This window comes from Gopherus evgoodei, chromosome 20 (assembly GCF_007399415.2).
Source record: "Gopherus evgoodei ecotype Sinaloan lineage chromosome 20, rGopEvg1_v1.p, whole genome shotgun sequence".
In the NCBI taxonomy this organism is placed as follows: Eukaryota; Metazoa; Chordata; order Testudines; family Testudinidae; genus Gopherus; species Gopherus evgoodei.
This window is the reverse complement of record NC_044341.1, coordinates 62,889-207,067: the sequence shown is the minus strand read 5'-3', so window position 1 is coordinate 207,067 and position 144,179 is coordinate 62,889. Positions and strand designations below refer to the sequence as shown.

General features: G+C 42.4%; 4 protein-coding genes and 2 long non-coding RNA genes across 10 annotated transcripts; 1 reads left to right on the top strand and 5 right to left on the bottom strand.

Annotated features, from left to right (window-relative positions):
• Positions 1-31,077: 31,077 nt before the first annotated feature.
• LOC115637658 lies at positions 31,078-37,319 on the bottom strand. The gene is made up of 3 exons (XR_003997320.1): positions 36,885-37,319; positions 34,180-34,268; positions 31,078-31,218 (listed from the first exon to the last, which is right to left on the bottom strand). It is a non-coding gene; the product is annotated as an uncharacterized LOC115637658 (long non-coding RNA).
• A 3,450-nt stretch (positions 37,320-40,769) lies between these two features.
• Positions 40,770-63,569, bottom strand: RRAGC (Ras related GTP binding C). 3 transcript variants are annotated; one of them, XM_030539189.1, is made up of 8 exons: positions 63,218-63,569; positions 53,215-53,418; positions 50,958-51,157; positions 49,897-50,011; positions 47,160-47,302; positions 45,243-45,281; positions 43,512-43,660; positions 40,770-42,066 (listed from the first exon to the last, which is right to left on the bottom strand). In XM_030539189.1, the coding sequence occupies exons 1-8, from the start codon at positions 63,479-63,481 to the stop codon at positions 41,918-41,920; spliced, it is 1,263 nt and encodes a 420-aa protein (XP_030395049.1). In that variant the 5' UTR covers positions 63,482-63,569; the 3' UTR covers positions 40,770-41,917. The 3 variants fall into 3 exon arrangements, with proteins under 3 accessions (XP_030395049.1, XP_030395051.1, XP_030395050.1); XM_030539191.1 differs by lacking the exon at positions 63,218-63,569 and adding an exon at positions 54,118-54,219; XM_030539190.1 differs by lacking the exon at positions 45,243-45,281.
• Positions 63,570-65,861: 2,292 nt separating this feature from the next.
• Positions 65,862-79,477, bottom strand: MYCBP (MYC binding protein). Its single transcript, XM_030539195.1, is given in 7 exon segments — positions 65,862-65,961; positions 72,127-72,256; positions 73,138-73,151; positions 73,153-73,186; positions 78,528-78,687; positions 78,994-79,066; positions 79,249-79,477. Coding segments are annotated over 7 exon segments (471 nt in total). The 5' UTR covers positions 79,264-79,477; the 3' UTR covers positions 65,862-65,916.
• Positions 79,478-79,623: 146 nt separating this feature from the next.
• LOC115637694 lies at positions 79,624-102,647 on the top strand. Its single transcript, XR_003997327.1, has 4 exons — positions 79,624-80,240; positions 96,924-96,985; positions 101,150-101,203; positions 101,664-102,647. It is a non-coding gene; the product is annotated as an uncharacterized LOC115637694 (long non-coding RNA).
• Positions 88,147-90,854, bottom strand: GJA9 (gap junction protein alpha 9). Its single transcript, XM_030539188.1, has one exon. It carries the CDS (start codon positions 90,545-90,547, stop codon positions 88,976-88,978), a length of 1,572 nt encoding a protein of 523 aa, XP_030395048.1. The 5' UTR covers positions 90,548-90,854; the 3' UTR covers positions 88,147-88,975.
• A 70-nt stretch (positions 102,648-102,717) lies between the features above and the next one.
• RHBDL2 (rhomboid like 2) lies at positions 102,718-128,851 on the bottom strand. Of its 3 annotated transcripts, none has more exons than XM_030539192.1 (8): positions 128,579-128,849; positions 122,024-122,277; positions 118,059-118,207; positions 115,533-115,645; positions 111,330-111,430; positions 109,461-109,521; positions 108,860-108,921; positions 102,718-102,915 (listed from the first exon to the last, which is right to left on the bottom strand). In XM_030539192.1, the coding sequence occupies exons 2-8, from the start codon at positions 122,231-122,233 to the stop codon at positions 102,736-102,738; spliced, it is 876 nt and encodes a 291-aa protein (XP_030395052.1). In that variant the 5' UTR covers positions 122,234-122,277; positions 128,579-128,849; the 3' UTR covers positions 102,718-102,735. The 3 variants fall into 3 exon arrangements, with proteins under 3 accessions (XP_030395052.1, XP_030395053.1, XP_030395054.1); XM_030539193.1 differs by lacking the exon at positions 128,579-128,849 and adding an exon at positions 128,443-128,528; XM_030539194.1 differs by lacking the exon at positions 102,718-102,915 and adding an exon at positions 107,156-107,425 and having other exon boundaries at positions 128,579-128,851.
• Between the last annotated feature and the right edge of the window lie 15,328 nt (positions 128,852-144,179).

The window sequence follows — 144,179 nt, the reverse complement described above, 5'->3', positions numbered from 1 at the left end:
ACCCACAGGAGGTGCTGTGTCCCAGGGTGATTCAACCCCAGGAGAGCAGTGTGGTTCTCTGCACTACAGCCTTCTCCTAGGGAGCTTTTTATGCCATGAAAGAAAATCAACTTACTTTTCCTGGCGGATATTTTATGGTGCATGCATAGAATGTAGTATGGCTATGAAAATATAAATGCCCATCACAAGAGACCCAAACAGTGGAAAGTAGTATAGGGTTGAAGGGTTAAAAGAAAAATTTGGAGAAGGAGCAGATCTTGGGAGACCAGATGCCACAAAGCGAAGCTACTTTCACTTAGTAAAACCAAAATATAAAAAACTGAGAATGCAGGGGAGGATTAAGTATTTTAAAGGGTTACGACCAAGTATGTAAAATTCCAACAGACAGCTATTACAGACAGCTCCAGGGAAATGGCACAGAAAGGGGAGCAGGTCCAACTGGGATAAATGATGTGTCTAAGTGGTAAATTATGTCCTCACACTACTACAACCCCATTTGAAATCAGTGGAGTTGCATGGGTGTAAATGACAGAAGAAACTGATGCAAAATGTCCAATACCTGACACTAACGAACATCCCTTTTCATATCATTGAGTAAAAACAGTGCCCACTCAAGACAGGGAAGTATGCAAGTCTCACCCAGGTTATTATTTTACATCCTTAGTAATGTTCACTATGACACTAGACTACGAAACTTTTCTGCATTATTTTTCCATTTACTTCGTTAGAATGGATTTATACTCCTCATAATTGCGCATAGGATATAGTCCTATAGACTTTATTTTTTAAGAGGTTAAGTGTCCATAATAAATGGCCAAATCTGATCTTTTGAACCTGTGCCCTGCACGGCAATAACCACCTTGACACTGATTGTTTCAATGCATCATAGGTCAGATTCCTTAAATTTACTTTGCCACAGCCCTGTTGATGCAGGCTGTACCCTATACATTTCCCAAGTTAACAGCTACAGTTCAAAAACCTTAAGGAGAAAAATTAAAGAATTTACAAGTTGGAGACCACTAGTATTGTAATGGTACTACTGAGGTATTCTCACCATTAGCATCACAAGTGTATTGCTGTTCTCAGTATCAGAAGATTTTCACTAAGTGATCTGTATGGAGAAATGCCAGCTCCTACAATTCTTTTTAACAGTCTCTTGCACGTCAAAATTCAAACCCTATCAACTATCACAATTAAAATGTGACCTGTTTATGGGGTCAAAGTCTTATTATTTCTTTTGATATTTTATTTTTTTCTATAGCTTGAATGTCCAATAAAAGCAGGTGTTCTTCACTCTAAAGATTTGGCTATGAACCTGATAATGCATACTCAAAACAGGAAAATCTTGATGAAAAATAATAAACCTTAATCTTGTTAGGATCCCTTGGCAAGGGGGCAGGTCTAAGTCAGGGAGAACAGGGGCTTAAAAAACAAGCTCCTAAACCACTAGAAGAGTTAGTGACTAGAAGCAGCAAATAGGGAAGTGCAAGGCAGTTTAGGCCTGGTCTACACTGGTGGGGGGGCGGAGGGGATCGATCTAAGATATGCAACTTCAGCTACGAGAATAGCGTAGCTGAAGTCAACGTATCTTAGATCAACTTAGAATCACTTACTTCAGGTCCTCGTGGTGTGGGATCGACAGCCGCTGCTCCCCCGTCGACTTTGCTTCCGCTTCTTGCCGAGCTGGAGTTCAGCAGTTGACGGGAGCGCAATCGGGGAATCGATTTATCGCATCTACATTACACGGGATAAATCGATCCCTGACAGATTGATCGCTACCCGCTGGTAAACGTACCCTTAGAGAGCGAGTGCGAAAGGTAGATACACCTAACACACAAAACTTAGGCTAATAAACCACCCTTTAAAAACAAACAACCAAACAAAAAACCCTCCAAGAGTAAAAACAATGCAGGTAGAAGTCAAGCAGCAGAGTGAGGATTATCCACTTTATCACACTGAATGCTGCATGTACAATTACCTGCCTTTGGACAGGTGGCATGTGTGTGCATCCAGTGCAAGCAGTTATTGCCCTCAGAGACCAAGTACAGGCCTTTAAAACCAAAGTGGCTGAACTGGAAGAACCATGAGAGACAGAGAGGTATACAGAAGAGACTTTCTGGGACCCAGTACAGTGGTCCCAGATCCAGTTTGACAACCTCTGTGCTGTTGAGGAGGATGAAAGTCTTATGGAAGGAGAACATCAAGCTGGAGCAGAGTGAAATGATCCCACAGCTGGGACACTCCTTCCTGATGATGTCATGGTATCCTCTCACACTGAGGATACTCCTCTGGGAGAGGAGACCCCAGTTACTAGGAAGAGACAGGTAATACCAATGTATGATTCAATTATTAGAAATGTATATAGTTGGGTTTGTGATAAATGGGAGAACTGATTGTGAATTCCCTGTCAGGTGCCAAGGTTGGGGATCTCGCAAGATACCTAGACTGACGTATTTGCAGTACTGGGAAGGAGCTGGTGGTTGTGGTACATGTAGGTACCAATGACATAGGGAAGGATAGGAGAGAGGTCCTGGAGGACAAATTTAGGCTGCAAGGTACCAGACTAAAGTGCAAGACCTCCATGGCAGCATTCTGTGAAATGCTTCCAGTTTCATACGCAGAACCAGTTAGACAGCCAGAACTGCAGGGTATCAACATGTGGATGAGACAATGGTGTTGGGTGGAATGATTTAGGTTTATTAGGAACTGAGAAACTTTTTGGGAAAGAAAGAGCCTATACCAGAAGGATGGGCTCCACTTAAACCGAAACAGAACCAGACTGCTGGCATGTAAAATTAAGAAGATTATAGAGGAATTTTAAACTAATTGCTGGGGAAAGCCAACAGGTGTGGAGGAGCACATGATTCAGATGGAGACATCCCTCAGGGGAGGATTTATTAAAGGGGATGCTCTATATCCTAATAAAGGGGACAGGATAGAAGCACAGGTAGGAACTGAAGAGAAAGAGTTGAACACAAAAAAAAATCCCATTCAATTACATTGTATGAAGGAAGACAAATACTGACAAACTTTAAGAGCTTGTATACAAATGATGGAATTCTAAATACTAAGACGAGTGAACTTGTGGGTCTGGTATTAAATGAGGATGTTGATAAACTAGACATCACAGAAATTTGATGGAACAATTATAATTAATGGGACACAGTAAAACAGAATATAAAATATATAGGCATGACAGAGTAGGTAGTGCTAGTGGAGGAATGGCACTATATGTGAAAGAAGCAGCGGCACCACTGTATGCTCTCTAATGTAGCCACTGTAAGTTGACAGGAGAGAGCTGTCCCATTGGCTTAACTACTCCAGCCTCTGTGAGCAGCAGATGCTGTCCCAAATGAGCGCTTATGTTGGTGTAACTTATGTCGCTCATTGTGGACAGTTGTCTGAAAACATCTGCTCAACGTACAGCAGCAATCAAAAAGGCTAACAATGTTAGGAACCATTAGGAAAGGGACAGGCAAGATAGAAAATATCATGCCACTCTATCAAGGTACGCTGACATCTTGAATAATGTGCACATTTCTGGTGCCCCATCTCAAAAGAGATATTAGAATTGGAATAGGCACAGAGAAGGGAAAACAAAAAGAAAGATTAAGGGTGTGGAACAGCTTTCATCACATGACGAAATATTTAAAAGACTGTGACAGATTGGGTCACAGAGACCCCCTTGGGAACTGCCACCTGATGTGCTGAGATTGCCTCTAAGCCGGTTTTCCCTGGCAGCTTGGGACTTCAGTACCCTGTCTTGTTGAGCCAGACACGCTAGCCTGCTGCAAACACAGACCCAGGTCCGAACCATGTCCCTCAAAAGCTGCAGACTTAACTGAAAACAGCTTAAGAAGTGCTCCTGTCTCCAGCACCCAGATATCCAATTCCCAATGGGGACCAAACCCCAAATAAATCCATTTTTCTCTGTATAAAGCTTATACAGGCGTAATGGCGCAGACTCACTACTGCAGGGGCCTCCTGCTGGCTGCTCTGGAGCACCCCCTGTGGGTGGTGTCCTGCCTGTTGTCTACCCTACTCAGCTGTTTTGGACCCATGAAGCTCCCCCACTCAGTGATGAAATCTAGTCTTTTGTGTACTTTTACCTTGTAATATACAGATTTCACAGGGAAGACCAGAATTTCTCATATTGGGTGTCCTGACCCAAAAGGGAGTTGCAGGAGGGTCACAAAGTTATTTTAGGTGGGTCATGGTATTGCCACCCTTACTTCTGCTCCGACTTCAGATCTTGGCAACCAGAGAGCGGCAGCTGTTGGCCAGGCACCCAGCTCTTATTTCTATACTGATGCCTTCAGAGCTGGGTGGCCGAACAGAGGCGGCTGCTGACTGAAGGCCAAGCTCTGAAGGTTGCAGCACAGAAGTAAGGATGGCAATACCATATCATGCCATCCTTACTTCTGTGCTGCTGCTGGCGGCGACTCTGCCTTCAGAGTTGGGCTCCCGGCCAGCAGCCACTGCTCTCCAGCTGCTCAGCTATGAAGGCAATGCTGCCACTAGTAGCAATGCAGAAGTAAGGGTAGCGGTACTGCAACCCCCCCTACAATAACCTTTGAACCCCCTCAAAACTCCTTTTTTGGTCAGGGCCCCTACAATTACAACACTGTGAAATTTCAGATTTAAATAGCTGAAATTATGACATTTATTATCTTTAAAATCCTATGGACCTTGAAATTGACCAAAACAGACTGTGAAGTTGGTAGGGCGTTACTGATGAGGTGGGTATCAATGACTGAAGAATGACAGCAAAGCTCATCTGATTTGAACTCATTAGCTATCAGATACACACCCACACCCCTTTATCCAGTTCATACTTATTTAAATAATTTTGTACTCTGCAAAAAAAAAAAAAAAAAAAGTCATTGGTGATGAGACGGGAAAGGTAAAGTCATCAAAATAGTTGTTTCACAACATTACAAAGTTTCTACAGAAAGTTTTATTATTTATATACCAGTAGCACCTAGAGGCCCCAACCAAGGTCAGAATCTCATTGTAGTAGCTGGTGTACATAATGCTTAGTAACTCTCCCTGTCCTGGAGAGTTTGCAATCTAAAAAAGATAACACAAAAAGAACATATGATAATCCCCATTTTACAGATGAGGAACTGTGGCAGAGAGATTAAGTGACTTCCCCAAATACACACATGGAATCCAGATCCCATGGCTCCCAGTCCAATAAATTAAGCATAAGATCATCCTTTCTTTCTCAGATGTAATTTATCCTTCAAATTGGGGTGGAAGGTAGGGAAATACTGTGTAAATATTGTCCCTTCCTCCAAACAACTCAATCCTGCTATCAACATTATTTTATATGTAGAGTGCGGAAAACTTTAAGGGATAAAAGAATATAAATTTCTGCCCACTGTAAAATTCAGAAAAAGTGAAAAAGAATTTAGTTTCAAATAAAGTAAGCTCACACTGTATCATGCTACAAATAAATAAAAAGTACTCTGGCCATTTGTTAAAATGGACCAAACTTGAACTCCCTGGACTGCTCCATAAAGTTACATGGATCTCTAAAAACAAAATATAAATTAGCCTTAATATAAATATAAATGAAATAGGAATATATACTGATCTATGAAAAGGTTTTCATTCTCACACTTATGCAAGAAGGTAAAGCAAATTCAGAAAAATAGCATGTTCTCCCCAGAGCCATAATTTATTACACTGAAAAAATATTAAGAAATTCAGACTAGAGGTTATATTAACCTTTGGTTAGTCAAAGTTAATGCAAATATTTAGGTTTCAAAGTACTGTATGTAAAAAGAATTCAAGAAGTACCAGTTCAACTGTGGGTTGGGACCCCAAAGTGGACCACGACTCTGTTTTAACAGGGTCACCAGGGCTGGCATTAGACTTGCTGGGGTCCGAGGCCAAAGCCGAAGCCCGAGCCTCACCACCCAGGGCCGAAGCCGAAGCCTGAGGCAGGGTTCTGGCTTTTGCTTCAGCCTTGGGTGGTGGGACTTAGGCTACAGGCTCCTTGCCTGGGGCTGAAGCTCTGGGGCTTGGGCTTCGGCCATTACACCTGGGGCACCAGAGCTAGGGCTTTGGCCCCTCTGCCTGGGGCAGCAGGGCTTGGGCGGGCTCAGGCTTCGGTCCCCCGCTTCCTGGTAGTGATTTTTGTTGTCAGAAGAGGGTCACGGTGCAATGAAGTTTGAGAACCCCTGAATTAGATCAACAACTGCAGCAGAAACCCTAGAGAAGAGGCTGAAGCTATCAGGATTCCCACCATTGAATATATAAGCAACTTGGCACTTTCCATTTACACCATCTACAGGTATAAGAGTGGGCACTAATAGAGAACACTGTCATAGGATGTAGAACACTTCAAATTTTACTCCAAAAAATTCATTTTCATGGCAACTTGGTAAGGACAGCAGTCATGAAAATGTACAACAGCCATTTCATACTCTATACCTGGAGACTGGCAATTAAACTCCTTTGTCTTCAGGATTGATAAGAGTACTAAATAAATGCTCACCATCTTTAGCACATAAATGGTGGTCCAAGGATTAATGAAATTAACTCATTTATTAACTGTGCTGGTCATAGCTACCGCAGATCTCTCTTAGGACAAACAGAGCATCTCAGTATCTAAACACAAAACAAAGAATGAGCAAGCAGTATTGTCGTAACATTTACAATGCAGAGTTTGAATACAAAAGAAACAATAGACTCCATAAAAGAGAACGTAAAATGATATTCTTCAGTAGAATGCCTGAATGACAACCACATTAGGTTCAGCATCTGCAAGTCAGCATTAAAGGCTCAGCCCAGATGCGCTGAGAAGCATGCTGCATAGCCAAATCTGTGGTGAAGACAAGAGTGATATCACAACTGAAGATAACTGCTGTAAGCAGTAAACTGAGAAAACTTCTTAGACTAAATATATACTGTGAACATAACACACAGGAAGAAAGACACTTGATAATGTTACAACTTCAGTTTTTATGAAGGCCTGGTCTACACTATGTGTTTAAACCGAATGTAGCAGCGTTAAACCAATTTAACCCTGCACCCATCCACACAACGAAGCCCTTTATATCGATATAAAGGGCTCTTTAAACCAATTTCTGTACTCCTCCCCAACGAGAGAAGTAGCGCTGAAATCGGTATTGCCATGTCGGATTAGGGTTAGTGTGGCCGCAAACTGACGGTATTGGCCTCCGGGCGATATCTCACAGTGCACCATTGTGACCGCTCTGGAAAGCGGTCTGAACTCAGATGCACTGGCCAGGTAGACAGGAAAAGCCCCGCGAACTTTTGAATTTCATTTCCTGTTTGCCCAGCGTGGAGCTCTGATCAGCACGGGTGGTGATGCAGTCCCAAATCCAAAAAGAGCTCCAGCATGGACTGTACAGGAGATACTGGATCTGATCGCTGTATGGGGAGACAAATCTGTTCTATCAGAGCTCCGTTAAAGAAGACGAAATGACAAAACATTTGAAAAAATCTCCAGGCTATGATAGACAGAGGCCACAGCACAGTGCTGCGTGACAAGCGTAACGGAAAGCCAAAGAATCAAATGGACGCTCATGGCGGGAGGGAGGGGGTACTGAGGACTCCAGCTATCCCACAGTCCCCCACAGTCTCCGAAAAGTATTTGCATTCTTGGCTGAGTTCCCAATGGCTGAAGGGTCAAAAACATTTTCCCAGGTGTTTCAGGGTATATGTCATCAATTTACACCCTTCCCCTATCGAAAGAAAAGGGAAAAAAAAAGTCTCTCACCTTTTTTCAGTGTCACCCTATGTCTACTGCATGCTGCTGGTAGACAGGGTGCTGCAGCGCTGAACACCAGCATCCCCTTCCCGGTGGTAAACGGTACAATATGACTGCTATCCATCGTCATCATCAGCCCGTGAGTGCTCCTGGCTGGCCTCGGTAAGGTCTGCCGGGAGCACCTGGGTAAAAATGGGAATGACTCCCGGTCATTCTCAGCAGATGGTACAGAACGGCTGGTAACCGTCCTCATCATAGAGCTCAGCCTCCAGTTGCTATCAGCTCCCCCCCTTTCATGTCTAAAGAAAAGATTCTGTACTCCCTGGACTATCATAGCACCTGGAAGCTTCCTCCCCCTCATTTTATCTCACTAAAAAGTCAGTGTTTCTTATTCCTGAATTCTTTATTACATCATCACACAAATGAGGGGACACTGCCACGGTAGCCCAGGAGGGTTAGGGAAGGAGGGAAGCAACAGGTGGGGTTGTTGCAGGGGCACCCCCTAGAATGGCATGCAGCTCATCATTTCTGCAGGATCTCTGGGGCTCTGACACGGAGCGGCTGTGCTCCCTGGTTCTCTAGTACACTTGCCCCATATTCTAGGCAGGACTGACTTTATTTTTAGACAAAACATAAAGAAGGGAATGACCCGGGAAGTCATTCCCATTTTTGTCCATGAGCGCCCGGCCGACCTCAGCGAGGCCAGCTAGGAACACCCATGACAGCAGCAGACGGTACAAAACAACTGATAACCGTCATCTCATCACCAATTTACAATGGCAGACGGTGCAATAGGGATGGTAACCGTCTCTGCTATCTTGCAAAGGCAAATGAATGCTGCTGTGTAGCACTGCAGCACTGCGTCTGTCAGCAGCATCTAGTACACATACAGTGACAGTGACAAGGCAAAACGGGCTCCATGGTTGCCATGCTATGGCGTCTGCCAGGGCAATCTAGGGAAAAAGGGTGCGAAATGATTGTCTGCCATTGCTTTCACAGAGGAAGGATTGAGTGACAACATTTACGCAGAATCACCTGTGACACTGTTTTTGCATTGGGATCTCAAGCCAGAATTCCAATGGGTGGAGGAGACTGTGGGAACTATGGGATAGCTACGAGATAGTTACCCACAGTGCAATGCTCCGGAAATCGACGCTAGCCTCGGTACATGGACGCACACCGCCGAATTAATGTGCTTAGTGTGGCCGCATGCATTCGACTTTATACAATCTGTTTTACAAAACCAGTTTATGTAAAAATCGGAATAATCTCGTAGTGTAGATATACCCGAACTGTGCTGCTTTAGGCGAAATATTTAACTATAGTGGGCAGGGTGGATGGGGGAAGACAGAGAAACTGAATTTCTCTTAAAGTTATGACTAGAAATTCTGTTTTGATCATGTACTTTCTACTGTGCTCTGTCTCCTGTCAGTATCATGTATTCTTCAATGAAGATTTGTTCACCTCTAGTCTGCCCTGTGATGTGATTTCAGGACTATATTAGATACAATTTTAGGACTGCATCAGATTAGGATTGTTTCAAACTGGTAAATAAATTCTGTTCTCAGGAGCCAAAATATCTTACCGCGTTATAGGTAAAACCATGTTACGGTGTTATATCAAACTTGCTTTGATCCACCGGACTGCACAGCTCCTCCTCCTCCCGGAGCACTGCTTTACCGCATTATATCCGAATTCGTGTTATATCGGGTCGTGTTATATCGAGGTAGAGATGTATTGATATAGCTTTTAGACTATGCAAAATCTTAGGTATCACTGCATGCTGATTTGTGCCCTGTCTTAATCAAATAATAAAGCATCCCTGTGTATGGACAGAAACAGCTGATTTACAAACAAACAGCTCCTCCTAATAATGCCACTTCTGCTGCTTGAGACACATTGCGGTTGATGCTTCTGCACCTCTCTGAGCAGTAACTCAAGGAATGGATTTCATAACTGCACAATTCAGTAAGAAAAAGCTCCATTTCAACAAACCTCATGAGAAAAGGAAACTCTTTTCATGGATACTTTGTCACTAGAGTCTTAAGGAGGCACCATTGACATTTTTTAAAGTCACACAACTTAAAAAATATCTGAAAAGGTTTAATCGTTATAAGTTACGTTTGTTTACTTTGTGCATATGACAGCACTTTATGTATAGTCCGTTTGGCATGTTATTGATATGCATCTTTCACAGAAGAAGAGAAAAGAAAAGCATTTTTTAAAACAGATCATTTTCTTATAAAAATAATGCATATTGGCAGGGGAAGGTTTAATATTTTTAACACATTTAATGAAATGTACTGGAGTTCTAACCAATTGCATTTGTTGTCGTATTGTTATGAAACAAGATCCACTACTCTGCTGATATTCTAGCTGGCATAATTGAATATTATATACTACTATCTATGCAGTTATGCATGATTATTTTTTACTTGTCTGCTGATGAAAGAAAGAGGTCTAATATACTGGAGAAATTGTTCAAAAACTACGACTGCTTGCGAAAGTTAATACTTCTCCTTCCCCTGTAATGCAAGCATGGGTTACAGGTAGTATAAGTTTTGGCCAGGTTCATAGATTCATATTAATAACTTCCAAGGCCAGAAGGGACCATTGTGATCATCTAATTTGACCTCCTCTCTAATACAGGCCAGAGAATGTGCCCAAAATAATTCCTAAAGCAGATCTTTTAGAAAAATTTCTAATCTTCATTTAAAAATTTTCAATGATGGAGGATCCATCACAACCCTGGGTAAATTGTTCAACAGTTCATTACTCTCACTGTTAATAATTTATGCCTACTTTCCAGTCTGAATTTGTCCATCTTCAACTTCCAGCCACTGGACCATATTACACCTTTATCTACTTCACTGAAGAGCCAATTAATATTTGTTAACTATGTAGATACTTATAGACTAATCAAGTCATCCCTTAACCTTCTCTTTGTTAAACTAAACAGATTCAGCTCTTTCGTTCTATCACTGTAAGGCATGTTTCCTAATCCTTTAATCATTCTTGTGGCTCTTCTCTGAATTACTAGACTGGGGCCTAGATCCACCTATTATTCATCAAGAAACCTACTTTTTAATTTATGGCAGAATTGAATACAATCAGCTAAATGTTCTGACCTTCATTTTTATTCACAGCCTCTTGTAAAAGGGAATGTGACAAATTATCTCATTGATATAATCAAAACACCACAATTACTAGTGAGGAGACCATTCCATGTAAACAACTGTTTTAGATGTTCAAAATGTTCTCAGACATTTCTGTTTCAGTCTGAAATTTCTCATGTTTGGCCTTAAAAAAAACAATTTCAGGTTTGATCTAACTGTGAAGAAAATCCTCCAGCTGTTTTTTAGCTAGGCAAGTATGAAAAGAGTACTCATCTGCATCAAAAAGTTTTCTGAGTGTTGTTTTACATAGGGATCCCCTATACACTGGTTTCCTTACTAATCTGAATATGCACTAGCCTGCAAGTGTGTTCAAACTTCCTGACATCTGATCTGTTTCAGAGCTTGAAGGGATTCTAGAGGACTTCACATGAAGGAGACAGACAGAGATGAGTGAGGGGCATCCAGCAGATTTAAAGACCTGCATATGTTTCTGGATATGGTGAAAATAAGGCATAGGAACATTAAGTAACTTGTTCAAGGTTATTCCATGAGTTCTGCCAGAAAACCCAGGTCTCCAGATTTTTAAGACTTGTATTTAGTCCATTAGACAATAGCAGTCCAGTAAACAGTATCTATATTCTTTAAAGATCTTGGCCCTATTACTAAGGGGGAGCACAGTGCAGTGCCCTTATCCTGCCAATATAACCCTCCACCATGAGGCATATAGAATTCTAAAGTCCATGCTACGACAAATTGAAAAAATCATATTGCAAATATAGAAGCACATAATGAGATGGAAAGACTATCAGGGTCAGAAGAAGTTTTATAGAGAGAGAGGAAATAATTTATGGTTGAGCTGGTCTGAACATGTTTGCTCTCACCTGGTTGTGAAAGCTACAGAAAACTGGGCTTGGTCTGAATTTCAACAAGATGACATTTTAAAAAATGAATACGTAGATCATTAATGTCTTCTGTGTACTGCCCTATTGCTTAAAGGCCTCTAAATGAACCTATGTTTAACACAAATTTGATTTTCCTTTAGCTCAATATGTAACCTTATTGCTTTGGGATGCAGAGACCTCTGGTTCAGTTTCTTGCTGGAATGGAAAAACCACCAATATAACTAAGCCTTTGTTTGTTATTTAAGTCTTTTGGCTCCAATCCTGCTTCCACTGAAGTCAGTGGGAGTAGAACTTGGCACTTGGATACCCCTATTCCAATGTGTAATCCGTAGTTTCTCTCTTTTCTTTTTTTCCCTTTTATTTTCCTTTTAAAAAAAAGGGATAATTCAAAGGAAGGTACTATATTAATTGAATGTTAAAGTTGAAAGTTTAAATGCATAAAAATGAGGGAAAATAAAAATTAATGTAATCACCATATAGACATAAAGGCATACCTCTATCAGATTATTCAGTAATATAAAGCATCATCTAAGCACAAAGAAACCAACAATGCTGCTGTGAGAATTTAACTCTATAAATACTTGAACTGAGTGTTAAAATTCTCAGCCGAAACCTTCATTAACTTGTGGGTTTTTTTAATTTAAGAACATTATTTGGGAAAATCTCATCAAGCAGAAACACAATTCAGAACAATACAATTTAGAAGGAAACTAATGCATTCAACTAAGCTCTATTGTTATAGGATTTTTTTTACCAAAGTATAATCTGAAACTGAATGCAGCACCACAAACAATAAATAGAAACATAGTTCTGTTAGTGGTGCTGGGACCATTTTTATAGTAGGGGTGCTGAGAGTCATTGAACTAAACTGTAAACCGTGCATAGGACGGAAACCACTTCAAGCCAGTGGGTGCACCAGTACCCCTAGTTCCAGTACCTATGAGTTCTATATATTGTTTCCTTAATATTATGCAATAATCCATCAACTGCAAATAAAAGTAAATGCCTGGTATAAAGGGGTCAGATTTTAAGATCCCTACTCTGTACTAATTTCTTCACTATGTGAATAGAAATGTGGTTGTGTTCTGGTGTCTTGAAAGATGTTTTCTATTTTTCAAACTAAGAGCAAGGAAAAAATCTCTCTCTCTCTCTTTTTTTTTTTTTGGTTAGCTTATATCTGACATGTTTGAGTGATCGCACTCTCTTTTCAGAGGCAGCTGCTTACATAGCAGCTGCTTCTGATGAGTGAGAGTACTATCAACACCAAGGCAGAGGCACAGTCAGTAACTCTGTAACCTCCCTCTCTCCCTGGCATTTTCAAGCTTTTTACAACATAGTTCACAGACTGCTAAGCTACATGAATCTTTGCAAGATTGACAGAAAGTCAGTTTTTCCATCTCTCCAAACACTCTCTCTGGTTAGAAATGTTCTAACAGATCTGCTCTAGAAATTGTTTTGGGGAAGTTCTATGGACTGTGTTAGACAAGAGGTCATAATGGTCCCTTCTGTCCTTGCAATCCATTAAATAAGCTGAAATTTCAAGATCATCTACTGTAAATAAAAGCATTCTTTACATATCAACCAAGAAAGTCAAATATAAACCATGAACGACATTCTAAGATTTTCTAGGTCTGAGGATTCTTTTGTTAGTTTTTTATTGACTGCACATCTATTACCACCTCATTGCTTTCATGCTTGTGTAGCTTAATTGCATGGTAACACTCAGATACTCAAAGTTAAACTTCCTGTCCCAAACAGGAGTTCTGCAACAATTACTGTTCTGTGTGAAATTTTACAGTTAACTTATTCAATCATAAATTCATTTACTCGTTAAGACTGATCTGCTGAGAGTTATTACAAGCTAAGTTAAGTTGATAGACTCCATTAAAGTGCAGTACTGTCATGGAATTTGTGATCTTAACTGTAGTGCCTGTGATGGATACCAATTACGTTGCCATTTTCCACAAAAAGTCTGCATGACATAGAAGTTATTATGAATGACTGATAAGATCACTGAATATTTTACATCATGATTTTTCAAACGATTCATCTCTAATCATGGAGTGAGCAGAACTACTTCTCTCTTATATTATGACCTACTGTATGCGGGAGAGTCAGACTAAATCAGTCAACTCTCATCAGTATGAGCTAATTATTAATGCTTGTGGAAGTTGGCATCTCTCCTCACTATAGTAGGATGCTTGATCATTTTAACCATCTCCCCTTCAGAAGCAATAGCCAACTCGCTGGGAAAGAAAGCCTCTTTTCCAGACAGTAAATTTTTATTTACGTATTTATTTTTGATATCACATTAGCTGTGAGCTCATTTAGTTGCCTCCATGTTCAGTTCCTTATGGAGTTACTTGTATAGATACATATTAACATTACAGGATTTGGTAAGGTCAAAAGGAGTATACCACTATGTCAGAGTCTGCTATTTGTGGAAATAGTTAATTTCTGAGAGAAATAGAGTATGAAGAAATAAAATTACTTCACACAGATATTACTGCATATAAGAATTTTAAAAAACAAACCAAAAAGCATTCTGAAATCACCGAAGTATTTACATTTTTGTTATGAACTCTATTTTTACCATTACCTAGAAAACTGGAAGAAACAAACAATAATAGAACTCTCTTCCATACTTAACTGAGGCCACTGCAGTAAATATGAGAGGGTAGAGCCCAGCTCCCACATTCCATACAGATTTAATGCTCTTATCACATGAAGCCAACTCTCAAACACAGTGATTGCTAATTTTCTTCATTACAGAAAAATAATACAAACAATGCTAGTAAAATTTGGAAGACATTTACAAATATATCAAATGTTTGAGTTCTACTGCCTACAAGTAACTCAGAACTTCATGATGCATTCATTAGAACAGCCCCGCTCAAAGCAAGCACTGCCTCAGTTAAACTCATGTCATTGCTTCAATGAGATGACCAGGAATAACAGAGGGTAGAATATTATGCCTAAATAACAAGGGTGAAAGTTCTGATCTCCTTAAAGTCAGTGACAAAACTCCCATTGACTCTAGCTGGGCCAGGATGTTACCCCAGACTCTTACTATGCCTTTTCTAAACCTTTTACTTGTACTCACCAACTATGTGACTTACAGAAGGTTAGGAAGCCAAGATCTAGGCCTCAAAAGTAGAAACTTAAAAGTTAAGCTCCTAAGTCCTTATTTAGGCACATGGGAGAAAGCAAAACCACAGCAGTTAAAAAGCTTAACTTAATTTAAGGCTTAATCAACAATAACATAAGTAAAGCAAAGTGATCATAAAGCTATCTTGCTCTTATCCAGTTCTGGTGCACAAACAGGCTGTTTCTATCTTCATCAACTCCATGTTGGTTTGATCTGGTGAGGGGCCTGCACTGCTCCACAACTCCTCCTTTTTTAAACATGCATCATTTATACATCTTGTCTTGTAACATTACACTGATGCAAATTATGAAAACTACCTAACCCTATAAATATTCTATTCAAGAAATATTTTCCTACGCACTAACCCAAAATCCTTTTAATGGATGCATTTTTACCTAACCTGATAAAACTCTAATTGGTACCTCCCTATCTTTATTAGTCATTGCTATCCTCCTCCTTACTCATTTTCATTGCTTTCATGCATTTCATTATTTCTTATAACAGTTGTCTTATTCTTACTTATCCGTTTCTTGTTTGGAGTGTTGTTGTAACTGTATTGGTCGTAGGTTATTAGAGAGACAAAATGGGTGAGGCAGTCTCTTTTATTGGACCAGCTTCTGTTGGTGGAATAGACAAGCTTATGACCTTGAAGTTACTGGCTGGCTAGTTTTGCACAGTCAATATCCATCCTCCTTAATATGTCAGACCAGTGAGATCTACACCTGGCTATTAAATCACATATTTGTCTGATTTGTTTTGGCCTGTTAATTACACAGACAAAGAATCCACGGTAGATAAGACACAAACCAACTTTCTGATTTTTACAACCTTTGAAATTGTTTTAGTAGAGTTTTAAAAGCTGTATCAACAAATACTTACACACAGCAGAAAAGTTCCCTTTTATATATTTAAGAATGCTATAATAAAATATATCTACTTCTCTAACATTATTTTTTAGGGCTGTCAAATGATTTTAAAAATCGCAATTAATCACAAGATTAAAAAATAGTCACAATTAATCACAGTTTTAATTGCATTGTTAAACAATAATAGAATACCAATTTAAATTTATTATAAATATTTTGGATGTTTTTCTACATTTTCACATATATTGATTTCAATTACCAGAATAAAAAGTTTACAATGCTCACATAATATTATTTTTATTTAAAATATTTGCACTGTAAAAAGATAAACAAAAGAAATAGTATTTTTCAATTCATCTCATACAAGTCCACTGGCTTCTACTTCTTGTTCAGCCAATTGTTAAGACAATTCAAGTTTGTTTACATTTACAGGAGATAATGCTGCCAGCGTCTTATTTACAATGACACCTGAAAGCGAGAATAGGCATTCGTGTGGCACTGTTGTAGCCAGTGTTGTAAGGTATTTACGTGCCAGATATGTTAAACATTTGTGTGCCCCTTTATGCTTTGACTTGTAGGCTCTAAAGCCGGGGTACGCAACCTGCGGCACGCAAGCTGATTTTCAGTGGCACTCACACTGCCCAGGTCCTGGCCACCGGGCTGGGCGGCTCTGCATTTTAATTTAATTTTAAATGAAGCTTCTTACACATTTTAAAAACCTTATTTACTTTACATACAACAATAGTTTAGTTATATATTATAGACTTATAGAAACACCTTCTAAAAACATTCAAATGTATTACTGGCACACAAAACCTTAAATTAGAGCGAATAAATGAAGACTCGGCACACCACTTCTGAAAGATTGCTGACCCCTGCTTTAAAGTTTTTTGTTTTGGTTTTGAGTGCAGTTATGTTAAGAAAAATTCTACATTTGTACATTGCACTACAGTACTTGTATGAGCTGAATTGAAAAATACTGTTTCTTTTGTTTAGCTTCTTTTACAGTGCAAATATTTTTAAATAAAAATAGAGTACTGCACACTTTGTATTTTGTCAAGTATTCACCCATGAAAGCTCATGCTCCAATACATCTGTTAGTCTATAAGGTATCACAGGGCTCTTTGCTGCTTTTGTATTTTGTGTTGTAACTGAAATCAATATATTTGAAAATGTATTATAAATATTTTAGAATGTTTTTCTACATTTAAATCATTATTTTTATTAACAGTGTGATTAATCGCAACTATTTTTTAAATCTAGTTAATTTGTTTTGCATCAAACACATGCATTAACTGCGATTAATTGATAGCCCTAATCTATTTAGCACAGTTCATTAAACATATCTTTACACACAAAAAAAGGCTGATTTTCCAAGTGTTGAGCAGCCAGAAGCTCCCATTCACTTTTGAAAATGAGGCCCATTACTTTCTGTGCCTAAATAAAGACTTAAGCTCCTAACTTTACACTCTATTTTTTAGAATTTTGGCCAGGGCTTTATACCAGGCTCATCACCTATGACTCTGGTACCTGCTCCATAAAGCTCACCACATAAACAGCAGTTGTATCTAAATATGTGTTGTACAGTCCTCTCCCTTAAAAGATATTTCCACATAGTCAGAGGTCTTTGCTTAGGGAATGGAAACAGACTGGACGTTGGCAGATGGTGATACACCTTGTCCCCCTATAATCCTGTATAAACTGGAAAAGATAATAGAGCTCCAACAAGGGTCTAAGGGCACATGTCATTCTGGGACTGACATGCTTTGAGGACTTGGACAAGTCACAACTGCTGTTCTTCATTCTCACCATCAATAAAACACACATAAGTGATATTTAGATATCCATCTACTGCACAAAAGCGTTGTGAAGATTAGTTAAAGCACAATATAAGTGCTAAATGTTATTATAAGCACTTAAATACAAAGGTGATCAGTGCCTTAGTAATACCCATAACATATATGTAGTCACAACAGCTCTGTAGCGTGGCTCTGAAACCACTGGCTCTTTTCATATAAACCAGGGGTACGCAACCTATGGCACGCGTGCTGCCTTGATTTTCAGTGGCACTCACAATGCCCAGGTCCTGGCCATTGGTGACAGACAAATGTCCACAGGAATCAAGAGTTAATTTAAACCTCATATTTGCAAAATCAAGCCAGAAATCTTGTGAGAAAATATTCTGGGATCTCCTGTTTCAGACGGAACTAGAAATATTGCAAAAACACTCTCTCATGGTATTTTTTTCCATTTCCAGTCAGAGCTAGAAAAGACAGATGAAGGGGAAAAAAATAATGAGAGGAAAGGAGGTTAAGTAAACTAAATGTATCTAAACTACAAGAAGGTTAATTTTAATGTAGGTTCAGGTAAGTTTTATTCTACATGACCTGGCTCCCCCATCCGAAGTCTACGTGAGATGCTTTGCCGATTTTCCAGTAACCGACAACCACATCCAGAGGGTCCCCTTGAAGATGTGTATTTGTTCTATGGCCTGCATTAATTTTAAGTGGTACAATATGTGACAAAGCTCCTCCTCTACCTTGGTGGGTCCTGCGCTTATTGGCAGATTTGCTCACCTCAGTGATCTTCCCCCCAGTCTGGATCAACTCCTCCTGTGTCTGATCAGGAGCTGGGAGGTTTGGGGGGAACCCAGGCCTGCCCTCTACTCCGGGTTCCAGCCCAGGGCCCTGTGGATTGCAGCTGTCTATAGGGCCTCTTGTAACAGCTGCATGACAGCTACAACTCCCTGGGCTACTTCCCCATGGCCTCCTCCAAACACCTTCTTTATCCTCACCACAGGACCTTCCTCCTGGTGTCTGAAAACACCTGTACTCCTCCAGCAGCACAGCCTCTCACTCTCAGCTCCTTGTGCCTCTTGCTCCCAGCTCCTCACACCCACTTCCTCTCCTCTAGCTCCTCCCCACCTGACTGGAGTGAGCTCCTTTTTAAACCCAGGTGCCCTGATTAGCCTGCCTTGATTGGCTGCAGGTGTTCTAATCAGCCTGTCTGCCTTAATTGGTTCTAGCAAGTTCTTGATTACTCTAGTGCAGCCCCTGCTCTGGTCACTCAGGGAACAGAAAACTGCTCACCCAGTGACCAGTATATTTGCCCTCTACCAAACTCCTGTACCCCACTGGCCTGGCTCTGTCACAAATAATATTTTGTTGAAAAGTAAATCCAAATGTTTTAAAGTAACATTCACTATCAGCTTTATAGTTACAGCTGTTTATAGATTTGGCAATATTTTAAAACACAGAAAAATGTGCTTCTCTCTTTTTTGTTCTAGGTTAAATTATATCCACGAGATAGATGGAAACATCTAATATAGAAAATCCTGAAGAAACATTTTTTTATTTGTTTGTTATCAGGAAACAGTCATCGCCTGGAAAGAGAGGCTTTTAGATGGAATTGGAGATGGCACAATGATTAATTCATCACTTTTTGAGTTGTGAAGAACCAGGTTTGAATCGGTCTGAGATTCCAAATAAACTATGGTTGGTAGTCTCTGCAGATTTTGGCAGCAAGAACATTACGCCAATGACTAAAGTGGACAATATTCCCACTGACAGAAAGCTTTTGTATAATTTAAATCCAAGAGAAGAGGAATTCTATAAGAATACCGCCTCACCGCTTACAACAGAGAGGTGACCAACCTTCCACATACCAGGCCCTTGGTCTAGCCTTAAACAGTACAGGCCTAGCTTCACGTAAGTGACTTGCCTCATTTCTTAGTGCACATAACTGGGAAGGTTAAGTTGTAAATAGGGGCCTGACAAATGGTACATTGCAGTCAGGCTGTCTGTGCTAAGATAAACAGCAACACCCTGATGCTAGGGACTATGGACAAGGTAAACTTGGAATGTAAAGGTCAAGTTCCATGTGAATGGCAAATGGACAGAGTATGCTGTACAGGAATTGGTTCCTGCAGCATGACGAAGCCAATCAAAAAATGTGTGATTTAACGTATAGAAAATGAAATGTAATGTGTAAATGTATATAAAGAAAGAGGTTGTCTGTGTAACTTTGGATGTGTGGTACACCCGATACCCACACCCTAAGTTTGAGTCTGATCAACTCAGTGTAGGTTTGCTGTATGCCAAATAAAGGAACCTGAGTCGAACTGAGTGTTTTGGATCCCAGAACTGGACAAGGTGTTCTGGATAAGCTGAGTGGCGAAGGTCTCAGAGGAAATCCCAACGCATGGTTTAGCAGAGTTGCCAAGCTGCTCCAATTTGCTTCTTCATATAAAGAGAAGAATTTCTTAACACATAGATGGAGAAGTATTACACGAGTTGTCCAGGTTATTAGAACCATATTTTTGATCATGGATTTTCATTATTGCCCATTTACATTATTGTCAGAGTCGGCTGCCACCAGAGCACCCTCCTGTGGCCTGAGGTTGCTCTGCAGGCCCACTGCTGTCAATATTCCTCTTTTTCATGGCTCCCCAACGAAACTTAACACAGATCAGTTACCCCTGAGGGCAGAGATGAAGGCCCTGAGAGTCTCCTCCAAACTACTGCCAGGGTTTCTGTTTCTGGCAATCCCTCCCTTTCTCTGCAGTTCCTCCCAATCTCTGAGCTCCACTCATCACTTCCACTTCCTGCTATTATTTACAGGGAGAGAAGTGATTTGACTCGGGTGTGCCTCTTCAGTAACCAGGGTTGTCTGGGCCAAGGCCTTTGGCCATAAAAGGTACAATTACAGGTACTGTTACAATTATCGTCACTGAAAACATACTTAAACAGAAAACATTTTAAATTCTACAGTGCTAAGTAGGGCTTTCCCCTGAGTAGTGACACACACAGGGCATATCTGCTGACATCTGTCCGCAGCAAGGTTACAATGGTATGGTCATACATACTATACATTCTTATTTGTTGTAAAGATGTGGATGGCTAGAAACTTATCTCTGGCCCTACTATCCTATGTAAAACAATTTTGCCTAATACAATTTGAGAAGAGAACAAGACAGCCATCTAGAGGGCAAGCAAAGGAAATTATCCTCCCTAAATCACAAGTGATCCCACTAGAACAGTGGCCATCAAGTTACACCTCACTTAAAACCTACTTGCTTACAAAATCTGACATAAAAATACAAAAATGTCACAGCACACTATTACTGAAAAATTGTTTACTTTTTCATCATCTAAATATAAAATAAATCAATTGGAATATAAAATATTGTACTTACATTTCAGTGTCTATAGTATATAGAGCAGTATAAAGTTATTGTCTGTATGAAATTTTAGTTTCATACTGACTTCTCTAGTGCTTTTTAGTTAGCCTGTTGTAAAACTAGGCAGATATCTAGAAGAGTTGATGTACCCCTGGAAGACCTCTGAGTACCCCCAAGGGTATGTGTACCCTGATAGAGAACCACAGCAATAGGAACACAATTCAAAACTGAAAAAGATCAACAAGACTAAGCAGAAGCAGCATTAATGTGCTAATCCCATTTGAAAGATTTTAAGAGGAAGCCTACAAGTCTTTTTTTTTTCTTTTTAATAGAAGTTAAGGTAAACAACTTTCAAGCTGCCAGTATTTTTCTATTTCATTTTACAAACCTTACCTGCTATGTTTAAATAAATTGTTTGATACCTCCAGTATACGTGTTAAAAGTCAAACTACAAAGTAATTGCAGAAAACCTAGTTTGAAATATTTAGAGCTATAATTGTACACATTATAAAATACTGTGGAAGAAAAAATAAAGATCTAACAAAAAGAAATATGAGGGAATTCACTCAGCTTTGGTATCCATTTTTAAAAGTGTATAAGAGAATGGAAAATTTAAAGAATATCATCATTAGCTATACAAATAATTAAAGTAATTTCTAAATGATCTTGACAGATTCCCTGAATAAACACTTAACATAAACTCTTTTAAACAAGCTTAATTAGTATACAAAAGTGAGTAGATGCTCCACAGTCAATGGCTCTAGGAATTATCATAGAAACACTGAACATTTTTAATTAGATGCTTTACTATCTTTTTTTGGATTCCCCTCAGCACCTCTGCACCAACCCAAGTAAGAGGACTACTTAGTAATACATGACTCTTCTAAAATAATCTGCAGCAAAACCTTGCAATTAATCCAACCCTGTGATACAGCTCAAAATATTGGGGCCCACATGTCTAAGGGTTCACGCCCTGGAAGACTGTGTCAGTAACCAAATAATAGTTTTAACAGGTCATAGCTAGGTGTGTAAAACGGTTCTTTGTAGCATTCAACAATCAAGAAAACATTATATCAGATTTACACAAAAGCTTGCAAACTTATACATAGTTTAAAAACATATGTACATTGCTGGGAGGGAGGACTGTACATTAACATTTTAAAGATTTATTTGCATTTAGTTATTAATGTATAAGATAGTAAGAAAAAACAGATAATATAGTAAACATAAGGAAGAATTTTTCAGCTTTCACTCACAGGTCGTTTATTGTAAAAAGAAGCAACTGGATCCCTGGATGACCATCTCAGTCTATTAAGCCTGTAAGCTCTCTGCTAAGTGCTGAAACCCCAGGTCATTGCAGAGCTGAAACGAAGCACAGCACTGGTGGCAGTGGCAGGTGTATGGGAATCTTCACAGCTGCTTTCTAGCCTTACCTATCCAGTCTACCAGACTGTTAATTTGGCACCCTTCAAACAGGATTAAATCAAGTGAATCTCATTTATTTAAATGAGAAGATTATTCTCTCTCATTTACTGGTAAATTGTAGAAAATAGATTGTGCAGGAAATGGTTTCTTTGGGTAATATTTAAATGCAAGATAAACTGTCATCAAAAAGGAAAAAATCTAAAAAATTATATAGGGTTCAGTGGGTATTATCTGCTCAGGTGCCAAAAATCTTTAATTTCTAAAACAGTGTTGTCCTAACATGGACAATTATTATGGGTTTAACACTATTTGAGCCAAAGTGCTGTGGCTCTCTCTCTCAGAGAGAAAATGTTTTAACAGATAGTCTCTAAAGGAGGCAGCCAAACTGAATACAGTAAAAAACAGCTTCATAAAGGCTCCGACAGACACACATCCATGTAATGGACAACACTTTGCAAACAAAAAACAAATTATAAAAAAGAAATTGACTCAGTGGTGTAAAGTGAAATGATAGGCATCTGACTGAAAAGGATGTTAGAGTAATACTTTACACACACAATAAAAAAACCTCACTTATGTGCGCATTATGTATGTGTATGTAAGATTTTAACCGGTTAGTCATTAAACAGAGCAAATTGGGTTATGCTTCTCAGTTAATTAATGCTCCTTTAAATCTTATTTTAATATCTGTAATGCCTTTTTAAAAATACGGAACATAAAAGGTACCTTTTAAGTTACTTTCCAAGGTAATCTTTTGCTTGTTCAGAGTTTGTGACCTATGGTTCCCCTTTGCCTAGCACATTTGGGGCTCATTTTAAGTTCATTTCATGTACACTAATCACATTTGTTACACTTGACAGTAGTTTACTAGAAAATTCATAGTCTTGTGGATTAAAATTATATTTATTCTTCTCAGTTTTTAATCCACACTATACAAATATTTAGCTTACATTTGAGATAAATTATCCATAGAATGATCTAATTTCCCTATCAAAACTGAAGAAAGCAAAACTATAGAACAGCTGGTGAACTCTGATATGGCATCTGTTTGAATGGGACACCTCAAAAACAAAGCATACATACATAAGAGACTTGTGCAACCATAATGCCAATCTTTCTTTGCAAATATAATTTTTAAAAAACAATAAAAATCTTAAAACCCCATTGTATTACTCACTGCTTTATATAGTAAGTTATGTTTGTCAAATGCATAATGTGCATTTAGTTTCTTACTGACGTTACTGCTTGAGAATCTAAATTTTCATTCAATAATAAGTGGGGGTGGAGTGGGGTGCGGGATTTCTAGCCCTCATGGTGGTAGAGAAAATCTTGAAAACATGGTGTGGGTGTATTCTAAAGATTATGAAACTAAAAGACAAATTAAAAGAACATCTCATTTATATATTTATTTTAATTTGATTTTTAGGACCTCTCTCACGACCTTTGAACAGCTGGTTTTGGCAGCACTGACATTACTGATGCTGAAGTGTCATCCATGCTTTGCAAACATATGGTACATATAGGTCCTCATAATTTTTAGAGAGTATATTTTACCTTAAAGACAGTTATTGAATAATAGTACTAATTCCAGACATTCACAGGAGATTAAATTTTATACAACAACAATGCACTTAAATCATCACCCAAAATGCTAATCAAACCCAACCCTTTTATGAAATTCACAGTAGTATGGCTAACTCTTACCTGTTAATGTTTATGCACTTTCACCTCCTTGGCAAACTAGGAAATGCAAACATATAAGCTGATCTACTGTGAGAGTGGCTCTTTTGAAGAATTTCTGGTACATTCAAAATAAGAAAGTTCATGTGAATCAAAGGGATGCAAGGAAGCACCATCTAACTTCCTGTGTACTTATATAAGCCAAAACTTTCTAAACTATTTAAGTTCACCCATCCCCAGTATTAATCCACCAATCAGTATTGAAAATAAAATACTTAGATCAAAAGAAAATTTTAACATACAATCAGAAAATTACGGTCCAACACAATTTTTATATGAAGTGTGAGTGTAGTCGGAGCGCCAGTGCTGGGAGAGAGCTCTCCCAGCGCTGCACGTAAACCTCATCCCTTACGGGTGTAGCTTGCAGTGTCAGCTCCAAAAATCCACTCTCTCTCCCCCACGCTCCCTGTCACACTCCACCCCACCCCCCTCTTTTGAAAAGCACGTGGCAGCCTCTTGAACGCTGGGATAGCTGCCCATAATGCACCACTCCCAACAGCGCTGCAAATGCTGCAAACGTGGCCACGCTGCAGCGCTGGTAGCTGTCCGTGTGGCCACACTGCAGCGCTTTCCCTACACAGCTGTACGAAGACAACTGTAACTCCCAGCGCTGTACAGCTGTAAGTGTAGCCATACCCTAAAAGACCAACTGTGGCCATGGCTACACTGGCACTTTACAGCGCTGCAACTTTCGCGCTCAGGGGTGTGAAAAAACACCCCTCTGAGCGCTGCAAGATACAGCGCTGTAAAGCGTCAATGTAATCAGTGCTGCAGCGCTGGGAGCGCGGCTCCCAGCACTGCAAGCTACACCCGTAAGGGATGTGGTTTACGTGCAGCGCTGGGAGAGCTCTCTCCCAGCGCTGGCGCCCCGACTACACTCACACTTCAAAGCGCTGCCGCGTTCCCGCAGCGCTGCCATGGCAGCGCTTTGAAATTTCAAGTGTAGCCATACCCTGTGGCTTTAGTTCCTCTAGGCAGCTCATTAGTAATATGATGCATAAACCATCAAGTAGCCCATAGGGGTAGGAGCTATGACTTGTGCAATTTATGCATGCAAGTGACCACTGTCACATTTCTTGCTGGTGAGGTCCAGAATTACAGTCCTAGTAATGAGTAGCTATTTCTAGACACATCAGAGAACTGGACAGTTTTAGGGTCTAGTGGCCTTTGGGAAGGGAATGCTGTGTAAAATTTTCTGCTCATGCCTCCAGATCAATTGCTGGCATTATGGAAGCTTAGTGTAATTTTATTAGTATTGCTGCTTTCAAGCAGACGTTACAGACCAATAAATAAAATGAGGAGATGAAAGAGAAAAAAGTATTAGTCCCACAGAGTATGGAGAGAACTTCTCTAGAGTCTGATATCAGATTTAGAACTTGCTTGACCTGCCAAGACCAGAAACATTCACAAGTTTTCTCTTGTTCCCAGCAAGTTTCTCTTTTTTCCCTCTCACTTTCTCTTCACCTACTATCTTTTCAGAGAGCTAAAAATTCTAAAAATAGTGAGAACATTGTGACTACAGCAAACTCTGTGTTTTAAGCTTACTGCAGGTACCCAGTCCATTTATTTTTAAAGGCATAACATCAAATATATATGCAAACTCTCTTACTTCTCATGCCATGTCCGTAACACTGACAAGAGAATTTATAAAAACAAATTCCTACTATATAGTCCAGAATAAAAGAATAATGTATAGAAGATTGTATTCATTCTGAAGTAATATTTCCCTTAATTTCTGGATTCCTGTATGAAGCTAAAACATCCTTCCTACCTTGCCTGTGTTTCATTTCAGAGAGCTGAAACACATAGGGTCTGCTTACTGATACTAGCAAGATATAATTGTTGCACTAAGCCCGGAAATGCTTTAGAGCTTTTCACTGGTCTTCTAATGATGACCTCTTCCTTAAATTTGTGATGGTTTCAACTGGCTTTTCAATCTTCTGTGTAGCTATAAAAGGGAAAACACCTCCTCCTAACCCCATTAGGATGAAAGCTGAAGATTTTATTATTCATTTTTAATAGGAAGAAGCTAAAACTCCCTCAAGAAGTGTAAAAGGTAGGTTCTTGATATATCAGATACTGAGAGGTTGCTACAAAGTCATGCCTTTCCTAGACAGTCTGATAAAGAACATACTTTGTAAGAAAAAGAAGTTGTCTTTTTTCCCCTCTTTTTTAAACAAAATATAATTAAATTTCAATTTGATAGGCCTAGTTTTATTCACTCTTGTTAGTCTGCTGCACAGTATTTAAACAGAGGATGTACCATAAACCTAAAATACAGCACAATGTTCAGGCCAACACATTGTCTCATGATAACTGTCTATTAAACAGTAACATCACACTACATAAAGGTAACTAAATACAACATATCCCTCCAGCATTCTGCAGTTCATAATTGCAAGAATGACACTGTCTGCAGCAGGGGTTTTGTCCAAAAGACATTAAAATCAATATTAGTATCAAACACCATCTGGCAAAGGAGACTGCAAACTGGAGCAAAAACTAACTGAAAACCTGGTCAGCATAGTGGCTGACTGGCAATAAAAGGAGATTTCAAGAAATGCTGCCCTGTAGCTGTTACGGAACAAGGTGATGGTCTGAGATGCTGAAGCACAGAGCACTGTCTAAGCACTGGGCATTGTCTGAATCCTTTTTTCCTCAGCCAGAGGTTGCATCCCTCAGAGGAGTCATGAACGGCACAAGGCACTGAAACTTAAAGATTTATTACAATCTGAAGCAGAAAAAAGCCCTCAGTCCCCAGTCATCCTTACCCTTCAAGTATTTTCTGTCATCTTCTTGAAACGCACACAAACAAATTATATAAAAAAAGAGTATCATTATCATTTGATTCACTTTTTAGTAAGGGCAAGTGAACACTTTTTACTTTGAATAATGAATCGCCAACCTGAAAATGTTGAGAAATACTAGCCTAGAGTCAAAGTCATAAGCAGAGTATGAACAAAGCATTAGAGTAGCTTAATCTCTCCATGTGTAAAAGAAAAAGAAAAAAAACACAAACAAGAAAAAATCCAAGTCTAACTCTACTGACTATTGTTATATGGCAAGTCCTGTGGCACCTTATAGACTAACAGAAGTATTGGAGCATAAACTTTCCTGAAATACATGGGTATTCGCCCATGAAAGCTCATGTTCCAATACTTCCATTAGTCTATAAGGTGCCACAGGACTCTCTTGCTTTTTAGAGATCCAGACAAACACGGCTATCCCTCTGATACTTAATTCCATTAACTTAATTATACATAGGCCAATTACAATTTTATCAAAGAAAACATATAGATTAACAAAACCAAATAGTTACAAAAATGTGCGCCTACATTTAGCTCCATACAGGCATACTAGGCACATAACTAAGTGGTCTAGTTTTCATAAGCCCTGAGTACCCGGTAGCTCCTATTAACTGCAGTGATCAGTCAGGGGAGGTGCTTGAGTTGGAGACCTTCGTTGTAAGGAAGAGGTTTTTGGAAGGCCATTCTCCAAGAAGCCTCTATGAGTTTGAAACCCTTGGTTCACCATAGCCTATAACCCAGTCACATTATCTGGTTATGTCCCAGGCATTTGAGAAGGGGATGATCTGTTGGAGCCTAGGGGCAGAGGGGAAACAAGCAGTCATTGTTATATAGGATAGAGTTGGGAAACCGCCAATGTCAATTGTTGTTTGCAGTGTTGTTATAGCCATGCTGGTCCCAGGTTATTAGAGAGACAAAGGTGGGTGAGGTAATGTCTTTTATTGGATCAACTTCTGCTGGTGAAAGAGACAAGCTTTCAAGCTCCTTCTCCAGATGAGTTTCAAAAGAGCTCTGTGTAACTTGAAAGCTTGTCTCTGTCACCAGCAGAAGTCGATTCACACAACGCACAGTCAAACTGTGGAATTCCTTGCCAGAGGGTTTTGTGAAGGTCAAGACTATAAAAGCATTCAAAAAAGAACTAGATAAGTTCATGAAGGATATGTCCATCGATGGCTATTAGCCGGGATGGACAGGGATGGTGTCCCTAGCCTCTGTTTGCCAGAAGCTGGGAATGGGCGACAAAAGATGGATCAATTGATGATTACCTGTTCTGTTCATTCCCTCTGGGGCACCTGGCATTGGCCACTGTCAGAAGACAGGATACTGGGCTATATGGACCTTTGGTCTGACCCAGTATGGCTGTTCTTATGATTCAATAAGAGATATAACTTCACTCACTTTGTCTCTCTAATGTCAATTGTTGTAGGACAGACCCGTTAATGGAATTACGGTAGAACCTCAGAGTTACGAACACCAGAGTTACAAACTGACCAGTTAACCACATACCTCATTTGGAACCAGAAGTACACATAGGAAGCAGCAGGGACAACAACAACAAAAAAATAAAGCGAATACAGTACACTGCTGTGTTAAACGTAAACTACTAAAAAAAAAAAAGGAAAACTGCATTTTTCTTCTGCATAATAAAGTTTCAAAAGTGTATTAAGTCAATGTTCAGTTGTAAACTTTTGAAAGGACAACCATAACATTTTGTTCGGAGATACAACCTCCATTCCCGAGGTTCTACTGTACATTGTTTATAAATTTGAAAGAATATTTTTAAGAAAGTATCAGTTGCTAGAAGATGGTCAGCAACATCACAAGATTAAGGGGCCTGATCCCTGGTACCCATCACAGTGGTAAGAACAGAGAGATCAGACAGGGTATAGCTGAGATTTTCTCTTGTCACTTAGAATTTTTCCATTACATGGAACTCTCACAACAGTAAGGTGTCAGGCTCCACAGCAGCTCTCACCAAGCATCGCAAACAAGTACAGAAGAACTTCAAAATGACTGAGTCATACTGTACTCCAAATTCAGCCACTAAGTGCTGGGAATTCCAAGTGTCCAAAGAGCAGTTTCCCTGTATTCACCCACCCTCCATCATGGCATGTGCTCACAAATATCCAGTAGATAAATATTTTCTGACTGCTACTCAGAAATATTTAGTTCAGTGAACACAGACAATCTTCATGCTATCTGGGCTGCATCCAGAATTAGAAAATAGCCGTTTTTTCTGTGTATTTGTACACTAGATTGTAGGAAGTATTTCGTAATTTGTTGTGCAACTAAACATTGGGCTATATTTCATTTGTTCTACTTATTTAATACAGCTGACATTTTCATTCTGAGATCAATATGGTCATTACTATGTTGAAAATTATGGCATAAATTATAAACTATAGTAACTTTATTTACTTTTTTTTTAAAGTACCATAAAAATTATTCTCAGGCAGGACCTAATCAATGTTATAGACTAAAAATATGCCACTCTGCATGAAGCTATAAAAAGATTAATGTACTTTTTTTTGGCAAGAAATTAGTAGCTTAATGAAGTGGATAAAAACGCTGTCACAATTTTTATTGGCTCTAAATTGCATAGTAGTGGAAGTACAGTAAGTGCCTAACACATAATGACATAATGAGTCATGACTTGAGCTGGAAGGCTAATTTGCCCTTAACTGACACAAAACCAGGGAATTAACATCACAGTAGTTTCAAGCCAATATAAGATGCATTATTTAATTTCACAGCAGGTTTTAAACAGAACTGTTAAATGTAGAAATATTGATCTATTCTTCTGTGAAATTATGGAATTCTTTTTTTTTAAATGTACATCTTAAATTCTTGCTGCTGCAATGACATTTCTTTTCACAGCATCATGTGTTACAAGTGTATTCAACACGCCAAGTTTGGATATGAACAGTCCCTGTGCATCAGTCATTCAGACATAAGAGGGTTTGCTCAAAAACAAAAAACAAACTAATGCTAAGTTTATGAAGTGAATACTATCAAATATCTGTGAGTCTGTTATAAACAACTTCACGCCAAAGACTATCACTTGAAAGATACCATATGTGAACAAAAGCACACTTATGAGCCAAAAAGTGATAACTTTCAAAATAAGAAAACATCTTGTTGAATAATTGATGGGGGAAGGAAAAACGTACAGCAAAGGAGCTGAACTTCCAAGTAATAAAGCAGCAAGTGACATTTGGTTATATAAACTGTGTCTCGGGCCTCAATGATGTTTCTTATTTAAAACTTTTTTATTCACAATCTACTGCCTAACTGAATCTGGGAAGGGTCTATGAATACTAAAGCAAGGGTATCTGGATTCTGTATTCGTATATCTATCACAGAGCTCTCTTCTGTTTTACAATGGGTGCATCATTATAAAATTGCTATTTATAAAGATGCACAACTGGAGATAGGGATATAATAGCTGACACCATATATAGATAGATAGCATGGGTTTCATTCAGGACTTATCTGCTACACCAAGTTACGAACCACTATTTGAGTTTACATCTGGCTTAAGTCACAAGTAAAATTAGCAGTTTTTTCATCCTAGCACATAGTGGGCATTTGTCCACACATAAAAAACCAAATAGTGCAGCATGAGTGGCAATGAAACTCAGGACCAGTCAAGAACTGGAATGACAAAGGGTTTAAACAAGTCCAGACTGAGATGTGCTAAACATACCTGTGGTTGTTGGGGGAAGAGCTTGACAGACTTACCTTATTCTAGGTAATATTACAACTTCTAGACTTTAAAGCAGGGGTAGGCAACCTATGGCACGTGTGCCGAAGGCAGCATGCGAACTGATTTTCAATGGCACTCACCCTGCCCGGATCCTGGCCACCGGTCCAAGGGGCTCTGCATTTTAATTTAATTTTAAATGAAGCTTCTTAAAAATTTTAAAAAACTTTATTTACTTTACATATAACAATAGTTTAGTTATATATTATAGACATATAGAAAGAGACCTTCTAAAAATGTTCAAATATATTACCAGCACGCGAAACCTTAAATTAGAGTGAATAAATGAAGACTCGGCACACCACTTCTGAAAGGTTGCTGAACCCTGCTTTAAAGAGCATAAAATTCACTCATTTAAAATACTATATATGCATTTTGTACCTTTAGAGCGCCTGATCCTGTAAACACTTGTGCAGAGACGTAACTATTCTTGCAAGTAGTCCATCCACTTACTTGTGTCTTCATTTATGGCCCAGGTATCTCATACTCCTTTGCAGAAAGATGTTTGTTGAATCACTTACAAGGATTCTGACAAAAAGACCCAGTAACAGAAGCTTGAATAAAATGGTCCAGAATAACTTACAGAATTTTAGACATAACATTAATGTTAATGGGGAAAAACCTTTCCGAATACAAATGTATAGCACAGATCAAATGTCTGTTTCTAATGTGCCCATTATCAAGCTGTCTGAGTTCGCTGCCCCCACTGACATTCTCTCTCATTCATAGTTTGTATTCAGTTCAAAACACAATAGAGCACCTTCTGTCTATAGAATTTTCTCTTCACTGGTAGCCTTAGAAAAATGTGTTCCTGTTTACACATACAGTAAAAGAGAATAAAAGCTTAAAAGTTATGGGAGTTACTTGTAGTTGCAGAACAAGGGTGATGAGACATGTTCAGCACAAAGAACTGTGTTGGGATCTCTAGGCCATCTAAATGCTTTGTGTCTCCTTTTATAATGCAGAGTAAAAAAGCCTAACATGATGGATACTAAGAAAAAACTTTTCTTAGGCAGAACTCTATATTAGGGATGCCAAGCTCTTTAAAAGGTCAATCACACAATTAATCCTCTGTTAAACAATAGAATACCATTTATTTAAGGTTTTTTGGATGTTTTCTACATTTTCAAATATATTGATTTCAATTACAACACAGAATACAAAGTGTGCAGTGCTCACTTTATATTTTTTATTACAAATATTTTCACTGTAAAAAATAAATAGTATTTTTCAATTCACTTAATACAAGTACTGTGTGCAGTCTCTTTATCATGAAAGTAGAACTTACAAATGTAGAATTAAGTACAAAACAACCTTCAAAAAAACCGGCATTCAAAAATAAAACATAAAACTTTAGCACCTACAAGTCCACTCAGTCCTATTTCTTGTTCAGCCAATCAAGTTTGTTTACATTTACAGGAGATAATGCTGCCCACTTCTTGATTACACTGTCACCTGAAAGTGAGAACAGGCATTTGCATGGCACTGTTATAGCTGGCGTCACAAGATATTTATGTGCCAGATTCGATAAAGATTTATATGCCCTTTCATGATTCACCCACCATGGTGTCCCTAGCCTCTGTTTGTCAAAGGGTGGAGATGGATGGCAGGAGAGAGATCACTTGATCATTACTTGTTAGGTTCACTCCCTCTGGGCACCTGGCATTGGCCACTGTCGGGAGACAGGATACTGGGCTGGACAGACCTTTGATCTGACCCAGTATAGCCATTCGTATAGCCGTTCTTATGTTCTTATTCCAGAGGACGTTTCCGTGCTGATGACAGATTCTGCTCAATAACATCCAAAGTAGTGTGGCCTGATGCATGTTCATTTTCATCATCTAAGTTAGACGACACCAACAAAAAGATTGATTTTCTTTTTTTTTTGATGGTTCGAGTTCTGTAGTTTCTGCATCAGACTGGTACTCTTTTAAGACTTCTGAAAACATGCTCCGCACCTCATCCCTCTCAGATTTTGGAAGGCACTTCAGATTCTTAAACCTTGGGTCGAGTGCTGTAGCTATCTCACATTTGTACCTTCTTTGCATTTTGTCAAATCTGTAGTGAAAGTGGTCTTAAATCAAACAACATATGCTGGGTCGGCATCCAAAACTGCCATAACATGAAATATATGGCAGAATGTGCGTAAAACAGAGCAGGAGACATACAATTCTCCCCCAAGGAGTTCAGCCACAAATTTAATTAATGCATTATTTTTTAATGAGTGTCATTGGCATGGAAGCATGTCCTCTGGAATGCCACAGCATACGAATGTTTAACATACCTGGCATGTAAATACCTAGCAATGCCTGCTACAACAGTGCCATGCAAACACCTGTTCTCATTTTCAGGTGACGTTGTCAATAAGAAGTAGGCAGCATTATCTCCTGTAAAAGTAAACAAACTTGTTGGTCTTACTCATTGTCTGAAAAAGAAGTAGGACTGAGTGGACTTGTAGGCTCTAAAGTGTTACATTGTTTTGTTTTTGAGTGCAGTTATGTAACAAGAAAATCTATATTTGTAAGTTGTACTTTCAGGATAGGGATTGCACTACAGTACTTGTATGATGTGAATTGAAAAATACTATTCCTTTTGTTTATCATTTTTACAGTGCAAATATTTGTAATAAAAAAATAATATACTGCGAACACTATACACTTTGTAGTCTGTGTTGTAAATTGAAATCAAATATTTGAAAATGCAGGAAAAACATCCCAAATATTTAATAAATTTCAATTGGTATTCTATTGTGTAACAGTGCAATTAAAACTGCAATTAATCATGATTAAAAAATTTTAATTGCAATTAATTTTGAGTTAATCGCAAGTTATCTGAGATTAAACAACAGACCTACTTTATATACACGTATACTGTGCTTGTGATCATCTCTGACAAAGAAGTTGTCTGTAGCAGTGTAAGTTGCTATAAGTGATCGAGTGCCATTTCCTCCTTGCCAAATCATGTGAAATTTCCCGATACTATACATCATAAATTCTTAACCCTTAGAGTGATTTTTCTCCTACCTGAGAGATGACCAGCTCTGAAGAGTTTTGTGGAAGCCAATAGGTGGTATAGGCTGAAGATCATGGAAGACTTCTGGCAAATGGGAATCGGGCTGGGTAAAGATGCACTCCAACACCTTCTCAGCTTCCATAAAACCCACCTCTTTCTCTGTTCTCCTAAGATGACCCCACACTCCCACCATCTTCTCTTGCTACCAGATTTGAATCCTCAGGGTGAAAACTCGCCAGAAGGGGTGGAGAGGGAAGGAGAAGGGAGGTGTGCTGGGATTCAGGCAAGTGGATGAGAAGGTACTGGAATGGAAAATAACATCAAGGTGGCAGGACTAGTGAAAAGCAGCAATAGGCACTTGGCCCAGGGTAGGGAATGAGCAGTAACCAATAATGATAGAGAAAGGTCCTGGAAATAAATTTTATTCAGCTGCACTGTTCTAAGGATCAACATAGGCACTGAGGAAAAAAAACTTACAGACAGTGCTGATCTGATCTTTTGGTACATCAGTTTAGTGTGCAGATGGCACTGAGAAAATCAACTTGATGCAGAAAGCGAAGGACAACCTAAAAAACAAAACAAAACAAAAGTAACTTACTGGAAAACTCAGACATACTACAATAGTGCCATCTAGTGAGAGAACAAGGAACAGCAAGACTAACTCCTCAATCAAAGCAATAGTGTACATCAACTGGAAATAGTTAGAAAACCTAAGACAAATATTTCCCATCATGGACAAAAACTGGAATTATAAAAGGTTGTATCTGTGATTTTTAAGAATTTGGTGGAAGGTCAGGGGTATGGAGGGAATGGAAAGTTATATAAATCAAAATAAGGTCCCTTTGAATTTGAAGAGTAGTCATCTATGCCTTTCTGCAGGCACACTTAAAGAGATGGGTGGATGGTGAAACAGTGCATTTTTTTTAAATAAAATGAGACAAGGACATGCATTCCAACAAGAGGACTTTGACAGATGTTTATATTATGAAATATTCAGACTGACAGGACCCTTTTCAACAGACAACTTTGTAAAGCCAATGAGGTCTTAAACTCAGAGCAGGAGGCTAGAACTCCTGAGTTTTTATCCCAGCTCTTACACTGACTAGATGTGATGCCTTTAGTAAATCAACTTCTCTGAGTCAGTTTCCTTACAAGGGTGAGGGTCCAAACAAGGGTTGGGTGAAGGCACAGATAGTCAGATACCACATCTCTCTCAGGGTGTTGCGAGGATTAACTATTTGTACAATGTTTTGAACTTGCCAAGTGTGATGTAAGTGATTAGAATTATTAGTAAAACAAACATGTGTGATGGCTGCTACTATCAAAACGTAAGTGTAAATACTGCACTTTAGAATTAAGTACTGCAGAAATGGATTAGGATGAAAGGCAGCAGTTCTGGCCACCAGATGGCCAAAGCAATTGCTAGAATTCTGTATAGTAGATTTTAAAAAAATAAAACAAAAAAAATCACAAAATCAATGCTACAGTAGTAATGAACAATAAATATGTGGGCAACCAGCAAACATCAGTCAGAATATACAGGCAGTAAACATATCAGCTATATTATATCAGCAGCAATAATCATTTAATGCAGGTGCACGCAGTATTTAGCGCCCAGACACAAATACATGCCAGATAAGTATATTTGCTCTTTAGACTCCACATAAGGAAAAGGCAAACTGCTGTTTTTTCTAGTTCTTAGTGTTCTTGTTGCAGGTTCCTTTGAGCCTCATTAGTGAATGCAGGCCCCAAGCACACTCATTTAATTCTCTCTATTAAGTCCTCTCCGTTGTTTGCTTATAATTTACTACCAAGCAGCATCAATAATTCAGAATTCTGGTCGCCTAACATTGTCTTGTGCCATTCCATAATATGGAGGGTGGCTGAATTTAACACTTTGAACACCAGGAAATATAATCTTAACTTCGTGTCTCCCACATCTCACACCCCTTGCAACCTCAACTCAACCTCAGCCTTTGAGCAATGCCCCAACCCATGCCTGTCAGATATCACAAGACCGTAACTCTCCTAGACTCTTTGTAATATTGGCTGCACTTGAGCCAAAACTTCCTAAAGAAGCCCCTACAGAAAGCAGGCTGACTGAAGTAACGTGCACACCAAATAGTCTCAGAAATCTGCCAATGGCAGGACTTTAACTCATACTATTTGGTGGTGCTCAGGTTTAAGGTTTATTGCTTGGTTCTCTAAACCACGAAGTGCCTCTGGAAGGGTCTGAATTTCTCTACACCGTAAGATGCTACAATATACAAGACATGAGAGAGCATATGCACAAATTGCACATGAAGTCTCAGGGCACATGCACAAATCACTCTCTGACATGCATCCTGGATGAGTGCCAATTTACAGAGCTGGGAAGACCCTCTAATAGCTTCTCTGATGAAACTGGATGCTGGGCACTAGCAGAGATCAATGCTAAACAAGTAATCTCAGTTTAGCATAGATCAGTCCCATAATTTGAGCCACAAATCTGTGCAAACCCCCCCCCCCAAAAAAAAGATACATTTTACTGACAGGTCTTTCTATGTCCAGAACCCCTTGATCAAATGCTAACCCTGCCTGAGATCCTGAGGCGGCACACCACTTTACAAGGCACATGAATTTAAATTAAAGCACTCTGAAAAGTGTTGTAACAAAAAGCTCTCCTCAGTGTTAATTAGAGATGCCAGTCCTCCTCCATAATTCTGAGACTTCCCTGTTATTCCTATAGAAGCAGGGCTGCTTCTGTAATTTCTGATGCCGTGTAAGAATTTACAGGTATCTGGGAGGAGCCCCATTTCTATAGACTCTACCACTTTTGTCCAAAAACACATCAGACCTTCCACCTACATTAAAAAGCCTCCACCCCACACACTTTTCCTAAGACAAGCATCTCTCTCATTCTTGTGTATTGCTACCAACCTCACAGCTGCACTCGCTTCAGCCTAAGTACCATGTACTCCTGTTCTTTTTGCGGAACCATGTTGGTGTATCCTCCCTTCTTCCCAATCTTTTAATATATTTTTTCCACCCCTGCTCTCACAACTCAAATGCACTCTCTTTTACTCCATCCAGCCCCTTTTTTGTACTATACAGCCTGGTGATCCTGGCTTCAAGTCTAGCTGCTCTTGAAGCCTCACCCTCTCCTCTGCCCTAATAAATGCAAAGCAAAAGTGACAACTCACCTTAGAAGCCTGTTTTCATCTTCCTGTTGGGGCAGGCCAGCAAATCTCCGATTGTCTCTTTCCCATCACTTCCAGCAGGGATGCCTCCTGCCTTCAGTCAGTGGGAATCCCCAGGTTAGTGCCCAGGCTGCAGACCTGCCAAGATTCGGGCTGCTCTGTCCATGCATGGAGCTCCCTAGGCCCTGAACAGAGGGACCCTGGACCTATTCCCCACATCCAAGGATGAGAGGCAGGAAGGCCCTTCCCCAGGGAGCCCCCCTCTCGGGAGGCCTCGGGGCACATGGAGCAGGAGTCTGGGTCTCCTGGCGTGGAGAGACACAGGGCACGTGCCAGGGTGGCTCGGCAAGCAGCTCCCCTCACCTGCTCTTTCTGGGAGCCAGCACAGGAAACAGAGACCAGGGAGGGGGAGGTCAGGCAAAGGGCACTTGCTCAATGGCAGAGCAGACTCCCTTCGCCTCTGGCGGTGGGGAGGAGATACTACAGGCAGGAAGTCCTGATGCTAAAAGCATGGGGATCATACCAGTGTCTGATGCTTGGCATCTCTCCAAGAGCACAAAACAGGGGCACCTTTACATGCCTCAAGGTTATCCAGCATGCTAAAACACTCAGTGAATTAAAACACTCCGGCCTTGTCTGTGTCGCAGCTTCTCTCAATGGTTACACCACTACTGAGGCTCACAGTTCTCCTGGTGCACAAACCTCAGAGGGCTGTTTTGCTTGCAAAACATAGTTCAGGGTGTTACGTTCCATGATGGGTCAAGGGAATGAAGCAGCAGCTCCCTCGGCCTCCTTCCTCAGGGTGTCAGACTTCTTGTGGGTTAGAATGGCAGTTCCTAACCACAGCAGGCTGTTTGTTATCTTGCAGAAAGAGACATGGGAGCTAGAAAACAGAAAGCCAACAAACAGGGCAGTTGGAGTGAGGGAGGCCCAAAAACCTGCAAAACCAAGATGGCAAACAGGTTGGCTTAATTTACACTTTGATTGGAGAAGTCCACTGCCTGTATGTAATGTTACAGAAATTGTTGAAGTTTGTATTGCACATTAGTAAAGTGGATAGAAACCATGGAGGAAGGGAAGGATGTGATACTCTCATGACCGGCCTCTTATGCTAATAGTTCAGGTATGCAGAGTGGGAGACTAGGTTGATCAGCAAGGAGAGCCTAGAATGACCTCAAAAGGCTGACAGCACCCAGCATATTAAACAAATTGGCTCAAATCAATTTAGAAATATTATGTGGCCTAACACCCTTGAAAAGAAAATGCACACACTAATGTGAACACTATAATGGAGGTCTCATGGAAATTAGATCTGGAGTGTAATCTTGTGGATTAGGCACTGGAGTGGGATTCAGGAGATATAGATTAAATTCTCACCTCTGTCAGAGACTGCCTCTTGACCTTAAGCATGTCCCTTCACCTCTGTACACCCCAGTTCCCATTTATAAAATGGAGAAAAGGATTTTTCTTTCTACCACCCTTTTTCTCTTTTATCTATTAATCCTGTATGGTCTTTGGGGCAGGCACTGTCTCTTACATGGCACATATCACATTAGGGACTTTAGGCACTAAAGAAAGTTAATTCAACAGCAGCTTTTTTTTTCTGTTTATATTTATTTTTGACAGCTCCTCCACCTCTCTCTCTCCAACCAAGCATTAGATTGAGTCTCAGAGGTTTTTAAAAGGTGTTGTACACTCATTTATCCTCCTCCTGTCTACCTGCCTTTTCCTCCCTCATGCTCCTCCAGCTGTCCTATCTTCTCCATTTTCCTATTTCTTTTACCACTCTGTGACTCAATTTAATCCACCTGGCAAAAAATTATACACTAGCTCCTAGTTAGTCATTAGAAACCAAATGGTCTACAAACTTCTAAAAGCAGGGCTTGAAATTCAGGAAAAAGGTACCTACCATTAAATACAAAGCAATTAATCACAACAGCATCATCATTCCACAAACCCCTGATTGTTCTATTTTCTTTCCCCCTCTACCCCTTGTAGAACTTTAGGACTTTTCCCCTGTAAGCATCTGTAAATCCTCTGTTACCCTGCAGTTTCCCTACATGGCATCTGTCAAGAAAATACAATTTAAAAAGACAAAACAAAACATGAAGCACAATCCAAGCTTCAGTTTTCTTCCAGTCTCTTCTCCCCTATCCCTGTGGAGGTACTCCAGTCCCCTTTTTTATGTATTCTCCCTTTTTTTAAATTGGAGCAGCATCTCAATCCCCTTGTTTTCTGTCACATTGTTCCTCCTCAGTGCTGTTGCTTCCCCAACCTTTGTTCTGCAAGATTTCTTACTGCAGCAAGCCCGTGATGGGGAGAGATGTTGGTTCCCAGTAATGGGGGAAATGGAAACATTTTCCTCCTTCACATTGGGGAAGATATTGTTAATGCAGGCAGAAAGTCAGACTACTCGCATTATAACTAAAGATACCGCAGTTCTAGAAGGAACCAGGGCAGCCACTTGCTCAGAAGCAATCCTATTAAGCCTGTAGAGTTGCTGGACTTGTAGAGTGAGGCTGGGCTTAAGGAAAATACATTCTTGAATTATCTGACAGCAGCAAGAGAACTTTTGGAGCATCTGAGATTAGCACAGGCATGTGCTTTTTGTATATTTTAGCAGGAAATGGGTGATTTTATTTTCTTTGATACATTTATTATGCTAAACTACATTTCACCATCTTGGATAATTAAATACCTGAGTATGTTCAAGAGCTCAATTACAATTCTTACAGCTTAAGGAAAGGGGGACAGGACTAGAGAGCAACAGAATTCTATGTGCAATTTTAGATGTTTTAGTCTTATCAGCTCTCAGTAAGAGTAAACAAACTGATTTAAGCAACACCTCCATGCTGACAAACATGTTTTAGAAAGGCTGTCATTTTTTTTCTTCATTAGTTATTAACTCAGAAGTTCACTTTATTTTAATAAAGCACCCTTTCTTCTCTATTAGGTCCAGTTAATTTTGACAGTTAACTTTTTGAATGGAAGCAGTGTTTACTCTCAAAGGAGGGTGCTAGTAATAAGTTCGTTGTCATCTCACTTTATTTGTGCAGTAAGGTGGAGAGATCAAAAACATCTCTCTGCTTCCACTGTTGAGAGACCAGCAAACACCCTGGAATGATATCTGCTACCATGCTCCATTGCTGGTTAAGTGGGCTGCAAAGTCTGACCATATGCACACACCACAGTAATACTGATGATGGATTATGCTGTAGTGCTCTGCTGCCCGTCAAACCACTTACACATTATTCTTTGGAGTTAACTGCACTCCCTCCCCCCGCAACTGCAATTCTATTGTCAACATGCACCCAATATGATTTTGGCTGTATGTTTAGGCTCCTTAGTTTCTAATCTAATCGACTCCCACCGTCCCTGATTTGAACGGGCTTTGAAACAGATCTCTTTATAAAAATGCACGCTGGGTGCAACATCCCTGAAGTCATGAGACAAGGTAAACGTCATATGCCAGATAAACACTCACTGGAGTAAATGCATTTACTTATACACATTTTTAACAGTTCAGGGAAAAGGGGTTCTCTGCCCTTGACAATTTGCAGAAATCATTGAAGTCACATTTAAGTATATAGAACTTTGTGTGTGTGTGTATATATACACACACATATACATACACACACACACACACACACACACTTTACAGTGGGCACTTGTATGTTTAAAAGTCACTGGACCAGTAGAGTACACAAAGCATTGGGTATTAGGGAGAATGAACTGAAGGGAACAGAGAGAGGACTTACCACTCATTACATGACAAATAAAGTTACACACTATGGAAGTCTGAAGTTATCAATAAATTAGATTAACAATTCACATATGCTGGTTTTCATACTATGGAAACTGTTGAAAAGATCAAGGAGACACTCAGTATTTAAGTAGGTCTGATGCAAAAACAGTATCATAAGCTGTTTATTCTGGAGGGGTATCAATACAGGAAATGCTCAAACTGCCACTCTCATGGTCATTTGTGTCAATGCCATTGGAAATCAATTTTCCATTCCTACATAGATTGTGCTTATTGCCCCATCCTCTAAATTAGAAACGGGATGAACTGTAGAAAATCCAGACTCCTGACATCAAAAAGTGAAGGATTTAAGGCCCCCCCCCCCCGAAAGTAGCTTTGACAAGTATAAAAATGTTATTTTAAGTGTCAGATATTAGGCGAGACATTTAATCACTCTCATCACTGGGGTTGAGTAATCAATTCAAGGTTGAGAATGTTTTAATTTAAGCCTCTTCAGATAAAAGCACAGTTATAGGTGATGTTTCTTGCATTTATATTCTTTTCAAATATGGTGAGAAATAGTGAAAAAAAATGCTATCTGAAGCTAGGAAGGTAACTTGTCTAGAACAAAGCTACAGCTTAATCTTAACTGGACTGGAACATATGAGAGCAGGCAAACCTTGGCCTTACCTCCATTTACCAAGATAAGCAATTTTCTGGGATATTCCGAAGAGCAATGTAAGTACTTCAAAAGGAATTTTATGGAATGTTTGGGTTTTTACTAAAGTTATAGGCCACAGACCTTTACAAAGCAAGAAGCATGAATTTAAGATGTTTCTACATAGTATCCACACCACCAACTTCTTTGAAAGGCAAAAAGGTTCAACTTCAAGAAAACTGGATATTTTACAGAAAACTAAAAATGAAGATGAGCAAACCACAGCAGTAACCCACATTACACTCAAGCATTTGTAAGCGCCACCAAAAGGGACATTTCTCCCATTTATATTATATCTGCGCTCTTAAAATAGGACTTTGAACAGGAAACGCCACCATGATCAGGCTAAAGCTGGTTTTCAGTTGACAATTCTAACTCCACCGAACTTCAGATGTTTTACAGTAGTTTCAGTAGTTCAACATCAGTTAACAGGCTGCTCTTCCAAAGTTAGTGTTGCTCTTCTCTTGTGGAACACAACACACCCCAGACTAAGACAGTACTCTTATCCTGTTCTACAAAGTTAAACTTTGGAGTGAAGAGCTAGTAAAGTTGGTCCAACCAGTTTTTAATCTTCACCTAGACTGCATTTCTAGGTGTGCCATTGTGAGTCACTGCTTTCAAGTGTGGGGTGGTTGCTTGATTGCAGGTTCTATGGGAGACAACACCTACTTCAAAGACTTCATGAATAGCTTTGCGAAAACAATGGAAGTTGTAGTCTATCAAACCTGGGGGAGAGAAGAGGTAAAAAAAGTTCTTCAATTCAGTATCTCAAATACCCAATGAAACTTAAGTTAGCATAAAGTACTTGTTTAATTTAAGAGATTTCTGAGCAGTGAAAGACTTTGTATAAATCAAAGGAGTCAGAGGTAAGTTACCGTGCAGAATATTTAATGAATAGTGCCAATATTTATTTACGCTGTTTCACTTTTTAGTATGTGAAGGCATCTGTTAGGAAAGTACAATAAAAATATGCCAAAACAGTAGATCATGACGGAGTTGAGAATCTACCTAAAAATCCTTCAAGGACCTGTTTAAAGCCACCGTCACCTGTAAAGCTGTCTTCCTCACCTATGTTAGATCTGTTTGGTCACTATTTCAGCATTGCTATTTGCAAAAAAAAAGCGTTAGCAGTGATTTTTAGCAATTACTAGTAAAAAGATCTTATATGTCAGAGTTTACAAGCAGCCACAGAGATTGAATAAAATGATGAACAGTGTAGGAAAAGGAATCATGTAAAATTAAATATGGCCAGAAACAATAGTAAAGTAGAACCTCAGTTACAAACAGACCAGTCAACCACACACTTCATTTGGAGTCGGAACTATGCAGTCAGGCTTCAGCAGAGGCCAAAAAAATTAACGGAATGTTTAAAAAAAGATTTGACAAGGTAAGGAAACTGTTTCTGTGCTTGTTTCATTTAAATTTAGAAGTTAAAAAGCAACATTTTTCTTCTGCATAGTAAAGTTTCAAAGCTATATTAAGTCAATGTTCAGTTGTAAATGTCTGAAAGAACCACTATAATGTTTTGCTCAGAATACCAAAGATTTCAGAGTTACGAACATTCATTCCTGAGGTGTTCGTAACTGAGGTTCTACGGTACACTACAAAAGCGGTATCAGGGATGGAATTGAACTCCTATTCAGTAAATGATGTTGTGAAAACTGTTTAAATCTACGTTCAGATCAAAAGGCTCAAATTGGAGTAAGAACAAAGAACCACTAACCTTCGTAATTATTTTCTAGCATAAATACTCTTACACTATTATAAATGAATATAAACAGTAGCTCCTACTGATGTTTTTCCTCCGTGTGTTGCTTCAACTGATGTAGTTGTTACAGAGGCAAAATTACTCAGCCAAAAGTTAGGCTATCCTGCCCTTATATTAGTGGGAGCAGAGATCAGAATTAAAACTAATTTATTTCCACATACTGCAGAGAGAATGAGATGTCTTCACACTCATCTCTTTTGGAAGAAAAAAGTTAACTCAAAACGGAAGGCACAAAGATATCCAAGGTTTATCTTATCTGAAGGACACTAATAATGGTCAAGTTGCAAATCATTTTTAATTAGACCTTCAGTTGCTTCATAAATCAACATAAAAGATCTTAAGTGACAAAATGCTTTTTCCTTTAAAAAAAAAAAAAAGCTTTCAGTCAGTCAAAGTGCTTACCTTTGCGCTCAAAGCTTTCTTCTCTAAGAATGCAGACAAGTGCCAGAAACTTTGTCACTTCCTTTAAATATAGGACAGTTGTATTATTGAGTTTGATAATCGCCATAGACTCTTTATCATAAGCACTTCCACTGCCATCTTCCTTTAAACTACAATAATGAAACAATGGACTATTCAATATACACTGACAATTTAGATAGCTTTTCAGAAAAAGAACACTCTGTGAATGCCCTACCCCACATGGCTTTATATGAGAACGAAACATGAAAAAGAGTAGTAACTCAGCAGAAAATACATTAAGCAAACCCTGATACACTTATCTCAAACCAGATGATGTGGGCACAACATTTCCTTAATGTCAAATTAGCAACATTAAAATGATACCTCCAATCAATATCCAGTTAAGAGAGTAGGTTTGAAGCTAAGCATTTCATTTTACCTTTGTATTAGGGAGATAAGGTGGTCACGTCTTCATAGTTAAGGTTGCTATTCAGATCCATCAGCTACCTGTAACTTTGGCTAAAACTAGTTTGGTATCAAAATTGCTAGTTTCACTTAGTCAAAGAAAATTGGTCAAAATGCAAGTTCAAACATGAAAATATTGAATTTTGTCTCACTGGCTCCTCAATCAAAGGCTGCTTATTACTACCCTTTAAACATATCATTAGTTAAATCTTATACACAGGCTACAGTTGAAGAAGTTGTGTTGTAATTAAATAATAATTGGCATATAAGTGTGTGGTGACTACAGAGAAAAGTACAGCAAGGAAAGATTAAGTTTTAAGACCTTGTGAGGACATGCAGAATTATTTCACTCTCTCACCCTGATAATTAAACCAGATGGGCCTCAGAACCAACACAAGAGAAAGGGCTAAATATGTCCCTGCCTCTAGCTTTCTTGTCTCAGAGCCAAGAAGTCTCAGAGAAGTCCTATGAAGAAACTGCTTTAGAGGAAATTTAGGCAAGAATATATGGAGAATTGTTCATAAGTACAGCCCTGCCTCACAACTGCTTCTTGCATTTAAGCCACAGAATAAATGCATCTCTCATGAAGGGCTGAAGAAAGGAGTTTGGACATGACTACTGGAAGTGTGGTATGGGAGACAGCATAGGACCCCACTTGGTCTGTTAGAATTCCCACCCACCCCCACAGCTTATACAACATAGGATCCTTCTACAGTCAAAAGAGCTTCTTTTAGCTCAAGTAGTAGAGGCCTGTGCTCTGAAATGAAATACCAGGGTTTTTACCCTGTATTTACAGAGGATTAAGGTTGGTTAATTTGTAGGAATGAATTCACTGCAGAATAGCACTCAAATGTGTTTTCTTGTATGAAAAAAAGACTGTGTAGGGTTACAGGTAATTAAAGGTTACACTCATGGAACTACTCATTAGCAGCCATCACTACAGAGCTGCAACTATAATTCCATGATAAGTTCAAGTTTAACATCCTCTAATTTATCCCTGGAAAAAAGTATTTTCAGGCATAAAATTGCATATTTGTAACACACTGTATACAGTTAAATCTTATAAAGTCTAGAGTACAGGCCAACTTAAACAACCAGTGGCTTTGCCATCACAACCTACTAATTTGGTATAGCAAAGCACACTTTAAAAGTCTTCCGAATATCAGGCCACTGAGCACATCAACTTCACTAGAAACTGCCGGGTGTTGGATGCTCAGAACTCCTGAAAACCAGACCACTTATTTGGGAGTCTAAATATAGACTTACAAAATTAATGTCTGATCCTTGTTTATGGAACTCTTGAGCCTATATTATGGAAAAAGAGACAGTTAAGGGAAGGAAAATGAAGATATTCAAGTATTTAGTTACCTTAAAATGGCAATGTAATTAGTTAAAGGAGCTGAAATGAAGAAGGTGTAATGTGTTGATACATTAGAATTATCATGAAACCTGGATGTCAATTTAAAGGCAAGTGATTAAGAAAGCTGCAGTTAAGTTTTAGCTGTGTACACTTTTACCCCTTAGTGTTTAGCAACAAGCAGGTATGTACTCCAGAATATACTTCGTTTACTCTTCTCTGTTGAAAGTATTTAGAGCAGTGGTGTCCTCCACCTAGCCCACTCGCTGTATCTATATGTGGCCTTGCATGACAAATTCGGGTTCTATAATATCTCACTTTTAATTTAAAAGCAGGGAAGTCTCTTGACCCCCACAGTTGCAAAGAAACCCCTGTGTCAAATTGGGGAAGTTAACTCATGCAACACTGTCTTCCTGGTTGTATAATAACTAGGAAAGTGAACACCCCTGCCCGACAGTTAGTCTTGTGTATTAACTCAAGTCTACTGAAAACATAAAAAGCCAGAACTAACTATTTAACGGCTTCACTGTTCAGTGGGTGGAATGGGTAGAGAGTAGGAATCTGGAGTTGTGGCATGGAAGGAAATCCAAAGGGGAAAAAAAATAAAGAGCGAAACAAACAGGATAGAGGATATAGAAGAAAAAAAGAGGGGCAGAAGCAGTGGTTCTATCTGTGAGCCCGTTTTCCCATAATGGATGCTGAATGTAATAAGCTACTGAAAGAAATACTGTATTCTATTTGTTCTACATAAAACTTCACATTGACACCAGAGGAAGATCCATCAAGGATTGACAATGTTATTTATACCTCACCACTTGGGTCATAATTAAGAATGGAATTCAGCCTTCTCCATGAGTTTTACACCCGAGTGAGAGGGTATTTCCAAGCAGATATTGATACAGACTAAAAAGACATCATATCCATAGTTGCATTAGGGAAGCAGGGAGGGATAGCTCAGTGGTTTGAGCATTGGCCTGCAAAACCCAGGGTTGTGAGTTCAATCCTTGAGGGAGCCATTTAGGGAACTGGGGCTAAAAAAGCCTCTCTGGGAATTTGTCCTGCTTTGAGCAGGGGGTTGGACTAGATGATCTCCTGAGGTCCCTTCCAACTCTGATATTCTATGATTAGGGCCATATTCTGGTTGTGAGTCAAGAGAAGCTGAAGCACATACTGCAGCAGTATATGTTCCACCTCTGGAGGAAAGAATGAATCTTATTGGTCTAGCAACCACTCTGAGGCAGTGAGACATCCATTAGATACCACCTAGATGGTGAGTTTAGACTAGGCTGCAGAGGAAACAGTGTTCAGTCTGCCTTCATTAGAAAGATGTTAACCAAGGCGGAGCCTGGCTTGCTCAAAAAGTAACTTCCCCCAGTCAGAACCTTTTGAATCAGTGTAGTTTCATTGCATTGTTAATTAGTGCTCATTAGGAAAGTGCATAAGAACAGGGGTGGATGGTATTGAATTTTGTAGGTCTTTGTACAGCACTCATCACCAAGCATTACAGATATTAATGGATTTACACTCAACATCACTGAAGCAAAAATGTATTATTCACATTTTAAAGGTAGAGGCTGGGGCTGAGAGAAGTTAAGGTCAGAGAGGTCTGTGGCAGACTGAAAAGTCTCTGATCTGCACAACCCAGTCCTGCTGCTGAACCAGAATACCATATTTCCTCTCTAAATGGACCAGAGAAGCAGCTCTATAGTCCACTTCACCCTGTAGCTAAGGGGGCTGACATGTTTACATGAAGCTTGCAGTTCTCATCTACCATTTTATAGAGCTTATCTTAAACCAACTCTCTAAAAGGATTTGTCGTCACTTACCCATATATACAAGACACATCAATCACTACATCGATCATGTCACAGCACAGCTCATATGATTGCATGTCCACAGGGGAACTGTCTGTCGCAATGTAGATTTTGCTGACTACATCAAAGAGAAAGGCTTTTTCAATGCCTGAATTCTTCAAAGAGAAAGAATTGGAGATGCATACTGAGTCATCAGAACATCTAAATGTTAAGAAGTCTTGTGTAAAATTCATAGTTTCACATTTAAGAGCATGAAAAACAAAATTTCAATTACTCAGAAGGACCAAAATGAGATTAAGATTTGAACAGTTTCCATAGTCTCCAGAGATTGTGTACAGGGCACTGCATCAGCCTGGAAACCTGTTAGCTAGCTGCATTTTGCTAACTGAATCATCAATGTTGCAGTTTAGCTGATAGAAAATATAATGATGAATGATTTGCCTTAGAAGTTACCAAAAAAATTTAGAAGGCAACATTTTAAAACCACCAGTACTTATCAGTTCATGAGTTTTTATGGTTAATAAAGACTAAATTTCACTACAATTTCCCCAAGGCCCTAACTGACAATTACTTCTCTACCTTCTAAAGAATTTTTCCTCTTCAATGAGATGCTGCACATGTGCAAATGCCAATAAACTAGCCCTATCCACGACTTGAATTCAGTAATGAAAGGTGAAGGACAAATATTACTATGAACAAATTATATGCAGCAGTGTTGTGGCGTGTCAGTCCCAGGGTATTGGAGAGACAAGGTGAGAGAGGTAAGCTCTTTTTGGACCAACTTCTGTTGATGAACGAGACAAGCTTTTGAGCTACACAGAGCTCTTCTTCAAGTGAAGAAGAAATTTAGGCAATGGCAAATACTTTCTATAGACTGAAGTCTACTCCTACACAGTTGACTTTCTCTGTAGGTAGCAATCACACCGTAAGTAGCCCAAATGATGTAGGGAATGGACATTCTGATGGGAAAGAGAGGGCAATTAAAATCAGCTACCATATTTGTGATTGCATGAAGAGTATCAGATATTACAGAAGTTAACAACATCAGAGAACGCTGAAGCTATCATATGTCCCTAACAGTCACTTCTTCGAGAATATTCTGACTGGATGACCTAGGGTGCATGTACGCATACTGAAAGTCCACCAAATGCCTACCACAGGCAGTAAACAGGTTCAAATAAGTGCAATATAGATTTCAGACTATTTATGAACCAAAATAAGCGTTTATTGTAGCCTTTCTTCAGGTAGTTTGTATGCCACATCTTCCCAATTTGGGCACGTATCCAGGACATCTCTCTGAAGATTATTCACTGGCCACTTCCTTAAGTTTATACTCAGGGCTTGTCTACATCAGAAAGTTGCAGCGCTGGTGAGGGAGTTACAGCGCTGCAACTTAGGAGGTGTACCCATCTGCAGGGCACCACCAGCGCTGCAACTCCCTGTTTGCAGCGCTGGCCGTACTCCCGTTTTGTCTCGGGTGTAGAGGATCCAGCGCTGGTAATCAAGTGTAGACACTTACCAGCGCTTTTCTTGACCTCCGTGGAATAAGCAGGTATCCCAGCATACCTGAGGAAGCCTCTGGTAATCAAGCTGGTCTCCTTCCCCGGCTTGCTCTCGCGTTCCCCGAACCCCGAGCAAGCAGGTCTCCTTCCCTGAGGTTTGCTGGGTGGTTCCAGGAACGTGAGAGCAAACCGCGGCGAAGCTGGTCTCCTTTCCCGGTTTGCTCTCTCGTTCCCCGAACCCCCGAGCAAGCAGGTCTCCTTCCCTGAGGTTTGCTGGGTGGTTCCGGGAACGCGAGAGCAAACCGCGGCGAAGCTGGTCTCCTTTCCCGGTTTGCTCTCTCGTTCCCCGAACCCCCATTGAAGCCGCCCAACAGCGCTGCAGTGTGGCCACATCTAACACCACTTGCAGCGCTGGTTGCTGTAAGTGTGGCCACTCTGCAGCGCTGGCCCTATACAGCTGTACTAATACAGCTGTAACAACCAGCGCTGCAAAATTTTAGATGTAGACATGGCCTCAGTGTTCTATTCTTCAAAAGTGTTAACACAGCTCCCTTCCAACCTACACCTCCATTCTTATCCCTTCATCTGGCTAGATTCCTACAGAGCCATATCAACATGATATCCAAGTACTTCCTTGTCTCCTGCTATACAGGATAAGTGAGCACATACACACACTCTTCACTCATTTCCTTATCATATGGGCTTTTTTCAAGTTGCACCTATGATAACAACAATCTCTTAATGTTTGCCATACACACAGTCCTCCTCATCCAAACCCTTATGTCATCTTTCCACTCTACTATTCTGCTTCCTCTCAGAGGTTATTTTCAGGAAATTAAAAAGAAATGTCAGTGTAATCAACAGAAACAGCAACACTATCTCTAGCAAGTAATGCCCCCCATGAGCAGTTTTCCCTTCCTGACACTGTGCAATTATCTGTAATTGACTAAAACCAGGTCTATGCTATAAACTTTCACCAGCACAGTTATGTCAGTGAGGAGTATAATGCGATGCGATTTGTGATTAACATAGCTGTGCCAGTAAAAACCCTTAGTGTAGATGCAGTTATACCATCAGTGTGCTTTTGCTGGCACAGCTTATTTCACTGGTAAGGGTGCAAGAGGAGCCTGGAATATGCTAAATCCACAAAAAGCACAATTTTGCCAGTATAAACTATTTTAAAATATATGCTGTAGTGTACTTTTAAACTAAGTTTAGTAACTAAAAAGTAATAACATTGCACTTACTGATATAAAGATATTTAGTAGGTTTTCCAAAGTTGGCAGTTGTGGAATGAGTTTTTGTACCACCTTACTGAAGGCTTCAAATATTGAATGATCATAGATACTGGTCAAATAAAAGCTGTGGGTTTAAAAACAAAAAATATCCAATCATAAAGTGTAAATCGGTGCTGCAATAAATTGTCAAAGTTGAAAATCCTAACATTTGAACTCAATTGTTTTATCCAACACCACTCATTTCTGTAGAAGCAGAGAAGGCATTTACAGAGTTATTGGAGTACGCATGCGATGATCTCCCACGAAAGCAGAGCAGAGAGAGAGACAGAGACAGACAGAGGTTTGGGCATGGTTTTCACAGTACCTTTTGCTAGCAGTACCACAATCTCTAGCAGAGAGCTATTAAAAATGTGTTAAAAGGCCCAGGCCACTCCCTTTCAGAGATTTAAATTTTATAAAAACTTCCTGTTTTCTGCCACCTCCACTTAGGTCATGTCTACAGTGAGATGGTGTTAGAACCAGTGACAATTTTTTTTTTTAGTATTTCCTCAGAGTAGAGATGGGGAAAGAAAGAAAAATAGACATTGACCCCAATGTACTCTCAGACAGAACAATTTAAACAATTAAATATCAATAAGCAAATGACAGCCCAACCACCATGACTAGTTAGCAGGAACCATGAGTAAAGAAGAAAGAAAAAGTGAGTTACACAGACACGAAAAAAATGCTTTAATACTTGATGGAGCCAAAACTTGCAATGTGCAATACAACCAAAATTTAAATTAGCATGGAATTGGCAAACAGAATAAAGCTAGGATCATGTATCACAAATTATATTTTCTTTTTTGACAACTCATTTAATTTTAATTAATGCTTAGTTCTATATCAATGAATGTTCTATGGTGTATTTTGGTAAGACTGAAGTAGTCTTTGTAATCTTAGTATCAAAGTGTGGACAAGACCTCATTAGAGTCCCTCGTATTAAATCTGATGAGAAATGAAAGAAAAAAAAAGTCAGTTTCATTTACACAGTTGTGAGATTGATAGAAATTTTGACATGTAAAACTCACCTAAGATGAAGTTTTTCAAGCCCAGCATCTGCAAGATCATCATTGGCTCTCTGATGAATATCCCTTTGAGTTTCTATTTTATGGTCATCTGACAGACCATCAACTTTATGAATAAAAACCTCAAAGTTCATTTCTGGATTGACTTTGTAGGCTTTAGAAACTGTAATGTGGAGTCTTGTTAAAGCTTCCATGTAGTCATCCTGTATATCAGTGTAGACAGGGGTTAATGTCACAGATGTTAGCCAATTAACTGATCTTCCTTTGCTATCCCCCTTCTATTCCACTCTTTGCATACGTACAAACAAACATTTTATTTCCACCTTTGAATAGAAGCATGGAAGAAACAAGCAGGTTTGGAAAAACAGAAATCCAGGTAGTAAATTCTAAATCCTGTCACCTTTAAAGAGGATTAGATCTCATTCACAACATAAATGCACTCAAAACAAAAAAAAACAAAACAAAAAAAAAAAAAAAAACGACAACAGGGATATAAACTCTACTCCTGGGGGAATTCTGCACCACTGTGCATTAGCACAATTTATGTCCCCCACAGATCTCTTTGCTTCCCCATAGAAAAATGACTTTTGATGGACAAACAAAGGGAAGCCACAAGAGAGGTTATGTGACCCTTCACAGTAGTATGTTTTGGGGGTCCAGGGCAGCCACCAGAGAGATAAATCATTGTGGAGCAGGGGGCGGGACTGGGAAAGACCCAGCTGGTGGTGCTCACGCTGTGCCAAGCTCAGCTGCTAGTCCCAGCTAGATTGGGGAGGATGGGACTTCCTCTTCCCCTGCACAGCATCCAGGGCCATGTCAGACTTACCTCCAGATTTCTCCCCCAGCTGCAGGAAGCTCTGCAAATCCCACCCCCTGCCCCGAACTTCCTGCAACCATTGCTCCTCAGATGCAGGGGGAAGGAATCACTGTAGAGGGAGCTGCTCCCCCATCCACCCAATCCCTGTGCATCCCCTTCATACCCAGACCCTTCCACCAAGCCTCATGCCCACACACCCAGAGCCCTCCCAATGAGCCCCACTCTCCCTGCACCTGGACCAACCCAACGAGCCACCTGCACCTGGATCTCCACCCCATTGAGCCCTATTTCCCCAGCATTTGCCCCCCCCCATACCCACACACTCTGCTGAGCCTGAGCCACCTTTACCCAGACCCCCCTGCAATCTCTCATTACTGTTGCACCCAGATCCCGCCCCTGCACTTGGGGATCCCCCACTAAGCCACCCACACCCAGATTGCCCCACACAGAACCCCTCTCAACCCACACCTGTATCCCCCCCTCACACTAAGCCCCTCCACACTTGGATTCTGCCTTGCTGAGCATGCCTGCCTACACCTGGCAAGGAAGGGCAAGGTCCTGGGGTGCTTCTGGTGCAGGACCAGTCCTTGTGCTTTGTCAGGGTTGGGTGCAGCCTCTCTGCTGAGTCCATGTCCCAGGGGGCAGCTGCACTGTGATCTCCCATCTGTGAAGCTAGTGGCCTGTGCTCCAGTGCAGCTAGTGGCCTGTGCTCCCCAATGCCATGCCGGAGCCTCCACATTTATTTGACAAATAAAATTTGCAGAACTTTGCAGAATTTTAAAATATTGCGCACAGAATTTTTAGGCACAGAACACCCCCAGGAGTAACATGCTCAAGGGTGTCAGCCAAACACTAAAAACTAAGACAGAGGATACTGGACTATACTGACTCTCTGGTTTGGTCTAGTCCAAGGTTCAGCAACCTTTCAGAAGTGGTGTGCCGAGCCTTCATTTATTCACTCCAATTTAAGGTTTCGCATACCAGCAATACATTTTAATGTTTTTAGAAGGTATCTTTCTATAAGTCTAATATATATAACTAAATTACTGTATGTAAAGTAAATAAAGTTTTTAAATGTTTAAGATGCTTCATTTAAAATTAAATTAAAATGCAGAGCCCCCTGGATCGGTGTCCAGGATCCGGGCAGGGTGAGTGCCACTGAAAATCAGCTCGCATGCCGCCTTCGGCACGCATGCCATAGGTTGCCTATCCCTGATCTAGTACAACAATTCCTATATCCATTAAAGCAACTAAGCTATGAAAGTAAGGGGCCAGTATCAAAAGTAAGCTCAGGTTTACAGAAAAAGAACACAAAAAAAAAAAGTGATTGGTTCTAGCCAGTGTTAGATTTTAATTTGTAAGAAAGGTATTTAAACAGTCACCAGTCCTGTCCACATCAAATAGCAAGAAAACACTCCACTGTTATTAGCTATTTATATCTACCTGTGCATCAATTACATATATCAGTGCCCCTGTGCCTCTGAAAATCATCTCATAATCAAATGTTGGGTCAAAAAAGTCCATTTGTCCAGGAAAATCCCATATCTGGAAATTCACGAAGGAACTGTTGGATATGTCATCTTTGTAAATCTTGTTGGTACTCTCCAAAAACAGGGTCTCATTGGGAGACATTTTATGAAACACCACCTGTTCAAGGGAAAGTGAAGACTGATTGTCAAATCTTCAAAAGCCAAAAATCAGGTTAAGAATGCTGCCTCTCTCTCAGAATGAGCAGAAAAAGTAATGACCAGAGGATAAAGCCACGCAGTCAGTATGCAACTTGCCAGTGACATACAAGTCTCAGAATGGAAGAAAAGCTTTAAAAACACATAGCAAATATTGTTTATTTTATCTGATGAAGGAAATTAACCTAAAGTTAAGTTGCACTAACTAGTTTTTCAATTATGTGGCTTTTACAAGACTGAATTATCCTATCCCCCACTCAGCAGAAGACAAGTTGCTTCTATTCCCACTGTATTACTGTAATACAGTGCCCCGAGGTCATCCGTGTACTGCCACTGTAACTGGGACGCTATAACCATCTTGTGGTTGTGGCCATGTAATATTACAAGTCTTTGGTTCTGGAAGTGTTCCCACTTTTCATTTCAGCGAGATAATTAAAACTTGGGCACCTTAACTAAGGCCTTGACTACACTGGAAAGTTGCAGCGCTGGTAGTGGCTTTATAGCACTGCAACTTACTCCCCGTCCACACTGGCAAGACACTTACAGCGCTGTATCTCCCTGGCTACAGCACTGGTTGTACTCCACATGGACGAGAGGAATAAAGAACTGGTGCTGCAGTGCCAGTGTAAACAGTGATTAATCTTACTACGCTGTCACTGACCTCCAGAATTTTCCCATAATGCTTTTAACTAAAGAACTCTCTGTTTTGTTATGATGCTTCTCTTTGTTTTGCTGTGAACTCTGGGTTCTTGGAGATGCTCATCTAAAAAACAAACACAGCAATTGTTTGCTCAAGCAGAGGCAAGCAGGGAATGTCCACAGCAAGCGTTTGCTTGAGGGGGGAGTCCCTCGGAGCAGCTGCTTATCTGGTCTGAAGGCTATTTGCATTTAAGAGTGAAAGAGAGGGGTGGGGGAAGTGGCCAGATTTGCAAGGCAGGGGGCTGACAGTCAGCTCCAAAAATCCACACTCTCCCGCCCCCCCCCCCACGCTCCCTGTCACACTCCACCCCACCCCGTCTTTTGAAAAGCACGTTGCAGCCACTTGAACACTAGGATAGCTGCCCATAATGCACCACTCCCCACGCTGCTGCAAGTGTGCAGCGCTGGTAGCTGTTAGTGTGGCCACACTGCACCACTTTCCCTACACAGCTGTACGAAGACAGCTTTAACTCCCAGTACTGTACAGCTGCTAGTGTAGTCAAACCCTAAGGTGTTACTTCCACTCAAGTATGAACTTTACAAAATCAGAAACAACTTGTTCTAAAGCTGCGATAAAAATTAATATTTTCTTAACAGATTCCCCAGTTTTAGAGACGCCTTCCCCAAAGGGAAAAAAAAATCACAAGAGCTGTAGTTAGTCTAACTGAAATAAGGTTAGGACAATAAACACCATAACAAATCATTTGCCTTGCTTACTGACAGATTTGAGAACTGCTGGCCCCATTCCCCTCAAGAATAAGTCTAGAACAAACATCTGAAAGAGAAGGGGGCAATTTTCAAGTTGCAGTTAGTGAACAACATAGTGGCAGCACTAGTAGTAATTATTTATATCTCCAAAGACCCCCAACTGAGATTGGAGCCCAATATAATCAGTGCTGTATGAATTGAAAAGAAAAACATTCCCTGCCCCAAGATAGCCTACTGTTAAAGACAGCAGCTCTAGTAGCACAAATTATACAACATAACTGCATGTTCAACCCCAAGTCATTTATAACCGAACAATTAAGTGGCTTAATAGTTAAGTATAGGAAAAAGAATATGATTTACATAGCACCTTTTGCAAGAATCAAGATTTTTTGAACGAGTTCACTCACCTTCAAAAATGAGTCATCTCTGAGGCAGAATACAGCAATCACTGTAACAGAACCAATACCACAACACAATAGCTTCAGGACAAGTTAAGAACAGCATGTTTAATTGCTACACAGCGAAATATAGGTGCGTACAAGTAATTACTCAAGTTAAGATTTAAGATCATTAGGATTAAAGCCTGCTCTTACAAAAACAGCCAGGAGAGCCTTAAATACTAAGAGCAGACAGGGCCAAACTTCAACCTTGAAAGGTAGGCCTTTTATCAGCATGATCCCCACGCAGTGCTGACCCAGAGACCTGGTCCTGGAATGGAGCAGACATCTAAAAAAAGCTGCTGCCACAGAAGTACCATCATATAGTAGAACAGGGAACTTTCAGTCAGAAGACCTGAATTTTATTCCTACTAGTGACTTGACATGTGACACTAGACAAGCCACCTAAACTCCAGCTCATTTTACCCAATACTGGTAAAATAGTAGTATCCAAATATTCGAAGTATGGCAAGAATTTTGAAAAAATTTACACGATCACAAAAAAAGTGGAAAGTTACATAACTCTATCACAAGATCTCTCGCAAAAACAGATATTTGTGAGATTTCAGCTTGAGAGATTTCAAGACAGAATATGAAAACGGGCCCTTTTCAGTTTTAGATACAGTCCAGAACTAGAAAATTTAAAGTTACAATTCCAAGATAGGAACTCAGGGATGTGACATAATTTGCAAAAAGCAAGGCCTGGTCTACACTACAGAGTTAGGTCAATGTAAGGCACTTGACATCAACCTAACTTTACTCTATACTACAACATTACTTCTGACGGTATAAGTTGCCTGTGACACCAACTTAATAATTCCATCTTCATGACAGGAGTAGTGCTTAGGCTGAGGTAGTTATGGCAAATGAGTGTTTGTAGACGCTGCATTGCTTACATTGCCTGTTGGCTGTCACCCTCACCCTGCGCTGTCAGTCCTCCACATTACCCCACTTAAATCAGTGCAAACACTGCTTGTAAGGATGCACAACACTGGTAGAAGGAAAGTAGTATGGACATTGAAACTTTTTTTTTTTTTAAAAAAGCAGGAGTAGCAGCCGCATTAGTCTGTATCTGCAAAAAAACAAACAAACAGGAGTACTTGTGGCACTTTAGAGACTAAAATTTATTTGAGCATAAGCTTTCGTGGGCTACAGCCCATTTCATCAGATGCACAGAATGGAACATATAGTAAGGAGATTATATATACACACATAAAAGAGAACATGAAAAGCGGGCATTGCCCTACTAACTCTAAGAGGCTAATCAAGAGAAAAAAAAACTTTTGTAGTGATAATCAAGATAGCCCATTTCGGACAGTTTGACAAGATGTGAGGATACTTAACATGGGGAAACAGATTCAATGTGTGTAATGGCTCAGCCATTCCCAGTCTCTATTCAAGCCTAAATTAATGATATCTAGTTTACATATTAATTCAAGTTCAGCAGTTTCTCATTGGAGTCTGTTTTTGAAGCTTGTCTGTTACTGAGTGACCAGAGAGGTTAAAGTGTTCTCCTACTGGTTTTTGAATATTATGATTCCTGATGTCAGATGTGTGTCCATTTATTCTTTTGCACAGAGACTGTCTGGTTTGGCCAATGTACATGGCAGAGGGGCATTGCTGGCACATGATGGCATATCACATTGGTAGATGTCCAGGTGAACGAGCCCCTGATGGCATGGCTGATGTGATTAGGTCCTATGATGATGTCACTTGAATAGATGTGGACATAGCTGGCATCAGGCTTTGCTGCAAGGATAGGTTCCTGGGTTAGTGTTTTTGTTCTGTGGTGTGTGGTTGCTGGTAAGTATTTGCTTCAGGTTGGGAGGCTGTCTGTAAGCAAGCACAGGTCTGTCTCCCAAGATTCGTGAGAGTGAGGCCACGTCTACACTACAGCATAAAATCGAAATTAAAACCGGTTTTATAAAACTGGTTTTATAAAATCAATTTTACGCGTCCACACTAGGGCACATTAATTGGGTGGTGTGCATCCATGGTCCTAGGCTACCATCGATTTCCGGAGCAGTGCACTCTGGGTAGCTCAGTAAAAGAATGAGACCAATAACTTAGATTTCCGTCCACACTAACCCTAAATCGATATAGTAATATCGATTTTAGGGTTACTCCTCTCGTTGGGGAGTACAGAAATCGATTTTAAGAGCCCTTAAAATTGATTTAAAGTGCCTTGTAGTGTGGATGGGTACAGCGTTAAATCGATTTAACGCTGTAGTGTGGACCAGGCCTGAGGGATCATATTTCAGGATAGGTTGTAGATCTCTGATGATGCACTGGAGAGGTTTTAGTTGGGGGCTGAAGGTGACCGATAGTGGTGTTCTATTATTTTCTTCGTTGGGCCTGTCCTGTGACTTCTGGGTACTCTTCTGGCTCTGTCAACCTGTTTTTTCCATTTCAGCATGTGGGTATTGTAGTTTTAAGAATGCATGATAGAGATCCTGTAGATGCTTGTCTCTGTCTGAGGGATTGGAGCAAATGCAGTTGTACCTTAGAGCTTGGCTGTAGACAATGGATCGTGTGGTGTGTCCTGGATGGAAGCTGGAGGCCTATAGGTAAGCATAGCAGTCAGTAGGTTTCTGATATCGGGTGGTATTTATGTGACCAACGCTTATTAGCACAGTGGTGTCCAGGACTGCTCGTGTGGATTGGTCTAGGCTGAGGTTGATGGTGGGATGGAAATTGTTGAAATCACAGTGGAATTCCTCAAGGGCTTCTTTTCCATGGGTCCAGATGATGAAGATGTCATCAAGCACAAGCAGAGCGGAGGCATTAGGGGGCGAGAGCTGAGAAAGCGTTGTTCTAAGTCCGTCATAAAAATGTTGGCATACTGTGGGGTATATATTGTCCCCAAATGTGAAATAGTTGTGGGTGAGGACAAAGTCAAAGTTCAACCATCGGGTTTGCAGTGACATTATTGGAGATACTGTTCCTGATAGCTTGTAGTCCATCTGTCTGAGGAATGTTGGTGTAGAGGGCTTCTACATCCATAGTGGCCAGGACGGTGTTTTCAGGAAGATCACTAATGGATTGTAGTTTCTTCAGGAAGTCAGTGGTGTCTCAAAGATAGCTGGGAGTGCTGATAGCGTAGGGCCTGAGGAGAGAGTCCACATAGCCAGACAATCCTGCAGTTAGGGTGCCAATGCCTGAGATGATGGGGAGTCCAAGATTTCCAGATCTTGGGTAGCAAATAGAATACCCCAGGTCGGGGTTCTAGGCATGTGTTTGTACAGATCTGTTCCTGTGCTTTTTCAGGGAGTTTCTTGAGCAGATGATGTAGTTTCTTTTGGTACTCCTCAGTGGGATCAGAGGATAATAGCCAGTAGAATGTGGTGTTAGAGAACAGCCTAGCAGCCTCTTGTTTATATTTCAACTTATTCATGATGATGACAGCACCTCCTATGTCAGCCTTTTTGATTATGATGTCAGAGGTGTTCCTGAGACTGTTGATGGCATTGTATTCAGCACAGCTGAGGTTATGGGGCAAATGACATTCCTTTTGCTTCTGAAAAAGTGGAATCTATTAGAAGTCCAGTCTGTTGTTTTGACTTTCAGAAGTCCAAGCAGAATCCATTTTTTTTGTAATGCTGGCAAGGAGGATTCTGTGGGTTAGTATGTTGTTCCGAGGTGGGTTAGAAATATTCTTTGAGTCAGAGACGTCGAAAGCAGGATTCTAGGTCACTGCAGAACTGTATCATGTTCACGGGTCTGGAGGGACAAAAAGAGAGGCCCCGAGATAGGACAGACTCTTCTGTCAGGCTAACAGTATAGCTGGAAAGATTAACAACACAGTAATTACTGCAGTGGCTATATATCAACCTAACTAAGGTCGACTTAATTCTGTAGGCGAGACAAGCCCCAAGATTACTCAGGTTAATCAAGCCTGGAGAAACCTGACAAGCTTCAGAGGGACCTGACAACAGCGACCTAGCAACAGGAAAGCAGTTTAAATTCAATGTTAACAAATGCAAAGCAATGGATATTGGAAGGAATAATTTGAATTATTTACACACCTTACTGAGCTACAAGTTAACTCAGAAAAAAAAAAAGCCAGACCTGGGTATCATTGTGGGCAGTTCAATGAAGATTTGATAGATACGCATCAGTCAAAATGCAGCAAACAGATGGGCAACAAGAATGACAGACAACTAAAACTTAAGACAACTTTCATAGGAAGAGACGGGGACTGTTTAGAATTGAGATGAATCAGAGGACACAACAATGATAAACAATGTCAGAGAAAGCAAGCTATCAGGCACTGCTGTTCAGTTTACAAACAATAAGCAAAAGGGGGATAATTAAATTGATCTAAATAAATTTCACACAGTTCACAATTTACTTACATCACTCACAACCACAAGATACTGATAAGTCCAAGTACTTAGTAGGGTTCACAAACAGACTGAATGGTTATACAGATAACAAGAATATCCAGTTATAACAGCAAAACTTAAAGAGCTTGGAAAAGAATATCTAAACCCTTCAGGACATCATCTAAGTATTGGAGGTTAGGACAAAGCTTTTCCTGTGGATAGATTATTCCATAACTGCCTACTAAAAGGTTTCTCCTCCAAAAGCATTACATATCAGCCACTGCTAGACACAGGGACTGGACTGTGCTGACAACACAGGTATGGCAATTCCTATCAAGAAGACTATCATTGGGCCACAGCCAACAGGAGGTGCAGCACTAGCTATATATTAGGACTAGATAGCCAATTAATCAGGGAATACCACTAGCTATAAGCAATGCTCCCAAGAATATGGCTGTCCACAATTTCATGGAGTCCAGAACTGGCTTTTGTCTATTGATTCTTATTGTGCTTCTCAGCAGCCATCCACAACCTTTTCTTCTAGTTTCTTGGGTCCCCTTGTACCACACCATAGAGTTTGAAAAATCCGCTTGCCCACATCAAGTAGGAATCTTTTCCAAGCAACAGTCATCAGCTTGTCTACAATCTGTGGAAGACCCCTGCTGGCAATGCTACCCCACACCAACAGAGGGCTCTGCATATGGGATAGGATTCACAGGGACTCACACAACACTCCATAAGGCAGTGGTTATCAAAAATTCTGGGGACCCAGCTGAAGAAAATTGTTGATGCTCGCGACCCAGTGGAGCTGGGGATGAGGGGTTTGGGAGGGGGCTTTGGGCTAAGGTAGGGAGTTGGGGTGCAGGAAGGGATCAGGGCTCTGGGGTGGGGGTGCAGGCTCTGGGGTGGGACCAGGGATGAGAGGCTTGGGGTGCAGGAAGGGGTTTCAGGTTTGGGGAGCTCAGGGCTGAGGCTGGGGGTTGGAGCACAGACTTACCTCTGGTGGCTCCTGATCAGAGGAGCAGCCAGGGTGCAGAGGCAGGCTTCCCGCCTGTCCTGGCACCACAGCCCATGCTGCACCCCGGAGGCAGCCAGCAGAAGGTCCAGTTCCTCGACAGAGGCACGTGCAAGCTGCTCTGCACAGCTCTCGCCTGCAGGTGTCCCGGTCAGCGGTGCTGACAAGAGTGACCCAGTGCCTTACGTGCTGCCACCCAGTACTGGATCGCAACCTGAACTTTGAAAAACACTGCCAGAAGGCTTATTAGATCCTTCCATATACAGCACTCAGCTGGATGGGGTAGTACTGGGGGATTCCCAGTTCAAGAGTCCTCTGCTAGGGTGGCAGGTAGAGACCTTCACTGGACTGCAAGCACTTCAGCTCCATGTTTCCTGTTTATTGAGCAGGCTAGGAGCTGCAAGCGGAAGACTGTATGGGGGACAAATGACCTCCTCCCATTCCAGCAGAAAGCAGCACTGTGTGAGGCCCAGCATGAATATGATTGCCAGACAAACATGTAGAAGTCATGAGTCAAGCCCCTCCACCCCCCCAAATCATGAGATTAGTTTAATCATGAAATTAAAAAAATCTTCCAAGTGTATTATTTTAAATCTGCCTTCTGGACTTCTTATCTTTAGGGTTCACTTTTTCCAGTATTTCTCCACAACCACGAGCCAGAAACTTTTGTTAAAAACCTTCAAGTCCAGGGCTTTAAACGTTTACATATCTGGTGATGGCAGCATTATTTTGGAGCTCCAAGCTGAGTCTGTGTCTGACTGAGAATATCATCGGCGATCCCTCAATTCAGGGATGATTTGTACCAGATTTACATATGGGTCCTGAGATGACTCAGGAGTCTGATCCTGGAACCACAGATCCACCCACAGTAGGTGCAGACATTTCCTGGTGGGTCAGCTGCCTGCTGGGAGAAAGTTCTCTCTTTTTCCTTCCTGCTCTCCTTCAGCTCTGAGGGGACAGCACTTCTCCCCAAAGCGGGCTACTGCCTGATAGAGAATGTAATGCCATTGAGATCAGAAGCTGGGAAGAGCAAGCCACCAACTGATGTCCATATCAGTTTTCTTGAGATGCATTGTCAGTGTGTCTTTGTAGCATTTCCTCTGACCACCATGGGATCTCAGACCATGGGCAAGCTGAAAGTAGAGGACTTGTTTTGGGAAGTGAGGGCCTGGCATCCACACACAATGTCAAGCCTAGCAGAGTTGGTGCATGAGGTTATACTGTCACCCAAGCACTCAAGATGGAGGAGAAAGGGAATAAACCTAAGAGAGTAGGCAGAAAGAAGGGTGGCCCAGCAGACCATTGAATTTCATGCTATTGGGAAGGTTTGTCCCTTTGGCTGACAGATATTGAGAACAGTTATCAAGGCTTGACCAGAAAAAATCAGATTATTGTTCAGATTGCTACTGCCATAGCAATGCTCTACATTACAATACTCTGACACCTCTTTACACCAGGGGGGGGAGGAGGGGGAGGGAGGAGGGGTCACAGAAAAGGGCTTAGCAAGGAAAGCTATGTGTAGACTCTGAAGACCTGCAGGCAAGAATTGAGGATCACTGTAACACCGCTGCATTTTTCTAAAATTAGATTTCTATTTTGAAGCTCATCACAATGACCTTGACAGGCAGAATGCCCTAGCAGCCCTATGAAGCCTAACAGCAAGTCTAACACATTGTTGTCATTCGTTGATGTATTCACCACCCAAAAGTGTCCATCTTTCTCTTTGCCTCAAAGAAGCAAATCATCCAGAAGATCTAATTATGCTTTTGCCCCATAGATAAATAAAATCTGAGTAGCTCTCAAAAATGTTAAAAAGAACTAGAGGCTTGTCTGAACTGGCAATTTTAGTCACAACAATGCAGATTCATCACCCTGATGTGGCTTACCCTATTTTCAAATCAACATGTAGATAAAAATCTCAGAAACATCTGCCGGTTTCATTTCCTGAGACACACCTTGGTTTTGGGGAGAAAACACCTATGCATGGGGAATAAAAAAGGCTGTAGCCCAAACTCAAAGTGAAGCATACATCTCTGCAGACAGAATATGCATTTTTGGGAAATAAGAACCTTCTTATTCAACTTCTTTATATGCTGCTGCTTGAAAAAGAAGAAGTTGCTTACTAACATGTACAAAGCAGAGAGAGAAGTTCTCGTTAGAAACAAGCCACGTAAAGGAATCAAGACAGTGCAGGTGGCACTTACCCCCAGCGAGAGGGACAAGCAACCAGTGCCACCCTCCCGCCCGCTGGGCTGCCAGCCTGCTAAGGAGTTAGTTAAAAGGGAACGGACCCCTGCGAAGATAGATAAACCGAAGGACCAAGCAAGCTCAGGGGCCATTTCAATGCACAAGAGCAAGTACACCAGAAGCGCCTATATAACCAGCGTCAAGGCCTGAACTGCTACTCATAGAAGGGTTCTCAAGATTCGGGTGCCTAATTTATGGTGCGCGAGATAAAGGGAGGAGGCGAGAATCGAAGTGAAGGTACAAATACAGCAGCTACATCTTAGCCCCCGCACCCCCTGGAGCCCACTACCCACGAAGAACCCCTGTATGCTCCCCCCCGCCCCGCCTCACCTTCTGGATAGACGATTTCCCGCTGCGCCGCAATCCCATGAGTAGAATACGGGGCTTGGAATCCGCACCGCCTGGGCCGCCCCCAGCCACACCCGGGACGCCACTGCTTCCACCAGGGCCGGAGCCCCCGTCCAGTTCCGCCTCCTCCTCTTCTCCGTAGCCGAAGTCCTTGGGGAACGAATCCGACGCGCCAAAACTGCCCCCGATTAAAGCTGGCTCCTCAGTCCCCCCCGCCGGGCCCGGCCCCCCAAACTGCAGCGCCATCCCCACAGGCCGCCCGCTCCAGCACTACAGACCCCACCAACCCTCGTTCTCACTCCGCCTAGGACGGGATGGAAGGAACCCCCGCGTCCTGCCGCGTTCATGCAACCTAACGTGCCTCCGCGCCGATTGGCCTAACCTGACAATCGTGAGTTTTGATTGGCTGGGGCCAGCAGGGTAGGCTGATTCGGATCAGGTGATAAGTCACCTGATTATACCGCTTCACGTGACAGAGGGAGGTCGGGAGGGGCCATGTAGCTGAGAGTCCATTCCCCAGGGGGACACGCCCCACGGAGATGGACCACACCTTGCAAGGGAGGAGGCGGTGCCTGGATGGGGCCAGATGAATGCACCAAAAACCCGGCAGGGCAGGGGAGCCTAAGAGCAGAGATCGAGACTCGCTTCCGGCTGCTAGGTAAGGATGGGAGGGTTGTAATAACTGCCAATTTGGGGGCTACAGTGGTACAAGGCACAACACTCCTCCCAACAATCCAGTCTAAGGCGACCTGCTACCTGAACACCTCTGCTCCCTTCCCCAACCTACCTTATGAACACAGTGAAGAAAATCACCCTATTAATGTAGAAGTAGCTTAACTTTATGTCTGCGAATTAGGGTTGCCAACCCTCTAAGATTGTCCTGGAGTCTCCATGATTTAAAGATTAATGTTTAATTAAAGAATCCTGTGGCACCTTATAGACTAACAGATGCATGTCATCTGAGGAAGTGGGTATTCACCCACGAAAGCTCATGCTCCAAAACGTCTGTTAGTCTATAAGGTGCCACAGGATTCTTTGCTGCTTTTACAGATCCAGACTAACACGGCTACCCTCTGATACTTGATGTTTAATTAAAGATTGTCACATGATTAAATCTCCAGGAATTTATCCAAAGTTGGCAACCTTACAGAGAATACCAACAACATCTCAGCTGATTTACCAAATGAACTCCCAACCTAAATCATTTGTCAACCAAATAAAAGTGATAACATGTGTGGTAAACGGATGACAATCCCAGCCTATAATATGGTGTAGCTAGGCATGGAGACTGCCAGCATTTATCACCTTAACTTCATCCCTCACATCTTGTCCCTTCAGGTATAGTTCATTAAACATGTATTTATAGATTGTCATTGGTGGGTTTTTTGCTGTGCAACGTAATCAATCCTCACATTTGTAAATAGCAAGGAATAGAACTCACCTTTCAGCTAATATGAAAAGCAGTATTTAATCTTATACAATTTAACTCATTTTTAATACTGCTACTGAAATATCCAGTGTACTTCAGGCACTTTGTGCTAAATGAAGCTTAATGTTAGCCTGTTCTGAAAGGTGTAACATTCAAATCACGAGTTAACTCCTTTAAAAAGCTTATAAAAAGTTATGTTTAGAACTCTACAGAAGAATGTTTGCAGATTACCTTAAGAATCATAAGGCCTGTTTTCATAGAATTGTAGAACTGGAAGGGACCTTGAAAGGTCATAGAGGCCAGTCCCCTGCACTCATGGCAAGACTAAATACTATTTAGACCAGTGGTCCTAGATCTTCCAGTCAATCATCTCCAGGGGCTGACTCCCTACCCCTGCACACTGCTCCTGCTTGCAAGCTCCTCCCCCGCAGCTCCCATTAGCCAGGAGAGCTACAGATCAAGTGCTTGCAGAGGGGCAGCACACAGAGCCACATTTCCCCCATCCCCAGGGGCACATTGGCTCCTTCTGGTAGCGGTGTGGAGCCAAGGAGCCTACCTTAGCCTTGCTGCGCCCACCACCGCTCAAAAGCCACCGCAGGTAAGTGCTGCCCAGAGGGAGGCTGCACCTCAACCCCCAGTCCTGAGCCCCCCTCCTGGAGCCAGCACCTCATGCCCCCTCCTGCACCACAGCCCTGATCCCCTCCCAGAGCCAGCACCATGTATCTCCTCTGGTATCCTAACACTCTGCCCCAGCCTGGAGCCCCTTCCTGCACCCAAACTCCCTCCCAGAGCCTGCACCCCAACATTCTGCCCCATGCTTAGCACAGAGCACCCTCCCACACTGCGAATACCTCAGCCCCAGCCCAGAGCCTGTACCCCCTCCTGAACCCCAACCCCCTACCCCAGCCCAATGAAAGTGATTTAGGATGGGGATGGAGTGAATGGGGCAAGGCTTTGGGGAAGGGGCAGGGTAGATCTTGGGTTGTCTTTAGATTCAAAAAGTGATCTTGGGTGTAAAAAAGTTGGAGACCACTGATCTAGGCCATCCTTGTCAGGTGTTTGTCTACCCTGCTCTTAAAAATCTCCAAGGATGGAGATTCCACAACTTCCCTAGGCAATTCATGTAGTTGTAAGATGGTTACCAACATATTGCATGAAATGTTTCAAGATATTTATATCCAAAAAAAGTCAAGAAAGTAAACTTCTGATGAAGCCCTTTATTCAGTTAAGTAACCAAAAGGTGAAAGCATTCTTATTCACCACGCTTCTCTTCTGGAGGTGGTTCATACTGAGACAGCTGTAGAATTAAAAAAGGAGTGATTTTATTAGCTATAGAATGTGTAAAAAAAAACAAAAAACACAACTCTGAAGGTATATTACCCCAACAGGAGAGAGAAGTAATTGTTTTATAGCAACCTTTATTCTACAAATAGGTCCACTTATTTTCAAAGACTACAAGCATACCCAGTAAATTTTTTTTTGTGGGGGTGAGGGGGAAGAGAAAAACACAATGCATTGTGCAAAAATGCAGCTATGTGGGGGGGCTTTTAAAGGTGCAGGGCAGGATTTTCAAAAGTTCTTAAGTGACTTTTAAAGTCAGGAGATTTCAGTACACAAGATCCATTAAATGCTTTTGACAGTTTTTCCCACTGACAAATATTTAATTTCTTACTTTAAAGAAGAGAGGGTTTTACATTGATTGCCCAATACCAGCTACTCATGAGTTAGTATTGGGAAGAATGAGTGTCCTACATTCTTGTATGCTGTACTGAAATATGCTGGAGTAAAATGGTCTGACTGCCACCACTAGGATGGGTATTAGCTATTCATGAAACTATTCCAAGGAGTAAAGTTTAAAATGGAGGACAAACCTACCATCAGAACCTTAATCAACAATTCACACTGATTTAGTGATAATTTGGCCACTTAAAATGCATATCTAAAATTGGAGAATTCAGAGTGTATGTATAAAAATTAAGTAGCTGCAGACCAAGTAGATTTCATCAGAGCCTTTGAAAAGAATCCGACATAGGTAAGGTTATGAAAGTAAATATCAGAATATCTAGAATTTGCCACTCAGTATTAATTTTGCATTTAAAATGTTTCATTTATGGGTTAGAAATTCCTAGCCTGATCGAAATATTCGTCTGGCATTTACAATAATGTTGGATTAAATTTATTGCAATGTGCTGCCAGCAACAGCTGCTGAAAAGGTGCTTCATGATTTTTGCACACCAAGCTAGCTACAAAATAAAACATCTGGACTGGATCTTAGTCAAGTTTTGTTTTTCAGTTAATTGCATATACTGTTCTTCTGCCCATAACAAGAGAATCAGATTAGCAGGTTTTCTCCTGTGCAGAGGTCTTTACACAGGCACCCAGCTGAAAAGGGCAACTTGCTAGTTACTTAAACTTGTTACAGTTCTTAATGGAAAGGGAAAATAAATGTTTCCTCTTTAATGCTCTGCATGCTAAAAGAGTAATGAAGGAAGTAGATTAGAACACAATTTTGCTCACAATCCTCTCATGTACAAGTTGTTCTGCTGCCTTTCAGAAACCCAACAAAACTCAAAGACCCAGGGAAATGGGTGACTGTTCAGGACAAAAAAGACAGATGGAACAAAAGAAGTAAAGAGCATAAACAGTAGATAGGAGGGGAGAAGAGAGTACTAATCAATAGGGAGAAACATTTCAGAGATACAGAGGAAGGATACAAGGAAATGAGAGCAGAAAAATTGGTGGTCCTAATGACACTGAATCATTCTTGATTTCCCCAACAAACTTGGTTACTGCCTGAGGGCAGACTCTTGCGCCGTTTCACAGTGTTGTGGCATATGGCCCAAAACTCCAACTCTGGCCCACACACTAGGTATAATTCAGCCCTCATTACTGAATGAGTTTATCAGATCTCTTTCATAGGGAAGTCTCCCTTCTTCTAAAGTCAGATTACTCTCATTTTAAGCCATCCGTGACAAAAAAATGCCTGCAAGATGCAATAACTGCATCCTTCCTCCCCACACAACTTATCTAATTTTTTCCCCCTCAAAGAAGCATTCCCATTTTACCCAAGCAGGACCATTTAGGTAAGCATGACAGCTTGACTCAGCAGAATGTTCAAGTCAAATACTTATAGCCTTTTTACTGTAAAACAAATGTGGACAAGAGTGATCAAGTGGATATAGTGTACCTGAACTTTCAGAAAGCCTCTGACCTGGTCCCTTACCAAAGGCTCTTAAGCAAACTAAGCAGTCATGGAATAAGAGGAAAGGTCCTCTCATGGATCAGCAACTGGTTAAAAGGCAGATAAAGGATAGGAATAAATGGCCAGTTTTCAGAATGGAGAGAGGTAAATAGTAGCATCCCCCTCCCACTCCCCCTCCCCCTCCTCCAGTGACATTACTGGGACCAGTGCTGTTCAACATATTCATCAATGATTTGGAAAAAGGAGTAAACAGTGAGGCAGCAACATTTGCACGATACAAAATTACTCACGATAGTTAAGTCCAAAGCTGACTATGAAGAGTTACAAAGGCCTCTCACAAAACTCAGTGAGTGGGCAACAAAATGGCACATGACATTCAGAGCAGATAAATACAAAGTAATGCATATTGGAAAACAATACCAACTATACATACAAAACCATGGGTTCCAAATTAACTGCTGCCACTCAAGAAAGTTGTTGTGGATAGATCTCTGAAAATATCACTCAATGTGCAGCAGCAGCAGGAGGGAAAAAAAAAAATACTAGGAACCATTAGGAAAGGGAAAAATAAGACAAAATATAACACCACTATAAAAATCCATGGTACACCCAGACCTTGAATACTGTTTGCAGTTCTGGTTGCCCATCTCAAGAAGATATAGAAGAAATAGAAAAAAGCAACAAAAATGATTAAGGGTATGGGACAGCTTTCATACGAAGAGATATGAAGAAGACTAGGATTGTTCAGCTTGGAAAAGGCAACTAAGAGGGGATATGAAAAAGAAAAGCAAAAGGCACAAAATGAACTCAAACTAGCTATGGGAATAAAGGGAAACAAGACGACTTTTTATCAATACATTAGAAGCAAGAGGAAGACTAAGGACAGGGTAGGCCCACTGCTCAAATGAGGAGGGGGTAACAGTAACGGGAGACTTGGAAATGGCAGAGATGCTTAATGACTTCTTTGTTTCGGTCTTCACTGAGAAGTCTGAAGGAATGTCTAGTATAGTGAATGCTTACGGGAAGAGGGTAGGTTTAGAAGAGAAAATAAGGAAAGAGCAAGTAAAAAATCACTTAGAAAAGTTAGATGCCTGCAAGTCACCAGGGCCTGATGAAATGCATCCTAGAATACTCAAGGAGTTAATGGAAGAAATATCTGAGCCTCTAGCTATTATCTTTGGGAAATCATGGGAGACGGGGGAGATTCCAGAAGATTGGAAGGGGGCAAATATAGTGCCCATCTATAAAAAGGGAAATAAAACAACCCAGGAAACTACAGACCATTAGTTTAACTTCTGTGCCAGGAAGATAATGGAGCAGGTAATCAAAGAAATCACTGCAAACACTTGGAGGTGGTAAGGTGATAGGGAATAGCCAGCGTGGATTTGTAAAGAACAAATCATGTCAAACTAATCTGATAGTGTTCTTTGATAGGATAACGAGCCTTGTGAGATAAGGGAGAAGCGGTGGATGTGATATACCTAGACGTTAGTAAGGCATTTGATACAGTCTCGCATGATATTCTTATAGATAAGCTAGAAAGTACAATTTAGATGGGGCTACTATAAGGTGGTGCATAACTGGCTGGATAACCGTACTCAGAGAGTAGTTGTAATGGCTCCCAATCCTGCTGGAAAGGTTATACAAGTGGGGTTCTGCAGGGGTCTGTTTTGGGACCGGTTCTGTTCAATATCTTCATCAACGATTTAGATGTTGGCATAGAAAGTATGCTTATTAAGTTTGCGGATGATACCAAACTGGGAGGGATTGCAACTGCTCGGAGGACAGGGTCAAAATTCAAAATGATCTGGACAAATTGGAGAAATGGTCTGAGGTAAACAGGATGAAGTTCAATAAAGATAAATGCAAAGTGCTCCACTTAGGAAGGAACAATCAGTTTCACACATACAGAATGGGAAGAGACTGTCTAGGAAGGAGTATGGCAGAAAGAGATCTAGGGGTCATAGTGGACCACAAGCTTAATATGAGTCAACAGTGTGACACTGTGCAAAAAAAGCAAACATGATTCTGGGATGCATTAACAGGTGTGTTGTAAACAAGACACGAGAAGTCATTCTTCCGCTTTACTCTGCGCTGGTTAGGCCTCAACTGGAGTATTGTGCCCAGTTCTGGGCACCGCATTTCAAGAAAGATGTGGAGAAATTGGAGAGGGTCCAGAGAAGAGCAACAAGAATGATTAAAGGTCTTGAGAACATGACCTATGAAGGAAGGCTGAAGGAATTGGGTTTGTTTAGTTTGGAAAAGAGAAGACTGAGAGGGGACCTGATAGCAGTTTTCAGGTATCTAAAAGGGTGTCATCAGGAGGAGGGAGGGAAAACTTGTCACCTTGGCCTCCAATGGTAGAACAAGAAGCAATGGACTTAAACTGCAGCAAGGGAGATTTAGGTTGGACATTAGGAAAAAGTTCTTAACTGTCAGGGTAGTTAAACACTGGAATAGAATGCCTAGGGAAGTTGTGGAATCTCCATCGCTGGAGATATTTAAGAGTAGGTTAGATAAATGTCTATCAGGGATGGTCTAGACAGTATTTGGTCCTGCCATGAGGGCAGGGGACTGGACTCGATGACCTCTCGAGGTCCCTTCCAGTCCTAGAGTCTATGAGTCTATGATAGAGGTCTATAAAATCATGAATGGTGTGTAGACAGTGAATTGGGAAGTGTTATTTACCCCTTCACATAACACAAGAACCAGGGATCACCTGACAAAATTAATAAGCAGCAGGTTTAAAACACACCACAGACAGTACTACTTCATACAAACACACAGTCAACCTCTGGAACTTGTTGCCACCGGATGTTGTGAAGGCCAAAATATAACTAGGTTCAAAAAAGGATTCAATAGGAGGATGGAGAATAGGTCCATCAATGGCTATTAGCTAATGGTCAGGGATGCAACCCCATGCTCTGGATGTCCCTAAGCCCCTGACTGCCAGATATTGGGACTGGACAACAGGATATGGGTCATTTGATAATTGCTGTTCATTTCCTTTGAGGCATCTAGCATTGGCCACTGTCAAAAGACAAGATACTGGGCTAGATGGACCACTGGTCTGACCCAGTGTGGCCATTCTTATGCATATATGTCTTGACAGCAAATTTAATGGCGGGATCATTAATAGGACCAATGAGTTTATTGTTAAGTAGGTGTTTTCTGGACCAACTGATGGACAAATACTGCTTTTGTTCTATTGTGGAACTACCAACTAGATAATATATGGTGATACTAAGATAGCAGTTTGCAGGATTCGGCCTCTTTGTGGGCAGGTCCCATAATCCATGTAGAAAAGCTTGCATGATCAAATTTGTAGAAGGTAAAACACAGTATGTAGTAAACTAGTCATTTGTAAGTAAAGTTACTGTAGCAACAGCATCACTGCGTGGAAAAAGTATGTCACACTTCAGAACCAGCACTGTTTTCTACTCCCCTCATTTAGGTAGCTAGTTGCATGTGCGGTATGGATCAGTATAACTATGGTAACTGTACAATGAGTTATTTGAAAATCTGTCTCAAATATAATTTGGTTTAAGACAGACGCCCTACTGAGATAGCTGAGAGGTGCAGACAGTCTGTATACCCAAAACGATGACTCTGCCTTAGTTTACACTCAGTTCCATTCAGAGGTTTTCACAGTCGAAAACTAGAGGTATTTTAAACTAGAGGTAAACATTGTATTTTGCATACACATAAAGGTCTCCAGTGGGTCAGATCCTGTGAGGTGTAGAACCCATTAACCTAATAGGTCTCTTCCATCTTGAACTTATATTCTATAAGAAGCCTTTGCAGTTAGCATCTTTAAAATGTTAAAGCAGCAAAGAGTCCTGTGGCACCTTAAAGACTAACAGGAGTATTGGAGCACAAGCTTTCATGGGTGAATATCCACTTTGTTGGATGCATTAAATGTTGTAATCTGTTGGAGAATCATCATCTAGGTTGATTTTTTACACCATTTTAAAAGAAGTTACTTATCGTTTCCACTCCATTTTACTTAAGTTGGTACTTGTACTGTTTCCCATGGCTTTTAAGAAAGTTAAGAAAAAGAAACTGAGTTGTTAGTCATTTTAGAACATGAAAAGTGTTCTTTCAATTGAGTGACCCCTCACCAGAGCCTGAGACTTGCACGAAGTGACACTGCATTATCACAGATGAATACTGACTACTGATACAGTAACTAATACCAGTGTATGTGTCTTTCATTTACATTTTAAGAATATACAGCAATGGAGACTCTTCAATATTTACCTTTGCTTTTAGTTTTTTGTTTTCTTCCAACACAGCTTCGTATTTTTCTTTCATCTCTGCCACTTCCAGGCGAAGGGCCTCTACTTCTGGATTTTCTGGAGCTGCGGCTCCTATATGATGCTTCAGAAAGCTAATAAAAGTTAAGTTTCTTCACTTAAAAACAATAGCCTGAATTTGAATAAACTACAATACTAGTAGAGAAAGATATAATGGCAGACTGACAAGATACACCAGATGTCAGTTTAAAAAAATTCTGTTTAGCTTTTTTCTTAACAGAAGGTGGCAACATGGCTGTCTGCAGGCCCTTTAAAACACAAGGAAGGAGAACAGCAGGTTTACTTAGCTTGTGAAGAAGACTGAGAAGGGCACTATTATAAAATAAAAGCTGAAAGATGCTCCTTTTACCTTCTCCCACAACATAAGAACAAGAGAATACTAATAGTAAGGCAGAAAATTTTAGACAGTAATTACTTTTGTGTAGTAAGCCCTCATAATTCACTGAGGCAAGAGGTCAAAGAGGAAGCCTGGCAAGATTAAGAAGAACTAGAGAGTTGTCAGCACTAACCTTCTATTCTAGCAGTTATGCAAATACACTGTTCCAAACTAAGCAGTACACCTGCAATAAAAGGGAGGCATTCCTAGGTAAGTAGCCTTATAGAAAACATTTAATACTGAAAGGAAGGCAAAGGACTATTAAACATAAGCTCTGCACAAAACAAAATACAAAAATCGAACAACAAAAAACAAACCTGGGTTAGATAAGCCAAAAGCCTCAGGCTGTTGGTAGAAAGGACTTTATCATGCAGGAGTTAAATTTCCAGTTCTCTATTGTACTGGTTGACTGAGTGACATTTCCCTAAAAATTGCTACTGTTATTATTTAATATGGAAATAAAATTTTGTTTACTCTATATAATATGGAGACAAACAAGTAATCTGCCCTGGACTATGCTTCCATTTTTTTGCCTCACACCTGTCTGAAATCAATTCACAGAAGGAAGAAAAAGGATACTCCAGTGCACTGTTTTGGTTTTTCTGGCTCTTCATATAGGGCTACAACACTGTAAATAAAAAGCCATACAACAGTTGAAAGCAGAAGACACCCCAAATTGTTCAATTTCTTAATGTGCACCAGTAGTCAAATGGTAATACATAGGAGACAAAAAAAAATTACTTCCAGATTAATATTCTAAAAGTGATGTTCACTAATTTAAAAAACGTTCACATACAAAGATATTTTGACTATAATAAAAGCTAGGACAATGAACAGGTATTAGTGATTATACAGAGTATTACTGAGAGACTGATGTGCATTCAACATAAGTTTTGACAGTTATGTAGCTGGAATTATTTTGAATAAGCTTTTTTCAACAGTTCTTTAATAACTGTAAAGCTAAATATTTGCACTAAATTCTGTATTTAAATAAACACAAATATTGCAAGTGACTTTCAAGCAGTTATATTTTTTCCATAACTGATCAAATTAATAGCTATTTAATAATAGTTCCAGGATATATACATTCTCTACCAGTAAAGTAGTTGCCTACTATCATATTTGTTACTTATCTGAAGTAATCTACACTACAGTTTACAATCAACATAAATTACGTTGCTCAGGAGAGTGAATTAGCCATCCCCCTGAGCAACATAATTTATGCCCATTTAAGTGCTGGTGTGGACAACACTATGTCAGAGAGCTTCTCTTACTGATATAGGTACCACCACTTGGAGAGGGATGGAGTAATGAAGCCAACTGGAGACCTCTCTCCCATCATCTCAGAGCAGCTACACTAGAGACCTTACGCTCTCTAGTGTAGCCAGAGAGAGAATCTCCTTTACTAAGTTTAGAAAAGTCAATATTCTCCTCCATCACAGGCCTCCTTTACTGGGGGGCCAGGAGGAAACACAAATTGCACCCACCTGCTGCTTTGCTTTTAGCGTGGAAGCAAGAATCCTAAATGTCTCAAGAATGCAGTTGCACTCTTACAGTCCCACACTTGGCTCCTCCATCACCCATCTATATGTTGTGCTCATCTGCAGGGGAACTCAGAGTGTTACATTGAGTATGGTACTCAATAACTAATATTTTGAGTTAACGCAGATGTGCAAAGACAACCACCTGGCACGAACTTCTGAAGTATTAATTGTTCAATGCTTTGTTGACTGAATCCTCAAAAGAGCCTGAGCCACCAGTTCTCCTGTTTGATTAATACTTAGATTTCTGAACTTGGAATGAAGCCAAAATGAATACAATTTATCACTGTCAGTATGTCCACAGTTGAGGATTTTTTGTTTTTAAACTGATTTGTGACTGGGAATAGAATACCATTGTTGTAGATACCAAGTTAATGTATTGGCAGTTAGCCAACACATCTTAACTTGCTAGCCTGGATATTCTCAAGACTCGTTCATGTAATTTTGGACTCCGAAACTTCCCTTCCAGGACAACTGTGTAAGCTACTCGAGTTCACTGTCAGTTAACTGAAGAGTAGCTATATCCTTTTAGACTAGTTTGTTAGTGAGCAACAACAGGTTTAGAGCTACCAAATGGAGCACACTGATTTATCTGAAAGTGGCAAAAACACTAACTTCAGCTAAACTTACTCACATTAAAAAGACTGCATGTGGAGTGAAGTGTCCTCCACACTCTAAATATGTATTCACCATGGAGTGATGAAAGTGAGTAATAGTAAGCTGATCTGCACTCACACCATGTTTCTTAAATGAAATGACGGAATGTATGTGCAATTTAGCTCCATTCTAAAACATTCACTATCATCTGAAACTTTGCCCAGTGGTAGGATATCCCTACCAACTGTGAAAGTGTATTGAGCCTCCAGATGCTCCATTTTACGCAACAGTTTTGACCTAAATGCTATGGCAGCACTTAATAAAACAATTAAACAGAGATTACTTGCTTTCATTTTCATTCAAGGAGAAAATATAAGCTAACTAGAAATATATAAAACAAATGTTTAATATATTAGAAACAAAAAATAAAGAATGGAAAGCTATGAGAACACTTTCTATAATACCCTTTGAATTAGTGTATATATCCCATCCAAAAACGAACAAGAAGAATGTTAAGGTTGCACAGTTTAACTTGCAACCTTGACTGTCTGCTTGTGAAAATGTATTCTGACACAGCCTTTAATTACATAAGACTATTCCTGAAACTCAAGATACCATATGTTTTCTACAAGCTTAAGTATGCACATGCAGGGTTTTGTGATATGTTTTCATTAGCATAATGCCTATTTTCTCTCTGACAGACTTTTGTTATGCACCACTATATTTGCAGAGTCTTTTTACTAGGCACTTATGACAAAAATAAGGAGAGGGGAGAAGCATCAGGACTAATTTTGCCATTACAGACACAAAAAAACCACAAACAAAAGAAAAAACATGCATGATTTATAGGCTAAGGAACAGCTGAGGAAGTGGATATTTATGCAGTTACAAAACTAAAGAGTATATAAAAATATTTAATTCTCTCAAGTTATTTGTATATTGTTTGACTTTTAGATTGTGAGCTATACAGGTGATGAGGGCAGGATAAAAACTAATACAGAATTTCTACTGAAGTTGTCAGATTTTCTGTTTGTTCATTCAGTATTTAACCCAGTGGCACCCCAATCCAGATATGGTGATTTGGGTACTTCCACAACTCAGATTATAGCCAGCGCTGGTAATTAGACATATGGGTACGATTGCTTAATATTTTCCATTGAGAGACTCTGCTTTGTCAAAAATTTAAGTTAAAAGTAACTACATTTGGACATCTTATGAGTTGTACTTTTTATTAGTGTCATCTCTGGTTTATAGATCCAAAATCCTTCAGAGATTGTTTTTACACTGATTTATGACATTCTCAGCTGTAGGGTGTGCATTGATTGACCCTGGGGCGGGGGGTGGGGACAGGAAGGGTGCAAGCTCTGGGAGGGTGTTTGGTGCAGGAGGGGGGCTCCAGGCTTGGGCAGAGTGTTGGGGTGCAGGACAGGGTGAGAAGTATGGGTGCTGGGAGGGAGTTTGGTGCAGGAGAGGGCTCAGGGCTTAAGCAGGGGGTTGGGGTGCAGGAAGGGGTGCTTGGTGCATGTTCTAGCCAGGCAACACATACCACAGGTAGCTTCCAGTCAGCAGCACAGCAGGGTTTAGGCAGGCTGCCTGCCTGCCATGGCCCCATACTGCTCCTGGAAGCGCCTGCCTGCTGGCACATCTGTACAGCCCCGGGCAGGGGGGAGGGAGGTGGCTCCGGGGGCAGGCATGGAGACATGCACCCAAGGGGCTGCAGAGACGTGCCTGAGTCCCACTGTGCCGGATCAAACTCGGCTCCTCGAGTGATTCGCCTGGAGCAGTGCTAGGGCGAGCTCGGAGGGACTTGGGGCCATTCAGTCAGGATCGGAGGCAACTTTTAGTGGCCAAGAGATCGCGATCGACTGGCAGAGGCTCCAGGATCGACCAGTTGATCGCGATCAAGGGGTTGGTGACCACTGATTTAAATAATGGCATAGAGAGTACGCTAGAAAGTCTGCAGACAGTACCATGCTGGAGAGGTTGTAAGTGCTTTGGACGATAGGATTTAAAATTCAAAATGATCTGGACAAACTGCAGAGATGGTCTGAAGTAAATAGGATGAATATTCAATAAGGACAAATGCAAAGTACTCCCTTAGGAAGGAACATAACAATCAGTTGCTCACATACAAAATGGGAAATGACTTCTAGCAAGGAGTACTGCTGAAAAGGATCTGGGATCATAGTGGACCACAGGCTAAATATGAGTCAACAGTGTAACGCTGCTGCATAAAAACCATACATCATTCTGGAATGTATTAGCAGGAGTTTGTAAGCAAGACATTAGAAGTAATTCTTCTGCTCGACTCTGTGCTGATTAGGACTCAGCTGGAGTACGTGTCCCGTTCTAGACGCCACATTTAGGAAGGATATGGACAAATTGGAAAGAATCCACAGAAGAGTGGACAAAAATGATTAAAGGTCTAGAAAACATGACCTCTAGTGAAAGACTGAAAAAAAAAAAATGGGTTTATTTAGTCTGGAAAAGAGAAGACATATGACACAGTTTTCAAGTACGTAAATGCTGTTACAAGGAGGAGGAGAAAATTGTTTTTTTAACCTCTGAGGATAGGACAAGAAGCATGGGCTTAAATTGCAGTAAGGATGGTTTAGGTTGGACATTAGGACAAACTTCCCACTGTCAGGGTGGTTAAGCACTGGAATAATATTGCCTAGGGAGGTTGTGGGAATCTTCATCATTGTCTAACCTGCTCTTAAATATCTCCAAGCACCTATCAGAGATTGTCTAAATAATACTTAGTCCTGCACCGTGCAGGGGGACTGGACTAGATGACCTCTCAAGGTCCCTTCCAGTCCTATGATTCTATGAAGCAGATATGATTGAACTCTAAATAGGTCAGAGGGATAGACCCCAGGGAGGCAGAGGAGTTGTTCTTGTGCCAATGGTGGCACAAGAACAAGTGGATATAAACTGGCCTTTAACAAATTTAAACTTGAAATTAAATGAAGGTTTCTAACCAGAGGAATGACGTTCTGGTACAGCCTTACAAGAGAAGTAGTACTAGTAGCAAAAAAACCTTAACTTGTTTCAAAACTGAGCTTGATAAGTTTATTGAGGGGATAGTATGATGAGGTAACCTAAAATGGCACCTGGCCCATCTGTGTCTGCTATTAGCAAATATCTCCAACAGGCAGAGATGAGGCACTAAATGGGGATGGTATGATGGGATAGCCTAATTCTGGCAATTAATTGATCTTTGATTATTAGCAGGTAAATATGCCCAATGGTCTGTGATGGGATGGGATCTGAGTTACTACACAGAGAATTCTTTCCTGGATGCTGGCTGGTGTCTGTTGCCCACATGCTCAGGGTTTAACTAATCGCTATATTTGGGGTCATGAAGGAATTTTCCTCCAGGGTAGAATGGAAGAGGCCCTGGAGGTTTTTTGCCTTCCTCTGCAGTGTGGGGCATGGGTCACTTGTTGGAGGATCCTCTGCACCTTGGGGTCTTTAAGCCATGATTTGAGGACTTCAGTAACTCAGACATAGGTTAGGGGTTTGTCACAGGAGTGGGTGGGTGAGATTCTGTGGCCTGCATTGTGCAGGAGGTCAGACTAGATGATCATAATGGTCCCTTCTGACCTTAAGTCTAAAGTGTGTCATGCACATAGTTACATGATCACATACTTTTTTTCACCCTACAAGACTTCTGACTCATTCATTGCACCAGGAATCAAACAGAACTGTGTAGCGAATGAGGCTTTTGTCTAAAAGAACCTTGCTTCCTTTGTTGTAGAGGCTGAATGTTGTGGAGCAAATAAAGCAGAGAATTATAGGGAGAAAAAGGATAGTCTCATGGTTACAGACCTTGAATGCCATCCTGAAGAACTGAATGTTATGCTTGCTTCTGCAATGCTGAACAAGTCACTTAAACCAAAACGCACAGGTGCCCACTGTGTGGAATGAGGCCAGGGGATCGAGGCCAATGGGTCAAAGTTGCAGAAGTGGGGTGTGCTCAACGTGACAACTGAAATCAAGTAGAACTTTGCTTTGAATATGTAAAGTGCTACAGAAATAGTAAATACGCTGAAAAAAATAAGGCCTCAAGTACCTTAAGTCCTGACCCACAGGATTCTCAACAAGGGCTACTGGTCACCTACCACCTGACAATACTGGGCGGCGAGGGTGCACGGAGAGCAGCTGCTAGAGAAAGGCCCTGCAACCACTTGCTGTGGGCACAAGGGTAAGAGAACACGGACCTTTGCTCCCCGCGCGGCGCAGGGGGAGCATTTACCTTCCCCCACGCTGGGGGCAGCGACACGGAGCTGTTTACCTTTGGTGAGCGTGTCCAGCACTCCGGATTTCTCCAGGTAGCGGCGGAACTGCTCTCGCTTAGAGTCCGTGGCCTGAGGGAAGGATGGGAACAACGTTAGCGCGGGGCAGAGCGGTCCGGGGTCGGCGAGCCGGCTTCGCCCGGGCCTGTCTGAGAAGGGCGCAGAGGCAGCCAGCGGGATACCGAGACTCCTCGATGGAGGAGCGGGGACCAAGAGAAGGCGGTGGGTTCCGGGAAGAAGTTGCAGTCCCGCACCTTGTAATGCGCCATCCGCACCCCCTCCGCTCTGACGACTGGGCCGCGCTTGCGCCCTAGGCCTTTTACGGGAGGGAGGGGAAGACTCGCAGCGTTCCATCAGCTACCATGGAGACGGGAATGCTAACTCACGGCCCTGCCCCTCCCCCACCTTTTTGGCATCCTTCCTTGGGCCTTTCCGTGATCTGTATCTGCTCTACTCTTGTCACCCACTTCCGCACCTTCTCCCCCCTTCCCACCGCAGGCCCTGCCCAGCCCTTTTCCCGGCCTGGCCACTCAGCTCCCTTCTCCCGCCTTCCCTCAGGCCCTGCCCAGCCCCCTACCCCCGCCTGGCCACTCAGCTCCATTCTCCCGCCTTCCCTCAGGCCCTACCCAGCCCCCTTCCCCCGCCTGGCCACTCAGCTCCATTCTCCCGCCTTCCCTCAGGCCCTACCCAGCCCCCTTCCCCCGCCTGGCCACTCAGCTCCATTCTCCCGCCTTCCCTCAGGCCCTGCCCAGCCCCCTTCCCCCGCCTGGCCACTCAGCTCCATTCTCCCGCCTTCCTTCAGGCCCTGCCCAGCCCCCTTCCCCCGCCTGGCCACTCAGCTCCATTCTCCCGCCTTCCCTCAGGCCCTGCCCAGCCCCCTTCCCCCGCCTGGCCACTCAGCTCCATTCTCCCGCCTTCCCTCAGGCCCTGCCCAGCCCCCTTCCCCCGCCTGGCCACTCAGCTCCATTCTCCCGCCTTCCCTCAGGCCCTGCCCAGCCCCCTTCCCCCGCCTGGCCACTCAGCTCCCTTCTCCCGCCTTCCCTCAGGCCCTGTCCAGCTCAGCCCCCTTCTCCCCGCTGCCCACTTGGCCAGTCTATCCCCCGGTCAGCTGCCTCTGGCCGAAGCCATTCCCACCCAGTTACTGGCGTTAGTCACTCCACGCTGAGACCACCCTGTGGGGCGCTGTGCTCATGGTGCCCCGTGGTTGCGCTCGGAGCGGGAAGGCCAGGTGCTGCCCGATGTAAAAGTAAGTGCTGGGATACAGCGTCATACAAGTAGCTGCACAGACCCACTGGCTCTGCTGCTACATGGTATGTAAGTCACTGCAGTGGCCAGAGTCTGCAGGACCGGCGCTAGGGGTTTGAGCGCCCTAGGCCAATGGCAATTTTGCCGCCCCGCGCGCTGGTCCCGCGGCTCCGGTGGAGCTGCCACAATGGTGCCTGCGGAGGGTCCGGTGCTCCGTGGCTTCGTTGGAGCTGCCGCAGTGATGCCTGCGGCCGGTCCACTGGAGCCGCCTGAGCAACCGACCGTCCGCAGGCACCACTGCGGCAGCTCCACCGGAGCCACCTGCCGCCCCTCGGGCAAAACAGCGCCCACCAATTATTCTGGTGCCCTAGGCGATTGCCTAGGCTGCCTAAATGGTAGCGCTGGCCCTGAGAGTCTGATAAATGCTCGGTGCTACGCAGTATCCCTGCCAGTGTCAGGGGGCTGCATGTTAGATATGCCCGGCGGCCGCCACTTTGTATCACTGCCAGGGCAGGGGAGCATAAGTTCCTGTCTTGCCTTCTTTAATTCTTCATGATGGGGAAGAAAGCTACAGTACAGTGATCTGAAAAGAAAAGAAGGCGAGGTCCTATGTGTTTGCTATGGAGTATCTAACAGATATGCTGCTCAGAATATAAACTGCCCACGAGTGTAAAGGGCTTGTCTACACAGGGAAATTATTGCAAAATAAGCTAGAGCAGCGGTTTGCAACCAAGGGTATGCGTACCCGCTGTGGGTACACAGAAGTCTTCCAGGCCGTGTGTTTACTTGTCTACGCAAGGGCGGCTTTAGGGATTTTGCCACCCCAAGCACAGCAGGCAGGCTGCCTTCGGTGGTTTGTCTGCGGAGGATCCGCTGGTCCTACGAAGCTGCGGGATCAGCGGACCCTGCGCAGGCAAGCCGCTGGAGGCAGCCTGCCTGCTGCCCTAGCAGCGCCGGCAGAGCACCCCTCCCCCCGTGGCTTGCCGCCCCAAGCATGCGCTTGGCGTGCTGGGGCCTGGAGCCGCCCCTGTGTCTACATCAGTATTTCTCAACCTCGGTGAGGAGGTGCGTCAGTGGATTTAGGGGGGCTGCAAGCAAGGCAGTTGCCTGGCACTCTACACCACAGGGAGCCTGGGGAAGCCAAGTTATATGCTTTAGCCCCAGGCAGTGGATCTCAGGCTTCAGACTCCTGAACGGGATACAGTGGTCAGGAAAGGTTGAGATTAGAATCAATGAGCTACAGTGTGAATTTACAATGCAGTAGCTAGTCCATACTAACTCCCTGTGTGGACATTTATTCTTAGGGCCCTACCAAAATCACAGATATGAAAAATGTGTCACAGAAGAATTACTTGTGTTTTGCTTACAATACTCCTGCTAATATATCCCAGAATGATGTTTGCTTTTTTTGCAACAGTGTTACACTGTTAACTCTCATTAAGCTTGTGACCCACTATGATTCCCAGATCCCTTTCTGCAGTACTCCTTCCTAGGCAGTCATTTCCCATTTTGTATGTGTGCAACTGATTGTTCCTTCCTAAATGGAATACTTTGCATTTATCCTTATTGAATGTCATTGTATTTACTTCAGATCATTTCTGCAGTTTGTCCAGATCATTTTGAATTTTAATCCTATCTTTCAAAGCACTTGCAACCCCTCCCAGGTTGGTATCGTCCACAAACTTTATAAGTGTACTCTCTATGCCATTATCTAAATCATTGATGAAGATATTGAACAGAACCGGACCTAGAACCAATCCTTGCAGGACCCCACTCATTGTGCCCTTCCAGCATAACTGTGAACCACTGATAACTACTCTCTGTGAATGATTTTCCAGCCAGTTATGCACCCACCTTATAGTAGCTCCCTCTAGGTTGTATTTCCCTAGTTTGTTTATGAGAAGTTCTTCTGAGACAGTATCAAAAGCCTTACTAAAGTCAAGCTATACCACATCTATCGCTTTCCCCGATCCACAAGGCTTGTTACCCTCTCAAAGAAAGCTATCAGGTTGGTTTGATGCAATTTGTTCTTGACAAATCCATGCTGACTGTTATTTATCACCTTATCTTCTAGGTGTTTGCAAATTTATTGCTTATGTACTCCATTATCTTTCCAGGTACAGACGTTAAGCTGACTGGTCTGTAATTCTCTGGGTGTCCTCATTTCTCTTTTTATAGATGGGCACTATATTTGCCCTTTTTCCAGGCATGTCCTACTTTCTTATTGTCCCTCCATTAAACTTTGCTCTGAACCATTTAGTTACGTTGTTGCATTTAAGACTTAATATTTTACTAACCTTGATTTTTAGGCTTTTGTAGGACATCTTTGGATTAAACTGTGGTTCCTATTTTCTGTAGTCATTTATAAATCATCAATGAACTGAAATGTAAAGAAAACATCACACAAAAGTAATATTAATGTAAAACATTTTATAACTAATAGTACAATTCAGGATGCAAAAGTTTTTGAGTAATAATTCAATTTTCACTTACTCATAGTTTTCTCCAGCAGGACTTAAATTCTCGTAGGATATGTCTACACTGCAGCTGGGAGGTGAGAGTCCCAGCCTGGGTACACGGACTTGAACTAGCTCAGCTCAAGATAGCATACTAAAAATAGTAAAAGCAGCAAAGAATCCTGCGGCACCTTATAGACTTAACAGACGTTTTGGAGACGTCAGATGTTGCATCTGACGAAGTGGGTATTCACCCACGAAAGCTCATGCTCCAAAACGTCTGTTAGTCTATAAAGTGCCACAGGATTCTTTGCTGCTTTTACAGATCCAAACTAACATGGCTACCCCTCTGATACTAAAAATAGTAGTGTGGGCATAGTGGGACATATTCGTATATAAGATAAATTATTTAATTGGCATCACAGAGGCTTTGTGGGCAGGGCTGGCTTTAGCAAGTGCGGGGCCCAATTTGAACAGTCTCGATGGAGCCCCGGCAGGGATGACTTAAAAAGAAAAAAACAAAGAAAACCCAAAACCCCTTTCATTTCTTCCATGTATTATTTACTTTCTATGACTGTATACATAATAACAAAATTATATATTACATACATTACATCATATTGTATATGGCTCTTTTCTTACTCCCACTTGGGTACTTTCTACCAATATCTCTTTATCTCTTGCCCATATTGATAGACGTCACCATATTCTAAAAGAATATTAATTATAGATTTTCACTTTCATATTAGGAAAATAATTTATGTTTCGATAGTTGTACAACTGATTTTCTTCAATAATGTTTATTTTATGCCCCCTCTTTCCCCCAGCACAGCCCGCCTCACAGAAACAAACCCTCCTTCCTCAGCGCCACCCTGTCAAAACAGCTGTGGGCCAAAGAGGAAGGTTTGGGGGGAGGGGAAGAGAAACGGCACACATAGGCAAAAAGAAGTATTCCATTCTATTCATCCGAAGAAGTGGGCTGTAGCCCATGAAAGCTTATGTTGAAATAAATTTGTTAGTCTCTAAGGTGCCACAATTACTCCTGTTCTTTTTGCAGATACAGACTAACACGGCTGCTACTCTGAAACCTGGCACACATAGAGTGACCAGATCACAGCAGTAAAATAGGACCCACCCCCTCCCCACTCGGCCCCACCATCACACCCCTGTTCACATCCTAGTCCCCCGCTGACTTGCTGCTTTCCTCCTAGTCAGTCCCCCACCCACCACTCGCCTCCTTTCACTTTCTCCCTCCCCTGTCAGAAACCCCCATGCCTGCCCCTAGAACCCCTGCTGGCTCACTGCTTGTGTCTTTGCCCACCTGCTGCTTGCCCACCCACTTGTCCCCGACTCGCTGCTGCACCGCCCCCCTCCCCCGAGTATATAGCCTCATTGAGAGACCCAGGGGTCACTATATTACTGCACACAGCAGTCAATGCAGTTGTAGATAAATCTCTGCATTATGCATTTTTGTATAACTTTTACATGACTTTGTATTGAACCTTGGTAATATGTTATAGCGGGCCCCTAAGGTAGTATATAAGGTAAAAGAAAAATGTCCTTTTGCTAGAAGTAGAATAAGATCTTTCCTCCACTTTGTAATCAGTTGCCCTATTGAATGAATGAGATGTGAATGAGGAAGGTGTGGAAGGCAGGCACCTTCAGACAGCTGCAAACCTTGGAGAGGGGCTGGGAGTCAGACCAAGGAGCTTTGCCCAGGGCTCAGTGGGATGGAATTTGGGTGCTGGGTGCAGGCTCCGGGCTGGGGCACGGGGTGGGGTGCAGGAAGGGTGGAGGGGTGCAGGCTCTGGGAGGGAGTGTGGAGGGGTGGGTGCAGGCTTTGGGACAGAGTTTGGGGGCTGGAGGGGGATGCTGGGGGAAGGGACTGCCATGTGGCTTCCTTCCTCCCCTGATGCCCCTCACCATAGCCTCAGTGTGGGATGGAGCTTCCCCTTCCCCAGTGTTTGCAGGAGTGGTGGCTGGGGGGAAACCCAGTCAAACTCTGGTTTTACTCTTTTGCTGATGGGACACTTAAACCCCTTACAAACTCCTTCCCGCCTCTCTCACTCTCCTTTTCTACTGGGCTTGTTTGATCTTTTCGGTGGAGCCAGATGAAAACCACAAACTCCAGTGAAAGCAACAGGCTGGAAGACTAGACTGAACCCACCACCCAGCCTAGTCCATCCCAGAGCCCAGGACTGACGGCAATGTCCCCCCGCCCCCAGGCCACCTGTTTCCACTCCTGGCCTCTCTCAGCGCTGCCAGTGATTCTGTGTGGCTGCATCAGGTGGGATTTCAAGCGGACCCCTCAAACCCCCGCTAAATTCACCCGTTTTGCGACCACTCTGCACCAAGAGCACCTTCCTTCCCTGCCCTAGAGCTGCTGGATGGTTAGAAAGCTGAGCTGGGCATTTGATTGATCTTGAATATTATCATGCCCCCACCCAAAAAACCTTAATATCCACACAGCTTTAGGGGGGCTATTTGCCCCCCCCCCAGCCGGTCTATTTTATTGTTGCAGGGCAAATGAAGGAGCCATAGTTTAATGGAAATATTCAGCCCCTACAGCGGTCTTGCAGCAGGGAAAACAGAGTTGATGGGAAGGGAACTGGTTTGGATAGGAGCCCCCGTCCCCTTCCTTTGCAAAATAGTTTGGAGAGGGAATCAGATCACGCTGTGCCTCAGTTTCCCCTTCTGCAGGGAGATTGGGGGGGAGATAAAAGTCTCAGCCTGCCGTGCCATGTTGCAGACCTTTCGCATTCCCCTCTCACTGTGTTTGATTTCCTCCTCCAAACCTCCCTCTCTCTCTCACCTGGAGTTCACAGCACTAAGTACCCGCTGGGGGCTTTTTTTGTTCTCCCACTGAATGACAGCAGATGCACCAGTAACTTTACTAGGTAGAAGTTTAGTGACCACATTAGGGCCATAGCCTCCCCACTCCCAGCATTGGGCCAAGTGCCTTCATCATTCTCCTGTTTGCTTGTATTGTTATTGATGGCAGATCTGATATGGATTGAGGGGTGTATATAGACCTGCCTTTGCAGGCTCAGTCCTGGCCAAGCATTTGAAATAAATTGCCCTGAGTTTCAGAAGTACTGATAACCTTAAGAGTTCCCACAGACATCGGGGAACTGCAGGTGCTCAGCATCTCTGAAAATCAGGCCCAGAAGGACACTGACACCTCTGCCTTGGGCCAGAGCCAGGGGGCAGGCGGACTCCCCGTGCTGCAGACATGCAGCGGAGTGCGCGCCCAGTCTAATGGGGGGAGGGGGAGAGAGAGAAAGGGGGCAGCCAGAGCTTCAGCGGGACGCTCGCCCGGCAGCCCCAATCGCCGTGCCGCCTGCCAGGAGGACTCTGCGCCACTCCCGTCGGCTGGGAGGAAAGGACGCAGGCTGCCCTGCCAAGTTTGCTGCAGGGCAGTCCCCTCCTCTGCCCCTTACAGGGAGGCCGGATCAGGGAACAAAAAAAAACAAACCTGCCATGCTGCCCCATAGAATCTGCCGCCCCAAGCAGGCGCTTGCTCGGCTGGTGCCTGGAGCCAGCCCTGGGAGCAAGGGACCATTTCACACCTTAGCACTGGGGGGGAGCTGAAGCCCAGAATGGGGACGTAACTTGCCTGAAGTCATCCAGTGAGTTGATGCCAGAGTGGAGAATAGAAGCCAGATCCTGACTCCCAGCTCTGTGCTCTGATCCCCAAAACAGCCCTTTCCAGATCCATGGGGGGTGGGGGCAAGAGGGACTCTAGCCACGTGAAGGAGACCCAAGGCCATTTATTTTCATTAAATATGTCGACTAAATATTGAAATTAATAAATTTTCAAGATGAACATGTATTAATTCTAATGAACAATGCCACATTATGCAGTATTCATTTTTATAAGTTTATAACAAGCGAAGCTTCGGGGGGAGAAGAGAGGGGGACGCAAGGTGGAAGTTTCGCCTAAGGTGCAAAATATCCTTGCACTGGCCCTGCTTTCAGACATATGTTTCTATAATCTTAAAGGCCTGATCGAAAGCCCATTGAGGTCAATTGAAACGTTCTTATTGATTTCAGTATTCTTTGGATCAGATCTCAAACATGGTTTCACAAGACTTAAATGCAATGCTTTCCTCCACTATAAAAAAAAAATCATTCCCATATGAACATACAAATAGATGAACTTTGACACTTGAGATGGAAATAGTGTTCGCTTCAATATGATCATGACCAGGTTTGAATAATAATTTGAATTAATATTAATGAAGTTATACATGACTGAAATATCTCCACCACTGTGGGGAGTAGGTTTCAGCTGGAGAGCTCCATGCAGGAGGAACCAAAGAATTATGCACACTCAAATACCTTGCAAAAAACAGTGCTTTGCCCTCAGTTTCACCATCTTTAAAATGGGATAATATATATCGCCATTGTAAAGTGCTTTGCTGTATACTGATGAAAGGCATTATAAAATCCAGAAATCATTATTAATCATTAGCAGAACTAGGACAACATACTGGATGTGAAGATAACACCCATATTTTATTGTTGGGTCTTTCAACAATTTCTGTTGCATTCTGCCATATTCTGCAAATTCTTAAGTTTTAATGTTAGCTAAATTTCATGTTTGTTTTTCTATTGAAAAGATACTGTCATTACTATGTGACACATTCTTGCAGTAAACTATCTCCAAAAAGAAGTAGCAGGATATAAATTCTTTAACAGACTTCTGCATAATTCAGTGAACTAAGATATTAAGTTCAAAGCCCAATCGGAACCATTTAAAAAGTAACATTATTGCTATTTATGTATTATTTATACAGTGCAAAAGGAGTGCATTAAGCAGAGGGATTTTTTCTTTTAAAAATCAGAAAACTGAATGCAAAACACATACATTATTGCAAATATAAGTATTCCCAAATAAAATTTTAAAAGTCAGAAAATGCAAAAGTTAAGATTACTACATGATTGTTAATGGAACATATTACACATCCTGTATATGGTAAGGTAGTTATTTAGCAATATCAATAGAATAACATACAACTATGTATTTACCTCAGATGCTAAAGTGATAGTCACCAAAGAAAAGCCTAAGGTAGATAGATTTAACAAGATACACAAGAATAGTAAATACTTCACCATGTGCAACATGCCTAATGTTAAAAGAAAAATGACTTTTCAATTTCCTAGCTTTTGGTTTTCTTTTTCTTGTTTTAACCTTGATGTTGCACTATCAGTTATGGAAATATTGCTCAAAACTGTGAATTTAAGTCAAGGAGGCACAGAGGAAAGCGTGTGTGGCCTGTTCTAGGGGTGAAAGAGCAGAGCAGTTGCCCTGGGCACCAATTGTCCTGGGCGCTGTATCACCATTTGGCTTTTCCAGTTTTTTTTGTTTTCGGGGGGGGGGGCGGGGGTGTTGCTTTGCTTTTGTTTTTTCGATGCTCCACTGCTTAGGCAGAGAGGGTGCTGAAAACATTTCCTACCCTGGCAAGCCAAACAACTGGGGCTGCTCCCTGGGAGCATGCAGGCTACGTGGAATAGTGCTCACTTCTCCCTATCCTCACATAAACCCTTTTATATTTCACAGGTGCTTCGTGGAATGTGGGTTCCACAGATCTAGAGAGGGGGCAGTGGAGGTCCATTCTTTTCAGTATTTTCCCACTAAAACAAAACAAACAAAAAATACATGTTCTCCATCTCTGATGTGGAACCCCCACTAGGGTGCTTTTCAGAGGCAACTGCAGCAAGCAAATCCCTGTCAGCACAGTCCCCCTGGCATGGAGCTATGTGGGAGTGAGGGTGAAAAGAGGCAATGAAGAGGCACAAGGCCTCCACACAAAGATGGCTCCTGTCTCCATCACTTCTTCCCTCCCCCCGCAAAAAATAATTGCAGTGATCTATAGATTTTTTAGGCTGAACTTGGATGGACTTGATACAGGAATTACTGGGTTATATTAAAAGTTACTTTGACATCTGTTTGCTTTAGGAACAGGAAAGATAATGGGGATATCTGCTCTATTAGATTTTAAGTCATCTTAATAATTATCTGCTCTATTAGATTTAATAAAAAGATGACAAAATCCAATAGAGCAAATAATTTTTTATTATCAATTTCTCATTTTAGGAGTTCTTAACTACTGCACAAGGGGGCACAGTTCTTTGCATTACCTCCATGAAAGAGCTGATGAAAGTTGATTAATGTAACTACAATTACAAATAGGTATAATTCATGTGACAGTGTCCAATAATGCCACTGTTTCCCAAAGTGCTCATTCATGTAACATATAGGTAAGGTAACAAACTCTTAGATCTGAAGATCAGAGGGAGCACGCCTGCTGCTGGCATTACTTGCCAATGACATTCGCCGAGAGGGAGAGAAAGCCTGAGGACTTTCACAATTTCTGCTCTGTTTGGATTCTGAGCTCAGCTCACTTAGAGAATCAGGAGTGTCTGGTATGCCAATTTTTCTTAGGTCAGTCTTGGAAAGGTCTTGGGCTCTGTTTCCACTTAAGTTGTCTTGTCCTCGGTTGCTGCTCATGGAAGGAGAATCTGTTGGAGACCCTTCACTCTCAACTACTGTAGAGCAGTTCCATGGGGAACTGACTCCACGAAGCTTTCGAGCACAGTTAATTGAAATAGGAGAAGTCATATCAGGTTGCAATGAACTTCCAAGTGGCAGTTCAGCTAGGCTTCCCAAGTACAGACCTGAAGCAGCAACTAGATTAGAATGCATGCCACTGAGGCAATGTTTCTTTTCATCTTGTTGCTGACTACCATTAATCTCTGTCCCAAATACCTTGCTTAAGCCTTCATTATTATTTGAGCTGGTATTTCGAGGATGACGGTACAAAGTATTAGACATTTGCATCTCATCTGGCAATTTACTTTCTTTTTCATCATGCATGTGATTGTTGCTATTTTCAGTATGGTTGTTTTTAACAGATTGGAATGCAGAAGATGAATTTTGAACATCATGGCCTGCCATGTAAGTTTGTTTTTCTATTAACATTGTATAACTACTAGGGGCAGAAGGGAGAGTTTTTTGTGGAGTTGCGGATGTTCCCATACAAGGGTGGGGTATTACAGAGTTTTTCTTGGATTTACTTACATAGAAATCATCAAAGTCATCCCTGTTTTTATCAGGCCCACAAAGTCCCTTTTTAATTTTTTTGACCCCTAGATGGACAATTTCTAAGATGTTTAAAAACAATGATACAATTGCTATTGATTGCATAAATAATAGGAACACTGTCTTTTCTGTTGGTCTTGATATAAAACAGTCAACTATGTTTGGACATGGCTCTCTCTGACATTTATAAAGAGGATTGAGCTGAAAACCATAAAGAAGATATTGGCCAATCATAAACGCAACTTCAACTGCAGATCTAGTAAAAATATGTATCACATAAGTGCAGAGCAAGGAGCCTCTCAGGGGTGCTTTGTTGAGCTTTCTTTGCTCCAGTTGCCGGAGTTCTCGCTCCAGTCTTTTCCGATCTTCAGTCATTTCTAGTTCAGTTCCTTCAAGTTCCATTCTTACTTGTGCCTTCTTCTTTTGTCTCTCTTTTTCTAAGGCTCTTAGTCTGTATAAAGCATGGCCCATATAGACCAAGGAAGGTGAAGATACAAATATAACTTGCAAGACCCAGTATCTTATGAGAGAGATAGGAAAGGCCTGGTCGTAGCAAACATTTCTGCAGCCAGGTTGCTCTGTATTGCATATGAATTCTGACTGCTCATCATTCCAGACATCTTCAGCTGCCACACCTAGGACAAGCATTCGAAATATGAAAAGGATAGTTAACCAGACCTTTCCAATAATAGTGGAATGAATGTGGACTTCCTCCAAGATGCCTCCAAGAAAATTCCAGTCTCCCATGGTTACTCTGCCATCTTAGCACTAAAGGCCATGAAAGATAAACATAAGATATTGTCACAGTTGCAGCCCTTCTATACTATATTACACAAAAGCTGACACTGATTCTCTCACATTCAAAACATAGTAACCAAGCTCATAAAGAACATCACTCTTTCATTAACAGCTGAGATTTTAATATCTCAGGTACAACATTAATACAGTGATGTTTTCTAGCTTTTTTTCTTCAAATTAAAAATAAAAATTACCTTAGTAGGGCCCAAATCTTACGTGGTACTAAGCATCCTCAGTTTCCATTGAAGTCAATGGAAGTTTAGGTGCTTGGACCTTTGCAGAATTGGGTCCTTACTGAGGTTATTAAAGTCTAGTAGATATGCCTTTAATAATTAGTTAATATCTAAAGTAAATATAGAAAAAATCTCAAATCTACATAAATTGTATACTGGGGAATGTTACTTCTGAACTTTCTTGGATATTGCTTATGCCTACCAAGGCACATAACAGAGAAATCAGAAGAGCTACGAAGAGGGTTGAAAGCCACAAAATCAGGAGGCTGTTAGCTATTATAAATAAACGTCAAACATAGTATACTGGATTTAAAAGAAACCTGCAGTGATTAGTTATACTTCCTTTGATTAGTTACAGTTCCTTTGATAGTTAATAAAACATTATTATTTAGTGAATATGTTTAATGGATTTTTCAGAACATTTTCTAGAAATACCTGTCACTATCCCATTAGGCTGATAGCTAAGAATGACCTCTCAGATGGATTTTTTTTTTTAGAAGTTATGCTTCTCAGCAGTAGCTTCACCCTGAAGAAGGCTGGAATAGTATGCATGGCTTCTCTTCACGTACCAGAGCTATTATTTTCTAAAAGTCATTTGACCTGAAAAACAGCTCTGGGTGGCTCAAAAGCGTGTCTCTCTCACCAGAAAAAGTTGGTCCAATAAAAGATATTACCTCTGTCATGTGAACCATTGTCATTAATGGTGAAAGGCACATCACTCATGTAAAGCCTAAACAAATAGGATTTACAAAGGGTTTGCACAAGCGACCTATAAAGATTTGGTGAGGCCCAGTGGTCTCACCCATGCCCTTCCTTCATCTCACTAGGAACCATCTCCCACATGCTCTGTGGAGACAGCCACTGTGGCACACCGCTCCATTGCATTCAAAGGACTGTGAAACCCTTTTATGGCTTCTTTGTAGTCTGTTATCCTACATCATAGATATGCCAAAGCAGTATCACTGTGCCTTGGATTGTGCACTCTTGTGAAGGCTACTAGACTTTCCTTCTGTATGAGTAAATAGGTGAAGACATTTTCAGGTCCTGGTTTTCAGAATTGTTGAGCACCAACAACTGCAGCTGAAGTCAATGGGAGTTGCAGTTTTTCAAGTACATCAGAAAATCTGGCTGCCACTGACTGTCTCACACAGTGAAGGTTTATTTATTATTATACTAATAATTATACCATAATTTCAGATAGATATCCTTTGCTCAGTTACATTAGTATCTGATATAAATATTACATATAATCAGTGAATAAGTGGTACATAATGAGAACTGTGGTCATGGTTTATTAAAATAAATATTTTAAGTAAAAATATACTGAAAAACTGCCAGCACTTGCTTAAATGTTTATAGTAAAATAAAGTTTAAAGCTGGTAATATTTCCATTAAATCACAAGACTTGCACTTAGTACAGAGAGGTGTTTTTGCTGCTTTCTGTTTTACAGTGAAATATCCTGAAAATACCTGATAGGATTATTTATATTTTTTAACATATGTATTGAATATTATGCAATATGTTGACAAAGATAAGCTGTTTTACTATGTTTTTGTAGCAATAAAAGATAAGTAATTATGCCGATAGCATTAATGTAAAATATGCTGCAAGTATAATTTAATAGGCTCCTGTTATACTAAAAACACTTGTAGTAACACTGGTGCAAGAGATATTTTATACAGTAAGAGAGCCTGCTAGAGGTAAACAATATAATTTTAATTGGTTATTAACTGGATGAAAGAAATATCAATAATTAAAACATACCTTTCTTGACTAAAATGTGCCAAGTAAGAACACTATGGTATCCAATAAAAAGTCACATCCTCTGTCATCTTTCAGCTGTCTCAGAGATTTTTCAAAACACCAAAGAGAGCTTCTTCCACTGCTGGAGGATTTAATGGAGTTCAAACCTTGTGCATTGAACTTATAGTCAGGAAAAAAATCAATTTGTTGTTCAGTCTGCTGTGGCTTCTAGCAAAATTTAACTATGACCAAAATTAACCTGATACAATGAAACAAACTTTCCCAATAGCCAGAAATGCAAAACTCTATGAGTCTAGGCTCCTTCCCTCTTCCTCCCCCAGCCCTTTTTTTTTTTTTTTTTTTTTTTTTTTTTTTTTTTTTGTAATTCAGGACAACCTTAGTCCTCGAGAGAAAAAAATAAACTATTTCTTTTATAGTTTTTTTAAATCATATTGCATTTATACTGCATGTATTGACCCTTTGTCTCCAACAAGTTATTTCCAGTTTATATGATCCAACATTGCTAATTTAAAACAACTATATATTTTACTCATAGAGAGGCAAATACTGAGGGGTCTGGATATAGACAAATTCAAATTCATTAGACCTGGTGGGAGTTTGTCCAAGTAAGAACTGCTGGACAACCAAGTATTTGAATGCCCAGGCTATGGAAAGACCAACAGGAGGGGCTTATCAGTGTGGAAGAGTATTTTACCAGGTTCCCCTTTTGGAGTTTCCCTCCGGAGTCTCCCATCAGAGGGGTAGGGTTTGACCTCAGGAAGAAGCAGTGGGTCCAAGTTCCATCTGTGAGTCTCGGCAGATCCCTTGGAGGCCATCAGCGGTTGGCACAACATAAAAAATGTAGGCAGAGACAGAAGGCACAGGATCACTGGTGCAGAAGCTCTATGCCTCCACGTCCTTGGGAACCTGCTGGTTTTTTTGGCAGTGCAGCTCCATTAGTTCTGGGGACAGTGGTGGCTGATCTTCCCACACAGAAGACTTGCATGCAGCATGGATTTCCATGTGTACAAATATAAGGAAATGATCAGTCTCTGAGTAAGGCGCTCAGGGCCTTGCCTATAGGCTTTTAACACCTTTGTTCAAAATTCTGTCATTTTAATAACCAAATTTAAAGATTATCTTTAATCTCAGAGGAGTAAGGAAGAGCAATATTATTGTTATATATAGTGCCAGACACCAAAGTTGATTATTTTTTAGGAAACTTGCTTGTTTTCACGTGTGTTGGAAATTCTGATGGATCTCTGTGGCTACACAAGCACAACTGTGGCACAGAAAGGGTCTGACTGGTTCTCTTAACTAAGAGGGCTATTTGAGATTCAATTTAAAAAAAAACAACACACATTCTAGAAAATTAAGTTATCATTCAATTGCAGATGATTCATTCCTTATAACTGGTGAGCAATATCATCTTTCAGATTTTATATATATGTATAAACACTATTTTTATAAGGCAATTCAGCCTTATTTACTTGGTGGAATGGTAGTCTGGACCTAATGGTGTGAGTATTTACATTTATTTTCCTGGGGTCTTGTGACAGGATTGCCTCTGCAGCATCCCCTTGTGGCCCATAAGGGCACAATACCCAATTGTTGGTCTGAGTCACTGTCTCTATGAGGTCTAAGGTAGTGGTGCTCTGGCGTTCTGCCCAGGCACATTTCAGTCCTACTCCTTTTAGAATGTTACGGTCCAAGTGAAATCAGTAAACAAACCAAAAGCCACAACTCAAAACAAGGTCATCTGACATACTTTTGAGGGGATCCTGCCTCAAAAGTCTGTGCTTCCACTGATCCCTTTGGGTCTGATCATCCCTACTTGACAGGAACTTATCTGTTCAGCAATCTAAATGTCTGGGCTGCAACCAGGCTTCTCTCCCATCAAGAGAAGCAGAGCTCTGCTTTCTTTCCTGGTCAGCCCTGAGCTAGGCTGAGGCCTGGTCTAATCTACAGAGTTAAGTCAACACAAGGTCGCTTATGTCAACCTAATTATATCAGCGTGTATGCTAGAATGCTGCTTCTGTTGAAGTAAGTCCCCTCCTGCACTGATTACATAACTCCACTTCCATGAGAGATGTAGCACATATGCTGATGTAGTTAGGGTGACACAGTGACTGTGTAGACACTGGGTTACTTACATCACCTGTTGGCTGTTATCCCCGAGTGGAGCTGACAGCTGGAGACCCCCCACCCCTGGCTGGCAACCTAAGCTGTCAGCTGGGCGCAGGCTCACAGCTGGGCTCTGCCCCAGTGCTGATACCCCAGAGATGCTGGGCTTCCACTGTCAGTGTCCCACAATGCTCCACTTCAACAGGTGGAAGGACTCCTGGTGAGGATGTGCACCACTGACAGAAGGAGCAGGTGTGGCCACAAACCACCACTTTAATTACTGTGGTGGCTCTATGTCGACTTACCGTAAGTGGACTTAATTTTATAGTGTAGGCAAGCCCTCAGTCTCGTCCTTTTAACTCCCCTCTCCATGCCTGACATACGCTACAGGTGTAGGGAGACAGGGCCAACTGAGACCACAGGCTCTCCTTAACCATCTCATGGCTAATGTGGGGGGTCTCTGCCCCATCACAGAACAGTTCATCAAAACACATTTACTTGGGCATATCTCTCTTTGGATTTATTCATTCCTTGATATTCATCACTGTATAAATATAAAGCTATGGCCATTAAAGCATTAAATTTAGGCTGAATTTCAATCTGTTCACATATATAGGTGGCAAACACTCAGCTTGACTGTACAAAAGCTACATGTGCAAATACTAAGTTCTGTATAACTTAAAACAATGCAGCATCAGTCAGAACCCTACAGTCACCTTCTCAACCGCCTTACAAAGCCAAGATAACAAACCAACACCCTCCTCCTCTGCCCCCTCCCACAATCTGTTTCCTTATCTTTTCCAGCTCTGTTCTTCTCATCCTTTCACCTTACGCTCCTTCCTTCCCCCCTCCTTTCTTGTCAGTGTACTATTTACCTCTTTAGAAGCAAATTGGTCTTTTTACTGTCTCTATTTATTCCCCTTTGCCTCTCTGGCCAGGTCAGATTTTTATTTTTAAATGTTCAAGTCATTATCATTCCACCTTGGTCTTCAGGTGCAGCAACAATGAAACTCATGCAACCAAGAGTTGGATTTGGTCTGTAAACAGGAAAGAGGAGAAAAGAGCTCCCCTTTCCTCAATACTGCAGCTTACCCCCATGTTAACACCATGTACCTGGAGTTCCAATGTACTAAACATAACATATTTAAATATATTGTTCAACTGTAAAAGTTATATATAAATTACATAAACACAAGAAGGCTGGGTCACTCCAGTACATTAGGAGCAACTACCTTTCTTCAGGACCATCTATATCTATACACAGGCCCTCCAGCTCCATAACTGCTCACATGGGAAAGCCTTATTGTTTGTTTGTTTGTTTTTTAAGAATCCTCAGTTTCATATGCTTTGCCTCACGTCAGCTTCCCTCCTGCTGCAGAGAAGTCCTGACAATCAGATAAACCCTTTTTGTCTTAGTGAAGATCATAAATCCTCATGAGGTATGCTAAAAAAACTGAGGTATCAAGAGGCAAAACAACTTATGTAAGGTCACAAAGAATCTGTAGCAGAACTGGGAATAGAACCCAACTACGCCTCATTCCCAGTCTAGTGCCTTAAGCACAAGATTATATTGCCACTCTGCAGAGGCTGATAGATAGGGAGAGCTGGCAGCTGTTGGAGCAGAGAATGCATCCTTGTGTAGGCAGTCTGCCTTCAAGTTAACAGAGAGACTACTTTTTAACAAATACTTCTCTCATAAGAGTCTCACAAGGACAGAAGGATTTCAGAGTCCAACATCTCATGAGTAAATCACTCGTTGGCAGAGTTAGAACTGTTGGGGCATACCTAGCCTTTAAACTGAGGCCATTACAATGTCCTGAAGGGGTATGTGTGTGAGTGTCTCTGTCTTTGAAATATTGTTTTCAAAGCACTTAAATATGTTGGGCCAAATAGACTCAACTCTATTTCCATTTCCAATTCTAACTCTTTCCAACTCTGTTTTGGAAAAGATGGTATCTTCGGGCTCTTGCCTTCAGAAACATTCATATTTAGCAGATTGATGCAAAAATGTATCTTTTTTTTTCCTTAAAATCTATGGAACAGGAAAAAATAAAATTTGTCAGTTTTGTATACAATGCTTTTTTCCTGCAGCTGGCCAGGTCAGAACAGTGCCCCAATGTGGTGTATCGCTAAGCAAGCCTGGAAACATGTAACTGCACTATTAGAACAATATAGTTGAGACCTGTAATATGGTATCTGACAATACAATTCTACTTTGTTTTAGGCCCATCAGTTCATTGTGAAATCACAGAATAAATTTCTGATACAAATGGTGCCATGAACAGGGTAAGTAAGCTTCCTGTGCTGAAACCCATGAACCACTAATCAATAGCCTGTCATTCTGGCACAGAGTATCAATCAATCGGTCATGTCCGATTTCATAGTTAAATGAAACCTTATCCCAATGTAATCAGTCATTCCTACAAGCACCAGAAAGTCCCTGTGACACTTTTCTGGTTTAACCAGGATATGCAGGGTGAGCCGCTACCCCCTGCTAATAATGTGAAGGAGTCTTGTCTGTGCCCACCAAGGGAAATTCAAAGCTACCAGCTGCAGGCAACACAAACACTGTCTCCATTCCAGGCTTGCACAAACCCTGCTCTTTTCCTAGGCACAGTAGAAATTTACATACCCCACATGGTTACACTCATGTGCCCTGTCCCTTACATTGCAGACACCTGCAATGTACACAAACCCACTCCACCATGGAAGCAGTGAACCTGACTTTACCAGCTTCACCTTAGTTCAACACTCTCTCCTTAGGACAAGACACTTAGACATGTCTGTAGTAAAACCAAATTTAAATGTATTTAATAATGCTTGAGTTAAAGATTCAAATAGATGCAAGTAAAAGGATTTGGAAATATAAGATTACAGGTAAAAGAAAAAAAGAAAAAATCTAGAACCTATACTTATTAACATATTACTTCCCTGTCTAATAAAGTATTTCTCACCCAATGGTCAGTCCATACAGCACTTGTCCAGTCCAGAAAGCTGAAATCCACTTTTCATGACACTCATGCTGGCAGAGTATCTTGTCTGTAATGGATAACATTTTGTGTCCTTTTTCATTCTCTTATACAGTGCCAGACTTTTCTCTCTCTTCATAATCAGAGTATTTAATTAACTTCAGCTCAATCCTCATGGCCTCACATTCAGTCTTTTTTATGTGGGGGAGGGGAAAGAGGGAAGCTGGGTTCTTTTATCTTTGTCAAAGCTCAAGCTTGCATCTGCTGTGAACTATACACACAGGCCTGGGCAGGGTCAACAGATGTTAACTGTTCTCAGTGTTGAGTCAGCCCCACACCAATGTGATTATAGTTCAGGGTAAACATATTGTTCGGTTAGGGCTCTATAGTACAAACTGATCACCAAACTAAAATATACTACAGCTTTGTTCTATACAGCACAATTCATACAAATGGTATGCCAAATGCTTATGGAGATAACCAGTAAAAGATAGTTGACAAGATGTGATGTAATTAGAACACCAAGACATACTTAAATTGGTAATTAAGTTTTAATTGTAAGCTCTTTGGGATACTGTTATGTACTATGTTTGTAAAGTGCCAGGCACAAAGGGGCCCTCACCTATTTGACCAGAGGATGCTACTGTTATATAAACATTAAATAATAATGCCACTAATAAGGAAAAGTAAGTTGAGAGGTGCAGTCAAGGATGAAGGGAGATTTTAGGATAGAATGGGCCCTAGTAGAATTTAGGGCAGTCAATTAATTGCAGTTGATGCATGCAATTAATGCAGAACAAATTTACTAGATTTAAAAAATAGTCACAATCTGTTTTAATTGCTCTGTTAATAACAGAATATGAATGTACATTTATTATAAATACTTTGGATGTTTTTCTACATTTTCAATATATTGATTTCAATTACAACACGGAATATAAAGTTTACAATGTAACCTATTTTTATTTTTGATTACAAATATTAGCACTGAAAAAAAAGAAAATGTATTTTTCAATCCACCTCATACAAGTCCACGCAGTCCTACTTCTTGTTCAGCCAATAGCTAAGACAAACAAGTTTGTTTACATTTACAGGAGATAATGCTGCCCCCTTCTTATTTATGATGTCACCTGAAAGTGAGAACGGGTTCGCATGGCACTATTGTAGCTGGCATTGCACGTTATTACTTGCCAGATACGCTAAACATTCATATGCTCCTTCATGCATCAACTTGTAGGCTCTAAAGCTTTACAATGTTTTGTTTTTGACTGCAGTTATGTAAAAGAAATTCTACATTTGTAAGTTGCACTTGCACGATACTGTGAGATGAATTGAAAAATACTAGTTTTTTAATTTTTTTTAGTGTAAATATTTGTAATCAAAATAATATAAAGTGAGCACTGTATACTTTGTATTTTGTATTGTAGTTGAAACCAATATATCTGAAAATGTCAAAAAATCCAAAATATTTATAATAAATGTAACTTGGCATTCTATTATTGTTTAACAATGCATTTAAAACTACATTTAATCACAACTTTTTTTTTAATCTGATGGTTGAGATTTCTTTGTAATCGTCTGTCAGCCCTACTAGCATACAATTTAATAGGAAACAGTTTCAGTTTGTGAGGTTTCTCCTGAATTCTTCAGTAAAGAGTGCTTGGTTTAACTATTTACAATTACTATAGTTCATATTCTGTAGCAAGTTTGCCCCCTCCCCAACACACCTGGCCTGAAGAAACAGTGCCAAACAGCAGCTAGTCTCAACAGGTGAGGTGCCTCATTTCAGTAGCACAAACCTCGTAACTGAAGGATTCCAGAAGGAGAAGCTGGTCAGAGTGTACTTCACACTGGAGTCTCAAACTATCCCTGTCTTTTGTGGACAAAAGCTCTCTCTCCACCCCAGCATAATGGCCATTGTATACTCTTCAAAACACTAGAAAAATAACTTCCCCTCATGTGCTATCCACTTAGGAACAAATAATGGAAGTGTAATGTAGAACCAGTATGGTGATGTCCAGGTCCAAACAGGCTAACCATGAAGGATGTCATGGCCATGCTAACTAGATATGCCTGAGCAAGAAGTGGTTTTACTATGTAACCCTCACTGAGTAAGAAATAAATTTTGTTCACCACAAAGGCAAAGGCTCATTCTTTCCAAACACGAAGAGTAAGCACTTGGAGCCATGTTATGACTCAATGGGAAACAGCAGTTGATAGAAACATAGTCAAAACATATGCAGGAAAAAGAATCTGGATTTATGGCAAAATTGCTGTCAGCCCTCACACAGATGACCAACATCTAACAAATGGTCTACACAATTCTCTGTTGAACTATTTGAATTTTATTCAGGTGAGGGGCACAGAGCACCCCTTTTGGGAAGATGCATTTATCTCTCCTTTTTTTTTTTTTAACCTTTTTGCCCCATGTTCAGTTGTTGAAGCTATAAGTGAGGGGAAAAAGAGATCTGCAGCTTCATGATGCATCAACCGGTATCTAATTTTAAACTCCAGTGACCTAGAGATGAAAAACTATGTATTCACTTTGCAAGTCCAAGTCACCTTAACCAGTTTTTACCTTTTTGATATAAAAGCTTATCAGACTGTATCAGATACAATTTAAAATTAAAAACTATAAACCACATTGTCCTCATGGAAAAATATTCCTAAAACCAAGAGCTTTTAATTCTTAATCATCAATAGTATGTGCTTTAGAGGCAATATTGATTTTTATTTTCTACTGTATTTTGTCTGACCTACAGTGACCATCTAAATGAATAGAAGCACAAATAACCCCAGAGGATGCATGAGTTTTCTTATGGCTGGGCACATTCCTGTCACTTTCTTTGCTGTTTTGGTAAATTTGTAACATTTAAAAAGTATAACTATTGATATGTATGGATATGCATAGAGAGCAAGTATGTATAAAACCAGAGGTACCACATTCCTCCCCTCCCCCACAATTGTTTTTAGATCAGTTCACAAAGCCTGAGGTAACTGCTGATTGGTAGTGAACATTTCTGTGTTTCTGCTTACATAAGCACTGTTTGCAAAAATTGGGTTTGTCCTTCAGATCATCCGAAAGGTCTATAATTCTTCCACAAATCAGAGCTGTTTACTAGTTAGCACAGATTTGGCTACTCTTCATATCTCCTCTTTCTGTGAAAAAGAGCTACAATAAAGAAAGCAGGAAGCCCTTGTATACATTGTACTCATTAAATGCATAAATTCTCAAAGAAAATTACAGAACAGTGTGCAAGTTATTTAGAAATTTGCTCCAGTAAGTGGACAAAGTCAAGTCACCAAAATGTAAAGAGTCACATCTTTACCAGTCGAAAATAATTAAAGCATGGAGGTCTCAGCATCATATGGGTAAGTCACTATTCTTAAACAAGGAGAAAGTGGCAAATGAAATAGTATCAATTGTTGTCAAGGAGGAATAGGTGGGCTTCACAATCTACAATGAATTTTTTCCTTCCAGGAGAAAGAAGGAAGACAACAAGTTGGGGGCACTTTCAGAATGGCTGTTGTAGAGGTAGGTAGCTGGGAACCCGGACAATCAGTCTACATCAGCTGCAGCTATGTTAACCATACTCATCCTCAATAGTTTAGGGAAATTCTCTAATATTTGAAGAGAGAAATTCAGAGCAAAGGGAAATCCTAAATCAGATGAGTCCAGATTAAGATCAAAATCAAGTTACAATGAAAACCATTATCTGTTTAAGCATGTTTTAATTGATAATGGCAGAAGCACAAAACTGCTTTTCCTCAGACAGATGTCGCGTCATGGTTTTGCAAGACTGCATGGAATGCATTGTGTAGTCCACTTTTTGCCCAATCATTGTTCTAGACTCCAGAATTCCATTAAAAGGGTATGTAACCCTCAGGTTGTAAAAATAACTTTGAAATATGAATCAAATGTAATTTGAAGTGTTGTCTTCCTCATTCTACAAACAAACCAATAGCTCTGACAAGTGTCCCCTTTATCTCACTAGGATAACGAGTCTGGATCATAATGGCAATTAAGATGTCAACAACTCTTTCAGTGCTGATAACTTTAGCATAAACATCTAGAGAATGTTCCTGTTCCACAACCACAAACTAGCTTCCATGCCTCCTCAGATGTGTAAACCAAGCTGCCAAAACATCCAACTTCTAGCAATGTGCTGCATTATCAATATATAACTGCGCAGCACACTGAAGACTGCACAATGTAAAATAAAGTTTAATATAAAGATGATGACAACCAGTACAGCAGCATCTTCATGTTCACATTTTTTTTGGCACATAAAACCTGCAATGCTGGAACAGACCAGTGGTCCCTGTCTCTACAGTGGTCATTTCTGAGTACTTCAGAAGAAGATGCAAGAAACTGAAGAAGGCAGTTTTGAAAAACTTGTCCACAATAGTATAAGTCGTCATTCCTGTAAAATCTCTTTTTTTAAAATGAATGGAGCTGCCACTGAATTTCCGGTCTGTTGAAGCAGAATGTCACAAAATTCAGAGACATTGCAGCAGACTGGACTTACAGCCTGCGTCCAAGTACCTGAGGCTTTGATTTATACATGACAAAGATGAAGAATCATCACACTTGCTACTCAACTGTAAAAAATTGACACCATAATTTTTTTCTCTAAAATAATTCTTTATTGTGCTGATCAACATTTTCCTTCTCATTTTGAGGTTAGAAAGCTGGTATAGGAAGAAGTAATTTCTTTCAAATTAATATTACTGAATCATGCCACAAAAGCTCAAAACAAAAGCTGCATTAATTATTCCAAAGCAACCAGGAACCCTTGGTGTTTATTTAATTTAACAGTATAAAAAACAATAGAAAAGGTTACATATGATTTTGAAAAGGTAATATTTTAATAACTATATTTCATTTCTGGGATAGGATAATCATAAAAATGATGGTATAATGCTTTAAAAATTAAAGTCTGTACACAACCATTATTAAAAAAAGCAACAGTTATGGAGTCCCTTTGTAGTTATAAAACTGTAATTTTTCTTTTTTTTAAGTTGTTTTCCTGATGATTTAAGTGTTTCTTTTGTGAGTGGTGCAGTTTAGTTTGCTGGTGAAAGAAAGATATTGAAAAATACAGCAAACACCAGAAAGACTAAATAAGCAACAATGGAGATCCAAAATCTTGGATCTTTTATAAAGTTCTCATCAAAGCAGCTGAAAATGACATAACCTATTGACATCCCAGCTAGGCCACCAGCAATGTGAGCCACAAAGGACACCTTAAGAGAAAAAGAAGTAAACTGTTAAGTTATATTTTAAGACTGAGGAATACCAGCACTTCTGTAACATTATTCATCCAAGGATTTGAAATCACTTATAAATATTATTTTAGCTTTAACACATGCCTATGAGATAGGTAAAGGATACTTAGGGATCATTAGTATTTAAATGTAGCTACTCTGATGGAAGGCAGTAGCTGTTTAATAGTGTACAGCTACATATCAAATTAAAACTGCAGGTATGAATCTAGGGAGGTAGAATTAAATTATTCAGAACTGGGAATTTGGATATACTTTTATGAAGAGAGTCATGACATCTTTGACCACTGTTTTATGCTTCATCCAAAATATGCATGTCCCTAATGCCATGCTGGGACATTCCTTCAGAACTGACTCTAAGGGAACATGGTTCCCTACTGATTTGCTAAAAGTCAGTGTGCACAGTATATAGAAATTCCTTGGAGGTTTCCAGTTTAGAGTGTGACCAAGCCCAACCCTGCTTAACTTGAGATATGAAAAGTCACAGTGTAAGGTGGCATGGCTGCAGGTGATCTACAAAAATACTCAGGATGAGCAGGAAAGTTATAGATGTAAAGCACCGAGTTACCACAGTGATTAGTGCAGTATGAAAACCTAGATGAAAGAGAGAAGAAAATTAGATATATTAGATAGAACTGAGGTAAGAATGCATCATGAAATACACACACACACAAACACTTTTTCTTGCATCATCAGGAGGGCCACAAATGATCGCTATGTCATGTTTACTTCCTTGTTATCAGAGTAATTGAGTATTAAAGAGAGGTCCAGGAATAGTGTGTTAATCTGTACTCCCGCTGCTGTTTGTGCAGCCAGGTACTGGGTCACAGTAGAACAAGACTACTTCTCAGAAAGAGAGGAGATTTTGAATATTATAATAGAGATTTCTAACCAGATCATAAAATGCCATAGTCCAAAATACAGATTTAGTTTGACAATATACCTGTAGCACTGCCCAACTACTACAAATGGAGTTTGAAAGTTAGTAGGTAAATTTAATACTTAAGGAAATAAGAGATTAATGTAGCTGGCAAGAGACATCAGAGCAAGCAGATGTCATGTTAGCTTCAAGTGTGTGTGGAATATATGTATGTTGTCAATCAATGTTGATGCCAACAAGCCTGCTATCCAGTCCCAGGTGTCTAGCAGAGTTTGCTAATCACAAATTGTGAGTTACATGTATAATGTAAATAACATTGTCTATAACTGAAATGCAGCTATTTGAATCAGAAATAACTGACTTAATGTAGTCCATGCTGTCATTTCATTGTTGAATTATCAGTGACTCTTGAGACAAAGATATTCATGTATAGCACTGTCAGTTAATAGTTTAAATTGAGCTACATTATGGGGGCAAATATAACATGTCCCTGCCCCCAAATAATTTAAGGGCAAGGTTGAGAACAACAAATATCTTTATGTCATAATCAGGATTTCAGTGTAAGTCTGTAGAGGTGAAAGTACATTAGTCCATTCTGTCCCAGTGAAGTTCTTGAACAATAAGAAGTCTACATCTGAACAGGTTCACTGACAATGTCCCTCAGACCTCTTTCATTTGGCCTTATTTTCCCTTTTTATATTACTCCTGGGGGAATCTAATCCATCACCTCTATGCTGATGTCTTTCACATCTACCTCCCCATCTCCACTCAGTCACACCATCTCCAGCTGTGTCTCCAATATTTCCTTTTGGATATATTGCAATCAGCTTGAACTCAACATGAAGAAAACTGAACTTAGTCTTCTTTCTATCACTGTGGGCAATATCACCATCCTCCCTGTCCTCAAAGAATTAATCTCAGTGTGGTTTTCAACTCCTCTGTTCTCTTCTCTGCAACATGGATGCTATCAATAAATTCTACCAATTTTGTCTCTTCAGCATCTTCAGAATCCACCTGTTCCTCTATTCCCACACTCCAAACCCTTGACCATGTCAGTCAAGTCTCACTTCACCTGTGGCAGCCTTTCTGACCTCATCTCTCACACCCCTCAATTGTTCCAAAGTATTCTGTAAAAATCACCACTGCTACTACCACATCTGTCCCTTCTTTAAGTCTCTTAGTGGTTTTCTCACCTTCCACATTAAATTCAAACTCCTTGTCTGTTTTTCAGGCTTCTGCCTTCTGGGCTCCCTCCTTGCTCCTGGCTACCTCTCTTCTATTCTTCTCCATGCCTATGCTCAAGATGTGTGCCTAGGCATGTCCTAATTTCCTTCCTGCTTTATACCATGTGCCCCTATGTTAACAGAACAGTATTCCTGACCTGGTTTACCACTCCTTCAACCTCTCTTCCACCACACCCCTTCCTCCCCACACCATTCTTCATAAAAATTTATTTATGGGGCCTGTGCTATTTATTACAATTTAAATAGTTCAAGGGCAGTGCCCTTGTCTGTCATTTGTTCCGAAAGATGTGTGTGCTGTCCATGCTCAAATACATAGTAATTTTTAAACACAACTATACTTCTCTTAGTATGCCCATTGTGATTAAGCAATAGACAGCAAGGGATAAAAGTCTTGCTTTACTTACTCTGAGTTTAACATAGTCCCGCAGTTATCTTAATCAGTAGTAAGTTACCTGCAAGAATTACTACACAAGTACATTGACAGTATAATGGAGAAATCTACATGCCATGCTTTATTCCATAAAGATAGTATTTTATTAAATATGCAGCCTGTTTCATGGCTGGATACAGCTTCTACAAGGAAAGAAGTCTTTAAAATATAGCAAAAATCTTGGTCTCAGACAGAGGTAACAGCTTATTACAATGTATATAGATAATATAATAAGCACCCATCCCAGCTCGGGATGCCTATACATTATCTAAGTTAACAAAGGTATCTTCAACTTTTTATAAACCAAGTAGCTGGGAGGACAAATTTAATCAGAAAAATGTGAATGATAATTGGGAACCATCAAAGAACACCTAACTAGATGCCCAAAAAGTCACAATCCCACAACTGAGGAAGAAGGCTCCTGGTTTAGAGGGGAAATGAAGGCAGCTATAAAAAAAGTAACAAATGGAGCAAATGGAAAGCTGATAGTAAATGAATATAATTCAGAAGTTAGGAACTGTAGAAAATTGAAAGGGAAGTAAAGGGACACAGAAATCTATGGCTAACAGAAGTAAGGACAGTAAGAAGGAATTTTTTAAATATATTACAAACAAAAAAGTTCTGACAATGGTATTGGCCCACTACTAGATAGAAATGGTAGAATTAATACAGAAAAGTCAGAAGTGATCAATAAATATATCTGTTCTGTATTTGGGAAAAAACATGATATTCTCATCATGTGGTGATAACAGTCTTTCCATTCTATTAGTGTCTCTGGAAATGATAAACAGAAGCTACTAATATTAGACATTTTAAAATCAGCAGGTCCAGATAACTTGCATCCAAGAGATTTAACAAAGCCATCTGAGGAGCTCCCTGGACCGTTGATTTTCAGTAAGTCTTGGAGCACCAGTGAAGTTCCAGAAGACTGGAAGAAAGGTAATGTTGTGCCAATGTTTAAAAAGAGTAAACAGGGTAACTTGGGTAATTATAGGCTTGTCAGACTGATATCGATCTTGATCAAGATAATGGAGTGGCTGATACAGGACTCAATTAATAAAGAATTGAAGGAGAGTAATGTAATGAATGAAAATCAACAAGGGTTTATGGAAAATAGATCCTGAAAAAACTAATTTACATATTTTTATGAGATTATAAATTTGGTTGATAAAAGCAATAGTGTTGACCTACTACGCATAAACTTCTGGAAGGCATTTGATGAGACATTTTGATTAAAAACTACAACGATATAGAATTAACATGGCATACATTCAAAAGACTAAAAATTGGCTCAAAATTTAGTTGCAAAGGAATCATCATTAAGCGGATCTGTTTCCAGTGGGATCCCTCAGGGATCACTTCTTGGTCCTACACAATTTAACATTTTTTTCCAGTGACCTGGGAGAAAATACAAAGTCACTGATAAAGTTTGCAGATGACACAAAAGTTGGGGAAGTTGTAAATAATGAAGAGGACAGGTCTCCAATTCAGAGCAAGCTGGATCACTTGGTAAACTGGGCACAAGCAAACAATATGTGTTTTAATATGAGTAAATGTACACATTAAAGAACAAAGAATGTAGGCCATACTTACACAATGGGCGACTATCCTGGAAAGCAGTGATACTGAAAAAGATTTGGGTGTCATGGTGGATAATCACCTAAACATGAGCTCCCAGTGTGACGCTGTGGCCAAAAGATGTGATCCAGGGAAATCTCAAGTAGAAGTAGAGAGGTTATTTTACATCTGTATTTGGCACTGGTGCAACCATTGCTGGAATATTATCCAGTTCTGGCGTCCACAATTTGATGAGGATGTTGATAAAATTGGAGAGGGTTTAGAGAAGAGCCACGAGAATGATTAAGGATTAGAAAACATACCTTACAGTGATCAGCAGATAGACTGCAGGAGCTCAATCTTAACAAAAAGAAGGTTAAGGGGTGACTTGATTACACTCTAAGTATCTACATGGGGAACAAATATTTAATAATTGGCTCTTCAATCTAGCAGAAAAAGGTATAACACAATCAAACAGCTGGAAGTTGAAGCTAGACAAGTTCAGACTGAAGTAAGGTGTACATTTTTGACACAGAAAGTAATTTAACCATTGCAACAATTTACAAAAAAGTTATGGTGGATTCTCCATCACTGAAAATATTTAAATCAAGATCGGATGTTTTTTCTAGCAATTATTCTGGGACGTTCTCTGGCCTGTGTTACACAGGAGATCAGATTATGTGACCACAGTGGTCCCTTCTGACTTAGAATTTATTACTCTATGAAAAAAACAGTTTACCTTCTCTCATAAGAATGTTAGAATGGCTATACGGGGTCAGACCAATGGTTCATCTACACCAGTATCCTGTCTTCTGACAGTAATCACTAATCACTACCAGATGCTTCAGAGGGAATGAACAAGGCAATTATTTAATAATCTATCCCCCGTCATCCAGTCTCATCTTCTGGCAGTCAGACGGTTAGGGATCCCCAGAGCATGGCGTTGAGTCCCTGACCATCTTGACTAATAGCCATTGTTGGACCTATCCTTCATGAATTTACCTAATTCTTCTTTGAACCTAGTCATAATTTTGGCTTTCACAACATCCACCAGCAACAAGTTCCACAGGTTGACTGCATGTTGTATGAAGAATTATTTTCTTAAATTTTTTTTTAAAGCTGCTGCCTATTAATTTCACTGGGTGAGCGCCGGTTCTTGTGTTATGTGAAGGGATAAAAAACACTTTCCTATTCACTTTCTCCACATCATTCATGATTTTGTAGACCTTTATCATATCCCCTCTTAAGTCATCTCTCTCCTAAACTGAATAATCCCAGTCTTTTTTCTCTCTCCTAATGTGAAAGCTATTCCATACCCATTATCATATTTGTTGCCTTTCTCTGTACCTTTTCCATTTCTAATATACCTTTTTGAGATGGGGAAACCAGAACATCATGCAGTATTCAAGATGTGGGCATACTATGGATTTATATAATAGCATTATGATATTTTCCATCTTATTATCTCTCCCTTTCCTAATGGGTCCTAACATTCTGTTAGCTTTTTTGACTGCCACTGTATATTGAGCTGATGTTTACAGAGAACTATCCATGATGACTCAAAGTTCAGCTTCTTGAATGGTAATAAATAATTTAGACCCCATCATTTTGTATATATAGTTGGGATTATGTGCCATTCTGTTTCTTGGTGCAACAGGAATCACCACAATCTTTCAATATTTAAAACAATATTTTTCTACTAAATTCCAATACTTAATACTGAGGTTTAATCTAAGGTCTAGTAGAGCATTAGTTATAATTTATCCAAGCTATTTTAGTGAAGTCTGTACTTACTTGAGGCCCATTCACAGGAGCAATAAATCTTCTGTACAGAGCAAATCCCATATCAGTTCCAACTAAGAAAACACAATTATCATAAAATTGTTCATTCAGATTGACAAGACATTTCAGAAACAAATCCAAATAATGGGTGTAAGTTACAACATCATATGTCTTCTAGTGGCATCTACAAAGAGATCATATTACCACAATTGAAGCAGTCACTTTTGGAGTGAAATGCAGGAGCTAGTAAAATAAAAATCTACTTTCAGCCACGGGATTCCAACTCCTATTGACTTCAGTACCACCCTTCTAACAGAGCAAAATTTAGCTAGAATTTTATCAAGCACCATATATAGCTGTGGCACTACACAGTATTTAAAAGCGCAAAGCAACACTAAATAGTTTAAGGTTCAGATCAGTTTACATTACAATTTAACCTAACCCCAATTTACATTTACTTTGTGGTTTCAGCAAACTGAATAATATGCAACTGATACCTCTCTGACTATTAGTATTTTGGACTCCAAATGGGCATTCATTTTTGTACCATTTAATACTAGGTGTCTTGCATAGTTTTTATCCTCACATACATACTAGGTAGGATTAAAATTACCTATAATCCCAGCGAGGAGCAATCTGAAGACTCCAAACAAAGGAATCATTTCTCTGAAGTTCTTGGAGAGAAAAAATAAACAATTAAGCTATATAATTATACACATGGACTTGTACATGCATACACATACACAAACAGTCCATTTAGGTATATTAATATACTCTAACACCCTACATTTCTATAGTGCCTTTCAAACAATCACAAAGCATTTTACTAAGGAGAGTCAGTATCATTCTCCCCACTTTACAGATGAGGAAACAGGCACAGAAAGTGGCATGCCCAAACTCCAACAATAAGGAGCTTAATCCACTAGACCACTGCTATTATCACCTTTCACAGTCTTCCTGATTTTATAATGAAAACATATGTCCTTTTATATGCCTTTTGGTGATAAAAATTAATTAAAAAGAAGATGCAATCTGCGTACTGTCAGCCCTTTGAGAATGATTATCCAGCAAAGCAATGTTTTTGCCTTATCCAAAGGATACCAATTTTTAGAGCCTCTCATGCCTTTGGTGGTGGAGACTCAATGCTATTTGCTGAACCAGGCCCCCTCTTTGTTTACTTGAAAACTCTGGTGATGTGAACTCTTTAATGTATCATTTATAATTCATACTGCCTGTGATCACACAGAAAAGAAAGGTTTGACTGCTGACTGAACTTCTTAAGAGAAGATTTGCTGAAGAACTGATGTTTCTATGAACTAATGTTTAGAATTAAAAGACTAGGACCCACCTTTGGTGACTGATTAAACTAAATCATTTTTTAAAAAGCCACCCAATATACAGTCAGCTTCTCTGACACTAGAGATCACTGAAGCCAAGATCTTAATTAGCAAACAAAAATATGTTTAGTTGCAGTTAAGGTTATGAGGCAGGACACTTCATCTGAAATCTTAAAAGAAAGAAACTAACATTACTGGGAAAGACCTTTGCACTCCTTTCCACCTTTGTTTTCCCTACAACATTAGTGATAATGCTCCCCAACACTCCATACGGTTTTCACTTCCATCTCCCATAGGCACCAAAAAATCAGTATGTACCCCAGTTTCATAAAACTTGCATTCCAATGCCAAACCTTAACAGAGACCTCATGTGCTTTTACATTGATTATACTGACAGACCAGAACATCTGATTGTCACACATTCCAAGCATTTGGGAAGTTATTCTGGCTAAACAATGCTGAGCACCAAGATTTTACGTTAGACTATAAGTTTGATTAAGCTGGGGTTTGTATTGCTTTTTGGTATGTGTGGGAGATACACATAAAAGATTAATAAAATAAAGGTTTAAAGTTCCTGTTAAGATGAACTACTGCACCCAAAATGAGATCAATACAATTAGATATTTACATGAATATATAGCCAAAATTATTTTTTAAAGGGATATACAAACCCTCATGCTTCAGGGCATCAGTCAAGTTCTAACTGAAGCCCTAGAGTTTAGGGGTTTTTTTGTTTTTGTTTTTTGTTTGTTTGCAGCTTATTCCATAATTGTTCACTATGGGGTTTCTTGTACTTCTGAATCATCTGATTTTGGCCACTAGCTGAGACAGAATACTGCACTACATGGGATCACAAACAGCAATTTCTATAGTGTAATATCACTTTGGCTGAAAAATGATATCAACTGCTAAATTCACTTTTTCCTCTTTTAATAGCACAAAAAGCATCTATGAAGCTTTGATTTCTCAAGGACAGACACAGTTTGTTCAGCATATATGTATGTGGGAGTTGCATTTTCCTTAATTATTCCTTTTTGCTGAAAAAAATTGAACATTTTATTTACACAAATAAGATTGATCCAAAAGTGAATAAAGATCCACAAAGAATCTGTTTTCTTTCAGTGCATTTCTGATTGTTTCCTTACCACTAAAACATTCATAAAGTATCCTCCAATGAGAGCATAGACTCCTCCTGAAGCCCCTACGAGAGCCTGGAGGGGATCACAGACTGAGCTAGCCAAGGAACCTGAAAAGACAGAAATGTCCTTAGAACTAGAGTCCTAATGGAAACTTTAAGATGACATTTTCTGGACCCTATATCAATAGAAGCTAAAGATCACAACTGAAATTACAGGAGATTGACAGACATATTAGAAACTGGGGAAAGAAAACAGGAAGAAAAAAAGGCCAATTAAAGTTTTACCTACACCAATGTGATGCTGTCATGGTATAATTCCCCACTCTGAACCTTAGCGTCCAAAAGATGGGGTACCAGCATGAATTCCTCTAAGCTCAATTACCAGCTTAGTACTTGTAGCACTGCCACCAACCAGGAATTCCAGTGCCTGGTACACTCTGGTCCCCCCAAAACCTTGCCTGGGGACCCCCAAGACCCAGACCCTCTGGATCTTAACACAAGGAAAGTAAACCCTTTCCCTCACCGTTGCCTCTCCCAGACTTCCCCTCCCTGGGTTACTCTGGAAGATTACTGTGATTCAAACTCCTTGAATCTTAAAACAGAGAGGAAAATTCACCTTCCCCCCTCCTTCTCTCTCTCCCTCCCAGACTCTCCCTGAGAGAGAAAGTAATCCTAACACAGAGAAATTAACCTCTCTCTCCCCCTTCCCTCCTTTCTCCCCACCAAGTCCCCGGTGGATCCAGACCCAGTCCCCTGGGGTCTCACCAGAATAAAAAAAACAATCAGGTTCTTAAACAAGAAAAGCTTTTAATTAAAGAAAGAAAAAACAGTAAAAATTATCTTTGTAAATTTAAGATGGAATATGTTACGGGTCTTTCAGCTATAGACACTGGGAATACCCTCCCAGCCTAAGTATACAAGTACAAATTAAAATCCTTTCAGCAAAATACAAATTTGAACTCCTTCCAGCCAAATACACATTTGCAAATAAAGAAAACAAACAAGCCTAACTTGCTTTATCTACCTAGTACTTACTATACTGAACATATAAGAGACTGTATCAGAGAGACTGGAGAGAAACCTGGTTGCACGTGTGGTCATTCTCAGAACCCAGAGAGAACAACCAAAAACTAACAGCACACACAAAAACTTCCCTCCCTCGAGATCTGAAAGTATCCTGTCCCCTGATTGGTCCTCTGGTCAGGTGACAGCCAGGCTCACTGGACTTGTTAACACTTTACAGTCAAAACAGACATGAAGTACTCCTGTTCTATTAACCCTTAACTATCTGTTTATGACAGATGCGGACATGAAAAAGGCTAATGCAGTCCTAGGATGCACCAGGTGAGGTATTTCCTGTAGACACAGAGAAGTGTTAGTAGTGTTATACTGATAAATCCTCATCTGCAATAGTGTGTGCAATTCTGGTCTCCCATCTTTAAGAAAGATTAATTCAAACTGCAACAGGTGCAGAAAAGGGCTACTAGGATAAGCCAAGGAATAGATAACCAACCTTATGAGAGGAGACTCAAAGAGGTTGGCTTGTTAAGCCTAACCAAATGAAGTCTGAAGGGAGATATGATTGCTCTGTATAAATACATCAGGGGGATAAATACCAGGGAGGGAGAGGAGTTATTTAAGTTAAGCACCAATGAAGACACAAGAACAAATGGATATAAACTGGCCATAAACATGTTTAGGCTCAAAATCAGATTAAGGTTTCTAACCTTCGGAGGAGTGAAGTTCTGAAACAACTTCCAAGGTGAGCAATGGGAGAAAAAGCCTAACTGGTATCAAGACTGAGCTTGATAAGATTATGGAAGGGATAGTAGGATGAGACTGCCCACAATGGCACGTAGCAAATCTCCAACTGCTAGCAGCAAATATCTCCAATGGCTTGTGATGGGACACTAGATAGGGAGGGCTCTGAGTTACTACAGAGAGTTCTTTCCCTGGTGTCTGGCTGGTGAGTCTTGCCCACATGCTCAGGGTCTAACTGATCACCATATTTGGAGTTGGGAAGGAATTTCCCATGAGTCAGATTGCAGAGACCCTGGGGTTTTTCACCTTCTCTGCAGCATGGGGCACAGGTCACTTGGAGGTTTAAACTAGTGTAAATGGCGGATTCTCAGACATGCTTCTGCCCCCTGGCCCTGACTCCAGCTGTGGCTGTGGCAGGGACGGGAGAGACACCTCTCCCTCAGCCCCAACTCCAGGACTATAATGGGGACAGGCTCCTCTCCCTCGGCCCCAGCCCCCATTTTTTAAGGAAGATCCTGTGTTACAGCAATTAAATGTTTCTATTCTTTGTTCTGTGGTGCCTCTGTTTGCACAATTTATGGGGATAAGCAGTATTTTATCTGCCAAAAATATATACCTTATTGAGTCTGATCTACATCCTGAACCAAGATTTATAGAAAACCATGAAATACCACACATTACTACCTTTAACCAAAGAAAAATACCTTCAAGACATCATACAGTTTTCATTTCATTTGGGTGAGGAATCTCACTTTAGGTTCAGCTTTACACTGCCAGCCATCAGATTAAATTCTGAGCAAAGGGAATTGCAACCTGAAATATGGGTTGCACATTATAGGATTTCATTTTTTTCTGCTCTTCAGAAAAGCCTGTTATGTACATAAGACTTCAGTCTATGCATTTGCAATAGTGATAAGGAAGCCGTTCTAATATGATACACTTGAAGGGTCAAATCCTCAGCTAGTGTAAACAGAAGTAGTCCCACTGACTTCGTCGCTGCTGTACACCAGTGGAGGATTTGGCCCTAAATGTCAGAATATATAATATAAAGTTTTTGTGTTTCTACCGGTGGCATACATCAAGACATTACCTCAATATTGGTGCTGCACATAACAAAATTAATTCTGCACATGAATGGAAAAATTAGAGGGAACATTGCTCCAGACCTATGAATGGCCTCTTAATGGACACTGCAATTGTACGATGATCTCCCAGCTGAAGCTATGCTTTGAGGATACGATAAAACTCAGAATGCAGTTCCATCTGAATGCATGAGAATACAGAGGTTTGAGAATTTTTGCAATAACTGCCATCAGACTAAACCCTTATACACAACATTTTATAATGTCCCCTGAGAAAGGGATTGTTCTACCTTTCATCAGTAGAAACTTGTCAATAAAAAGTTATATTTATAAATCATAGTGATTTGTTAATATGCATGTCTTATCATTCAACAGGATTTTAGCAGCCTTAATAGGGAAGTAGTAAAACAAGCACCAGAAGTGGTAACCAAGCATTACACTTAGAATTAGAAGCAGTAGGGAGGAGACAAGTCTTGTTTTCTTGGTGATGGAGTAAGATTACAGAGGAACAATGTTGTTGCTTCTTTCATTTTACTTTATTTAGAAATAACAGAAGCTCTGTTAATTCTAAGGGTACGTCTATACTATCTGCCGGATTGGCAGGTAGTGTTCAATGTTTCGGGGATCGATTTATCGCATCTCGTCTGGATGCGATAAATCTGTCCGCTAATCCACGCCCGTACTCCACCTCAGCAGGAGGAGTAAGCAGCGTTGACGGGGCAGCCGCGCCAGTCGACTCACTGCCGTGAGGACAGCCAGGTAAGTCAAACTAAGATACTTCAACTTCAGCTACAGAAACAGTGTAGCTGAAGTTGCGTATCTTAGTTCGAACCTCCCTGCTAGTGTAGCCCAAGCCTGACTGAAGATGGCAACAATAACCAACTTCAAGATGTGCTTTTACAGGAACAATATCTGTGCCTATTTTCTAGAGCCTATAAACTGGAGACTTTAGAATGCAGAATAATAAAAACAGTTTACTATTTCCATTGATAATTAATTCAATTTACTTATTCATTTCAAAGATGTTAATTGTAAAATACTGCCCACTAACAGTTGGTATGAATTTATATTTCTGTATGGATGAATTAGAGTGTTAAAAAACTGGAAGGGAGAATGGCTGTAAAGTTGAAAGAAACACCTGAGTGGAGCGGAGTGGAATATAGGATTGTTTTCTAGTATGTTATTACGGTAAAAGTTTGGAGTCCAGATATTCTGTGCACCAAGAGAACTGGTTATGTTACACAATCCAGTACACCAACCACTTTGATTGTCCTGTTCAGGAAAGGGGATGTAGCAATAATATACATTGATTTTCTGATACAGACAGTTCTTCATTTAAGCTTACCCATTTCCCATTACAAACTGACCTCCAATCACTCCTGCGAGATACACCAGACTAACCCGATGCCCTTTATGAACCATTTCTAAGGGGATCCCCAAAATAAGTTGCAGAAAGAGATTTCCTAAAATGTGTTGAATGCTGCAAGGAAAAAGATGTTGATAATTGAAAATCAAAATTTTAATTAACAAACATTTAAGTTTTCTCAAACTATAGTTAATACATAATAAAATGGCACCCTAGCATCCTGGGGGCATGCTTTATTTCTACAGCCAAAATAACTTTTTTAAAAGTTAGTAAGACAAAATAAAAGCTGTTATAAATTATATACTCAAATAACTCAAAATAAGTAAGCCTTACTTTTTAGGGGGTGGAGACAGGGCTATGCATTTGGATCTGGAAGGCCAGAGTCTGCATATAAGTCAGACTAAGGAACTCCGGTGGAAAGGCAGAACTGGACTACAGATTATGAACAACAGGTCTCAAAAACAAACAAACAAACAAACAAACAAAAACGTAAAACATGGCCATACTGGGTCAGACCCGTGGTCCATCTACCCAGTATCCTGTCTTATGACAGGCCAGTGCCAGATGCATTAGAGGGAATGAACAGATCAGAGCAATTATCAAGTGATCCATTCCCTGTCGTGCCGTTCCAGCTTCTGGCAGTCAGAGGTCTAGGGACACTCAAAGAATGGGGTTGCAGCCTTGACCCTCTTGGCTAATAATCATTGATGGGCCTGTCCTCCATGAACTTATTTAATTCTTTTTTGAGCCCAGTTGTACTTTTGGACCCTAGCAATGAGTTCCACAGATTGATTGCACATTGGGTGAAGAAGTATTTTCTTATGTTTGTTTTAAAGCTGCTGCCTATTAATTTTATGGGGTGACCCCTAGTTCTTGTGTTATGTGAAGGAGTAAGTAACATTTCCTTATTCACTTTCTCCACACTACTCATGATATTTTAGACATCTATCTTATCTCCCCTTAGTCATCTCTTTTCAAAGCTCAACAGTTCCAGTCTGTTTAATCTCTCCTCATATGAAAGCTGTTCCTTGCCTTTAATAATTTTTGTTGCCCTTCTTTGTACCTTTTCAGGTAGGATTAAAACTATACTACAGCCATGCTATCTATACTACCTTGTACTGATCTCGCAAACTAAACACTGATGGATTAGGTCAGATTTTGAAATGGAGAGTGACACCTCACTGCTGCAGGAAGTGGTGCTGGCAGTTCACTAGATGGAACTCTTGTCATTACTGACCCTGTCATGGGGCGCTGCCCTTGAACATGGTCCTTTTTGTGGCCCTGCAGGTTCATTGCCTCTAGCACCAACTCAGGTTATTTCAATTAATTACCTAGACTGGTAAACCAATATCACCTTTGTGGGAGTCTGATTTATTAACTTTTCTACAGCATGTAACTCACTTCTGAGTTGAAGTTCATGTCCCTTGTGGGTCCATGTAAGAGTCCCTATAGACTTTTTGCTCCTGTTCAGGAGGTCCTAGCCCTCCTCCCAAGGTTGAGTGATATTTTCAAGTTTCTCTCCTTAAAACTGCAGCCTTCCATTCTCCTCCTTGAGCTGGGTTATAATTTAGGACAGCTGTAGGGCCTTATCAACTTTCAGCTGGCCCCTTACCCCAATTAGTCCTCAGGCTCAGAGGGTGCAGCAGGCAGTGCTCTCCTGCTGTTGTCTGCCCTGTTATCAGGGAAGAGGCAGCATACTAGTCCCCTTCTTCCACCTCATACCCAGTTGGTTGGGTGAGAGAGGAGCCTTGTCTTGCCCACTCTGCAGGGCTCCTGATCCAAGGCCCTTAAAGAAACAGTAATAAAATTTCTCCCAAACATTATTTATTCCAGGGACTGATTCCTCTCCACAAATACCTCTTATTTCTTATGTCTTAGTCTATATCAAAACTTCCCAAAATATTATAAGGGCCATGCCATGTGACTGGGGTGGGCTCACAACGAGGCACCACTACCTTTAAAGGGGACAGCCTACCATGATGCAGATCCTACTGCCCCAGCACGGTGCCCAAAAGCATCATCCTGCAGACAAGTCTTAAGACTAGGGTCCTGACCACATGATCTTTATAAATCTTACAAGGTAAAATCTTCCATTTTCCTAAATGAATACATAAATTTTGGACACAGACTGAGATTTTCAGAGGAACCTAATGGAATGACACCTAACTCTCTTTGGCTTCTCTGAAAAACCTGTTTAGAACATAAGAATGGCCAGACTGGGTCAGACCAAAGATCCATCTGGCCTGTATCCTGTCTTCCAAAATGGCCAATGCCAGGTACTTCGGAGAGAATGAACAGAACAGGTAATCAGCAAGTGATCCATCCCGTTGCCCATTCCCAGCTTCTGGCAAACAGAGGCTAGGGACATTATCCTTGCCCATCCTGGCTAATAGCCATTCATGGACCTATCCTCCATGAACTTATCTCGTTCTTGTTTGACCGTGTTATAGTCTTAGCCTTCACAACATCCTCTGGCAAAGAGTTCCACAGGTTGACTGTTTGTAGAGTCCACTGTTACATTACTTACCCAGCATGCACTAGCATATATGAAATGAATCTCCAAGCTTCTTCCCTCTTGTCAGGCCTATAAATAAAGGGACTGTTCCAGACACCTGTATCCAGCGTGATCCACTGTTTCTGGGGCTTCCAAACAGCATAATAAATGAATACAGCCAGCTGGAAACAATGAGAGACTTTAACAACTTCTACAACGATTTGGAATTACAAAATATAAATAATTTTCCACCAATAATCCCAAAATCCTTGCTATATAATTGTCTCATGGCAGATTTCAAACCTTCTATATACAGAAATGCATAATTTCGCTAACATACAACTATGTGTGAAATGGTCAGAACACACATTGGAAACAACAAGGGTAGAGATGCAAAAGCAAGCACTCAAATTAGGAAATACCAGATTTAAAGGAGTTCTTGCCACTGTGCATGTTCTTTAATCCCACTGACTTCAATGGATTTTAATGATATGCCCGAGTATTCTGCTGAATCAGGATCTGAATGATAGAGCAGTACAGTAACTCCTCACAAAGTTGTCCCAGTTAACATTGTCTCGTTGCTGATCAATTAGAGAACATGCTGTTGTAAAGCTGCGCAATGCTCCCTTATAATGTTGTTTGGTAGCCACCTGCTTGGCCACTGCTTGCAGAAAGAGCAGTCCATTGGAGCTAGCTGGAGGGGGCTTGGAACCAGGTTGGACCGGCAGCACCCCATCAGCTCCCTAATTCCCTAAATTCCCTGTCCGGCAGCCACCCAGCAGGCTATCAATTGCTATGCAGCTCAGCTGTACCTCCCCGCACTGTCCTGTGCTTCTCCTGTCTCTGCCTTGGAGCTACTCCCAGGAGCCTCCTGCTTACTATGCAGAGGGGGGAAGGGGGAGGGGTGCTAATATCAGGGTGTCTCCCTCCCCCCACTCCTGTATCTTATCTCCAAAGCAGTGGGGGAGGGGGGGACACCAGTATGGAGGGAGCTTGCTGGCAGCAGCTGTTGTCTCAACTTGCTGATCTACTTAAAAAAGGCAATGTACTTAGAGTGGGGTCAGCATTCGTAAAGGAGCAACGCGCGTCTCTCTCTCACACACATGGTGTGTGTGTGTCTCTCTGCCATGCTGTCTCCACTCCCTCCATTTGTGCTACCTTAGAGAGTGTGAGGCTACATTAACAACAATGTGTTAGGAGAGCTAGTTCATCATTTATCAGTAAGGCATTCCCTGGGAAATATCCCATACTCTTCTACCCTCTGACTTCACCACCACAGCCAAGCTTCACAATCATCATTATTGTGTACAGTATTAAATTGTTTGTTTAAAACTTATACTGTGTATATATATTATATAAAATAAAGTCTTTTGTTTGACAAAAATTTTTTATCTCAACTTTAACCCCCACATTTATATTAATTCTTATGGGGAAATTGGATTAGCTTAATATCGTTTCGCTTAAAGTAGCATTTTTCAGGAACATAACTACAATGTTAAGTGAGGAATTACTGCACTGTAGAACAAGAAGTTTGTGATAATGTAACTAGAAACTGAAACCTGATCAATATGCACAAAGGGGCAGAGTTAAGGTTGCACAGGCAACCTCAGTCCTAGCATTGCCTAATGTTCAAATGCCTGGTTTTCCAACTCAAACATTCTTTTCACACAGGAAATAACATATAAACACTGGACTTTAAAAAAAGAAAATTGAAAAAATGAAGAAATTCCATCATATATTTGCTAGACCATAGAGAACAAGTCAGGATTCCTGGTTCTTTTCTAGGCCCTGGGTATGCAGGACTTCATAACCAAAATACAATTTGGCCTACACTTTCAGTGAGATAGTTGGATTAAGTGGCTGAAACTGGAGTCTCCCACAGAGATCTCTATTTTATCAGCATTTCTGCCAGAAGTGAGCTTGTGAAATGTCTAAGATCCTTAGTTACTTCACATATAAAATGAGGGAACAATACTTGCTAGGGATATGAGGTCTTGCTGGATAAAGATTGAGAAGTGGACAATTAATAACCAATCAGCAGAAGAGGCAAGACTAAAACTCCTGGGCTCACAGCCTAGTTGCATCTTCCCTCGGCCAAAGGATATTTTGACTGGGGAGGACAGCGAGGTCATCAAATTTGGAAACATAAGAACAGCCATACTGGGTCAGACCAAAGGTCCATCTAGCTCAGTATCTTGTCTTCCAACAATGGCCAATGCCAGGTGCCCCCGGGGGAATGAACAGAGCAGGAAATCATCAAGTGATCCATTCCCAGCTTCTGGCAAACAGAGGCTAGGAACACCATCCCTGTCCATCCTGGCTAATAGCTATTGATGGACCTATCCCCCATGAACTTATCTAGTTCTTTTTTGGCCTTCACAACATCCTCTGGCAAGGAGTTCCACAGGTTGACTGTACACTGTGTAAAAACATACTTCCTTTTGTTAGTTTTAAACCTGCTGCCTATTAATTTCATTTGGTGACCCTTAGTTCTTGTGTTATGAGGAGTAAATAACACTTCCTTATTTACTTTCTCCACATCAGTCATGATTTCATAGAGCTCCATCATATCCCCCCTTAGTCATCTCTTTTCCAAGCTGAAAAGTCCCAGTTTCATTAATCTGTACTCATATGGCAGCCATTCCATACTCCTAATAATTTTTGTTGCCCTTTTCTGAACCTTTTCCAATTCCAATATATCTTTTTGAGATGGAGTGATTACATCTGCACACAATATTCAAGATGTGGGTGTACCATGGATTTATATAGAGGCAATATGATATTTTCTGTCTTATTATCGATCCCTTTCTGAATGATTCCCAACGTTCTGTTCGCTTTTTTGACTGCTGCTGCACATTGAGTGGATGTTTTCAGAGAACTATCCACAATGATTCCAATTTAGACCCCCATCATTTTATATGTATAGTTTGGGATTATATTTCCAATGTGCATATTTACATTTATCACATTGAATTTCATCTACCATTTTGTTGCCTAGGCACTCACTTTGAGAGATTCTTTTGTAGCTCTTCGCAGTCTGCCTGGGACTTAACTATCTTGAGCAATTTTGTATCATCTGCAAATTTTGCCACCTCACTGCTTACCCCTTTTTCCAGATCATTTATAAATATACTGAATAGGACTGGGCCCGGTACAGATCCCTGGGGGACACGACTATTTACCTCTCTCCATTCTGAAAAGTGACCATTTATTCCTACCCTTTGTTTCCTATTTTTTAACCAGTTAACAATCCATGAGAGGACCTTCCCTCTTATCCCATGATAGCTTACTTTGCTTAAAAGTCTTTGGTGAGGGACCTTGTGAAGGCTTTCTGAAAATCTAAGTACACTATATCTACTGGATACCCCTTGTCCACATGCTTGTTGACCCCTTAAAAGACCTCTAGCAGAGCACATGCAGTTCAGGTTAGGATTTTAAGAAACGTAATCACCAAGTGTAAAACAAGTTCTGCTGCGCATGTGCCAGTAGCAACTTTAAGAGGCTCTTAAACTGGCCAAATGTGGATTTTCATAGGGTTAGGACACTTCTGGACTGTCCCCTGCAAAATAGTTTATTTCTCCACTAAGCTCATTCTGATGTTGAACCATTTTTGCTCAAATATTTTAAAAAATTCAACATGAAACAGAAACCAGAGATGGAAGATTTCAGCCTGCATGGTTAAAATTTGCCAGACTTAACAAGGAACTGAAATATAGGGTATTATAGTGGTGCAATATGGACTTCATACGTGCAATGAATGAGAAAGAAGTTATTAAATGGAAGATAATCAAGAAGTTAAAAATGCTCAATTCAGTATGTTTTATGATCACATGTAAACTCCAGTGCTGAACAACAGACAAGAAGCCCGTGACTCTAAAGTGAAACAACTGCAATTTGTATAATCTAAATCCCAGTTTGACTGTTGCTCCTGTAAACTAATAGCATTCAATGAAAGACAAGTGCAAACATTTACAACGTTACCAGGTAAGAACTCTTACCTCAACTATACTAATGGAAATGATGAAGAGAGGAGGAGGGATACAGTTTGCTCTTTCCAGGTAGGTTCCTCTGGCATTTTCGGGAAGCATCCACTTGGAAATGGACTCATGGATCTTGTCACAGCTAGTACAAACTCTAGAGTTTCTTTCATTGTTCTCCTTCTCTTCCTCCTCACCAGACATATCTGTGTTCATCTTCTCCATCTCCATATTACTTACTCAGAAAAGGCCAAATACTTAGGAATTGCAAAAACCTGTTCCATCAAACAGACGGGTTTTACTGTTTTACACACAATCAGCACAACATTCAGATGACTGGTACATTTTATAAGAATAATCTCTAGCACTATGATGACAAACTTACACATCACCTTTCATCCAGAAAGGTTCCCCAAAGCACTTTACAAACTTTATCAATCACTCCACCTATTGTCTAACAGCACAAAGCAACACTACCCAACAATTAAGACAGAACTGAAGACTCTTGCTTCCAGGTAACATTACAGAGGAATGTAAGGTAAGCACAATACAACTAACTAAAAATTGACTTTGGCTAGGACTACATGGCTAAAAATCCCTATTTTTAGGGGAGGGAAAACCATCATGAAATCTTTAATGACCCATTCAATTACCTCAAACCATATGCAAAAGTAGCAGCAATTTGCATCCTCTACAGCTCTGGAGGCAGTATCCCTGACGCCTTACATTTGGGATTCATAGGGTGAAACGGAAGCAGCTTTATTTATAGCTTCAAAGGATATTGCCTGGAAATGCACTCAATCAAGTCTCTTCCCCTGTATGCTATACCAGCCAGGTCCAGACCACTGCTGGGGACTGTCGTCAGCTACTGTCACTACTGGGGTCTCTGGAGTCCCACAACCTAGGTTCTGCCAGTGTAGGTCTGCCCCTTTCTGTTTTTTCAGATATACTCTATTAGATAGATTGCTTAAATGGAGACAGTCACCTTGAAATGTAGTCAATTAAAATACACTAACATTGCTTCTGTGCTACACCCATCCCCCAAATATCTGTCAATTTTGTGGTTTTACAGTTACAAAATATTTCTCTCCAGTTGATGTGTGAAAGACACACAAAGGAGAGGTGGGGAATGGTAAAAATGATTGTACAAATGTGCTGTCAGATGCACAATGTAAATGCACTTTCAAAAAGGAAATATCTCTATAATCTTTTAGACAGCCATTTTAAGTGTTACTTGAAACAATAGTAGGCAAAAAGTTGAGTGTCCCTTTATTTAGTTGTAATTCAGTAACTTGCAGACAGAAGTGTTTAATACAATTTCCCTCAGACATGCTTCTCAGCTGTCCCTGATTTTGCAAATATTTTTGTCCTCACCTTGATCCAAAAAGAAACTAGTCACATGAAAATAATGTTCCAGAAAGTAATTGCTTATCTTTTTTTTCCTACTATTAAAGACAAGCACTAGATCAAAGCACAGCAACAGAAACATCAATTACACACTCTTTACTAGAAAGTCTCTGACCTAGGCCATGTCTACACTACTAATTTTTGTTGACAAAAGTGATGGCAACAACCAAAAGTCGACATAATAGAAATTGGAATTTCATGTTCACACTTGCTCCCTTGGTCAGCAGATCGCATCCACAATGGGGGCACCATCGACAATGTAAGCATTGCACTGTGGGTACCTATCCTACAGTCCAGCTTGACAACTTCTGTCGCTAGGTGTGTGGGAAGGCAGAGAGGAAGGTGATCAGGAACAGTCAACATGAATTCACCACGGGCAAGTCATGCCTGACCAACCTGATTGCCTTTTATGATGAGATAACTGGTTCTGTGGATATGGGGAAAATTGTGGATGTGATATATCTTGATTTTAGCAAAGCTTTTGATATGGTCTCCCACAGTATTCTTGCCAGCAAGTTAAAGAAGTATGCATTGGATGAATGGACTATAAGGTGGATAGAAAGCTGGCTAAATTGTCGGGCTCAATGGGTAGTGATCAAAGGCTCGATGTCTAGTTGGCAGCCAGTATCAAGGGGAGTACCCCAGGGATCAGTCCTGGGGCCGGTTTTGTTCAACATCTTTATTAATGATCTGGATGATGTGATGAATTGCACCCTCAGCAATTTCGCAGGTGACACTAAGCTGGGGGGAGAGGTAGATATGCTGGAGGATAGGGATAGGGTCCAGAGCGACCTAGACAAATTGGAGCGTTGGGCCAAAAGAAATCTGATGAAATTCAACAAGGACAAGTGCAGAGTCCTGCACTTAGGAAGGAAGAATCCCATGCACTGCTACAGGCTTGGGACCGAGTGGCTAAGCAACAGTTCTGCAGAAAAGGACCTGGGGATTACAGTGGATGAGAAGCTGGATATGAGTCAGCAGTGTGCCCTTGTTGCCAAGAAGGCCAACGGCATGTTGGGCTGTACTAGTAGGAATACTGCCAGCAGTTCGAGGGAAGTGATTATTCCCTTCTATTTGGCATTGGTGAGGCCACACCTGGAGTACTGTGTCCAGTTTTGGTCCCCCCACTACAGAAGGGAAGTGGACAAATTGAAGAGAGTCCAGCGGAGGGCAACGAAAATGATTAGGGGACTGGGGCACATGACTTATGAGGAGAGGCTGAGGGAACTGGGGTTACTTAGTCTGCAGAAGAGAATAGTGAGGGGGGATTTGATAGCCTTCAACTGCCTGAAGGAGGGTTCCAAAGAGGATGGAGCTCATCTGTTTTCAGTGGTGGCAGATGACAGAACAAGAAGCAATGGTCTCAAGTTGCAGTGGGGAAGGTCTAGGTTGAATATTAGGAAACACTATTTCACTAGGAGGGTGGTGAAGCACTGGATGGGTTACCTAGGGAGGTGGTAGAATCGCCATTCTTAAAGGTTTTTAAGGCCCAGCTTGACAAAGTCCTGGCTGGGATGATTTAGTTGGTGTTGGTCCGGCTTTGAGCAGGGGATTGGACTAGATGACCTCCTGAGGTCTCTTCCAACCCTAATATTCTATGACTCTATGATCATGGCACTTCTTAGGACCAGGCTAAATGCCCCGTGATGCATTGCTTTGTGTCCCAGCAATCCATGGACTTCTGGCTCTCTTTCGTGGCATTTTTGCAGCAGCCATTCTCTGCTGTGCACCTCGGCATCTTTGTGGGAAGGGATGGGTCCTGCACAGTTCTCTTATGCTCTGTTAACTGTCATGAAGACATTGTGGATGGCAGTGCAGTTAATCAAGTTCCTAGCTGAAGAAGACTTGCAGATGCCTGACCTTCTGCATGACATGGATTGGAGCAACTTTAGATTGCTTTTGGCATTCACAGAGCAGCTGCATAGGGAAGACTGTCGTTTTTGGGCTCAGGAAACAAGCACTGAATTGTGGGATTGAATCATCATGAAGGTGTGGAATGAAAAATAATGGCTACAGAACTTTTGGATGCTGAAAGCCACCTTCCTGGAACTGTGCGCGGTGCTTGACCCAGACCTGAGGAGCAAGGACACCAGGATGAGAGCTGCCCTCTTGGTATAGAAGCATATGGCAATCACTGTGTGGAAGCTGGCCACTCCAGACTGCTACCCAGTTGGTCATGAATCAATTTGGAGTGGGGAATTGACCGCTGGGGCTGTGTTAATGGAAGCGCGCAGGACAATCAATCGCACGCTGTTACGGAGGACTGTGACACTGGGAAATGTACGTGAAATAGTGTATGGCTTTGCAGAAATAGGGTTCCCTAATTGTGATGGGGCAGTAGATGGCATACATATTCCAATTTTGGCACCAGACTACCTTGCGACAGAGTATATCAATAGGAAAGAGTACTTTTCCATGGTGTTGCAGGTGCTTGTGGATCACTGACAGCGTTTCACTGACATCAACACGGGGTGGTCTGGGAAGGAGTATCTCCAGGAACACGGGCCTATACAGAAAGCTACAAGCAGGGGACTTTCTTTCCAAACGAGATGTTCAACATCTCAACATCACCCTAAGCCGTGGCTCATGAAACCTTACACGGGACACCTGCACAGCAGTAAGGAATGGTTCAACAACAGGCTGAGTAGGTGCTGGATGACAGTTGAATGTGCACTTGGCAGATTAAAGGCACGCTGGCAATGCCTTTATGGCAGGCTAGACCTTAATGAGGATAATATTCACATGGTCATAGCCACGTGCTGTATGTTGTATAATCTCTGTGAAGCTAAGGGTGAAAGGTTTGCTCAGGGGTGGAGTACTGAAACAGACCACTTGGCTGCTGATTTTGAGCAGGCAGATACCACGGCTGTCAGAGGAACTCAGAGGGGGGCAGTTAGAATCAGGGAGACTTTGAGGCAGCACTTTGACAATGAGCACCAATATTGTATATCTCTCTCACAGGTGCTAGTTTTCCTAAGACGCAATGGTGTCATTTTGGGCCTTATATTCCTGTAAGACAATGATAATAACGCCTGTGCATGTATTGGTAGTGCCTTCAATCTCAATTTTTAGAAAAAAATAAAAAAGGTGATTCACTATTAAAGAACTTTGATTTTATTGAACAAGAAACAGCACATGCAAACGCCTCATGGGAAAGGAGGAACCAGGAAAAGACAGAATTTCACAACTGTGTGCAAGTACAGTTATCATTGTGAAAGTTGTCCAAAGGGGCAAAGTGAAAGAGGGACTCATCTGCTCTGTCTACAGCACTTAAGGACTGTAGCATCTACATTTGCTCCCCCATTACTTGAATCATCCTCTCAGTTGCGTCCTTAAACGCTTGATTCTCTTTTCTGTCCTGTTGTTCGGCTTCCCAGCACTCCTTATGTTCCCTTTTTTCTGCACTGAAGCCCTGCAATACCTCCCAGAACATGTCTTCTTTGCTGCATCTTGGGTGCTTTCTTATCTGGTGGAGAAGCTTGGAAGGGGTGCGTGGGGTGTTCCTGAAGGCCACATCTGGTGAAGTACAGGGGACAATGCACAGAAGTGGGATTGTTAAATTCATGCACACTATTGTAATATTTCAGTTAAATTCACCTTTTGCAACATTGCAATCACTTTTTCACTGACCATAGCCAGGCACAAACCTCCATGAACAGCCAAGGCATGGTGAGTGTTGCGGGGAGAGGTTGTTCCACATGGGGAAAAGAGCACACACTCTCTGCAAGGCTCGTGGTGCAGCAGTCTATGGAAAAAGATCTAAAATTCTCCCCGACTTTTCCACAGGCAGGGGTCATTCTAGCAGACATCTCACTGCTAAGGGCAAGCAGGGAAACAAGGGTACATCTACTTCATGCTTGTGACTTCTGTCCTGCTCTCCATGCTGCAGGCCTACGTGCCGCTTTGGTCCCAGCACAAGTGATTGTCAAATGGTGCAGGAAAGTTTCCTACAATGGAGGAAGGAACAAAGCTGCTCTGCCACAGAACCTTCAGCAGAAAATTACTGAGTTCGTCCTAATTTTGTAGTGTAGACATACTCTCAGTCTTACCTCTTTTTAAAAAACAACAAAATGGTGCTCCAGCAGCAGAGCAATCCCTAGCCAAAGCTGAAATTTTACTTCAGTAGTAACTCCAAGCATTAATGACAACTACTGACATACTAAAAGTCACGTTATAGTATCTAGATGATCCTAAGAGAATGTACTTCAAAGTAATGACTCTGATCTAGCTTGTGGGATAGGAGTGGTAAACAGACTATAGGCATAAGGTATTTTTAAATGTGTTTCTCAGACACTGGATAGGTCCAACTACCACTGTGGTAAAGCAGCTGTCTACAGTGTAATGTAAATTTAAGAAAATATGATGTCTTTATGGCCAATTTTTTTTTAAATAAAAAACTCCTCTCCACCCACTTTTCAATCTCCTTTCACCAAAACCACTGTTAGTTTATCTGGGCTGCATTTGCTATGGGTTTCTAGTCTAGATTTTACATGTTCTTTTAATATTGCCAATGGAAAGTCTTTGTGGTACTGGCACTGAACAAAAGCAACTGCAGGACCCTAGAACGCTGACAGTTTTTTTAGCAATACTAGCCATTATAATTACAAACCCACGAACTTCATTCAACAAGCACTCTGCGGCTGTACCCGCTGAAAGGATATGTTTAGACTGGAAGCGCTGTGACATGGCTATTTCAGAGGAATGTTCTTCAGCCTCACGGCACATCCCTTAGAGCGGCTCTCTGTGCAGCAGCCGTTTTTACAGGTACTACACTTGATCTTAGCTCACAGAGAGCCGAGATGACTGCACTACACTCGCTTCTCCCCAGCCAGAGGCTGGTGCTTGGCCCTGAACGGAGGCAGAGACTCTGTCCCCTCAACGGCCTGGGCAGCTTTTCCCCCCAGGAAGCGTTTCTGGGGAGTTTTAGGTCAAGAAACTGAACCAAGTCAAGTCACCGAAGTTCAGTTCCAGCCCGGCCCGCGAGGCTCAGCGACACTCAAGGGCTCCCCGCGGGGGGCAAGGCGCCAAGTTACCTCATGGCTCACGGACTCGCTCCGACTTCCAGACAGAACTACCACGGCGCCCACACCGCTGCAGCCGGTCCGCCCCCGCGCCAGCCCCCTCCTCACGCTGCCCCGGCCCCGGCCCCGGGACTCGGCTCCGGCCTACCTGGCTGCTCCGAGTTCGGCGGCGCAGCCGCCTCCTCCAAGTCTCTGCGCCAGCCCAGTTGCCTCAGCCCCGGAGCCGCTCCCCGGCCCGCCCTGCTGGCAGCCCCAGCAGGAGCCTCCCTCAGCGGCATTCCCGGGGCGGGCAACCTCCGACACGCCCTCGCAATGAAACGGCCAGGCTGCATCCACGGCCAGCCTCGGTCCCCTCAGCCCAGGGCTGGATTAGCGCAGGGGCTCTAGGGGCTGCAGCCCAGGGGCTTGGGCTAAGCGGGGGCCGCAGGCTGGATCTGGCCAGCGACAAGTCTCCACACTGCGAGCAGGACAGCGGCCCCTACGCGAGGGGTGTTCAGGGAATCTATGCCTACTGCCCCCGCCCCTAGCGCCGGCTCCGCAGCTCCCATTGGCGGGGTACAGCAGCCAATGGGAGCTGCGAGGTGAGCGCCTGCCCGCATGGGCACCATACACCGTGCAGAGTGGCCTGGGCCCTCTGCCGAGGGGCTGGATAGGCTGGCTGTCTGCGGAAGAAGAGCAACAGGACCATGGGCAGGCAGGGAGGGATCCTGCCTTAGCCCTGCTGCACCGCTGACCAGGAGCAGCCACACCCACTCCTGCATCCCAACCCCCTACCACAGCCCTGAGACCCCTCCTGCACCCCAACCTCCTGTCCCATCCCTGGCCTTACCCCAGAACCCCCCCCCAAGCTGGCGCTACACCTCTTCCCATATCCCAATCCCCTGCCTGAGCCCACTCACCCACTCCAAACCCCCAGGGGCCCTACAAAATCTAATAGCCCCAGGCCCACAGGAGAGTTAATCCAGTTCTGCTGCAGGGCACCAACAGAGTGGTAGCACCATTGTTCTATGCCTTCCATCAGACCCCAGGTATCCCTAATTCAAAATTGGGTTGCTACCTAAATTTTCCCAGGATCATCCTTTTTTTTTTGAGGTAGGTGTTCTGGGAAATCCAGGGGGGTGCTCAGTCCACTCTGTTGGCTGTCCAGTTTTACTGGCTCAGGATCATTGCAGAGGTCCTGATTTTTTTGTACCTCAGAGGTGGCAACTTTAATCCCAAATCTCACCACTTCCCTATCTTCCCTGAGCATATTCCTCTCAAACTACCTCAACCCCTCCCATCTCCACAGACGTGTCAATCCTTGTCAGGTCCTTCCATCCCCAATCCCTCTATTCCAATACCCCATTTTCCTCTACTATGGGCACCCACACCCTTATCCTTAATATCCCCAGGCCCTCCCCATCCCGAACCTCCCATTAACAATCCTCCCCACACTCCAATCACCCCCAAAATCCTATCCCAATCCTTCCCCAGGCCCATTTATCTCTCCTGCTTCCCCCATCTTGACACACCATGTTCCCAATCCCCCAGGCACCCCCACAGCCTAATCTTCCAAGACACTCCCCCATTCCCACCAGGAACTCTCACACCCTAAACCCTTGCATCCCATCCTGCTTCCCGTATTAACCTGGGAACCCCAAATCCTTCATGCTTTCCAGGCATCCTTATTCCCCCACCCTTATCTCTCCATCCCCAAATCCCATAGTCAATGCCTCTGAGGATGAGGACTACATTCCCTTCTAGGGGGAGAAATCCCAGGGTTCCCCACATTAGCCCTTCTACCTTGTATTGCAAAGGAGATGTAGTGTTCTCCAGCCTCCCTCTCCCATCAGTCATTGTGGGGTCTATGCTGGGGCCCCACTAGGGCTTCCATTTCAAGGGCAAGGGTGGTGTGAGGCCAGAAGCAGAAGTTGCTGTGGCTGTCTGTGCCTTGAGCAGGTGGCATCACAATTAGAAAAAAGTCAGAGGAGCAGGTAGCCCCCATGCCACCGATGGGAGGTGCTGAGGGGGCCCTGGTCTCATGGGAGAGATGTGCTGTGTCTGCCACAGCAGCCCTCAGTACATCACTCAAATTGTAGTTAGGATGACCATACATCTAATTTTGGCTGGGACAGTCCCTTTTTTAAGCCCTGTCCCTGTTGCCCCAACTTATTGTTTGTTTGTTGTTTTTGTTTTTTTTTAATGCAAAAATGGGCATTTGTCCCATTTGCTCTTGCCAACTTGACCAGTTGGCAAGAGCAAACAGGACAAATGCCCACTCTTGCCAAAAATGGGGGGGTGGTGATGTGAAGGAACATATGGGAGCGGTGAGTGGAGATGCCAGCCCCATGCAGCAGGGAGGCAGGGCTGGAGGGGAGAGGCAGCGTTCCAGCATGTAGGGGGCAGGCAGGATTACAGCATCGAGCAACAGCATCACAGGGGGATGGGAAGCAGGACGGATTCCAGAGATCAGCAACAGCCTCACGCAGGGGTGGAGAGTGCTCCAGTGAGTAGCTGGGAGTGTCCCATTTTCCCTTTGGGAAATATGGTCACCCATCTCCAGCTGGCCATGATGCAGCAGAGAATCACACACCCCTAATCCTCCTGATTAGGGGTTAGGTTTAGGGTCAGGATTAGGGGTTGGGTGAGGGTTTAGGGTTGGGGTTAGGGGTCAGGGTCAGGGTTTAGGGTTGGGTTAGGGTTAGGGTGAGGGGTAGGGGATGGGGTAGGGGAGGGTGTAGGGTGAGGGTGGGGGTGAGGGTTATGGATAGGTTAGGGCTGGGTTAGAGGTTAGGGTCAGGGTCGGGTCAGGGGTTGGGGGAGGTGGAGGGGGAGTTCTAGGGTTAGGGTTTGGGGTTAGGGTTTAGAGTTAGGGGTTGGGGTTACAGTTTGGGTAGCGGTTAGGAGTAGGGGTCAGGGTTAGGGGTTAGGGTTAGTTAGGTCAGGGTTAGGATAGGGTTAAGGTTTAGGGTTAGAGTTAGGGTTAGCTTCAGGTTGGGGTGAGGGTTAAGGGTTGGGGTGGGGTAAGGGTAGGGTTAGGGTTTAGGGTGAGAGTGAGGGGTTATAGACTCATAGACTCATAGACTCTAGGACTGGAAGGGACCTCGAGAGGTCATCGAGTCCAGTCCCCTGCCCTCACGGCAGGACCAAATACTGTCTAGACCATCCCTAACAGACATTTATCCAACCTACTCTTAAATATCTCCAGCGATGGAGATTCCACAACTTCCCTAGGCAATCTATTCCAGTGTTGGAATATGGTAGGGTTAGGGTCAGGTTTAGGGTTTTGGGTTAGGGTTAGGGGGTTGGAGTGAGGATGAGGGTAGGGGTTGGGGTGAGGGTGGGAGTGGAGGTTAGAGTGAGGGGTAGGTGTTACGGGTTAGGGTGGGGGTGTGGTTAGGGTTAGAGGTTAGGGTAAGGATTGGGGTGAGGGGTAGGGTTAGGGTTAGGGGTAGCATTAGGGGTAGGGTGGGGGTGAGGGTGGGGTTAGGGTTCAGGGGTAGGGGTCAGGGTTAGGTTAGTGGTTGGGTTAGGGGTTAGGGTCACGTCAGGGTAGGGGTCAAGGGGGAGGGGGAGGTTTAGGGTTCAGGGTAGGGTTAGGGTTGGGGTTAGGGGTTTGGGTTAGTTAGGTTAGGGTTAAGGGGTTAGGGTTAGCTTAGGGTTGGGGTGAGGGTGAGGGTTAAGGGTTGGGGTAAGGGTGAGGGTGAAGGGTTAGGGTAGGATTAGAGTTAGGATCAGGGTCAGGTTTAGGGTTTTGAGTTAGGGGGTTAGGGTGAGGGGTAGGGGTTACGGGTTGGGATAGGGGGTGAGGTTAGGGTTAGGAGTTAGGGTAAGGGTTGGGGTCAGGGTGAGGGTAAGGGGTAGGTTTTAGGGTGAGGGTTAAGGGTTAGGGTCAGGGTCAGAGTGAGGGGTTACAGTTAGGGGTTAGGGTTATGGTTAGGGTAGGGTTGGGCTGGGGTTAGGGTTAGGGGTACGGATTAGGGGTTAGAGTTAGGGGTAGGGGTAGGGTGAGGATTAGGTTTAGGGTTAGGGTTCCGATGGGTAGGGAACTTGGAGCTAGGGTTAGGGTTTCTATGGGTTGGGCGCCCTGCCCTAGAGTTAGGGTTCCTATAGGTAGGGCTCCCAACCCTAGGGTTAGGGTTCCTCAGGGTAGGGCCTTTGGAGCGAGGGTTAGGGTTCCTATGGATAGGGCTTCCCGCCCTAGGGTTAGAGTTCCTATGGGTAGGGCACTTGGAGCTAGGGTTAGGGTTCCTATGGGTTGGGCTCCCCGCCCTAGGGTTAGGGTTCTTACGGGTAGGGTCCTTGGAGCTAGGGTTAGGGTTTCTATGGATAGGGCTTCCCGTCCTAGGGTTAGTGTTCCTAAGAGTAGGTCACCTGGAGCTACGGTTAGGGTTCCTGTGGGTAGGGCGCTCCACCCTACGGTTAGGGTTCCTATGGGTAGAGCACTTGGAGCTAAGGTTAGGAGTCCTATGGGTACGGCACCCTGCCCTAGAGTTAGGGTTCCTAACAGTAGGGAACTTGGAGCTAGAGTTATGGTTCCTATGTGTAGGGCTCCCCACCCTAGGGTTAGGGTTCCTATGGGTAGGGTACTTGGATCTAGGGTTAGGGCTCCTATGGGTAGGGCTTCCCGCCCTAGGGTTAGGGTTCCTAAGGGTAGGGGTCTTGGAGATAGAGTTAGGGTTCCTATGGGTAGGGCGCCCCATCCTATGGTTAGGGTTCCTATGGGTTAGGCCCTTGGAGGTAGGGTTAGGGTTCCTATGGGTAGGCACTTCGAACTAGGGTTAGGGTTCCTATTGGTGAGCCTTTCAGCCCTGCGGTTAGGGTTCCTAAGGGTAAGGCACTTAGAGCTAGGGTTACATTTCTTATGCGTGGGGCTTCCTGCCCTAAGATTAGGGTTCCTGAGAGCAAGGCACTTGGAGCTAGAGTTAGGGTTACTAAGGGTAGGGCACTTGGAGCTAGGGTTAGGGTTCCTATGGGTTGGGCTCCCTGCCCTAGAGTTAGGGTTCCTAAGGGTAGGGCCCTTGGGGTTAGGGTTGGGGTTGGGGCTGGGGTTGGCGTGAGGGTTGGTTAGGGTTTAGGGTTAGGTTGAGGCATCAGGGTTGGGTTAGGGATTAGGGTTAGCGATTAGGGTTAGGGTGAGGCATCAGGGTTGGGTTAGGGATTAGGGTTAGGGTCTGGGTCTGGGTCAGGGTAGGGGTTAGGGTAGGGTTATGTTAGGGTTCGGGTTTAGGATTTGGGTTAGGGTTAGGGTTTAGGGTTAGGGATCAGGGATCAGGGTCTGGGGTTCTGTTCCACTAGGCCGGCAGCGGGCTGTGCAGGGCCGGCGGCCAGGACCCCAGCCCAGCAGTGGGCTGAGCCGCTCAGCCCACTGCTGCTGAGGGGTTCCATCCACCAGCTCTTGCCAGCCGGGATCCCGGCTGCCGGACCCGCTCACCCCGCTGCTGGTCTGGGGTCCCAGCCCTGGCCACATACAGCGGGTACCTACCTTCTCCCTGGTTTTGGCCCATTCTCTTTCTCTGCACTGAGCTGAGGGTGGGAGTGGACTGAGCACAGGGCTGAGGGTGAAGGGTCTGGCCAGGAGCTAGCATGAGGGAAGGGGCTCAGGGTTGGGGCAGGAGGTCTGGGTGTGGGGGCACTTACCTGGGCAACTCCTATTTGGAGTGAGGGGTGCAGGTGGGAATGTGGGGGGGGTGTGTGCAGGAGCTCCTGTTTGGTGCTCAGGGTGGGGATGCAGATGTGCCGGGTGAATGGGATGTGGGGTGTGTGTGCAAGAGTCAGGGCAGAGGACTGGGGGCATGTGAGGGGGTGCAGGTATCAGGGCAGGGGGGACTGGGTATGTGTGGGGGTGACAGAGTCAGGGCTGGGGTCGTGGTTGGGTGAAGGAGTCAACGGAGGGCTGGGTGTGTATGAGGGAGGTACAGGACCCAAGGCAGGGGCCTGGGTGACTGCCCCCCTCAGAACGCCCCTGCTCCTTGTCCCCTGACTTCCCCCTCCTGGGACCCCTGCCCCTAACTGCCCCCCCAGGACCCTATCCCCTATCTAAGCCTCCCCGTTCTTTTCCCCTGACTGCCCCCCTAGGAGCCTACCCCCTACCTGTCTCCTGACTGCCTCAACCCTTATCCACACCCCTGCCCCCTGACAGGACCCCCAAAAATCCTGACCCATACAACCCTCCCCCTGCTCCCTGCCTGCTGCAACCCCTCTCCACACCCCTGCCTCCTGACTGCCCCCCCAAAACTCCTGACTCATCCAACCCCCCCAGCTCCTTGTCCCCTGACCACCCCCTCCAAAGATCACCCCCACCCCAACGGCCCCCCCAAGACCCTCCTTGCTCCCTGTCCCCTGACCCCTATCCAGCCCCCACCCCCTGACAGACCCCGGAATTTCCATGCCCCATCCACCCCCCTGCTCTCTACTTCCTCCAGAGACCCCAACCCCTAGCCACTCCCCCGGGATCCCACCCCCTACCCTGCTCCCTGTCTCCTGACTGCCTCCACCCCTAGACCCCTTACCATGAGCCTCCAAGCAGAGCCAGCCTATGCTGCCCCGCTGAAGCGCACAGCTCCGCCTCTCAGGATGCTGCGCGCGGTGGCAGGGATCCGGGGGAGGGAAGAAGGCGAGGGAGGGGCTGGCGGCTTGCTGTGCTCGGCCCCGCGCTCCAGCCCGGGAGTGCGGACCCTGCACTTGCTGTGCTGGCAGGATTTTTAATGGCACACTGGAGTCCCGGCAGGCAGCCGCGTGCCATTAAAGATCAGCTGGCATAACGTCTTTGGCACATGGCCGACCCCTGACCTAGTGTCTCTGGCCTGGTCCACACTAAGCTGTTAAACCGATTTTAACAGCGTTAAATTGATTTAACGCTGCACCCATCCACACTACACTGCTCTTTATATCGATTTAAAGGGCTCTTTAAATCGATTTCTGTACTCCTACAAAATGAGAGGAGTAACGCTAAAATCGATATTACTATATCGATTTAGGGTTAGTGTGGACGCAAATCGACGTTATTGGCCTCATTCTTTTACAGTAGCTACCCACAGTGCACCGCTCCAGAAATCGACGCTAGCCTCGGACCACAGACGCACACCACTGAATTAATGTGCCTAGTGTGGACGTGCACAATCGACTTTATAATATCTCTTTTATAAAATCGGTTTAAGCTAATTCGAATTTATCCTGTAGTGTAGACGTACCCTCTGTTGCTCCATGAGGGAAATAACTACTGACACCCTGTGGCCACGCAGAGCATTTCCCTCACAGACCAACAGTGACACCATGTGGCCACACAGAGTAATGCACAGAGCATTTCCATCACCGAGCTACAGTGACACTGTGTGGCTACAGGGTAATGCACAGAGCATTACCTGCATGGAGCAACAGTGACACCGTGTGGCTACACAGGGTAATGCACAGAGCATTTCTCTCACATAGCAACAGTGACACTGTGTGGCCATGAGGGATATTGCACAGAGCATTTCCCTCACGTAGCAACAGTGACACCGTGTGGCCATGAGGGGTATTGCACAGAGCATTTCCCTCACAGAGCAACACTGACACCGTGTGGCCACACAGGGTAATCACAAAACATTTCACTCATGGAGCAAGAGTGACACTGGGTGCTGTGATACAGCAGGGCCAGAGAGCAGAAAGAGGGTTGTAGATGGGAGATATAAAAGCCCTAGGATGATCTTTCTCTCTCTGTCTCTGTCCTTGCCTTTCCTTGTGCCTTCTACCTTCATAGGACACGGGCAGCTGTGCTATAGGTGCATCCCCACAGGCTAGGTCTCAAAAGCTATGAACAAGTAGGAGGGGACGAAAATCATGCAGGATAGTGGGTGCGAGAGTGGAGGCAGGTACTGGAAGATGTCGTGCACCTATACCTTTTTTGTCAGTGATGGCTCTTCCATAGGTGGTTAGCTGTTCTTGTGGAGGGCTGCTCCAGGCTAGCAGAGCAGCCCCAGACAGAGTAGGAGCATCTGGAGGAAGCAGACGTACCCAATCTAGCTGTTTTGCTTTGCAGTGGAGCTAAGGAGCGATCTTGTAATGTTGGAGGAGCAGGTGCATGATATTTGTCTATCCAGTATCTGCAGAGTGAAGTGCCTCGTGGAGAGCAGAGAGATGTTTTATCCCTGGGATGGGTCCTGGGGAAGGTCCAGCTCTGCTTGTGGCTGGTAGTGGTCTGGGATTGTCCCTTTCCTGGAGGGCTGTAGCTTCTTAGGAGTGATGAGCATTTTAGGCCCTGGGTGGGCTGGAGAGGAATAGAGAAGGGGGCCCCAATGACCAGCAGTCAGTGATGTGTGTGTGTTCATTTTTCTTCCATGCCCCAGTGCTGGCCTAGCTTACAAGTGTTCTCTCTTTCACTTTTCAGTTCCTCCTGAGATTGGTCTCTGCCACAGGTTGGCCAATCTCTCATCTGACCAAAGAAGTAGTGGCCACCCTGAGCCCATCCCTAGGGATGGAAGCCGGACAGTAATCTGCAGAGTAAGAGCAAATGGAAATTTTCTGAAGTTCAGTATTGAGGGAAGGCTGCAAACACGCGTCTCAGTGGAGAGAATTTGTCAGTATGGGGAAGGCCCCTGAGGAAAGGCCTCTACATCTCATGGAGACACAATAAGCTCAGGGGAATCCTTTGTGCCCTGTCAAGGGGTTGTCAGGTGCTATGGAGTCTTCCTGAAATGCAGTAACCCTTTGTGGAGAGCCAGGAAGGTGACTACAAGTGCTGAGTTTGCCTCCTTCCTGTGTGTGTATATCTCTGCTCTCATATGTTGGCCAACATGCTCTATGTGTGTCTGCCTCTCCTTGTACTGTCTCCTTGCATAGAATGTGGGCAATGGTTCATGCTCTCTGGCTTGGTCTGGAGAGTCTGTATCCCACTGGGGCATTGGGAGGAGGAAGAGAAGCATGATGGGTATTAGATTCTCCATTGGTAGTGGTGTGGGGTGACTGTGGGAGTTGACTCTGACTCTGTTCATCAAGTGGGGCTAATGTACAGTGGATGGGAGAGGGAGGGCGGCATCTCAGACTCCAGTAGAACTTGGGGCAGTGATGGCTCCTGCTTGGGTTACATGTTGTCTTTGCAGAGGGATCGTCCAGGAGCCACAGCTGGAGGAGAAACTGGAAGAAATGAACCTGAGCAGCCTGGACATCCTTGTAAGCAGAGATGAACAGTCCTCAGCTTTCTGCCTTCCACATAACTGGCTGTAAGTAAGCAGTCAGTGCTTGGAATTCCTCATCAGTTCTCGCTCCAGTTTTGTGCTGAGGCGCTGAACATCCTCATTGAATGTGGTGCTCTGTGGGATTAAAGCTGGGGAAGGGACCAGAGTCTCAGTTGCCAACTTTCACTAGGTAAATAAGCACCCCGACTTTCATAATAAGCCAAAAATCAAGCTAATCCCATTTCAAAACAATTCCGAAGCAAGCCAATCCCTTGGAATCCCAACACTCTGTGCGACTAAATATCCCATTGCAAGTCATCAGAGACTGTGGTGGGCCCCCTGTACACCCCTGACTCTCTCCCCTCTTTGCCCCTGCGTGCCCCCAGTTGCTGGGAGCCAACCAAAAAAAAAAAAGCAGTCAGAAACTACAGCAAACAACAACCTACAAGCCAAAAACTAGCCAACAAGCAACTTGCAAGCCAGTTAGGCCAGAAACATGACCAATTTCTGCAATTTTTTCTGCAGGTTTGGCATTTCTGACCGGAGTCTGCTATGCAGAGTGAGTATTTAAGGTGTCATTGCAAGGGGTGTTTTCTACTTTTAGTCCTAAAGATGTAATGGAAAGATGGTTGAGGGCGGAGGCCTACCGTGTCGGGGAGGTGAAAAGAAGAGCCTATAAGACATTGCCTCCTGAGAGGGTAGGGTATTTCTCTTTCCCCTTGTGGTGGGTTTAGTTGCAAAGGAAAAGAAGTCACGTGTCAGAGTCCACTGTGCTCGTGCGATGGAAGGGGAGCAAGAGCACTGAGACCGCAAGGATTGTAGATGGAAGGCTTTTGCGCGGCATCAGGGAGTGGAACAGTCATCACTGTCAGTGAGATAAGTGTCTGGTTTGGTGGTTCCTCTGCTCACAGCCCACCTCGCTCCTGGTAGGGGCGCCCTGTTAGCTAGGGCTGAGTTTGTAAGAAAAGGTTCCTGACCAGTGGTTATGAGGGAGACAAGGTCCCCATTTTCAGAAGCTGCTCAGTTCTCTGGCCAGGGGAGGTGTGTCCTCCGCAGCAGAAAGTTGGATCCAGGAGGGTGACTCCAAATTGCGAGTTACTTGCCTTCCTCCCACGTTTTTCTGTCTCTCTCCTCTAATGTGTTGGCCAACACACACTCTGTCTGTCTGTCTGTCTCTCTCTCTGTCCTTGCCTCACCTTGTGCTGTCTCCCTTCGTAGCACACAGGCAGGTGTGGTAGGTGTGCATCCCCACAGGCTAGGTCTTGGGAGCTATGAACAAATAAGGGAGCGAAATGATGCAGGGCAGTGGGCGCTAGAGTACAGTGGTGACTGTGGGTGTTGACTGAGTCTCTGCTCTAATGGGGCTGATGTGGATGGGATAGGAGAGGGAGGCAGGGATGAGGGAAAGGTTTTACACACCAATTGAATTTTGTGTAGTGATGGCTCTTGTTTGGCTTATTTGCTGCACTTGCAGCAGAATCATCCAGGAGCAGCAGCTGGGGAACAAATTGGCAGATGTGGACAAGAGCAGCCTGAACATACTTCTAAGCAGACATGAACTGTCCTCAGCTTTCTGCCTCCTGCTTAACTGTCTGTGAGTAAGCCGTCAGTACTTTGAATTCCTCATCTGTACTTGCCATAGTTCTCTTCACAGGCTGTGTGCTTCCTTGTTGGGTACGGGGCTCTGTGAGATTAGGGCTGAAACTCCTCACCAGAGAATGTTGTGAAGGCCAGGACAAAAATTGGGTTCAAAAAAGAACAAGGCAAATCCATGGAGGGTTGGTCCATCAATGGCTGTTAGTCAGGACGAGCAGGGATAGTGTCTCTAGCCCCTTCAGCTTTTCAGCCTGCTTAGCCTCTCCCCCGGCACATAGGACTGAGGGAAACACTACCGAAGGGGGAGTCTCTCTGCTCTGCTTGGGCAGGGTTTCCTTCCTCTGGTCCTCTACAGAACAGTAAAACTCCTCCAAACTCTACTTCCCTCACCCCTGCTTCAGTCAGAAAGGGAATTTTATTAGGTCTTTGTTGGGGCCTTAATTGGGTCTAGGTTCTCCAGTTACCCTGTAGTAATCTTTCCCTAGTCCACAGGGAATAAAGCCTCGACCATCCTAGGGCTTTTATATCTCCCATCTACAACCCTCTTTCTGCTCTCTGGCCCTGCTGTATCACAGCACCCAGTGTCACTCTTGCTCCATGAGTGAAATGTTTTGTGATTACCCTGTGTGGCCACACGGTGTCAGTGTTGCTCTGTGAGGGAAATGCTCTGTGCAATACCCCTCATGGCCACACGGTGTCACTGTTGCTACGTGAGGGAAATGCTCTGTGCAATACCCCTCATGGCCACACGGTTTCACTGTTGCTATGTGAGAGAAATGCTCTGTGCATTACCCTGCGTGGCCTCACAGTGTTGCTGTTGCTCCATGCAGGTAATGCTCTGTGCATTACCCTGCGTGGCCACACAGTGTCACTGTTGCTCTGTGCAGGAAATGCTCTGTGCATTGCTCTGTGTGGCCACAGTGTCACTGTTGGTCTGTGAGGGAATACTCTGTGCATTACCCTGCGTGGCCACATGGTGTCACTGTAGCTCCATTCAAGAAATACTCTGTGTATTATGCTGTGTGTCCACACGGTGTCACTGTTGCTCTGTGAGAGAGATGCTCTGTGCATTACCTTGTGTGGCCACACGGTGTCACTGTTGCTCTATGCAGGAAATCCTTAGTGCATTACACTGCATGGGCACACGGTGTCACTGTAGCTCCATGCAGCAAATGCTCTGTGCATTACCCTGCATAGCCACACAGTGTCAGTGTTGCTCTATGAGAGAGATGATCTGTGCATTACCCTGCATGGCGACACTGTGTCACTGTTGCTCCATGCAGGAAATCCTCAGTGCATTACCCTGCCTGGCCACACGGTGTCAGTGTTGCTCTGTGAGAGACATGCTCTGTGCAAATCGCTCCGTGGCCACACAGTGTCACTTTTGCTCCATGCAGGAAATGCTCTGTGCATTACCCTGCGTGGCCACATGGTGTCACTGTCGCTCTGTGAGAGAGATGATCTCTGCACACCCTGCGTAGCCACACGGTGTCACTGTTGCTCTGTGAGATGCTCTGTGCATTTCCCCGCGTGGCCACACGGAGTAACTGTTGCTCCGTGCAGTAACTCCTTAGTGCATTACTCTGCGTGGCCACACAGTGTCACAGTTGCTCCATGCAGGAAATGCTCTGTGCATTACGCTGTGTGGCCACACAGTGTCAGTGTTGCTCTGTGAGAGACACGTTCTGTGCATTTCCCTGCATGGCCACACGGTGTCACTCTTGCTCCATGCTGTACGTCCTTAGTGCATTACCCTGCGTGGCTACACGGTGTAACTGTTGCTCTGTGAGAGAGATGCTCTGTGCATTACCCTGCGTGGCCACGGTGTCACTGTATCTCCATGCAGGAAATTCTCTGTGCATTATGCTGTGTGGCCACACGGTGTCACTGTTGCTCTATGAGGGAAATGCTCTGTGCATTACCCCGTGTGGCCACACAGTGTCAGTCTTGCTCTCTAAGAGAGAAGATCTGTGCATTACCCTGCAGGGACACTCAGTGTCACTGTATCTCCATGCAGGAAATTCTCTCTGCATTACGCTGTGTGGCCACACAGTGTCACTCTTCCTCCATGCAGTAAATACTTAGTGCATTACCCTGCATGGTCAGATGGTGTCACTGTTGCTTTATGACAGAGATGCTCTGTGCATTACTGTGCATGGCCACACGGTGTCACTGTTGCTCTATGAGAGAGAGATGCTCTGTGCAATACTCTGCGTGGCCACACGGTGTCAGTGTTGCTCCATGCAGCAAATGCTCTGTGCATTACCCCGCGTAGCCACACGGTGTCACTGTTGCACTGTGCAGGAAATGCTTTGTGCATTACTCTGTGTGGCCACACAGTGTCACTGTTGGTCTGTGAGGGAAATGCTCTGTGCATTATGCTGTGTGGCCACACAGTGTCACTGTTGCTCTGTGAGAGAGATGCTCTGAGCATTAGCCTGCATGGCCACACGGTGACTCTGTTGCTCCAGGAGAAGTGCTCTCTGCATTACCCTGGCTGGCCACATGGAGTCACTGTTGCTCTGTGAGAGAGATGCTCTGTGCCTTACCCGGCGTGGCCACACAGTGTCACTGTTGCTCCATGGAGGAAATCCTTAATGCATTACCCTGCGTGGCCACATGATGTCACTGTTGCTCCATGTAGGAAATGCTCTGTGTATTATGCTGTGTGGCCACACGGTGTCGCTCTTGCTTCGTGAGGGAAATGTTCTGTGTATTACCGCACGTGACCACATGGTGTCACTGTTGCTCCATGCAGGAAATCCTTAGTGTGTTACCCTGCGTGGCCACACACTGTCACTTTTGCTCCATGCAGGAAATGCTCTGTACCTTACCCTGCATGGCCACACGGTGTCAGTCTTGCTCTGCGAGGGAAATAGTCTGTGCATGTCCCCGTGTGGCCACACAGTTTCACTGTTGCTCCATGCAGGAAATCCTTAGTGCATTACCCTGCGTGGCCACACGGTGTCACTGTAGCTGTATGAGAAACATGCTCTGTGCATTACCCCGCATGGCCACACAGTGTAACTCTTGCTCCAAGCAGGAAATGCTCTTTGCATTGCTCTGCATGGCCACAGAGTGTCACTGTTGCTCCATGTAGGAAATCCTGAGTGCATTACCCTGCGTGGTCACACGATATCACTGTTGTTCTGTGAGAGAGATGCTCTGTGAATTACTCTTTGTGGCCACACTGTTTCACTGTTGCTCCATGCAGGAAATCCTTAGTGCATTATCCTGCGTGCCCACACGGAGTCACTGTTGCTCGATGCAGGAAATCCTTAGGGCATTACCGCACGTGGCCACATGGTGTCACTGTACCTCCATGCAGGAAATGCTCTGTGCATTACCCTGCGTGGTCACATGGTGTCACTGTTGCTCTGTGAGGGAAATGCTCTGTGCGTTATCCTGCATGGCCACACTGTGTCAATGTTTCTGTATGAGAGAGGTGCTCTGTGCATTATCGTGTGTGGCCACACGGAGTCACTGTTGATCCATGCATGAAATCCTTAGTGTATTTCCCTGCGTGGCCACATGGTGTCAGTGTTGCTCTGTGAGAGACACGCTCTGTGCATTACCCCACGTGGCCACACGGGGTCACCGTTGCTCCATGCAGGAAATCCTTAGTGCATTATCCCACATGGCCACACAGTGTCACTGTTGCTCTGAGCCGGACATGCTCTGCGCATTACCCCGCGTGCCCACACGGTGTCACTGTTCCTCCATGCTGGAAATCCTTAGTGCATTACCCTTCCTGGCCACACCGTGTCATAGTAGCTCCATGCAGGAAATGCTCTGTGCAATACCCCTCATGGCCACACGGTGTCACTGTTGCTCTGTGAGGGAAATGCTCGGTGCATACCCTGTGTAACCACATGGCACCTCTCTTGCTCTGTGAGAGAGATGCTCTGTGCATTACCATGCGTGGCCACATGGAGTCACTGTTGCCTCATGCAGGAAATCCTCAGTGCATTACCCTGCGTGGCCACACGGTGTCATTGTAGCTCCATGCAGGAAATGCTTTGTGCATTATTCTGCGTGGCCACACGGTGTCACTGCTGTTCTATGAGAGAGATGCTCTGTGCATTACCCTGTGTGGCCACACAGTGCCACTGTCGCTCCGTGAAAGAAATCCTTAGTGAATTACCCTGCATGACCACACAGTGTCATGCTTGATCTTTGAGAGAGATGCTCTGTACATGACCCTGTGTGGCCACGTGGTGTCACTGTTTCTCCATGCAGGAAATCCTTAGTGCATTACCCCACGTGGCCACACGGAGTAACTGTTGCTCCATGCAGGAAATGCTTTGTGCATTATCCTGCATGGCCACACTGTGTCACTGTTGCTATATGAGAGAGGTGCTCTGTGCATTACCATATGTGGCCTCACGGTGTCACTGTTGCTCTGTGAGGGAAATGCTCTGTGCATTACCCTGTGTTGCCACACAGTGTCACTGTTGAGGCATGCAAGAGATCCTTAGTGCATGACCCTGCGTGGCCACACGGTGTAACTGTTGCTCTATGAAAGAGATAATCTCTGCATACCCTGAGTAACCACACGGTGTCACTGTTGCTCTGTGAGAGAGATGCTCCATTGGTAGTGGTGTGGGTTGACTGTGGGAGTTGACTCTGACTCTGTTCATCAAGTGGGGCTAATGTACAGTGGATGGCAGAGGGAGGGCGGCATCTCAGACACCAGTAGAACTTGGGGCAGTGATGGCTCCTGCTTGGGTTACATGTTGTCTTTGCAGAGGGATCGTCCAGGAGCCACAGCTGGAGGAGAAACTGGAAGAAATGAACCTGAGCAGCCTGGACATCCTTGTAAGCAGAGATGAACAGTCCTCAGCTTTCTGCCTTCCACATAACTGGCTGTAAGTAAGCAGTCAGTGCTTGGAATTCCTCATCAGTTCTCGCTCCAGTTTTGTGCTGAGGCGCTGAACATCCTCATTGAATGTGGTGCTCTGTGGGATTAAAGCTGGGGAAGGGACCAGAGTCTCAGTTGCCAACTTTCACTAGGTAAAT

What these genes read in the sequence shown, in the direction of transcription:
- RHBDL2 (XM_030539192.1), bottom strand. Translation starts at nt 122,233, where the DNA reads ATGGAGATGGAGAAGATGAACACAGATATGTCTGGTGAGGAGGAAGAG. An exon ending in ACTTTATGAATGTTTTAGTG is followed by an intron (nt 109,522 to 111,329) that starts GTAAGGAAACAA and finishes TTTCTCTCCAAG; the next exon opens with AACTTCAGAGAAATGATTCC. An exon ending in GCTCCTCGCTGGGATTATAG is followed by an intron (nt 108,922 to 109,460) that starts GTAATTTTAATC and finishes GTGTTTTCTTAG; the next exon opens with TTGGAACTGATATGGGATTT.
- RRAGC (XM_030539189.1), bottom strand. Translation starts at nt 63,481, where the DNA reads ATGGCGCTGCAGTTTGGGGGGCCGGGCCCGGCGGGGGGGACTGAGGAG. An exon ending in GGAAATCGTCTATCCAGAAG is followed by an intron (nt 53,419 to 63,217) that starts GTGAGGCGGGGC and finishes TCCCTTGAACAG; the next exon opens with GTGGTGTTTCATAAAATGTC. An exon ending in CTTGAAAAACTTCATCTTAG is followed by an intron (nt 50,012 to 50,957) that starts GTGAGTTTTACA and finishes TTAAACCCACAG; the next exon opens with CTTTTATTTGACCAGTATCT.
- GJA9 (XM_030539188.1), bottom strand. Translation starts at nt 90,547, where the DNA reads ATGGGAGACTGGAATTTTCTTGGAGGCATCTTGGAGGAAGTCCACATT.